We start from the raw sequence: 144,179 nt of genomic DNA, 5'->3' as shown, positions 1-144,179 counted from the left end.
TAGATGGAAATAAAGACATTATGCACGTGATTTCATTTTGTTCCTACGTCAAAATTGCTGGTTTCTATGGCAATAAATAAAAACATAAAATTATGACAATGGTGGAGCCGGTAGTGGACAAATTTGCTTGACAAACGTCTTGTTGAGTATTACTCACTGACTTATGCATATGCCCTCGGCTGTTTTCGGAGAATACCTGAGGTATTGCCATAGCCAGCTCATCGTGTCGTGTCTTTTCGCCGTCCGGCGTCCGCCATGCTAAAACCTTAACATTGACCCATTGTACCCACAATTTTCGTACCAACATTTTTTTTTCGTAACCAAAATTTTCTTACCCACATTTGTTTAGTACCCAAAATTTGTGTTCCCACATTTTCTTACCCAAAATTTTCGAACCCACATTTTTTTAGTTCCCACTCATTCCATCCCGCGAAACCCTTAAGGTGTCGCAACTCTAGTATGGAATGAGTGATGTATTGGACGTCATCATTGATGACGTTCATTCGAACGAATGATAAAGGGGGCTAAGTTTCGTTAAGTTGAGGCATATAGCCGCGATTTGGGCTTCTTGAAAACTGGCCGAGCACGTTTGCTGAAATTTGACATGTATATGGACAAGAATGCGATCTACCTGTTGGCGTAGGCGCTATACCTGGGAAAAATCAAGTTTTCGAGTATTTTGTGTTTAATTTTTTTTTCTGCGAAACACAACGCGCGTAGATAAACATTGTGACGTAACGTCATGAAAAGCGCTTAGGCTAGCTTCCATCTTGTTAAGAAACAAAGAAACTAAGTTACGCGTTATTAATTCAATATAATATACAGTTAGGCGTTAAATCTTTAAACAACGACGTAATAATTGTGTTTAAATATCAATACGAAGTTCACATGCATGTCTTTTGTGCAGATCGAGTGTGGTTGTTTACATATTCATGACATAAATCTATGTAATTGTGTGCGACGAGTTGAAGAAAGGTTTACACGGCGAGGCTTTCCGAGACGTGTCGGATAAATGTAAGTACACACTGGTATTAACATGGTATTCTATTTATCCGATAATATCTTTAATATACATGATAATCATGAGACAAATACATTATTAATTTAGGGTTTAATTATTGAATCAATAAATATGGAATGAGTGCTGTATTGGACGTCATCATTGATGACGTTCAATCGAACGAATGATAAAGGGGGCTAAAATTCGTTAAGCTCCAGCGTATAGCAGCGATTTGGGAGTCTTGAAAACTGGTCTGTAACTTTTGCTGAAATTTGACATGTATATGGACCAGAACTCGATCTACACGATGGCGTATTCGTCATATCTGGGAAAGTCCAGTTTTTGATAAAATTACGAAAAAGTGGTGTTTTTTATTGCGCAATCGCTATAAAATGAGTTCTCGCCGGAAGCGTTAATAGCGTTAATAGCAACCCAAACACAATTCAACCCAAGGAGACAATTCACGCGATAGACACTTCAAATTTGATTTTAATTAATACATATTGCGATTTTATTCCCAAATTAATAAATAAATTCATATTGCGTTTAACATACATAGCTGAACCCGTTTAGAAAATATTAACAAAACAAACAAAAACAAACAACAGTTAAATTTCATTAATGTAAATATGGTAACCTGATTACATATCCACTAGCGTACACATGAAAAATAGTTCGCAAGTAAACAACAAACAATCAAATTTAAACGCAAATAAGTTAACAAAATATATAAAATAAATCCGAGAAATTGATACTTAAAAATACAATTTCTGCACTAAAAACATTTTTGAGAGTCATTAAAACACATAATTTCGGAAGTATACAACCAACATTCAATATGGCTGCCAATGAACGTTCGAAAAGAACGCGAGAAAGTATTTACAAAATAACATCATCAAAATAATTAAAGTGAACGCTACTTCGCCGTTTTTTAGATAAGTATACGATCTATTGAAAAACACTAGCATTTGACATAAACACACCCGTGGATATGGAAATAGACATCACGCGGCTCCCGCATTTTGCGCTGTGTACGGTTGTTCAGAAAACTTGGTAAGTGTCATTGTGTTCTTGAATTTGTCCGATGAGTTGAATTTTATATACCATTACCATGCGAGAAAGTTTTCAAACACATTTATTTCTCACGAAACTTACCTTTAAAAATAAACAACACAAATATTAGTGGCACGAACTGGTATTGGCACGAAACGACAATCAACCGTTAAAGTTCAAGGGCATAATTTGAATGGAAATACATGTGTTGAATATTGGATAAATTAATCGTTTTGCCGTTAAAAGGGTAATTTTTTTTGGTTTGCTTTGCTTATTTTTTTAATCAAAACACAAGTTTTATAGTTTGATTTCTGTATAACAGTTCAGTTAACGTTATATCTTGAATTTATAAATATCGAAATAGATGTCGGAGTTTGCACATTTCGGACGTTGCTATGCAAATTGCAAGTTAGTTCTCGATAGAATATACTGTTTTACCTTTCGCATACAGTTGTGCAGCTGTTTTCCATGTAATGATGCAATGTTTTACGTCTGGAATACCCCCCTCGATGATTATAAATCATTAACTTCTCAAATTATAAGCATCGTCAACTTGACAAGGTTCTGTTTAATTAATAAATGGTAGAATATGTAAAGCTGAGTAACATTAATTCAGCACACATGACTTGATATGAAATACATATATATCTCGTGTGGCGTATTTTCATTTAAACTCTGGGTTTAATGACTACAAGTCGGCCGTGCAGTTAAATATTTTTTAAAGCATAGAAATATTCCAAAATTATTTTGGATTTTGTGTTTGTCATGCATAATTTAAATTTTCATAGGAATAAAATAACTTACAGCGACAGGATTACGGCTTTGTTATGGTAAGCATTTGATACAAATGTTATTAAGAATGAGTGTGGTTGTAAATAAATTTTGACAAAATGGAACGAAAAAAAAACACACAAAATGGAAGTGCGTGCATGTTACTGTATCTTGCAACTTTATTGTTTTAAGAATTGGATTAAAGTTTAAATTTAGGTAAGCGTGTCGCTTATACTAAATTAAGTTCTTAATATCTCCTTTGCTCTTATATGGTATGAAATGCGTATCTCGTGTAACGTAATTTCATTCAAACTCTGGATTTTAATGACGACAAGTCAGACGTGTTATTTTATTTAACAGTAAAATATTTTTAAAGCATCAAGAGATTGTAAAAAATATTTCCGATTGTATTTTTGTCATGCATAATTTAATCTTCCATAAGAATAAAATAACTCGCTGTGTCAATATTTCGGTTTCCTTAATCATGTTTTAGGTAAGAATGGTTAGCATTTGATACACAAGTTTTAAAAAAAATAGTGTGGTTTTTAATAAATTTTGAGAAAGAGACGGATGATCAGAATTGGAGGTTCAAATCTTTGTCAAGTATAAAATGTTAACCATTCTGACCTAAAACACAATACAGGAAACCATACATCCAACTTGTCGTCATTAAAGTCCAGAGTTTACATGAAATTATGTTACACGAGATATGTATTTCATACTATACAGAAGCGAAGGAGTCATAAAAAAACTCAATTTAGTATTAACAACATGCTTACATGTACATCAATTTTAACTTTAATTCTTTGCTTTGAACAATAAAGTTACAAAGATTTGAACCTCCAATTCTGGTCATATTACATTAATATTTGCATATTTTAATACCATATAAATATTGTTTAAATCTATTTGTTGATAAATTTAAAATAGCTGACTTTCCTCTTACATGCCCTTGTATTTCAAGATAGAATACTTTAATTCACAGAGGAGAGAGGTCTGAGTTTGAATCTCAGTGGGGGCTTCAGAGGATGATTTATTTTTAGAAAAATGATTATATTTGCTCATCTTTTTAAATGACTTTGAGCCACACACCTTAAAATTAACTGCATGGCATAGTAAATTTAAGTATAAATAAGAAACATATCTTTATCTTTGCCATTTAGAATATATCTGGTGATTACAAGGTAGAAATCCGTCTTTTTTGCGCTTTAAAACTTAAAAATAATCGCGTTTGTAGAAATAGACGTAAATGTCTACAAATCCTACTTTCAGTTTAAAAGCGGTACCGTTTGAACAATAATATATTACTTTGTAACTAGGCTATAGATTTAATTTTATCTATGCCAATTAGAATATACAATGTATCTGGTGGTTACAAGGTAGAAATCCGTCTATTTTGCGCTTTAAAACTAAAAAATAATTGCCTTGGTCAAAATATGAGAATACGTATATAGAAATCCTACTTACTGTTTTTAAATAAAAAAATAATAAATTACTTTCTACCTAGGCTATAGATTAAATGACCCTATAATGATCAGATTTGTATGGAATGAGTGCTATATTGACGTCATCATTTGATGACGTTCAATTGAACGAATGATAATGGCGACTAAAATTCGTTAAGCTCCTGGTTATAGCCGCGATTTGGGAGTCTTGAAAACTGGCCCAACACTTGTGCTGAAATTTGACATGTATATGGACCAGAATGCGATCTACCTTTTGGCGTATTCGTCATATCTGGGAAAAGTCCAGTTTTTGATAAATTTACGAAAAAGTGGTGTTTTTTATTGCGCAATCGCTATAAAATGAGTACTCGCTGGAAGCGTTAATAGCGTTAATAGCAACCCAAACACAATTCACCCCCAAGAGACAATTCACGCGCTAGACACTTAAAATTTGATTTTAAATAATACATATTGCGATTTTATTCCCAAATTAATTAATAATTTCATCTCTCGTTTAACATACGTTTTAGAAAATATTAACAAAACAAACAAAAACAAACAGCCGTTAAATTTTATTGTTGTAAATATGGTAACCTGATTACATATCCACTAGCGTCTATGCATATTTACACATAAAAAATAGTTCGCAAGTAAGCAACAAACAATCACATTCAAACGCAAATTATTTAACAAAATATATAAATTTATGCTAGAAATCGAAACTTAAATACAATGTCTGCACTAAAAACACAATACCAATAGTTTTTACAATAACACATTCGACATGTACATGTACTTCCAACAACACGCCAACCTCTATTTTCAAAGCGAATGTGTAGAGTAACATTTCAACAATAAAGACAAACTGGAACTGGAGTTTAACTTAGTGCGCAAATTGGAAGTGATTACAGTAATTTATTTTTCAACTTGTCAATCTCCGTAGTATACGTTTAGTTGTGAGATGTTAACGGTTTCCCAAAAAAAACATGCCTTCGCTACGAAGTCAAAGTGGGTGGGGAACGAGACTGCTTGTGGATTTCGAGTTGCTGGAAGTTTGTAACGAAGCTGCTTTTGTGCAATATTCAGCGATTTTGCAAGCTGTGTGTGCTGACATTAATGATGTTGTGTACGTTCTTGTGACCACTGATCTGCATATGATACCAGTGGGAGAGCATCCCGAATCCCAGTTCCCACATAGTCTGCAACAGATGTTTCCTGGTCGAGTGGTTGGTAAGTTTCATCGTTATACATGCATATTACACATTTTACATTATTTGTGCTATTTTTGACACCCATTTTTCATGCTGATGAACCAACGGTCAGTGCCAGTAGTCCTACTGTCATTGGTCTGTGTGCTTGTTGAAAGTACATGTAGAAAGGGTTGATTAGCTCCAATAAGCCATGTTGCTCTTTTTTGGATAAAATTTATGGCAGTTGGCTTTTTTATCTTTGTGCAGCAACATCTGCCGCCTCATTTTTTGAAAACATTAGTCGCACACTGTTCATATTGTGGAAAAATGAGTCTTGCATGTAAAAGTAAGAAAAATGGGTGGTGACTATTCAACAATGTGAAAAAATGAGTCGCGCATTGTTTAAAATACTTAAAATATCAGTCGCAAACATTAGAAAAATGTAAAAAAAGTGTCTCACAATGTTGAAAATTGTGAAATATGAGTCGTACAATGTTGAAGGTTGTAAAAAATGAGCCTCGCAATCTAGACAATTATGGAAAAATAAGTAAGGGGACAAAAATTCCACTCGTCTGCTCATATTGACGAGTGAAATCTTTAAAGGACAAGTGAATTTCCCTAAAGCGCTCGTCCTACAGGACGAGAGAAAAAGCTGATGTTAAAATATGTTTTTTAAGACCCGTAAATAATTAAATAAAATCATTTTCTTAAAGCATATCTATTCCGAAAGTAGAACGAGAATGAACTGGAAATTGTAATTGTAAATTTCATACAACAGGTGCGCATTGTTATGCGAGACTAAGTCGCGAGTAAATATTGGTGTCAATGTTGACAGGGAAACATCCGACTGCATTCACTGTAAGTATTGATTTTTAAAGAATTATTTAACTGCAAAGTACAGTTTATAACTAGTCTGAATTTCGTCCAAAAAATGTCTGACATTTGAGCGTTCTTTAAAGGGATGGGGGGGAGTTTGGTGTTCAAACATCCCAAACAGGAAAGCACGCAAGCATTAGAAAAAAGTAAAACAGCAGTCTTCATTTATTTATTTTGTGTTCCTCATAAATAACTTATTTCACTGCTCAACATTTCTTTTTTGATCAGCTGGCATGAATAACTGAGTAAGCAGCATTTTAGCAGTGATATAGTAAATTTTATTAGTCATATTAGCCCTTTGCAAACTTTATTTCACACATATTCAAGGACGAGTGCATATGTGTTTGCAGGACGAGTGCACATTTAAATGCACTCGTCCTGCAGGACGAGTGCAGTTTAGAAATATTTTTGTCCCCTGTAAGTTGCACACTGTTCAAAATTGTGAACAAATGACTTGTGACTGTTGGAAATAGTGAAAATAATTAATTGAGCATTGTTCAAATTTGTGAAAATATGAGTCTCAAACTATTCAAATTTGTGAGAAAAAAAGTCGCTAACTGTCGAAAAATGTGAAAAAATGAGTTGCACACTTTTTAAAATACTGACCATTTGCATTGCAAATTCCTCTACCGGTAATTAAAATACTGACCATTTGCGTTGCAAATTCCTCTAATTTTTGCAAAAACAGCTTTCACTATTTATTTATTTAATAATAATCAGCGTTCTAGATAAGCTGTGTATCAGCGTAATATACGCATTCGAAATATCAAGATACGCTCAATTTATCATTTCCGTGCGTACATTTAAGCAAGCCAATCTGGACTTACGCTAATGCTGTAAATTCTCTGCGCAGTGCCCCAGATAATTATTTGAGAAATAGGGTTTTCACCCATTGATTTGAAAAATAGGGTGATTTCCTTCTTGAAATAGGGTGAAATAATTTATAAAAATGCATACCTTTATATCATTAATGTTTTACTTCTGTGGAAGATGCTCACTTGTACTGATTCAATAAAACTTTAAACTATCATAATTAACTTTAATAAACTGATGTTTCATAACATCTTTAATCATTGAAACTGTCCTTAATATAAACTTAAAACAAACAAAAATTCGATAACACGAATGATCATTTGGCTCTTGCTTTCTTGGTTCGAAACAGTTTGCGATCGACTGATATTTTTTTCTCAACAATAGCGGAAGTCTTTCGACCTCTCTTAGACATTTTTATTTTGCATCGTTATAGAAACTGAAAGTACGGGCACTTTATAAATACATGCACAATGAGCGACGGATAAAGTCAGATTGAAAACGCATGTATGTCGAGGAAAACAATTTGATCACACTTTATTTAACTATGAAATCTAGAACGCAGAGAGTTTGAATAAAGCTTGACTGTTTTCATGGTCCGTCATCCAGGCGCTTGCTTAATAAATACGCGTGACGATAATAATTTCAAAGAGAAAATACCGAAAATGAGCATTTAGTATTTTCGATTGAAGCTATTGTGTTGTACGCATTGAATTTGACGAATTTGCGCACAAATCAAAATGGTTGCGTTTTCAATAGGCATGTTATTGAATTTCTTTGCGTTTTTAGACATTTTAATAGGGTGAAAGACGCAGATACACAGCTTATCTGGGGCACTGATGCGTATATCATAAACAAAAATATAAACAGCTGATTGTCTTTAGCCAAAAAATGAGACTGGTTATCGTAAAAATTAGAGCTGGTTGTAGAAATAGTTAGCCAGTCGGTATGTATACTCTGTAGCATCTAGATGCATGGTAAATTTAGTATTGATTTTTTAACAGACAGTCAAGCGCTTATGTGTTTATTAAATTACATGAAGTGGTCAGCATGGCTTCTTCCAAGCCAACACAAATTACTTCTCAAAGTACAATTGATTCTTTGTGTATGGCAAAAATTGTATCGAGTAATAAAATTGTACTGCCAATACTGAATGATTTAAATTCCTCTGTTTTAAAATCAAAAAGGAACCACTAAAATGCTAATAAAACAACTGTTGAAAGTTGGCAAAAAAGTTCTCCGTTGGCCACGGTGGTGGATAATAACGACGAAGATCTTAAATGTAATCTGCCAACAAGTTAAAATAACAAGAAATTAAGAAACCTACTAATATGAAGGAATACACATAGTTAGTGGTTAATTGTTATTAAAGTAGAGTGTCTGTACCCCGGCTATATTCTGGTTTTACTTTTAGCAAATTACCCTTCAACCAAGGCGAAATTTGACCATTTACCCCTATGCTTTGAAAAGTGGGGGTATTTACCCCCATGGGTACATTTTTTTTATCCTATTACCAGCTGAAAATCGATAGTATAACAACGATCGTATAAACTTTACCTTAATGTAACTATCGCTATTTTTTCCGACCTCTATCTTAAGAACACTATATGTTTAAATGTGACGTCATAGCAAATGATGACACACCATCACTCACTTACTAAGGCTCGATTGGTCATTGTTGGCTCGGGTACTACTTACATGTACCCTGGGTAGTATACTTACATGTACCCCGGGTACGGAGTATATACTTAAACGTACCCGGTGATATTAGACTGTACCTGAGTTGTATATCCTCCCAAAATCCGATACGCTACTGATTACCGTTAAACGATATTGTTTACCTTAAACAAACTTCTATTTTAAAATTTCTGCATCATGTTGCTTTTTATCCCCACACTTTTTGAAAAGCGTGGGGATATTGATCATATTGTGGGTATCTCCGCCGTCCGTCCGTCCTGGCCTGGCCACTATCTCCTCCTACACTATATGCACTAGAACCTTGAAACTTACACACATGGTAGCTATGAGCATATGTGCGACCCTGCACTATTTGGAATTTTGATCTGACCCCTGGGTCAAAAGTTATGTGGTTGGGCCCGGGCCGGGTCAGAGATTTTTACTCATTTTTTAGGTTATTTTACTATAATTTCTTCATTTCTACACTGATTGTCTTCAAATTGATACCAAACCTCTCTTATGACAATACGGTAAATCTCAACTATGCATGGCCCCATTACCAACCCTGGGGGCCCCGCCCACATAGGCCACTCCCACTAAAAATTGCAGTTTTACTATAATTTCTTAATTTCTACACCGATTCACTTCAAATTGATACTGAACCTTTCTTATGACAAAACTATCAACCTCAGATATGCATGGGCCCCATTACCAACCCTGGGGAACCCCACCCACATAGGCCACGCCAACCCAAAAATGCCTTTTACTATAATTTCTTCATTTCTACAACGATTCACTTCAAATTGATACGGAACCTCGGCCCCATTATCAACCCTGGAGCGCCCCGCCCACATAGGCCACACCCACCAAAAATTGCCTTTTACTATAATTTCTTCATTTCTACACCGATTTACTTCAAATTGATACTGAACCTCTCTTATGACAATACGATCAATCTCAACTATGTATGGCCCCATTACCAACCCTGGGGCAACCCGCCCACATAGGCCACGCCCATCCAAAATTGCCTTTTACTATAATTTCTTCAATTCTACACCAGTTCACTTCTAATTGATAATGAACTTCTCTTATGACAATACGGTCAATCTCAACTATGCATGGCCACATTACCAACCCTGGGGTGCCCCTGGGTCAAACATGCGGCGTGGGGATACGCGTCGGCCTCTGCCGCACCATTTCTAGTTAAGTATGCATGTCTATAATATAAAGGCTGTTAAAAGGAAAATTGACCTAAATGTGAACATAATTAATTTTTACAAATTAGCCGACAACAACTGATTTAGCATTAAAATTCTCAGTTACGTTTTAGTATATTTATCGTACCCAGGGTACATGTAAGTATACTTAAGAGTACCTGAGGTGCATGTAAGTACTGTGCCAACAATGACCAATGAAGCCTTACTAACTGTATAATGATTATATCTCACCAACTACCTTAACCTTGTGTTTATTAACCTGAAATTTATGTAAAATCTGGCTTTTTTACTTTAATTTTTCATTCAATTGATTATGCAATTTTTGACTTATCTCGTGGGAAATTATTTGAATCTTTGGATATTAATGTATTTTAATGTTGTGTTTGTCACGCATAATTCAGTGTTTTCCAAAAAAATTGAGTAGCCAGTTATATGGGCAGCAACTATGCGGTAAAACAAAAGCATTTGTGACATTTAACTTGATGTATTTGGGAATAGTAGCCGGCATGTAAAAGAAGTCGTTTAATGCAGGTATTACATTGTAAATATTTATTTATTATTTCGAAGATAACAGTCATTGCAACGTGTTTAGTGAATATTACATCGATAGGCTGGCATGAAAAGTAGCTCCTTTTGAAGCACAAACTGCATCCAAGAATATATCATGGCTGACCCGGTTTGATGAGGCCTGTTTTTGATAATAATTTATTACTATTTTTACTTCCGTGTTCATAATCTTTACGGGCGCCATGCTGGAAATAGTCCGTTTCCCACAATGCATTTACAGCGTTGACACACTGGGTCTATACCGGGAAAAACCACGCGCCAGTTTTGGCGCCTGACGTCATCCCGCCGAAATTTTCATTGGGCAATTCATATGTAAACGTCATTGTATTCGCAAAAAGGCGGTAAACTTTAAAAGCCAGACATTGAGGGCAAGGTGCGAAAGTAAAATGTCTCGGATATTGGGAAAAAAACGCGCGTGTTAGTCAGTTAAATAGTTACTTAGTTAGTTACTTATTTTGTTTAAAGTTCATAAATTTATATTGAAAAGTGTAAGGCAATAATAACTTAAACGGACTAATGCACAATGTGACCAACGGACTGTCGGATTACTAACGGTAAGAAAACATGCAGTTTATTGTCAATATTGACAAAAATCTGCGCAGATTTATTGGCTTTGCGTAATGCCCCTTTTCGCACTGTTTTCAGAAACTTGTGTTTACAATCACACTCGCATATGGAAATATCATGAATATAAGTGACATGAACGCCTGTGAATGTCTTTGCTGCAACTAGTTTAGTGGAGTGTAACATATATTATGCGCATGCGCTTCGATTGTTTTATTACATGCGGTATTGGCAGCCATTTAAAGAAATGTGAAAACAACACATTAATCTTACTTGTTCTCGTTCTAATTAATATAATTTTTCAACAGCTTGGTCGAGTATCGAGGTAAATATATTTAAATGCGTTTGCATATAAACTGAATACCGTATGAAACGTGTAGATGATGCTTTTCTGCATTTATTAACGACTGCAATTGTTTGTGAAATACCATTGTTTTTTACTGTTATAAAATTGTGTATTTCTAATATTTGGGTATAATACGTGTGTCTGGATATATTAGATATATTATATGGTTGTTTTATATAGTGCATATACAATGAATAACTTATGAGGGCTTAGTGTGACGATTTAGAATACAGTTTGGATCCTGATGAGACGCCATGGTTTGTGGTGTCTCATAAAGTGCAAATATTTCAAGGGAGACGACTGTTATAAGTTTCTGATCAGCACAAATTACACAATTAACTCCCTTTCTTTACGGGCTCCATGAAAATGCTATGTCCACATATAAAACTGTTTTACAGTGTGAAGACCCTACATAAAAATGCGGATTTTTTTCTTACGTGGTATCTTGCGACACACATTTTCAAGTCTATTTCATTACATTTGGCATATATATTAACAAAAATGGCATCGTATGAACATGTCGTCATAGTATATAAGCAACATTGAAGCCTAATATACATTCATCTATTATTATTTGGGCACAAATAATTTTACCGTATGAAGACCCTACATAAAAATGCTGATTTTGTTCTTACTTGGTACCTGGCGACACACATTTTCAAGTCTATTTCATTAAATTTGGCATAGATATTTATAAAAATGGCATCGTATGAACCAGTAGTCAAAGTATAAGCAACATTGAAGCCTAATATGCATTCATCTATGATTATTTGGGCACAAACAATTTTACTGTGTGAAAGCCCTACATAAAAATGCTGATTTTTTTCTTACTTGGTATCTGGCAACACACATTTTCAAGTCTGTTTCATTAAATTTGGCATCTATATTAATAAAAATGGCATTGTATGAACATGTCCTCATAGTATAAGCATAGAAGCATAATACGCATTCATCTATTATAATTTGGGCTCATACAATTTTACCGTGTTAACACCATATATCAAGTTGCAGATTTTTTTAATACTAGTATTCGCCACATACCCACAGGCATTTTCATTAATATCTCAGAAAAAAAGACATAAATTAATACACATGGCATCTAAAGAACATTTTATCAAAGTTAAACATGGTTCCCAGCCAACCTGGAAATCAGGGAAAACTGGAAAAAGACTCTTTTTTTCCAGTCAGGGAATTTGGAAAGTTTGTGAAATCAGGGAAAAATCAGGGAATTTTGTTTGGTCAGACTTTCCCGACTTGTGTCGAGAAGTCCATACAATTTAAACAGCAAATCATTTCCTCTGCATATCTATCGTGACTTGGTAGTATACGTGTAGCTTAGTTATGTCTGCAACTGCTATTTATTCAGGGTGTCTAAAACAAGAAATAGGTCAAAATCATGATCCTGGAAGTTTTATTTTCCATCAGGGAAAAATCAGGGAATTTTGTTCATACAAAAAGCTGGGATTCCTGTTAAAGCAATATAGAGGCATGAAATGCATTTTTCTGTTATATGTCCACAAATAATTCCACTTAGTGATGACCCAGCTTGAATATGAGGATTTGTTGAATTATTATTGCTAACCGACATACATTTTTAGTAGTACATCAGGATTCAATACCAATACCTTAGTGAAAATGGCATCGGAAGAACATTTGTTCATTGTACTAGATAGAATGATACATTATATCTATCCATCTTATACTTTTTTGCAGTTTCAGTAATATTTGGTCTATAAATGATTTCAACATGATATAATTATTAATCATTGCTAGGAAATGTTTATATGTGAAACAAAAATTAAAAAAGACGTTTTTTTCTCCCATTTATGTATCTATGTATACATCTTTTGTTGCAAACAGTTATGCAACATGTGTCAGAAAACACCCACGACAAATATATGGACGGAATGATTTTTTCACTTATGTGGGTGTATGTTGGCTCCACTTCACACGATACAGTCATTGTAGTTTAATTGAAAAACGCATCTTACAATGTGAGATGAGTTCTGGGTTCAAGCCCCAGCAGTGGCCTATCATGTGTGATATACAGAGCCCATTATGATTAAATATACACAGTTATCTATTTAAAGAATTCAATTAAATATAAGGAATAATGTTAAAGGGGAATTGCTGCTTAACCATTTTTGGGATTGTATTGTAATTTTTTGCCAAATTTGACATTCAATAACAGGGTTTATAGACATCCCAAGCATAACTGTTTCTAAATTTAAAAAAAAAAACAAGTCGAAGTGTGCAGAATATCAAAAATTTGAAACTTTCTGATGTCTAAAAGTCATTAAATGCCACTTAAAGTTTACATTTTTTTGTTCAAAATGACCCATTTTGTGCTGTTCATTATTGGTTAATGTTTTACGCTGTCAGGTCCAAAAGCGCACATTCTGTAGCTTGTTTGGACCATAATCTATAATGCGGCCAAGTTTCAGCAGATTCGGCCCAGTGGTTCTGATTTTATACGCCGTGCCTAGCTTTTAATGAGTATTACTCACTGACTTATGCATATGAGCTCGGCTGTTTTCGGAGAATACCTGAGGTATTCTCATAGCCAGCTCATCGTATGTGTCATGTCTTTTCGCCTTCTGGCGTCCGCCATGCTAAAACCTTAACATTGACCCATTGTACCCACAATTTTCGTACCCACATTTTTTTTCGTAACCAAAGTTTTCGTACCCACATTTGTTTAGTACCAAAAATGTGTGTTCCCGCATTTTCTTACCCAATATTTTCGAACCCACATTTTTTTAGTTCCCACTCATTCCATCCCGCGAAACCCTTAAGGTGTCGCAACTCTAGTAAACGTGAGCAGTAAATCAATTGAGTATAAACAACACGCTTACCTTAATGACGACAATAATCCAATATAATATAACAATTACAATTATGTATGATAAACACACAATCCGAAATACGTTTTTGCATTCGTTCGATGCTTTAAACAAATAAATAACTGTTAAAAGCATCCAGAGAATTTAACTTACAATTGTTTGTTTTGACAAATAAATTACGTCACACAACATACGTCATAAATTGCGCAATCAGTTGCATGCAAAATAAAAGTACGGAAAGCCGGTTTTGAGAAATTTTTGTATAGAGGAGCAAAATAGTAAGATATAAACAATAACAAACGATAGAGTGGTGACGGACTTCTCAAAATAGCATTTATTGAAATAGTTTCATGTATATTAAAATCTCTGTGATATCTTTGGTTACCTTCATCAAATACACAGACAAAATAAAATACAATGTAAGTATCACGTGTACTTGAATTTGTCCGACGAGTTGAAGAAAGGTTTACACGGCGAGGCTTGTCGTGAGCAACACGTCATTAGCAGCATTAAGTGCGTAACAAATAAACAAAATAATCAAACATAATTATAATTTCACGTAGCACATTAAAATATCTATTGCAACTGACACCGTTTTGTAGCGAAATTTGATGACTCAATTTCAGCTTTAACAAGAGTTATAAAAAAACTTAATTTAGTATAAACGTCACGCTTACCTAAATGACATCGTTAATCCAATGTTTGTAACAAGAAGTTGACTACTTTAATCCAAAGTTTATAACAAACAATTTGAAACGATATGCACTTTCACCTTTATTAATCCATGTCTTAATCAAAACTTAGTTCAAACCACACAATCGTATTGTATACCTATCAATGTTTACATTTATGCATGATGACCACACAATCCGAAATACGTTTTGCATTCGTTCGATGCTTTAAACAAATAGTTTACAGATAAAAAACACCACGTCCGCGACATGTCCTTAAATTCCAGAGAGTGTAAATAAAACTAGTGTGTTTCGTCACCGAAATGACGTCACACAATGTACTGCGTAGTACATTTCGTAATATAAAATCAAAGCGCTGATTGCATTGCAAAATGAAATCAACACTATCTTGAACGCAAAGCTATAATGATGTCTCAATAAAATACACATAATTTTATAGACACAGTAAAAGGCTTAATGCTAGTCGATAGTGTTTAAGATGGGGATGTCCGACACACTGCATTTGTTTGCTCTTTTCACGTTTTTAATATTATAGTCATGGGAATTGAAGTTCTACTTTTTAAGTTAGCTAATCGAACGGCCTGGAAAAAATAAACATGTCTGCGAGTATTATGGTTACTATCATGTGATATGCATATTATTTTTTGCGAGAACTTTGGTCACCATCATTAAATGCACAAAAAGAAATAGGTTTTCAATTTTATTTCATCTCTTTTTATGACTCCTTCGCTCTTGTAAAGTATGAAATACGTATCTCGTGTATCGTAAATTCTTTTGAACTCTGGATTTTGTGATCGCCTTTTGTCTGTCGTCTGTTGTTAGTCGTCAACATTTATCTTGTTAACACTTAAGAATGTAATGTATTGCAGATTCAGAAATGTCTGTTCTGTTTTGAAGGTCATGTGAAAAATAAACTTATGGGATGTTTGCATATATTAATAACATATAAATATTGTTCAAATCTATTTGTTGATAGATTTAAAATAGCTAACTTTCCTCTTACATGCCCTTGTATTTCAAGATAGAATACTTTCCTTCACTGAGGAAAGAGGTCTGAGTTTGAATCTCAGTGGGGGCTTCAGAGGATGATTTATTTTTAGAAAAATGATTATATTTGCTCAACTTTGTAAATGACTTAAAGCCACACACCTAAAAATTAACTGCATGGCATAGTAAATTTATGAATAAATAATAAACATATTTTTAGCTTTGCCATTTAGAATATATCTGGTGATTACAAGGTAGAAATCAGTCTTTTTTGCGCTTTTAAACTTAAAAATAATTGCATTTGTCGAAATAGACGTATATGTCTACAAATCCTACTTTCGGTTTAAAACCGGTACCATTTAAACAATAATATATTACTTTCTAACTAGGCTATAGATTTAATTTTATCTATGCCAATTAGAATATACACATGTAAGGCTATAGATTTAATGACAATTTTGCACACTTTCAAATTGCATCTTTATGTATTGATTAACATGTATTTCATTTCAAAGTGTGTGGCTTTAACCAAATAACTTTGAAAAATTCTTTTAAAGAATGAGGTTTCTGAAAATTCAATTATTGAAGAAACATTTATAATTTGAGGGTACAATAAGACAGCAAACTAAGAATAGACATCCATTTGAGTTTTTTTATCAATTGAATATGCAAAGAAGAAATTAAATATCAGCAATACAAAAGCCTGTAATATGTGCAGCGTGTGGTTTTTCTATCTATCTATATATGCTCAGTCAAATCCAAACTAGGCAAATATTTACTGGACAGTAGGTCCTGTAAAATGGGAAAAAAATACAGGACCACCTCTTTTTTTATAGGACCTACTGGCTACAGAATATAATAGTAAAATAACTTGGTTTCATTGCTGGGATCAAGGTGTATATGATATAAAATGATAAAATTATTGAATAGCTATTAATTTTAAGGTCACACATTTGTATCTGACGTTAAATAATAATACACGCCATACATGGTACTAGTCTTGTTTAGAAAAAAAATTAATTAAATGCTGAACGCATGTTAACAGTAAATATAAACAGGAATCGCATCTTTGTAATATCTTAAGAACAATTTCCAAAACAAAAGTACTTTATACTTTTTTAACTAAGCTATGCTAAGCGCGCATGTCAGGTATGAGTCTGGTCAATACAGCCTAAACTTACAACGGCCTCGATAAATGACAACCGGCCTGTTTCACGCATGGACATTGATAGCCAAGATAATAACGGTTTGAATGACAATGATCATTATTATACATTACTATTGCTATTAAAACCACACAAACTCAGATTTATGATTATCTTGTTAAGCGACTAGGCCGTCATGGATTTGGACCGTCCTGACCCGCATTTGTAAGATGCACATAAATAGACCAATCAGGTGCCCTCGGAAAATTCCGTCAACAGAAAGAGCGTTGGTACGGAAAAGCACATGTATAAAGACACTATTGCTATTTTTGCACCTCAGAAAACTTTCAGAGCCATAAACAAACCTATACAAACCTATGAATATGTTTTTGTTCTTTTTACCGGACAATCAGTCCTGTAAATTTGACAGACAGGCCGGACCTTACACAATTTTACAAGACGTGTCCGTCAGTCCAGCCATGTGTGGCCAAGACTGTATACTGTCTAACTCCCCTTTCGGGTATTATTGACAGGTAATAGATATGACAGAATACTCTGTAAGTATAATTGTGCACTCAAATTTTTTATGACAAGTTGAATTATTAGTATTGTATATACCACTTCCATGCGATAAATTTTAGAAACCCATTTATTTCTCTTTTTTGGTTTGAACATGACATATCTTTTTTTATTGCTTAAATCGATTCAGCTAAGAATGCCCGTCTAGAAAAGGTATGGTTATGGGGGTTTCTATGTGCAAAATGTTGTATTTATTTTCGCTCAAAATTGTCGCTTTTACATCGAAACATATAAGGAAACTATTTAGTATATTTTGACCTAAACATTTACTTCAGCAGCAACTTCCCTGTATCTTGCAACTATGCTTTCAGCGCAATCGGCGCTCTCGTCCTTATATGGGCCAATGGCTATAGTAAAATCTTGTTACCACTCTAGAAATCACATTTACTGTGCATCCTTCAAGAAACTTGGTCAGGTCATTTGTTCTAATGATGTCTTGGCTGAATTTGAAAAACTGTTTTGCTTTCTTTAATTTATTCGCAAATCTTAATGAAGTTGGTCAGAAAATTTGTATAAATTAAATCTCAGCCAAGTTTAACACTGGGTCATTTGAGCTAACAAAATTGGTTAATATATTAAATAAACAAAAAGCATGTTTATACCACAGAAGTCACACTGTTAGTCTAATCTTCATCAACATCGGTATGCATATTTAACTTCAAAACAAATATTGGACCAGGGATTTCAATAGAAGCAGAATCCTGCGTTTTGACGCGAGCAAATTAAAAATGACTCATTTTTGACGCAACCCTTTTTTCTGCCGTGCGTCATTTTAACGCATCGAAAATTTAACCCGTGTGTCAGTCAGTTAACATCTCCAGTTCCATGGTAATAAATCCCTCTGTGTTCCTAATCAAAATTAATGTTTCAGTATTTGAAACTCGGTCTATAATCGAGGGAATAGAGGTCTACCCCGGGCGTTGTTTTTTTATACTCACAAGTCATTTACTACACATAAACATTAAGAAAACACATTTTCTCAATTAGATAGAAATTATCCGAGTAGAATTAAATTGCTACGCCTTGACCTTTGACATTGTAAATGGCGGACATATTGTAAATTAACATTAAACCCGATTTCAATTAAAAAATGGCGATTCAAACAACAACAACAATTCAAATGACAAGTAATGGTGATTCAATAATGGAGATAGCATTAACTGGATTTAACAAACATTAAATAAGGTTTGTTAAACGATTTCCAGTCATTACACCCCCTGGACGTTACACCCCTAGTCTTTACACCCACTAAGCCTGGACATTATACACCCACCAAGATGTAAACATAATTGATTAGGTTACTAAGGTGTGATCACACCTACCATGGGGCACACTTCACTTGATTAATGATGTTCCTGCTTTAATATGTGTCCAATGGGGGTCTGTCCAAGTGTTTTTTATGTTTGTTTGTCTGTATGTCTGTCTTATTGATGTGCAGTGTTAATTAGGAAATAACAATTTTTTGGTGTGAAAAACATTGTTCTGTGATATTTTCAAATAATTTGTAATTATCAAAGTGTAATAATAACACCTAAAATTAAAGGAGTTTGTTCACACCATTGTTATCAAATGGTCTTGTAACTGATAAATAATTTAAAACACCAACTTGGTTTAATCTTATTAGCTGCACCATTCTTGACCAATTTATTTTTGTAAATACTCATTTATAAACTTTAACCTACACAATTATATAACTTATATAATTATTAGTCTCTATAAAAACATATCCATTAATTATTAATAATCAGAAACTATTTGTTACATATTAACCAACTACATCATGGTGAAAGTTTGAAATCCTAATAATACTTTCTTATTTTTACATAAATGAAATTCAATTTAATGGTCTTATGGACAATACTGGGTATAACTTGGTATCTGTGTTTTATCTGATTTACATTTTATTAACAAAAACATTATTTTTCAAAAAATATGATATGATATGTAACAGAATGGTATTTATGCAGGAAAAGGGAAATGGGTAGAGACATGAGGGATTATACATGCAATATATATTTTTGGTATCATTCAAATAATTAAGTGATCTTATGTTGCATTAAGACTCATGCCCCAATTTAGTGTTTTAAATCATTGACACAGTTTTGTGTCATCATTTATGAAACTAACATAATGTAAAACTAACAGTAACACTGGGCCACTTAGATAAACATTGGACCTATTTGGGCCACATTAGGGCCAGGCAAAGACCCTCTAACTGTTTATTAGGGGCCATAAAAGATACACAGACTAGTGCCAAATTAGGGCCCTCCCATAAACTGTGAAAACATGCTTTGATTGCTACAGTAAGTGACAGATTCCTGTTAATTGTGTTTCAATATAAAAAAGTATTTCTTCAATGATCCCTCATTATCAATTCTGACTTTAAAGTTTAATGATATTGTAATTAATAAAACAAATGTCACTTTGAAGTCTGCAGTAAAATTATATATATCATACAGTGACAATATGTTACTTCTATTTCAATATCTAACAAACTCACTGAAACCAAAAGATAGGATATTTTTACTTTATTAATACTTGCTTTAAATTAATAGCAAGTTACCTCCTTTTGTTTGAGTGATATGAAATAGCCTAAGGGCAGAATGATTTGCTTCATTGTCAATATCAGAGACATAACACTGCATGCATTTTATGCACTGATTATCAAATAGATATATAAATAGATAAGTGAAATACTATGGTAACTACAATAGTAATAAAACTTAAGTATTAAACAGATGTGATACACTGAGATTAAAATATTGCCTTAGTCCTTATGTATTTGAGGCCGTTTCCATAAATAATAAAGAATTTTTTCTTATAGCTTTAAAATAAAAAGAAATGTATAAATTTAAGATTGTGTTTTGTATATTCTAAATATTTTTTTTATTTATCATTATTTTTATTTTTAAAGTTATTTCTGTCTGTATATTCCTGAAAAAAGTATTAATGATTTAGATGCATATTATTACATTTTGGTGAAATAAAAAGAAATGTATAAATTTAAGATTGTGTTTTGTTTATTCTAAATATATTTTTTTTATTTATCATTATTTTTATTTTCAAAGTTTTTTCTGTCTGTATATTCTTGAAAAAATTTATGATTGATTTAGATGCTTATTATTACATTATGGTGAAATACAAATAAATGTATATGAATTAAGATTGTGTTTTGTTTATTCTAAATATTTATTTTATTTATCATTATTTTTATTTCTCAAGTTTCTTTTGTCTGTATATTCTTGAAAAAAAAGTATTTATGATTTAGATGCTTATTGTTACAGTCATTTTGGTGAAATAAAAATTAATGTTTTAAATGATGGCTGCTCAATTAAATAATTTGAGCAACCATTAATCTCATCAGTGTCATCTTACATGACAAATCCAATTAGTGGTTCATAAGTTGATTGCACCTTTCTAATCTAATCAATATCTTGGTGGGTGTAATGTCCAGGCTTAGAGGGTGTAAAGACCAGGGGTGTAACGTCCAGGGGGTGTAATGACTGGACACCTGTTAAACCAGATAACAACAAGGAAATTTTGGATTATTAAAGTTAAACTACTACTGGTAAGGCATTCTTAAGTGTATATATTGATTATTTCCGACATGTATAGTATTCGGATAATCAGTAATAGATATACTAGATGTTCATGCATTTAGATTGTGTTTTTGTACAAAAGCTATTATAGGGATGATGATAATATAACAAGGATAAATATGTGATGAAAAGGTGCTACAGGTACATATCTTAAATTACTTAAATGTGTTATGATGAAGTAGATTTTAATGAGCATTTATTGTTTTAACAAATAAACATAGTATAGTGATAGAAATAATAAAAGTTGTAAAATGAACATGTTTTGTTATTGAAAAACTTAAAGTCGATATTGTTCGCACAAATTATTGATATTTTGTCCTTATCTTTGTGTACCAATTCATTAAAATATGTTGTGTTATGTATCATGGTATTTTTATTTAATAACGCAGTATAACTTTTTTTAGATATTGTGTAACTCTTGGAGCATGTTTTTATCTAAAAATAATGAATAATACAGACAAAAACACAATTAACGCGCTTCAAAATTGACCCTAGAATTTTTCAATTTGACTCCTCAAAATTTCAGTCCAGGGGTCATTGACTCCTGGTTTTTATGGAATGAGTGCTATATTAACGTCATCATTTGATGACGTTCAATTGAACAAATGATAATGGCGACTAAAATTCGATAAGCTCCAGCGTATAGCACCGATTTGAGAGTGTTGAAACTGGCCCGACACTCGTGCTGAAATTTCTCATGTATATGGCGTTTTCGTCATATCTGGAAAAAATCCAGTTTTTGATAAAATGACGAAAAAGTGGTGTTTTTTATTGCGCAATCGCTATAAACACGTGGATAAGCCGGAAGTACATGTAGTGTTAATAGCAACCCCAAGACAATTCACCCCCACAAGACAATTAACCCGCTAGACAATTCAAAATTGATTTTAAATATAAACAAATTCGTACCCATAATATTTCGTACCCATATTTTTTTCGTACCTATTTTTTTTTGTACCCATTTTTTTCGTCCTCAAATTTTTTTCGTACCCAAATTTTTTTGCACCCCAATTTTTTTTTCGTACCCATTTTGTTTGTACCCAAATGTTTTTTGTACCCTAATTTGTTCGTACCCAATTCTTTTTTGTCCCCCTTTTTTTCGAACCCAAATGTTCGTACCCAATTTTTTTTCGTACCCAAATTTTTATTGTACCCAATTTTTTTGTACCAAATTTTTTTCGTACACATTTTTTCATACCCAAATGGTTTTCGTACCCAAATTTGTTCGTACACTAATTTTTTTTCGTACCCAAATTTTTTTCGTACCCAAATTTTTTTCGTACCCAGTTTTTCTTACCAAATGTTTTCCGTTCCCAATTTTTGTCGTACCCATTTTTTTTTTCGTACCTATTTTTTTCGGACCCAAATTTGTTCGTACCCAATTTTTTGTTCGTATCCATCTTTTTCGTACCCAAATGTTTTTTGTACCCATTTTTTTTCGTACCCAAATTTTGTTTCGTACCCATTTTTTTCGTACCCAAATTTGTTTCGTACCCAAACTTTTATTCGTACCCATTTTTTTCGTACCCAAATAGTTTTTTCGTAACCTAATTTTTTTCGTTCCCTATATTTTTCATATTCTAATTTGTTTTCGTAACCAAATTGTTTTTTTTTTCCTACCCACATTTTTTTCATACCCATTTTTTTTCGTACACAAAGTTGTTCGTACCCACATTTTTTTCGTACACATTTGTTCGTAGTCAAATTTTTTTCGTACCCGAATTTTTTCATACCTAATTTTTTAATTGGTACCCATTTTTTTCGTACCCAAATAGTTTTACGTACCCTTATTTTGTTCGTACCCTTTTTTTTGTACTCCAATTTGTTTTCGTGCCCAAATTTGTTTTTTTTTCGTACCCAAATATTTTTTCGTACCAATTTTTTTTTTAAATTTGATTTGATATCTCCACTCATTCCATTACGCGAAACCCTTAAGGTGTCGCAACTCTAGTATGGAATGAGTGATGTATTGGACGTCATCATTGATGACGTTCATTCGAACGAATGATAAAGGGGGCTAAGTTTCGTTAAGTTGGTGCATATAGCCGCGATTTGAGTTTCTTGAAAACTGGCCGAACACGTTTGCTGAAATTTGACATGTATATGGACAAGAATGCGATCTACCTGTTGGCGTAGGCGTTATACCTGGCAAAAAATCAAGTTTTCGAGTATTTTGTGTTTAAATACTTTTATGGGAAAGGGCACGCGCACAGATAAACATTGTGACGTCACTTCACAAACAGCGTTAGACATCCGCCATCTTGTAACGCGACAAAGAAACTCAGTGTTATTAATTCAATAAACACAGAAAATATGATTGTGTTTAATTATCATTAATACAAATGTCTATATTTTGTGCAGCGGATGCTTATTCAGACGGATACGACAGAATTACGTAAGTATCATTGTGTACTTTACAGTAGATTTTACTACGGAAGAAATTTATTATATCTCACTCAGTCACTGACAAAATGAGCTTGACACATAAACAACAACCGGATCGGATTTACATCCACATAATATTGTGCGAATCCGATGCAATTCAAATTACTAATGTTTGATAACGTTTGATGAATTCGTTATATCAATATGCATTGACTTTCAAGGGGAATAATTATAATTGAAATGTGCGATTCAATGACAGTGTTATATTGGGATAATTAGTCGTTTAGCCGTAACAGATAAGTATTTAGTTTGTTGTGTTTCATTTTCAACATAGTTTTACCGTTTTTTCCTTAAAGTAAAACAGTTCAGTCGTCATTATATCTTGAATTTTAAATATTGAAATAGATGTCGGATATTTCATATTTTCGGACGTTGCTACGTAAGCTAGTTGTCAACATAATTATTAAGATACATATTTACCTTTTACCATACAGTTGTGCAGTTGTTGTCTACTTAATGACGCGCTGTTTAATGTCTATAATGTTTTTCTGCCCGTGATGATAATAAGTCTTTAAATCAACAAACCCCAGCAATGTCAATGGTCTGTCAACATTACTCATTAGAAAAATATTAGCTAAAGAAACTTCAGCGTACAATTTATATGGTATTGACATACCTGTACTCTGAAGCCAACTCTGTATCGAAAGTCAACCAGAGTCGTAACATATTTATGTCACGCTATAAATCAAAGAATACTCATTTTCTTGGATACATTTCTACATATAGTGGTGAATGAATATAAATTACTGCATCGAGGAATATTTTAAGGTTTAAATGTTTCAAATGCATCTAACAATAGATGAAAATAACTCTCATCAGTCTGAAATTCACAATTTTGAAGCCATTGTCGCTTTGTCCAAGACTAGTTTTCATTTGGATACTGTCGGATCATCCTTGACATCTTTTGCTGATATTGTAAACATTACCTTTGTTTTCTGAAATCTATTATTTGTGATTAACAACATACGTCTTGTGGATTATAAAACTGTCTTTAACTGATTTCAGTGTGAATCGGGTAGTTTTAAATATTTACTTTGAGTTTGTATTTACACTACAATTTGTTAACAACACAAGCCAGAATATTCTAAAATACCGGGAAATGTCATTCTGAATTTGAAAACACTTGAGCACATGGTATACAAATATACAAATACAAATTTTATTTTAAGTCAGTTTGTACATAACAAGTATAACATTAACATATACATTTTCACAACAATAACACGTATACTGAAAGCGCTTGGACAAAGCGGAAAGAATCCGGGTATTTCGGACCAGGGTATTTCCGGGACAGATTTACTCAATATGCAAAGGAAAAATATGATATGCCTAATCGACAATTTCAATTGGGTTTCGGAACGCATGGTTTTATTTTTCTATGCGTAATCGGCAATTTTACATTGGGTATTTACACAAATGCGCACCTAATCTGTAGCTCTGTTACAGTAATCTGTGAAACAACGTCATTAATAAAACAAAAAAATATGTTTGACCACAACGGTGGCTAATAATGTTTAGGAAAAATTACAAACAATATAGATTTATCTATAACATAACATGTTAGAATTTTATCATGCATTTATAATCACTCATAATGAGATTTCAATATACAGTTACATGCATAGACAGTTTTTTTAAGCCAGTGCCTTTTGAATTCAGAAAATAAGCAAGATAAACCATAAAATTGGGAAAATTAGATAGTAAACCATAAAATGGAGAAAAATGAGGCATTATTAATATGATTATAAATAACAGAATCACAATAATATTGTTTTTAAGTGCATGATTGAGTGCATTTTTAAATTTATATTATAAAATGCTGCTTGAATTTCTTTTTACCTTTCATATGTAAAAAAAGAAATATCATCTGCTAGTGCAAAATATGACTGGTCATTTCGTAGCAAAAGAGAAGAAAATAAGTGCATTAAATAAATGAATTAATATTTTTGTATCTGGAATAGTTGTATTTTAAATCGATCCTCCACCCTATTATGGCCGAATAAGGGCTAAATTGCTTTCCAACTTGAAATGAAAAGGCATATTGGTTGATCGTGTAGCGTTTATGTGCAAAATTTGAGGGCCAATTGATAAAGCTTGTTGATGCCAAAACAGGTAATAATAATAATTTATTATCAGGTACATGCACACAAGCAAATAAGTATATTTAACCCTTTCAGTGCGGGAACCGAATTTTAAAGGCCTTTGAAAACAGTTTGGATCCAGATGAGACGCCACACAACGTGGCGTCTCATCAGGATCCAAACTGTTTGCTATTCTGATAGTATTCTTTGAAAAAAAATCGAAGAAAATGCTAATTTTAGAAATTCAGCAGACGACATTTTAGCAGACGACAAATTTCCCAGCATGCAAAGGGTTAAGATGCTTAAGGTGTGGAAGACTCATAATCAGGTTTGGTGTCCCTCAAACCCTAAGCGTCTTGTTATTTCTTATGCAGTTTGTATAGATAGTGCCACATCCTGACACGTAAAGCTTGTGCTTTGTTGGCAGCGTTAGTTGGCTGTTAACAGGTTCATTGTGGTTATCTCCACCATCAGTCTGTCCGTCTGTCCTAGCCACTATCTCTTACACCATAAGCACTAGAACCTTGAAACTTAAACACATGGTAGCTATGAGCATTATGTGCGACCCTGCACTATTTGGAATTTTGATCTGACCCATGGGTCAAAAGTTATAGGGGTTGGGGTGGGGACGGGTCAGAGATTTTCACTCATTTTTAGCTCGACTATTATATATGAAATATATATAATGGAGCTATCCTGATCACGTCGGCGTTACCGTTAGCGTGCACATGTTAACGTTTGTGTACTACACCAAATATTTTCTTTTTACTTTAACAAATTATTTATATATTTTTTTTATGCCCCCCCCCCTTCGAAGAAGAGGGGGTATATTGCTTTGCACATGTCGGTCTGTCGGTTGGTCGGTCCGTCCACCAGGTGGTTTCCGGATGATAACTCAAGAACGCTTAGGCCTTGGATCATGAAACTTCACAGGTACATTGATCATGACTCGCAGATGACCCCTATTGATTTATAGGTCACTAGGTCGAAGGTCAAGATCACTGTGACCCGAAATAGTAAAATGGTTTCCGGATGATAATTCAAGAACGTTTATGCCTAGGATCATGAAACTTGAAAGGTAGATTGATCATCAGGGGTTCCACTGGCCCAACAAAAGTTGTCGCCACTTTTTCGCGGCGTGAATACTGTCGGTTATTCCACCTTATTAATAAGAACAATCATTTCAAGAAACCTTACTACATTAATGTCATTGACTATATTATCACTTTAAAAAGTATGTTATTTCATAAAAAAAAACAATAAGTACCTTCATAAGTCATACCTTTATAAGTCTAAATAAGCTTTATTTGTATATAAATAACATTTTTTCAACTTGATAAACAACACAGATAACCAAAATAATATAATAATGTTAACATCAATGTATTAAACAGTATGCTGCATAAATGTTTCGAAATTAATTATTTAAACATAAAATCACACCAATGTTCATCATTTGAAAGGGAATCAGAAAATAAAGCAACTCACTTCAAAGTGTTTAACAGTTATATTTGGTCATTTGGACATGATATACATCAGCTTCTGTTGTTAACAAGTTTTCTGTTAGTGGTGGATGATTTCCGGGTTCAATTAAATGACTGTTGTTCACGCCTTTTTCCTGACAGAAAGGCCCAGATAATTGCCACCATCCATTCTAGTTGCCTGAAATAACATAAAAACATATTTTTACAAACTATCAACATCAAACCAACACATAAATGTCCCTATCTTTAAATGTCCGAATTTAACATATCCGAAATATAGTACATCGAGTGAATGTTATATATTTAATTCAGAAATTGTTGTTATCTTAATCAATTTATATCCTTCCCAGAACATTACAATTATGAATCTATTAAACAGAAATGCTCACAAATACCTGTTGAAACAAGTTTTTATTTGTTGATGTTGAGAAATTAAATGCTTTTGCCAGCCCCTTGGTTTTGATTTTAACAAAGAAATAGCGGCCCTAATAATCATTATAATTATTGATCGTCGTGACAGTTTGTCCCCGTGTTACTTAACTTATTGCCCAATATCATAAAGGAGCTGTTAATCCGATAATAACCCCCATAAAACTTGACAATAGCAGTAAAAACACCGTTTGTAACACTTACACGCTTCGGTGATTTCTAATGCATTCTGCACTGTAGGTCACTTACATCGTCGTAAATCAATATTTACAACTGACAGACGCTGGCCGCTAATGCTCGGTCGCGTGCTTTCGACTAGCAGTACATTTTCGGATGGGATTTTACCGATTTTTTGAAATTCGCCACTTTTAAAACATTGGAGCCACAATTAAAAATTTAGCGCCATTTGGCGCCAATGGCGATCGACAGCGGAACCCCTGATCATGACTCGCAGATGACCCCTATAGATTTTCAGGTCACTAGGTCAAAGATTAAGGTCACGGTAACCCGAAATAGTAAAATGGTTTCCGGATGATAATTCAATAACGCTTATGCCTAGGATCATGAAACTTGATAGGTACATTGATCATGACTCGCAGATGACCCCGATTGATTTTGAGGTCACTTGTTCATACATGTTCTTCTTTACTAGAGTTGCGACACCTTAAGGGTTTCGCGGGATGGAATGAGTGGGGAGATGAAATAAAATTGAAAACCTATTTCTTTTTGTGCATTTAATGATGGTTACCAAAGTTCTCGAAAAATTTAATATACATATCACATGATAGTAACCATAATACCGTGACGTGAAAAGAGCAAACCACTGCAGTGTGTCGGACATCCCCATCTTAAACACTATCGACTAGCATTAAGCCTTGTTCTGTGTCTACAAAATTCTGTGTATTTTATTGAAACATCATTATAGCTTTGCGTTCAAGATAGTGTTGAATTCATTTTGCAATGCAATCAGCGCTTTGATTTTATATTACGAAATGTACTACGCAGTACACTGTGTGACGTCATTTCGGTGATGAAACACAATAGTTTTATTTACACTCTCTGGAATTTAAGGACATGTCGCGGACGTTGTGTTTTTTATCTGTAAACTATTTGTTTAAAGCATCGAACGAATGCAAAACGTATTTCGGATTGTGTGTTCATCGTGCATAAATGTGAACATAAATAGGAATACAATACAATTGTGAGGTTTGAACTAAGTTTCGATAAAGACATGGATTAATAAAGGTGGAAGTGCATATCGTGTCAAGGTGTTTGTTATAAACTTTGGATTAAAGTAGTCAACTTATTGTTACAAACATTGGATTAACGATGTCATTTAGATAAGCGTGACGTTTATACTTAATTAAGTATTTTTATAACTCTTGTTAAAGCTGAAATTGAGTCATCAAATTTCGCTACAAAACGGTGTCAGTTGCAATAGATATTTAAATGTGCTACGTTAAATTATTATTATGTTTGATTATTTTGTTTATTTGTTACGCACTTTATGCTGCTAATGATGTGTTGCTCACGGCAAGCCTCGCCGTGTAAACCTTTCTTCAACTCGTCGGACAAATTCAAGTACACGTGATACTTACATTGCATTTTATTTTTTCTGTGAATTTGATGATGGTCACCAAAGATATCGCAGAGATTTTAATATACATGAAACTATTTCAAGTAATGCTATTTTGAGAAGTCCGTCCCCGCTCTGCCGTTTGTTATTGTTTACATCATACTATTTTGCTCCTCTATATAAACATTTCTCAAAACCGGCTTTCCGTACTTTTATTTTGCATGCAACTGATTGCGCAATTTATGACGTATGTTGTGTGACGTAATTTATTTGTCAAAACAAACAATTTTAAGTTAAATTCTCTGGATGTTTTGAACAGTTATTTATTTGTTTAAATCATCTAACGAATGCAAAAACGTATTTCGGATTGTGTGTTTATCATACATAATTGTAATTGTTATAAATATTGGATTATCGTCGTCATTAAGGTAAGCGTGTTGTTTATACTAAATTGATTTGCTGCTCACGTGTATTTATTGATTCAATAATTAAACCCTAAATTAATAATGTATTTGTCTCATGATTATCATGTATATTAAAGATATTATCGGATAAATAGAATACCATGTTAATACCAGTGTGTACTTACATTTATCCGACACGTCTCGGAAAGCCTTGCCGTGTAAACCTTTCTTCAACTCGTCGCACACAATAACAAATAGATTTATGTCATTTATATATATATCTAAACAACCACACTCGATCTCCACAAAAAACATGCATGTGTACTTCGTATTGATATTCAAACACAATTATCGTTGTTTATCGATTTAACGCCTAACTGTATATTGCATTAATAACGCGTAACGTCAGTTACTTTGTTTCTTAACAAGATGGAAGCTAGCCTAAGCGCTTTTATGACGTGACGTCACAATGTTTATCTTAGCGCGTGTGGTTTCCCATAAAAAAATATTTAAACGCAAAATACTCGAAAACTTGATTTTTCCCAGGTATAACGCCTACGCCAACAGGTAGATCGCATTCTTGTCCATATACATGTCAAATTTCAGCAAACGTGCTGGGCCAGTATTCAAGAGACCCAAATCGCGGCTATATGCACCAACTTAACGAAGCTTAGCCCCCTTAATCATTCGTTCGATTGAACGTCATCAATGATGACGTCCAATACATCACTCATTCCATACCAACATGACCCTAATCTATAAACAAGAGCAGACAACTGTATCAATCATTTTGACAGAATTATTGCCCCTTTTATACTTAGAATATGCATATTATTGATAAATCTATGTTAAAGTTTGCATACCACCTCAAATATTTTCTTTGTCCTTTGACATATTGCTTTCATATTTTGCATACTTCATAACCAACATGATCCCAATCTTTAAACAAGAGCAGACAACTGTATCAAGCATTTTGACAGAATTATTGCCCTTTTATACTTAGAATATGCATATATAATTGATAAATCTATGTTTAAATTTGCATACCACCTCAAATATGTTCTATGTCCTTTGACATATTGCTTTCATATTTTGCATACTTCTTGACCAACATGATCCCAATCTATAAACAAGAACAGACAACTGTATCAAGCATTTGACAGAATTATTGCCCCTTTTATACTTAGATAATTGAACATTTTGCTTAAATTGCCATAACTTCTTTATTTATGATCACATTTGATTCATACTTTGACAAAGCAACACTTACCTGACATACCACAATGCACTGCACCCAAACTATCCCCCATGCCCCCCGCGCAATTTTTTTTTTATAATTATTTTTGAAAGTTCATCTTTTAAATTACCACCAACCCACATAAACCCCCCGCTCTCCATGATGGCTTACAGTAACCTGTCAAGCACTCAAAATCTCTTATGACAATACGGTCAATCTCAACCATGCATGGCCGCATTACCAACCCTTGGGGCGCCCCCTGGGTCAAACATGCGGCGTGGGAATACGCGTCGGCCTCTGCCGCACCATTTTTCACCAATTGACTTCAAATTAATACTTAAGATTTCCCTATGACAACACAGTCTATCTTGACCATCCATGTTCACATTACCCACCCCAGGGCCCCGCCCACTTTGGTGGTAAAGATCCCAAGCTATTTCAGCATAATTAAAATCCAAGCCATTTTTGTGGTCAAAGACAACTCACCATAATTAAAATCCAGGCCAGTTTGGTGGCAGAGACCCCGAGCTATTTCAGCATAATTAAAATCCAAGTCAGTTTAGTGGTCAAGATCCTGGACTATTTCGGTATAATTAAAATCCAAGCCAGTTTGGTGGTAAAGACCCCGAGCTTTTTTAGCATAATAAAAATCCAAGTCAGTTTAGTGTTCAAGATCCTGAACTTTTTCGGTATAATTAAAATCCAGGCCAGTTTGGTGGTCAAGACCCCAAGCTTTTTCAGCATAATTAAAATCCTAGCCAGTTTCGTGGGGGAGACCCTGAGCTATTTCAGCATATTTAAAATCAAAGTCAGGTATACTTCGGTATAATTTAAATCAAGGCCAGTTTGGTGGTCAAGAACCCGAGCTTTTTCAGCATAATTTAAACCATAGCCAGTTTCATCGCCGATACCTCGAGCTATTTCCGCATATTTAAAATCCAAGTCAGTTTAATGGTCAAGATCCTGGACTATTTCGGTATAATTAAAATCCAAGCCAGTTTGGTGGTCAAGACCCCGAGCTTTTTTAGCATAATAAAAATCCAAGTCAGTTTAGTGTTCAAGATCCTGAACTTTTTCGGTATAATTAAAATCCAGGCCAGTTTGGTGGTCATGACCCCAAGCTTTTTCAGCATAATTAAAATCCTAGCCAGTTTCGTGGGGGAGACCCTGAGCTAGTTCAGCATATTTAAAATCAAAGTCAGGTATAATTCGGTATAATTAAAATCAAGGCCAGTTTGGTGGTCAAGAACCCGAGCTTTTTCAGCATAATTGAAACCATAGCCAGTTTCATCGCCGAGACCTCGAGCTATTTCCGCATATTTAAAATCCAAGCCAGTTTGGTGGTAAAGATCCTGAACTATTTTGGCATAATTAAAATCCAAGCCAGTTTGGTGGTCAAGATCATGAGCTATTTCAGCATAATTAAAATGCAAGCCAGTGTGGTGGTCAAGAACCCAAACTATGAGCATAATTCAAATCCAAGCCAGTTTGGTGGTAAAGATCCCGAGTTATTTCAGCATAATTAAAATCCAAGCCAGTTTGGTGATCAAGACCCCTAGCTTTTTCAGCATAATAAAAATGCAAGCCAGGTTGGTGGTCAAGATCCTGAGCTATTCCAGCATAATTTAATTCTAAGCCAGTTTGGTGGTCATGACCCCGAGTTATTTCAGCATAATTAAAATCCAAGCCGTTTTGGTGGTCAAGACCCCAAGCTATTGTAGCATATATTGTTTTCTTTCCCAATTGTTTTCGTACACACATTTTTTCTTACCCATTTTTTTTCTGTTTTTTTGCCCCCTTTTATAGTTAGAAAATTGAAAATTTGGGTAAATTTTGTGTTCAGGCCTACTCTTATCCTATTTGTGTTAAGGTCTACTCTTATCCTTAAGTATCAAAGCTATATCGTCTACTTAATGTTATAAGTCATGTAAATGACATTTTTATACATTTTATTTCTTTCCCATTTTTGTGTTTTTTATATAGGTGACATACATCAACTGTTTAATAATATTAAGTCTACCTTTTTGGTAAAAATAATGTTTTTACCAAATTTTCAAAATTGACATTACTGACACATGTCATTTGCTGAATGTAAAAAGTAGCATAACTGACATTTAGTTAAATTTTCAGGAGAAGGAAAAACTGCTTTATTGAAATAAAATAGGGATACTTAGACTAAAACAAACACATGGGATATTTTCAGATTTGAAAACTGGTATTTTACGCATCTTTAGGCAGTTCTGTGTACCAAGGATAAATACAATACTTAAACATTCATGTACAATGCACAATACTAAAAACCTGAATTGTAACTGTAATGTATTTCAGATTCAGAGATGTCTGTTTTGTTTCTAAGGTCATGTGAAAAATTAAGTTTATATGTTTATAGGTTTAAAATTGCAAATTGTCCTCTTACTTGCCCTTGTATTTCAAGATAGAATACTTTCCTTCCCAGAGGAAAGAGATCTGGGTTTGAATCCCAGTGGGGGCTTCAGAGGATGATTCATTTTAAGAAAAATGAATATATTTGCTTTACTTTGTCTCTAACTTAACCAATTAATTCTGACAATGCCTTTAAAAGTATGCAGTTTTTGATAATTCAATTATGCAAAAAAACATGTATAATTTTAGGGTAGACTAAGACAGCAAACTAAGAATGGGCATCCATTTTAGTTTTTTAAGTCAATACAACAATAAATGCATATAGGAACACATATTTAAATTAAAAATGCAACAATCAGAGGACATAATCAATTAAATAGTAAATGACTACTTAAAATATTTTTAGCACTGTTTGTTTTCCAGAGATTTGTGAATATGCCGTTTTATGTTCTTCTCCTTGAACTAATGCAATATGTGCTTTGGAACTGGAATCATATAGTGTTGGAAAGCTGGTGTTTCACGTCCAGAGGGTCCTTGCGTCCGGAAGCTGAAAATTGTAAAATATGATCTCCCCACTCATTCCATCCCGCGAAACCCTTAAGGTGTCGCAAGTCTAGTACCCAAAATTTGTGTTCCCACATTTTCTTACCCAAAATTTTCGAACCTACATTTTTTTAGTTCCCACTCATTCCATCCCGCGAAACCCTTAAGGTGTCGCAACTCTAGTATGGAATGAGTGATGTATTGGACGTCATCATTGATGACGTTCATTCGAACGAATGATAAAGGGGGCTAAGTTTCGTTAAGTTGGAGCAAATCACTGCGATTTGAGAGTCTTGAATACTGGCCCAGCACGTTTGCTGACATTTGACATGTATATGGACAAGAATTCGATCTACCTGTTGGCGTAGGCGTTATACCTGGGAAAAATCAGGTTTTCGAGTATTTTGCGTTTAAATATCTTTTATGGGAAAGGGCACGCGCGCGTGACGTCATGAAAAGCGCTTAGGCTAGCTTCCATCTTGCTACGAAACAAAGAAACTGACGTTATGCGTTATTAATTCAGTTAGGCGTTTAATCGATAAACAAAGGCGTAATAATTGTGTTTGAATATCAATCGGTAGTACACATGCATGTCTTTTGTGCACATTGTGGTTTTTTAATGAACATGACATAAATCTATGTGTTATTCAACGTATTGAGTGCGACGAGTTAAAGAAAGGTTTACACGGCTAGGCTTTCCGAGATAAATGTAAGTACACACTGGTATTAGAATGGTATTCTATTTATCCGATAATATCTTGAATATAAATGATATTCAGACAATTACATTATTACGGTTTAATAATTTATTATTTAATCAATAAATAAACGCAAGCAGCAAATCAATTAATTTCGTTTGTAGTGGAAACCGAAAGTAAACAAACCAACCTTCAAAATGGCTGACGACATAGCAACGTAGGAATTAACGCTCAGAAATTATTTACAAAATAAGATCATCAGAAATGATGTAAAGTGAACGCTAATTCGCTGTTTTGTAGATAAGTATACGATCTATTGAAAAACCATAACATTTGACATAAAAAAACCCGCGGATATGGAAATCTTCAGCGTAACGAAATAGCACTAGCAGACATCACACGGTGTCTCATCTGATTCTACGCTGTTTGCCAAGGCCGATAATGAATGGAAATGCACAAACTCAGTAACTGGCAAGCATATAAGCATTAGTAGGTTGTTTCGTGATTATTTAGAAACGACTACATAATTCTTTTGGTTCAGCCAGTGCAACTTAACAGAAATAAGTATAAAAAGTTTCTACACCTGACAACAATGTGCCAACTTAATACAAGGTAAGTTGTTTACATTATTTAAAATATTGCAAGCTTACAGTATACAACAATAAACAGCTGGTACAATGTAATGTCATCATTTTAATTTTAATAAGCTCGTGGTTAATTACCCTTTTTAATCTTATGGATCAATGCATCTCTAACACCTTCAATTGACTTGTTCGTGAAAAATATACACCCTCAGTGCATGTTATACACCATCACTCACTTACTAAGGCTCGATTGATCATACTCGGCTTGGGTACTATTTACCGGTACATGTACCCCGGGTACTCTTAATTTTACTTACATGTACCCCGGGTACGGTAAATAAACATACCCGCAAATATTAGATTGTATCTGATTTGTATATCCGCCAAAAATCCGATGTCGTTAACAGTGGTCTCTGGAAGCACCGGCAGCCGGCGATTTCACCGGTTACATTCAATCTAGATGCAGGCTACTTTTCCCCAAAATATCAATTGAAATGGTGCAAATGCACATGTTTTATTGCTTAATCGCCGGCTACTTTGAAAATATAACTGGCTTCTCAGATGTTTCTGGAGAACACTGCGTTAAACATGCTACCGATTAACGTAAAACAATATTGTTTACCTTAAACAAACTTCTCTTTTAAAAAATCAGCATCAGCATGCTTTTTAGTATGAGTGTTGAGAGGTCACGCCGTAGGAATAAGCAAGTAATCAAGAATACGTCTCTGTTTCTGCTTTTATTTCCTTCATGTATAATGACGATAAGGATTGACGACTAACATTGACGACAATGATTACAAGCATTGACGACTAACGTTGACGACAAGCATTGGCAACTAGATGTAACATTGACCATTCTCTACAATAAATGAAATTAACAATAAAAAAGGAGTAATAAGATTATAGTACAACAGATATGCTATTCAAAGTATAATATAATAGCATACACTCATTAGAATAAAAGGTTTCATAAATAACAATTTGAAACATTTTCAATAAATATCGAAATATCTTATACAATATTTATTACACAGCATTAATTAATTGTTAAAACATAATATAAAGACAGAATATGGTGTTCCCCATTTAACGGACCTTGCAAACCAAATAATGTTTCTTTTAAAAAATCTATGACGGTAAAAAGTGAACGTGCGATGTTGCAGAAAATATTATACTTGACGTCATACAATGACGCGACTTTAAACAATTTAAGATTTAAAATTAAATCACATTATTGATTTTAACAATGAGTTTTGATAATATAAATGCCATTTAACAGAAAATTGACATAACAATTTGAAACATTTTCAATAAATATCGAAATATCTTATACAATATTTATTACACAGCATTAATTAATTGTTAAAACATAATATAAAGACAGAATATGGTGTTCCCCATTTAACGGACCTTGCAACCCAAATAATGTTTCTTTTAAAAAATCTATGACGGTAAAAAGTGAACGTGCGATGTCGCGGAAAATATTATACTTGACGACGTCATACAATGACGCGACTTTAAACAATTTAAGATTTAAAATTAAATCACATTATTGATTTTAACAATGAGTTTTGATAATATAAATGCCATTTAACAGAAAATTGACATAAATGTAAACATAATTAATTTTGACAAAATAGCCGACAACAACCGATTTAGTGTTAAAAAATTCCCGCGTACGTTTTAGTATATTTACCGTACCCAGGGTATGAGCCTTACTAACTGTATTATTATTATATCTCACCGACTACAAGGTACCTTTACCTTGTTGTGTTTATCAACCTGGAATTTATGTAAAATCCGGCTAATTAGTAACAGATGTGATACACTGAGATAAAGATATTGCCTTAGTCCTTATGTATTTGAGGCTGTTTCCATAAATAATTAAGAAGTAACTTTTTACAGCTTTTTAAAGATTTTTTTAAAAATAAATAACTCAGAAAAAAGTTTATCAATTACAGAATAATTATTGATTTAATATAAAATGGCTCCTTTGTAATGTTTAAATGCTACAATTTTTAATCGACCAGTAAAGACCAGTAATGACCAGTATTGACCGGTTTTAACCGGGTATTGACCGCCGGCCCGGTCAATACTCAATTGACCGGTCAATATGCCAACCCTGCATTGAAACCTAATATGCATTTATCTATTATTATTTGGGGACAAATAATTTTACTGTGTGAAGACCCTACATAAAAATGCTGATTTTTTTCTTACTTGGTACCTGGCGACACACATTTTCAAGTCTATTTCATTAAATTTGGCATAGATATTTATAAAAATGGCATCATATGAACCAGTAGTCATAGTATAAGCAACATTGAAGCCTAATATGCATTCATCTATTATTAATTGGGCACAAATAATTTTACTGTGTGAAGACCCGACATAAAAATGCTGATTTCTTTCTTACTTGGTACCTGGCGACACACATTTTCAAGTCTTTTTCATTAAATTTGGCATATATATTTTAATAAATGGCATCGTATGAACCAGTAGTCATAGTATAAGCAACATTGAAGCCTAATATGCATTCATCTATTATTATTTGGGCACAAACAATTTTACCGTGTGAAGATCCTACATAAAAATGCTGATTTTTTTCTTATTTGTTACCTGGCGACACACATTTTCAAGTCTATTTCATTAAATTTGGCATAGATATTAATAAAAATGGCATTGTATGAACATATCGTCATAGTTTAAGCAACATTGAAGCCTAATATGCATTCATCTATTATTATTTGGGAACAAATAATTTTACCGTGTGAAGACCCTACATAAAAATGCGGATTTTTTTCTTACTTGGTACCTGGCTAATCACATTTTCAAGTCTATTTCATTAAATTTGGCATAGATATTTATAAAAATGGTATCGTATGAACCATTAGTCATAGTATAAGCAACATTGAAGCCTAATATGCATTCATCTATTCTTATTTGGGCACAAATAATTTTACTGTGTGAAGACCCTACATAAAAATGCTGATTTTTTTCTTACTTGGTACCTGGCGACACACATTTTCAAGTCTATTTCATTAAATTTGGCATAGATATTTATAAAATTGGCATCGTATGAACCAGTAGTCATAGTATAAGCAACATTGAAGCCTAATATGCATTCATCTATTATTATTTGGGCACAAATAATTTTACTGTGTGAAGACCCTACATAAAAATGCTGATTTTTTTCTTATTTGGTACCTGGCGACACACATTTTCAAGTCTATTTCATTAAATTTGGCATAGATATTTATAAAAATGGCATCGTATGAACCAGTAGTCATAGTATAAGCAACATTGAAGCCTAATATGCATTCATCTATTATTATTTGTGCACAAATAATTTAACCGTGTGAAGACCCCAGATAAAAATGCTGATTTTTTTCTTACTTGGTATCTTGCGACACACATTTTCAAGTCTTTTTCATTAAATTTGGCATATACATGTATATTAATAAAAATGGCATTGTATGAACATGTCGTCATAGTATAAGCAGAGAAGCATAATAGGCATTCATCTATTATAATTTGGGCTCATACAATTTTACCGTGTTAGCACCATATATCAAGTTGCAGATTTTTTAAATATTCGCCACATACCCAAAGGCATTTTCATTAATATCTCAGAAAAATAGACCTATATATTAATACACATGGCATCTAAAGAACATTTTATCATAGTTAAACATGGTTCCCAGCCAACCTGGAAATCAGGGAAAACCTGGAAAAAGACTTTCACTTTCACTAACGCCCAGTACAAATATATGGACAGAATGATTTTTTCACTTACCGGTATGTGGGTGTATGTTGGCTCCACTTCACAAGATACAGTCATTGTAGTTTAATTGAAAAACGCATCTTACAATGTGAGATGAGTTCTGGGTTCAAGCCCCAGCAGTGCCCTATCTTGTGTGATAAACAGAGCCATTATGATTAAATATACACAGTTATCTTTTTAAACAATACAATTAAATATAAGGAATAATGTTAAAGGGGCATTGCTGCTTAGCCATTTTTGGGATTGTATTGTGATTTTTGGCCAAATTTGACACTGAATAACAGGGTTTATATACATCCCAAGCATAAATGCTTCTAAATTTGTAAAAAAAACAAGTCGAAGTGTGCAGAATATTAAAAATTTGCAATTTTCTGATGTCTAAAGATCATTAAATGCCACTTAAAGTTTACATTTTTTGTACAAAATGACCCATTTTGTGCTGTCCATTATTGGTTAATGTTTTACGCCGTCAGGTCCAAAAACGCTAATTCTGTAGCTTGTTTGGACTATAATCTATAATGTGGCCAAGTTTCAGCAGATTCGACCCAGTGGTTCTGATTTTATACGCCGTGCCTAGCTTTTATTAGTCCACTACCGGTTTCACCGAAGGGGACTTGTGGTTTGCGCTTTGTGGGTCCGTCAGTCAGTTACACTTTTCTGAATCCTGCGATAACTTTAAAAGTTCTTAATATTTTTTCATGAAACTTGAAACATGGATAGATGGCAATAAGGACATTATGCACGTGATTTCATTTTGTTCCTACGTCAAAAATTCTGGTTTTGTATGGCAATAAATAAAAACAAAATAAATTCTGACAATGGTGGAGCCGGTAGGGGACAAATTTGCTTGACAATAGTCTTGTTGAGTATTACTCACTGACTTATGCATATACGCTCGGCTGTTTTCGGAGAATACCTGAGGTATTGTCATAGCCAGCTCATCGCGTCGTGTCGTGTCTTTTCGCCGTCCGGCGTCCGCCATGCTAAAACCTTAACATTGACCCATTGTACCCACAATTTTCGTACCCACATTTTATTCGTAACCAAAATTTTCGTACCCACATTTGTTTAGTACCCAAAATTTGTGTTCCCACATTTTCTTACCCAAAATTTTTGAATCCAAATTTGTTTAGTTCCCACTCATTCCATCCCGCGAAACCCCTTAAGGTGTCGCAACTCTAGTACTATGAATTATTATTTTGTCCTCTGAGTGACTCTATCAGTGTTAAAAATATTGATTTATTGATTGATTTTGTTTAATATAGTCGGATTGCCATCTGAGTTCCCAGATAGGAAGTTTTCTCGCGCCACTGTTGGTGAGTTAAATGGTGATGTTGTGAGCCTCTTTCTGGGCTTAATGCATGTGCGTTTAGTGTCAACCCAGATTAGCCTGTGCAGTCCGCACATCCTAATCAGGGACGACACTTTCAGCTTTAATGATAGTTTTCGTTTGGTATCCGGAGAAGTGCCCCCCCGGAGAACTGCCCCCCGGAGAACTGCCCCCTTATTTTAAAGGTGGCGGAGAGGTGCCCCCCCATCAAATCGGTAGGGGCGGAGAACTGCCCCCCTGTCAGAATTTAGTAGGCGGATATCTGCCCCCCCCCATCAAATCTGTAGGGGCGGAGAACTGCCCCCCGGTGTCATATTAGTTATTAGTTACGTAGTGAAAACAATACTTACGGGTAATTTTACGTTATCGCCGTACACATTTTATCCGGTAACAATTTAATTTCAGTACAAGTATATTACCATTTATTGAACTGAATAACACAAATTGTCTAGAGGCATGTGATAATACTGTTTAAGGCCCTTGGTACGCATCTGCACCACTCACTATACATGAATGCCTTGTAAAAGTCGTGTTTTAATAAGAGCGCGAAACATAGTCGAGATCCACACAGGAAACGCGTGCGTGTTAATACTGACAATGTGTTGCAACTAAATATAGACGTGCAACTCGGTACTTATGGAGGAAAAGTTACATAGGAATTAATTTACATTATAAAGATAGTATTGACCCATGGAAAAAACGTTAATTGACATATAAAAAAGTAAATTAATAGGCATGGCAAAGGCAATAATTTAGCTGACTTGAAGAAAATAGTGAAGTGAAGTTGAATTTATAAGCAATTTATTTATGTTGTTTAGTTAATTCATGTCTTCTAGCACCTTATCCGTCGGTAGCATCGCCAGACCGTCGAGTCGTCCGCAGTTTGCATTTTGAGCAGATCATGTCGACATGCCAAACAAACAAAATCGGTAACAGTTGCTTTAATTAGCAGCTAATAAGGCAGGCAGAGAACTTGTTACCGTTAACGATAAGTACCGCGATCTTTTAATCTTTTAATTGGTAGACCGGACCGACCTTAATTGTTAAGAACTTGTTAGCTTTGAATAAAGCCGCATACGGGTTTATTATATTGAACCGTCCAAATCCGTAATTGGCGAAAACAAACAAATAAATTATTGTTTTCAGCTGGCATAAGGATGGATTAAATTGCATGCTAATTGTTTGTTTTTGTTACGGGGAAAATATCAAATAATTCAGCCGCGAAAACTTTTTATTAGCAAAAAGTTATTTGTTTTTCTTTGTTCACATTGACGAAAATCACGTGATTATCAAGTTGGCGACGTGACGACGTCCATGCCGAGGCAGGTATTTTATGCCGTTTTATAACTTTTATTACTTGTACAACTTTATATTACTTTTGAAATTTCACTCAATTTCCATACATAATAGCAAGAAAGTTACTGGCGTTATTGTCATTATAATACTCGCTTTATATATCACCGCTATTTCTTTAATTAGGGGGCACTTCTCCGGGTCATCAATTCTGACAGGGGGGCAGTTCTCCGCCCCTTATTAATCAGCAGGGGGGCAGTTCTCCGCCCTATACAAAAACAGTGAGGGGGCAGTTCTCCGCCCAGTGAAAAATCTTTGGGCGGGCAGTTCTCCGGGGGGGCACTTCTCCTAGAGCCTTTTCGTTTGAATGAGTCTTAGCGAAAATCAAAGGCGGACAGTGTCAACATGGGATGACACTTTAAGTACATGCCTTAAGCCCCGTTTTCTATGAACGAGACTCGTATGTGCAGAGTGTCATTTTGATTATAACATTAAAAGTTTCATATTAAATGCAAAAATTATATATATTAATGCGTCATAGAAGTCTTGAAGTTATTTAAAATGGGAGTAATGTTAAAAATACGGAAAAAAAGAGAATAACATGGTTAATATACAAAACACACATTATCATGGAACAGTTGCCGTTTAATATTAAGCTTTCCCAGGAAAAATAGGCCATGGCTGATTGACTGATCGCAACCTTAAAGACAACTGTGATACTATAATATTATTGGATGTTTTTTTTTCTTTCAGTCTTTCAGTGGTATAAAATTTTATTCAGAGATAATTAAACACTGTTTAAATTTCGATCTTTCTTCACTTTATATATCAACCATATGTTATTAATGTTCAATAGCGTACCACCTCAATAGTTCGCCCTTCTTGTACTTATTTTCTTATTTAATTTCATTAATATGCCTTATTGTTTTTTTGTAAGTACTATTGAAATCCGACTGTCGAATATTACACCTTACTATTTAGTGCTGTTAACGTACATAATAGTATACATCGCAATCCGGAATGTTTCCTTAAGTTAAGTCTACAAATGGTCTAGGTGACGCGTAAGTTCCGAAATTTCACTTGAAAGACACCGCCCAATCGCACGCGAGTGTTTATCATCATCATCTCTTGACTCGATTGCCAATTTACAACAATTAGATTTTCACCTCTTACAAAAGCCCAAATACTTTAACTCTCTCGGCCCATTCTTCGGCCATCGGTTGATTATTTATATCTATTAGTATTTGTTCTCTCAATGCATGTTACTTCGCTGTTTCAAGATTGCGGTTGTTTTCCGTCAGATGTTGAATAACGCGCGTGAAATGTAACGCGTATTTTGATTGGTTGATATTTTTAGCAGAGCCCTGATGGGCTATAACATCTGTAGGAACAATTAAATCTTCCTAAGGAAGAATTAGAAATTCACAGGAAGAATTAAGATGACGCGGCTAAAAGGGCTAAAAGTCACGAATTCTTCCTTACGAACTATATGATTGGCTGAACGAGATACATTCAACTAATGAAATTCATCGATAGCTAGGTATTGGCTCTTGAGAGTGATAATCCTTTGAGTAACAAGTTATTGCCAGTGAAATTCAACAGAACACTTCAAGCGAGATTATACGATTTTTATATGTGTTAAATTGTAATATATTGATAAAAATATGTTACAATAACACACAATAGGCAAGAACCATTATACATTTAGTACGAGTTTCAAAAAATGCAGCAAATACAAATTAGCGACCCCAGCTGATTGTGACGAAGATATTTCGTAAATATTTTCCAACAATAACTGAAGCATTCGTCTTTTTATTAGGATCGCGGTAAGTGTTCGTGTGTCGTGTGAATAGATATCGTTGCAGGAAATTAAAATGATCCGTAAAACTAAATTTAGATTCACATCGTACATGCATGATATACATGCTGGCGAATTCGACTGTACAGACATTTTCGATTTAAGAATTAAACTATATTGCTTATTTAGCATGTCTCGACACATGTTCTTCTTAACTTTTATTTTAATTTATATTTAAATATATGTATAATAAATTGTTAACACATTTTATATAAAATCATAAATTTTGACAAAATCGTATAATCTCACTTTAATCAATGGCAATTAATTTGAGTTTGCTCGAAAGCATCCTAGGCGGATGGATCTCCCTTACATCATGTCTTATTGTTGATTGTAACCAGTGATAGTACGAAGAGATATATGCATTATCTTAGCGATCATTTCTGAGAAAGTACAAATATCATAACATTAGTGTAATAGTTGTAAGAACATACCTGTGCAAAGATTTTCTTGTATTGTTTTTGTTACAAAATGACATAGCATTTGATAAAACTTGAAATAAAGAGTGTTGCTTAAAATGTTATTTTTATAATTTATAATTTGTAAAAAGGTTTATCAATGACTTTGCCTTATTTGACAGTTTTTGAACCACATGACTCAACAAGGTATTCATAATATGATTACAACCAAGTTTGATAAATATCCACCCATCCAACAGGGTGACCTAGTAGGATATTCAACAATATTAAATACCAGGTCCACCCATCTTACACTGTTAAAAAATTCTGGATAAAGATTATGTCTCCCACCACTTTAGTGGTTTGAGAGACATTTGATTTACACCTGTGTGTCTGTCTGTCTTTGTGTCTGTCACACTTGATGTCTGAACTCAAGTTCTTGTCTGTTTTACATGCACTTTTATCATGCAAAATGCTGATTAGATACCAGGAAATCGCATCATTTCAAGGTGCCATTAAAAAAAAAATCAACGAAGGAAGGGGACACCCCTCCCGCACCCTCCCCAGTTGGGCCCCCCTCAGAAAAATTTCTGGATTCGCCTCTGGTTTAGTTTTTACATCAAAAGATGACATTATTTGGGTTAAACTTTCTGCCAAAAAGTTAGGTACAGAGAGAGATTTTTTTATAGGTTTATGTTATGTGATTCCAGATGATAGTAGCCGCCAATCTATGGATGAGACTTATGTTTTTGATAGGTTAATTGATTCCGTTATATATGTAGAAAGTTTGTCCGAAAATGAAAATTATTATGCAATTTTTGGAGACTTTAACTCACGCATGTCAACTTTGCCTGATTATGTAGAAAATAATATTGTGAACAATTTCAATATTGATATACTCCATGAGGGGTACCAGTCTGATATTGAATTACGTAGGTTTTCATTACATAAAACGTCCGTCAACAATAATGGAAGACTTATGTTAGATTTTTGTAAGCAAACGGGCTATAGAATTGTAAATGGTAGAAAAGGCAATGATAATACGATAGGGAAACATACATTTGTAAGCAATAGGGGATGTAGCGTGGTGGACTATTTGTTATGCAAATATGCTATGTTCAAGAATATTTCCATATTTGATATCGATGTTCCAAATATTGTCTCAGACCACTGTTTAATGAGCGTTACATATACATTAGACTCAGTAATCAGTAAAAATACAAGTGATAGGTGTGATACAAAAGAGTTTGAAAGTGTAAACTATCAATATGTATGGAAGCCCGACTTGAAAAATACTTATATTGAAAATTTAGAGAGTGAAAAATGTTTAGAAAGCTTAGATGTTTTGATGAATAATATAAGGGCTAGCATGACATGTGATGATATAGATGTGTGCATAAAATATTTCGAAACTATTTTAGACAACGTTGCCTCACCTTTTGTTAAAAATATATGTACAGACAATAGTAATTATGTTGTTAACTCGGAAAGTTCACAGCCGTGGTTTAATGAGGAGTGTTTTGAGAAAAGGAATATTTTCTTAAGATGTCTTAATCAGTATAGAATTAGTCAAAATGAAAACACAAGAGTGAATATGGTGAAATCTAGGTCGGATTATAAGTTGACAATAAGAAAATGTAGATACAATTATGATAAAGAAAAAACAAATAAACTGTTGAGTAACAGGCACAAAAATGCTCGTTTATATTGGAATATGTTAAAGGAATCTGCTGGTATCAAAAAGTCAAATATATCAATGTCAATGTTTGAAAATTATTTTAAAGCTGTTAATAACCCAGAAGATAGGTATTTTACACCTGATGAAGATATTATGTATTTTATTGATAGGTACGAAAATGATGAATTTAAAATTATGTTCAGTGAATTAAACACATGTATAACACTTACGGAAATATCGGCAGCCATTAATCAGTTGAAAACCAACAGGTCAGGTGGTCCTGATTGTTTAATAAACGAAATGTTTACTGTCGGTAAAAATGCATTGATGAACGTTTTTATACATAGTCTAATAAGATTTTTGAAAACGCATATTTCCCTAAGCGATGATCGGAAGGCTTTGTGATTCCACTTCATAAAAAAGGCAGTATAAGTAATGTATAACTTTATTGAGTAGTTTAGGTAAGCTGTTTATTAGGATTATAGATAATAGATTGAAATCATGGGCCGAAAAGTATAACGTGTATATAGAAGCCCAAGCAGGATTTAGGGCAAATATGAGTACGGTAGATAATATATTTGTGCTTAACGGTTTAATAACACATGTTCTGAACCAAGGGAAACAACTCTATACATTATGTGTTGATTATACTAAAGCGTTTGACTATGTGGTTCGTGAAAATCTTTGGTTTAAGCTGGTACAGCTGGGACTTAGAGGTAATATACTCAACATTGTTAAATCAATATACGATTCTGTTAAGTCTAGAGTTAAGTATTGCAATAAGTTAAGTGATGAATACACATGCACTCTTGGGGTACGTCAGAGGGAGTGCTTATCTCCCTTTTTATTTTCCATGTTTATCAATGATTTAGAAGATATGTTTATTCATAACAATGCAGATGGTATAGATGTTAATATGTTTAAGATATTTATGTTACTGTATGCCGACGACATTGTCATTTTTGCAAATTCGGCTGAATCATTACAGCGTAGTATTGATATATTATTTAATAATTGTTTAACATGGAAACTGAAGGTAAATGTTGCTAAAACAAAAGTTATGATATTTAGAAAAGGCGGTTCTATTCCAAATGACATTGCTTTTTATTATAATGGCGAACCAAATGAAATAGTTAACAAATTATGTTATTTAGGTGTGGTTTTTACTACAGGGGGTTCGCTTAGTACCGCACAAAGTACTTTGGCCGGACAGGCACAGAAAGCCATTTTTACTTTGAATAAATACTTGTATAAATTTACTTATATACCGCCAAAACACAAGTTGTAACTTTTCGATAAGCTTGTTTCGCCAATTTTGAGTTATTGTTGTGAAATATGTTGTTTTGCGAATGACTTATCAATTGAGACATTACATACGAGATTTTGCAAAAAACTGCTCGGTGTGAAGAAAACTACTCAGAACGATTTTATATATGGCGAATTAGGCAGAGTATCTTTTAAAACTATACATATGTATAAGGCTATTAAATATTGGTTACGAATTTTTCAAACGAAAGAAAATAAGTATATTCTTATTGTGTATAATTTATTAAAGAGTGATTTAGAATTGTATCCCAATAAAACAAATTGGTGCTCCTTATTGAAGAACTTATTATGTTCGCTTGGTTTTGTTGATGCCTGGACTTTTCAAGGTGTAGGTAATAATGACATGTTTCTATATATTGTAAAGCAGAGATTAAATGACCAATTTATACAGAACTGGTATGCCAGATTAACTCAGTCTAGTAGAGCTTTATTCTACAACACAATTTCATCTTTTAGATTTCAACCATATCTCGAATGTTTTAATATTAGTAAGTTTTGTCAATCGTTTTCTCGTTTTCGAGTCTCATCGCATAGATTGCATATTGAGGCTGGTCGATGGACCAGACCTTTGAGTACCCCAATAAGTGATAGAAAATGTGCAAGGTGCGATACAATTGAGGATGAATATCATTTTGTTATGGAATGTGTAATGTATACTGACATTAGGTAAAAATATATTGGCAGAAAATATTGGTTAAGACCTAGCATGGCTAAATTTGTAGATCTTATAAAGTCAGAAAATGAGAATATACTTAGAAACTTAGGAACCTATATTCATAAAGCATTTATTATTAGAAATGAGGTAATGTATAGAAATTGACATGGTAAAATTGATGCACAATGTGTTTCGTGTGATACTGTTAATACATGCTTTCTATGTATCTCTTTGTACTTGAATTGTATATATTTCATGTTTTCAATGTGTTTCTGCTGAAACTGTTAATATGTCTGATGTACTATATATGTTCCTTGGTATATTACAGAAACCATACGCAAACTATGTTTACATGTTTGTTGGTTACTGTTACATACATTTTGTAATACGGACAATAAATATGATATGAGGCCTTTATGCCGTTTTAATTGTTAAGTATACCAGACTATGATAGCGTTGCTATTTACAACTGTAATGTATTGTAGTGAAATACGATTACATTATAACATTTACATGCATTTTTCTATTACGATTAATAGATAAGACATGTTGCCTTAATACCATTTGTATTATTATATTTACCAGGCTATAATAGCGTTGCTCTGTACAACTTTAAAGTATCGTAGTGAACTACATGTAATCTGAAAGTGTTAAAGCAAAGTTAATTCTGCTGTTTATGTTAATATCACACCATACAAGCGTATGAATAGATATGACAAAAACATCTATAATGTCTGTCTTACTCGTTAAATCATAATGTAGTTCAAGATCTTACAATTAATATATTATAACGTGCCATTATAAGTCTAGTTTCCACAATATTTGTCTTACGTGTTTCTTTCGGTAAGACAAATAATGAAAAGTGGTTATAAATTGTTAAGTACAGATGTTAGTGATAGCAGTTGCCTATGATATCAGTCTTACATTTTCGTTTCGGTAAGGCATATATATCTATGGAACTCTTAATGTTAATTCCATAGATGTTAAAATACCATCTGTGATAGATATATAATTCATACATGTTAAATGGTTAAACTATATTATATTTTTGTATTTATAGGTTTCTTTGCGATTGGTTATTTTACTTGTTTTTCGTAATAGTAAAATTGAACTAAATTTATAAACACATTCGAAGAGGCCGATGTAGAGATACCATTTAATGCAGGATAAAGTGGTGTAATATGGCATATTTATGTAAATGTGTATATATAACTACTCTTTAGTCATTGTTTGTTAAATCGATGTATATGTTTAGAATACAGCCCTAAAAGGCTTCTTTTAAACAACATACTATCATGCTTATATGATGATATTTGATAGTACGAAACAAATCAGGATAAATGTATGCTACATTTTAAAAACCATTTTCTATGTTTCTAAATTGTTAATAGAATATCATCTCGTAATCGGTACAAAGACAAAAATAAATATAGGCAGCTATACTACCTAAAGTAGTTGATTGAAAAACCTCTAAGATAAGAACATATTGTATAATAGTTAAAAATAGATTGGTTAAATGCTTAGAAAACGTTCCAGAATTATCTTGCATGTATGTTTTTTTTTGGAAATATTGTTCTCAAAGTGATCTTCTCCAAATGTTGGAAACATACAACTACAACTATTGTTAAAATTGTGTGTTCTAGTCTACACTGTTCGTCAACACCTGTATTGTATATACATGTATGTCCTCGTGGGCTTAAATGCCTTATTGGATTGAAATAAACTGTCTGTCTGTCATGTCTTGGGTAAGCATGCGGCCCATTGATTGTTGTATAATCTCACGCAAATGGCGGGCTGATGTCTATATGCGTCTGTGCATGCGTCATGTTACGTCGTTACGCATGATGCGGCGTCTCATCAGGGTCTGCGCTATTTGCTTAAAGGAATTTTTGTAAGAAATATTGTAGAAATAAATATACTAGACATCCTAATTTTGGAAATAAATTGATCCAATTTATAAAAATGGGAGAGTCCACTAGGCTTAAATGGGTTAATGCTATTCACTTGAGTAGTTTGAGAGTACTACGCACAAAGCCGGACTCTGCGGTCAAATATTTTGTTGTATTGTGTACTCCAACGACTATGTTACACATATATTGTTGACAAAATTGAGCTATAGTGATGTTATACGTTCATTTTAAAGGCAAATTATTAATGTATACATAAAAGCGTTAAGTTTGTTGATTCAAATGAAAATTATCGTTGTTAAAAAATCAATAATACTCAGAAAATGACTGCGCCAAAACTTCTCGTAGAATTCCACTTCAAAGCCATAAAATATCTTATCAATACAATTATCGTCCTTAACTTGTATTTTATCATCAAATGTATAAGAACTACGAGCTCTGATAATATCACTTTGAATATTCACTGATCCCCATCGTAATCCATTCAAATGATCATTGACCTAATAAATAAAGCAAATGATCAATCGCCAATTTAAAACTCGAAAACTAATTAAACGTATTAATAGAATAGGCAAAATTCAAAGGTATGTTACGTAATTACGTCATTATCATGCAAACTAGCTTTTATTATAATACTGTATGCTTGTATTAAATTGTTTATTCATATTTGATAATGAATAATGATTCTTAGATTACTTAATACGTATGTTACTATTGTGCATGCTAACTTGTCATAGGTAATTCATTATTAGGTAAACCATGTTTTGGTTAAAAAACTGCATAATTATATTGTTTGGCATAGATAATGAATCATAATCTGTGGCTAACCTTGTAAATATGTTTATACTTGCATTTTGATATTTAAAAATTTTGAAATTATAATGTATATCAGTATTTGTTCTAGAAAAGTGCATGTGTGTGTTGCATCATATGACTTTTGTATTATTTAACTACTCAGTTTATTTTATATAATAATGCAATTACACTGTCTGTATTATGGGCTGGTGGCCTTGGACTGCAAATAAATGAAATTTTATGCACACATAAAAGGTTTTATGAATCGAACTTGGTTCTAAGTTATGTAAAGACGCGGGGCGGATTGGAATTGTGCCAATAGGTTGCCTAATGTTGCATTACGCTCAGCCAATCGGGCGCCCGCAGCTGGGCAGGCGTGAAACGTCGTTTCACGTTTTGCGGGTTTCTTGCTTGCCCAGCAGGGTAGAAGGGAACTTGTCATAAATCAATTGGATTAATTTAGATGTTTTGTTTAAGTTTACGACATTTTGCAATAAATGTCCTTTTCACTCAGACTGGTTGTGTACCTTCTTCGTAACTCCGTCCTAATCTCTTGGTGGTGATAAGTCGCTATTTAAGTGGAAAGGCGATTCGTAAATGAAATTTTATGCACACATAAAAGGTTTTATGAATCGAACTTGATTCTAAGTAATGTAAAGACGCGGGGCGGATTCGAATTGTGCCAATAGGTTGCCTAATGTTGCATTACGCTCAGCCAATCGGGCGCCCGGGTCCGAGTCACGTGACCACGCGCTTAGCGTCCTTTCGCAGACAAAGCAAAGCGCCCTTCTCTCAGTCTTAGAGAACGCTGTTAGCAAAAAGTTGCTAGAAAAATTATCGTACCTCCTTTCCGCCTCCGCTAAATACATTTATATATATATAATTATTTTTTTCTCATTCATTATACCTTCTATGTGTGTTTTTGACTAATGCCTTTTACATTGTCATGCATATTGGTGCAGTTGTAAATATGCCTTTTATTATGTACCTTCAGGCAAAGACCTATTGATAACATCTATAGGTCTTTGCTTCAGGTATGCCTTGCCTTTATATGTAATAAGGCGGGTTTCTTGCTTGCCCAGCAGGGTAGAAGAGAACTTGTCATAAATCTATTGGATTAATTTAGATGTTTTGTTTAAGTTTACGACATTTTGCAATAAATGTCCTTTTCACTCAGACTAGTTGTGTACGTTCTTCGTAACTCCGTCCTAATCCCTTGGTGGTGATAAGTCGCTATTTAAGTGGAAAGGCAATTCATAAATATTCGTATTCATATTCGTTCTATAGATTCAGCGCGACGAGCTATGCATTAATGACGCTTTAAGTGCCGAAGACTGTCGGATGCTGGAAAGTGGAAACATTAACTTTAGATAAGCCTGTCTTAGATAAGTCTGTTTGTAGTTGTTTTGGGTGGTAGTTTCGCCGTTTTTAACAGCATTTCAGTCGTACCATGGCTGTCGGAGCTTTGATATAAAGTATGTATCATCAGAAAGTGGTCTTTTGCTAAGTGAGAAAATTATGTCCTTGGCCACGCCCCAGTAGTCACATGTTTAGTATAGATGTTATGAGCAATATAATATTATCTTCTCTTAAAGGACAATGCTCGTAATGTAATATTTGATACGTAACACCCTACTAAGTTTGTTCAAATTATACCTCTAAGGTCAACATCGACGACACCAGGGTGGTGTTGTGAAATGCTTTGTATAGCCTATCATCACGCCGGGTATGCGGATACTTTGATAACAGATGGCACTTCGATACCAGATAACAACAAAAGCCACGCGAGAGTTGAGTTCTTCAGCTTTTTTTGCATTTATGTTCTGTTCATTTGGTTTTCCGACACGTAACATTGTTTGGTCGATTAATGGTATAGTACTTCGTATTGCGGAGCAAGAAAGTCGTGAAAAAACAGTGGATTATAAAAAAAGAGATACAATTTCATCGATAATCGTCATGAATTCGATATCAGTTTGTATTTCAACAAAAATAAAAAATACTTAAAAAATAAATAAAGAACGTGCCAACTAATCGAAATAAAAGATCAATATGTCCATTCATGTTACAATATATTAAATTTTAGTTGGATAACGTATTTGAGGAAATTCAAATGATTTAAGAGTCGGATGCCAAATTTTCATGGACACTTCTTTTACCGATCATCCTAAAGACAATGGCACTTCGATTCCAGATAACTCGGCACTTTTTACCAGATATAACACACTCTATTTAGTTAATCAGAAATGCAGAATTCGCCGTGGAATACTGCTATGGAAAGCAGGCAATAAAGGAAAATATATGTACTGACGTAAATTAAAAACGAATTACCGAAACCTGTTCTTATCCTTTTGTAATATGATAATAAAAGGGAAAGGGAAGTGTAAAGGGAAGTGCTTCCTATAAGTAGAGCTCAATATAAAAGGAGTTTTCCAATCTCTTTTAAATTTTGTGGCTACGCATCGTCTTCACGATGCGATTCTAATGAGCACAAATGAAAAACGATTTTATGAGGTGTATTGGTCGCTTTAAGACCCCTTGGTCCCCTTAATCTAGAGTCCTGCTATAAGTTCAATTGAGCACAGTCGTGTTGATCCACATGATCCGTTGTATTTTCAATTCTCTTAATCTCATTTTACCACTTAAAAACAAGTTTATTATTTAGACAATTATTTTCGGTCGTCACTTGAAATATATAACTTCAGATATAAGCATTTGAATCTTATTTAAAATTTGCACTTATAATATTAATTATATAAATTAATAGTAATAAGATTTTTGAAAACGAACAACGCCATTGGTTATATTTTACATGTGTATGTTATTACGTTATGCATAGATTCCCAATGTGTCGGGCTTGACAATGCAAATTGATTCGTACTTTAAAAATTTTGGTAAGAATAGACATAATATACATAAATGCATTTCAGGTAGAAGATAAAACTCGGTTATCAGAGTGCCCAATTTGTTGAAAGACTCTGTAATCCGAAGTGCACTATATCGGGAATCAAAGTATCCGCAACTTTATGAATACTACCTATTAAAACATGCGCTATCTTCGTTTATATTTCATTGAATACTATCAAAATTTCAGTATTTGAAGCAGAGTTTTTACTCTACATGATGGAATATCAAACAATTTCTTGCAATATTTCTAAATAGTTTTACTTTGTTGAAATGTTTACTGTTCATCCAGTTTATGCTGTTTTCCGACCGAATTTTCGATTTCTTGGGGAAAATTCTACCATTCTTCCGTGATGTTGTTCTTTGCAATAGAAAAGGATACACCATTTAAAAACTCGACCCTGCGCCTTGTCTAAAAAACTTACCTTTATGATATAACTTAAAAAAAACTGATGAACTTACCTCTCGCGCGTGGCTTTTGTTGTTATCTGGTATCGAAGTGCAATCTGTTATCAAAGTATCCGCATACCCAGCGTGATCATAGCAAGATATGTTCAGATTATACCCATGTTGCCAAGAGAAGCCACTTACCAGTGGAATCGAGTAATTAACCACAGATAACAGAGTGCAGACACGTCTCTCTTTACTATAAAATACCATTATTACAACTTGTAATAATTGTATTTACTTGTTGTTTTTTTACAAGTTTTAACCTTAACCATGAAAGTAGCCATAGTGTTCATGCGCGTGTCACATACCCAATTGTGTTATTTTGAAATCACTGCATTGTCAAAATATAGAACAAACATGCTAGACAGACCTACAGACTAACTGGACCAGGTGATTCTTATTTCCTCCAATTTAAACCTTTTGATAGTGGGTGTTAAGTAATAAAAGCTGAATTTCTTATAAGAGTAGAGAATTTATTTCTGTTTTGTACATTTCAGCTCGAGATTTGTTATGACCTAAATACCTTAAATCAAAAGTGAAAATCACTGTTTTTAACAGTCAATACATTTTAATATCTAAAGCAGGGTATAAAGTCACATTGCATTTAAATGTACAAAAATGTATTCACAATTAATACATATCACTATTGAAAGCTTTTTATAAAGTTACATCCTATTTACATGTATTTATAACATTAATTAAAACATAACAATGTACAATAATATACAAAATGTCAGATTTATATTCAGTCCGAGTATGATCACACATTTCCTAGCCCCGTTACCCATCGCTTTAACAAACATAAAAACAATTTTAGTCAAACAATGACTCAAATGACTACAAAAAGTACCCAACTTTTTGCAAGCATCTGTAATTGAGATTGCAGAACAAGTTAAAAGGAGCTTTTAATAAACAAATATTGCCTCTTAAACAAAAATATTATTTTTGCAAAAAAAAATCAAAACAGTAATAGAACCATGTTAGAAGGGTCAAATTTAGAAAATAAAAAGATTGCAAACTCAGCATTCATTAAGGGGATTTTTTTTGTTGACCATCACACTTGGCTGAGATTATAAAGCGTAACAAATATTCAGGTGTGGATGCAAACCATTTCAATATCTGACTTCCTAGGGCGAAAGTAACTAAGTAGGAAAGTTGAAAGATTTTGCTTTACTAGCCATTTGCATATAGATCCGTTCAACTTCATTGAATTGCCAGGAACATGTTAACTCATAGCCAGTTTGCGTCAAAAGAATAATTTACATTCCATTAAAATAACAAATATTACCAAATGTGCTTTGGTTATCACAAACAAAATGCACACGCTCTTTTGTATAAAATATTTTAACCCTTTAACACTCAATGTCGGAGTGCATTAATTTCATAATATTTTAGCACTTAATTGATTTTAATTCTAATTTATTGGAAGCGTCTATTTTATGGGACACTGAGTGAGCAATACGGAAGCAGCATTAAGAAGGTAAGTGTTCAAGCACATGTCTGTTTGATGCATCATGTGGCAGGGCGGATACTTAGCAAACTGCCAAACCAGAAATGTTGGATCACTGGAAATTTTGCCAATACCTGAAATCAAATCATAAAGACCATCGGGTATAATATGGTAAAATTGTAACATAATTGCTCATTAATTGTAACATATTGCCTAATCAACAATTAAACAAGTAGCATATTGCTTAATCAACAATTACACATGTAACATCCTGCCATAACAACATAAAATATTGCCTCATCAACATGTTCGAAATTGCCCCATCAAAATGTAACATATCACCTCATCAACATACAACACGCATCACATTTCCTTATCAACTATTCAACATTTAAAATATTGCCTCATCAATTGGGTACATATTGCATCATCAACATGTTATATACTGCCTATCAACAAGGTGAACATTCTGGCTTTGCCTTATTAAGATAATAACTTCTACATTTACATAAGCTTGATTAGTCATTGTCGGCTTGAGTTCTACTTAAATGTACCCTAGATGCTCTTAAGTATACTAAAATGTACCCTGGATGCTCTTAAGTATACTTAAATGTACCCTGGATGCTCTTAGGTATACTTAAATGTACTGTGGATGCTCTTAGGTATACTTCAATGTACCCTTATGCTCTTAAGTATACTTAAATGTACCCTGGATGCTCTTCCGTGATGTTTTTCTTTGCAATAGTAAAGGATACACCATTTAAAAACTCGGCCATGCGCCTTGTCTAAAAAACTTACCTTTATGATATAACTTAAAAAAAACCTGATGAACTTACCTCTCGCGCGTGGCTTTTGTTGTTATCTGGTATCGAAGTGCAATCTGTTATCAAAGTATCCGCATACCCAGCGTAATCATAGCAAGATATGTTCAGATTATACCCATGTTGCCAAGAGAAGCCACTTACCAGTGGAATCGAGTAATTAACCACAGATAACAGAGTGCAGACACGTCTCTCTTTACTATAAAATACCATTATTACAACTTGTAATAATTGTATTTACTTGTTGTTTTTTTACAAGTTTTAACCTTAACCATGAAAGTAGCCATAGTGTTCATGCGCGTGTCACATACCCAATTGTGTTATTTTGAAATCACTGCATTGTCAAAATATAGAACAAACATGCTAGACAGACCTACAGACTAACAGGACCAGGTGATTCATATTTCCTCCAATTTAAACCTTTTGATAGTGGGTGTTAAGTAATAAAAGCTGAATTTCTTATAAGAGTAGAGAATTTATTTCTGTTTTGTGCATTTCAGCTCGAGATTTGTTATGACCTAATTACCTTAAATCAAAAGTGAAAATCACTGTTTTTAACAGTCAATACATTTTAATATCTAAAGCAGGGCATAAAGTCACATTGCATTTAAATTTACAAAAATGTATTCACAATCAATACATATCACTATCGAAAGCTTTTTATAAAGTTACATCCTATTTACATGTATTTATAACATTAATTAAAACATAACAATGTACAATAATATACAAAATGTCAGATTTATATTCAGTCCGAGTATGATCACACATTTCCTAGCCCCGTTGCCCATCGCTTTAACAAACATAAAAACAATTTTAGTCAAACAATGACTCATATGACTACAAAAAGTACCCAACTTTTTGCAAGCATCTGTAATTGAGATTGCAGAACATGTTAAAAGGAGCATTTTAATAAATAAATATTGCCTCTTAAACAAAAATCTTATTTTTGCAAAAAAAAAATCAAAACAGTAATAGAACCATGTTAGAAGGGTCAAATTTAGAAAATAAAAAGATTGCAAACTCAGCATTCATTAAGGGGATTTTTTTGTTGACCATCACACTTGGCTGAGATTATAAAGCGTAACAAATATTCAGGTGTGGATGCAAACCATTTCAATATCTGACTTCCTAGGGCGAAAGTAACTAAGTAGGAAAGTTGAAAGATTTTGCTTTACTAGCCATTTGCATATAGATCCGTTCAACTTCATTGAAATGCCAGGAACATGTTAACTCTTAGCCAGTTTGCGTCAAAGGAATAATTTACATTCCATTAAAATAACAAATATTACCAAATGTGCTTTGGTTATCACAAACAAAATGCACACACACTTTTGTATAAAATATTTTAACCCTTAAACACTCAATGTCGGAGTGCATTAATTTCATAATATTTTAGCGCTTAATTGATTTTAATTTTAATTTATTGGAAGCGTCTGTTTTATGGGCAACTGGGTGAGCAATACGGAAGCAGCATTAAGAAGGTAAGGGTTCAAGCACATGTCTGTATGATGCATCACGTGGCAGGGCGGATACTTAGCAAACTGCCAAACCAGAAATGTTGGATCACTGGAAATTTTGCCAATACCTGAAATCAAATCATAAAGACCATCGGGTATAATATGGTAAAATTGTAACATAATTGCTCATTAATTGTAACATATTGCCTAATCAACAATTAAACAAAAAGCATATTGCTTAATCAACAATTCAACATGTAACATCCTGCCATAACAACATAAAATATTGCCTCATCAACATGTTCCAAATTGCCCCATCAAAATGTAACATATCACCTCATCAACATACAACACGCATCACATTTCCTTATCAACTATTAAACATTAAAAATATTGCCTCATCAATTGGGTACATATTGCATCATCAACATGTTATATACTGCCTTATTAACAAGGTGAACATTCTGGCTTTGCCTTATTAAGATAATAACTTCTACATTTACATTAGCTTGATTAGTCATTGTCGGCTTGAGTTCTACTTAAATGTACCCTGGATGCTCTTACATGTAGGTATAATTAAATGTACCCCAGGTATGGAAAATATACTAAAACATACCTGTGAATTCTAACTCTAAATTTGTTCTCTGATTATACTCCTTTAATTGACGTTTCGGCATAATGCCTTTATCAAAACATTGGAAATTATATGTTAACTACATTTTTACGTCTTTTGACTGCACAATTTAAATAACAAAGAAAAATTGACGTTGTACATGATGACGTCATAAATGGCGTTATATAAAATGGCGCCAAAAAAATGTAAAAATTCGCCAAAAATGAAATGACATTAAACACTTACATATTGTATCTTAATCCTATGTTAAATGTGTGCTTTATAAATTTGTTGTTGTCACCTTTTTTTCAAATTAATTATGTTCATATTTATGTCAATATTTAGTAAAATAACCGCTTTATTATCGAAGCTCAAACTAATAAAAGAATATTGAGGCAGGTTTGTATTCAAAGAGGATTTTGTTTTGTATTGTGTAGCGCCTTTACGACATTGGTCGGGTACGTTTAAGTATATTTTCTGTACCCGGGGTACATTTAAGTATACTTAAGAGTACCCGGTGTACATATAAGAAGTATACAAGCTGACAACCACCAATCGAGCTTTACATAACCTGTAACATATTGCATTATCAATTTGTAACAAATTGTGCATATTTTGACAAGGTAAAATGTGTTTTCTATTAATTTGTTAATCAACAAATTATAATCCCAGAAGCTCACACTATATAAGCAGTTCATTGTCACATTTTTACATGGCAAAAGTTGAGCTTTCATTTTCCATAATATTTTTATAACAAAAAAAATCATATCAAGGTTAACATTAACTAAACAGTATAATTCTAAATTTTGACAAGCCCAATGTGCAGCAAAGGCTAATCAAATAATTACGCTTATGTAAAGTTCACACTGACTATGCAGCAAAGTGAACATTTTACTAAGGCCATAACTGACTTTCCACAGTGGCAAAGCAAATACTTACAGGAACATTTATAGCTGGCAATTCTATATATAGATCTAGCTTAATTAAACAAATAGGACAATTCCCTAAGCAGTTGTCCAAACATATGAAACAATATTTACCTCTGCCTTGTACATTTTCACGAGACCAGCGTTGACTTTTTCCCAGTTGGGGACGGCACTTATGTTCCAAAGCTGGTTTGAATGCTCTGCAAAAGGACCTGTTTTCACCTGCAATTCAAACATGAGATACAAGAAACAATAGAAATGTTGAAAGAAATTTATGTCAATAGGAATCAATACAAACATCTACAAATGTCGGTGTTTGACACATAGATATGTCCCTGTTTTGTACTGAAAAGCCCATTTCCAATTTTAAGTCATAACAAATATGTGAGTACCCAAGAGCTTTTTCAAGCGGTGTTGCTGTTGGTGATCAATGCATAAGTTAAATCTAGTCAAACAAAACAAAAAATGATTTTAAAATCATTTAGTTAGTTCATAGTTAAAGTGAGGCTGGTTTATACATGTATGGTTTTATAGGGAATCCCTAAGCTACTTGCATCAAAAGTCCCAAACACCCCCTTATACAGTATATATATGGGTGCAGTACTATTGATAAAAGTAGCTGTGCAATTATCTAAACAATTTGGATTTAAATGTTTAAAATGTGTTGTAAATGTACAAACTACATACCTCATTAATGTACTTTATACAGCTTAGAAACATGTAGTCTTTTGCAAAATGTTCATAGATTTCTGGCTTTATAAAAGATTTTGGCTGAATTCTTGGGTGGCCTGAAAAAAAAAAAAAACTGTATGTTGACATAAACATGACAACAAATTGTTTTTAACATACGAGACGTAATCATATTTACACACAACAGTCGTGCCATAAACAGAAAAAGTTTACATGGGTTAAATCCAAAAATCTTTATCTCTATTGCAATTAGTGATTAAAGATGCAAAATTAATATTGAATATTATCACTATACATTTTACCTGCATTCCAAAGAAGAAACACAAACTACTCAAAGTAAACATTCTGATGCAACACTAGCATAGTCAGTTTTATATTTACAAAACATGGCAAAGTGGCATAATTGGCGAGATAAAAACCTACTTAAAGCATGATTTGAGAGACTGAGACATTATGGGACCAAATGGATAGTACCGGTATTTTAATCCCCTAGATTCATGCATGTCTATGGTATACTTCACACAAAATACCACATACCAACGAGCTGTGCAGATCCCCATATGAAGGGCAAGAACTGATGGTCATCAAGAGCCCAGACCCCTTGAGAGCCTGCGGGCTCCATACGGTACGACAACTGTAGCCTGCGCACCAGAACCAAGTACCTTGTGAATAGATAACACATATGAGCCTCGCTCTGAGAAAACGGGGCTAAATGCATGTGCACAGAGTGTCATCACAGATTCGCCTGTGATACTTCCCGCAAAAACTGGTTTTTTGCTTAAAAGAGATGCGATTTAAACAACAAGTGCTGTCAGAGGACAGCACGCTCGACTATTCTAGTGCTTGACAGTATAACGTAAGCCATCATGGGGAAATTGTTCATATTCAATAATTTATTAGACGATCTTTCAAAAATAAAAAAAAGGAAAAAAAAAAAAAACATTGCGGGGGGTAGGGGGGATAGGGGGGGGGGGGGGGGGGGGTGAGAGGGGGGTATAATGTGGGGTGTGGTAATTTATTAGATGATGTTTAAAAAAAAATGGTTGGGGGGGGGGGGTTTGGGGGTGTAGGGGGGGGGAGGGGGGTGAGAGGGGGTATAATGTGGGGTGGGGTGATTTATTAGATGATGTTAAAAAAAAAATTGGGGGGGGGGGGGGAGGGTGGGGGGGAAGTGATTCTGGGTAGGAGCGTGGGGTATTGTTTGGGTGGAATCCATTGTGGTATTCCGGTAAGTGTTGTTTTGTCAACGTAATAATAAAATGTGATCATAAATAAAGAAGTTATGGCAATTTAAGCAAAATGTTCAATTATCTAAGTGTAAAAGGGGCCATAATTATGTCAAAATGCTTGATAAAGTGTACTGCTTTTATTTATAGGTTGGGGTCATGTTGGTAAAAAAGTATGCAACATACGGGTATAAAAGAAATATGTCAAAGGATATAGGAAATATTTGCGGTAGTATGCAAACTGTAACATAGATTTATAAATAATATGCATATTCTAAGTATAAAAGGGGCAATAATTCTGTCAAAATGCTTGATACAGTTGTCTGCTCTTGTTTATAGGTTGGGGTCATGATGGTTAACAAGTATGCAAAATATGAAAGCAATATGTCAAAAGACATTAAAAATAGTTGGGGTAGTACGCAAACTTTAACATTTGCTGCATATTCTAAGTGGAAAAGGGGCCATAATTATGACAAAATGCTGGAAAGAGTTGTCTGCTCTTGTTTATAGGTTATGGTCATGATGGTTAACAAGTATGCAAAATATGAAAGCAATATGTCAAGGGACATTGAAAAAAGTTGGGGTAGTACACAAACTTTAACATTTGCTGCATATTCTAAGTGGAAAAGGGGTCATAATTATGACAAAATGCTTGATAGAGTTGTCTGCTCCTGTTCATAGGTTTGGGCCATGTTGGTAAACAAGTATGCAAAATATGAAAGCAATATGTCAAGGGACAAAGAAAATATTTGGGGTAGTACGAAAACTTTAACATTTGCACGCTAACGCTAACGCAGACTCCGGGGTGAGTAGGATAGCTCCACTATATATTTTATATATAATAGTCGAGCTAAAAATTACAACAAATACCAGAAAAGCGAAGTTTTGTCCCTGATTAGCCTGTGTACACTGCACAGGCTAATCTGGGATGACACTCTACGCACATGCATATACATGTAGCCCTTTTTTCCCAGACAGCGGATCATATGATTGCCTGTCAAATGGAAATGATAGAATCAAATCCTTTTAATTTACCTTCCTGTCAAAAGCAAAATACTTTGTTGAATTACACATTTTTTAATTAACGAACATTTTCAACACCAAAGCCCTATAAAATGGAATACATAGCTCTGTGCACATAAAATTACAAAAGGCCACTGTCAAATTAAACGCATGAAAATGGCAAATTCCGAAAAAGCTGCACTTTTTGCAGTTAAAAATTAACTATTTATTTCGAAAATAGCAATTGTTTCAAAATAAAATATTGATGGGTCAGTACAAAAATATGAATACAAATATGTAAAAGACATGGTCATGTAGTAATGTGACCAAGAACCATACCACAACTGGTCACAAATACCAACAGCTCATCAAGCACTTCAAAATTGACACATGTTCTTAAATTTAATGCAAGAAGTACTCATTAATGCCCATTCTAATGACAGAGACATAACCAAAGTCTGAATTTGACATTTTGTATACATTTTGTACCATGACCTTTTATACATGAGCTTCAATCTGAGAAAACTGGGCTGAATGCATGAGTGTAAAGTGTCATCCCAGATTAGCCCACGCATTAGGCCCCTTTTCTCAGATTAAGGCTAAAATACATGAAATAAAAATGAATTCTAATAAAGACACTGTGAGCATTACCTGGTGAAAACTGTGAGAATGAGAGCTTCAGCATCGGACTCCTCCAACAGCCCCAGCTTGTAAAAACACAACATGAAGGCCAAAAAAGCCAACTCGTGACCTAAAGCAAGGCATTGGGTTATAACATTTTAATTACAAGAGGACCAAGATGGCCGTAGTTCGCTCACCTGAGAGGAGTCGGTTCATTCAATCTTTACCAAACGTCAAACTTGACCTAGATATTGTCTAGACAAACATCCTGGTTAAGTTTCATCATTATTGAACCAAAACTGTGGCATATGGAGTGATTTTGTTTTTGTAAGATTTGACCTGGTGACCTATATTTTGAGTTGATCCCCCTTACCAAACATCAAACTTTGCTTACAAAAATAAATATTATGACCAAGATTCATAAAATCTGAAACAAAATTGTGACCTCTAGAGTGTTTACAAGGATTTTGTATAATATAATGAAAATTTGGACAATCTAAGGGCAATAATTATGGCATTAATTATGTGATATACATAAAACCAATCTTTTCACCAAGTTTCATGATGATTGGGCAAAAAATGTGACTTTTAGAGTGTTCACAAGCTTGTTTTACTACATATATATATATATGAGAAAACTCCCCCCCCCCCTGGCAGCCATGTTATTCAACTGACCGGAACCATATTCAAACTTAACTCTTATATCAAGGAAACAAATGTTCTGACAAAATTTCATGAAAATTGGGCCAAAAATGTGAAATCTAGAGTGTTCACATGTTTTCACTATATACATATAGAGAAAAATGCCCCACCCACTGGCGGCCATGTTTTTTCACCGATCTGAACCAATTTCGAACTCAACCAACATATCATTAAGACAAACATTTTGACAAAGTTACATGAAGATTGGGCATGAAATGTGACTTCTACAGTGTTTACAAGTTTTTTCTTGTTTTTTTACCTAGTGACCTAGTTTTTGACCAGGCACGACCCAGTTTCGAACTCGACCGAGATTTTATTGGGAAAAGGCTTCTGACCAAGTTTCATGAAAATCAGACAATCAATGTGGCCCCTAAAATGATTACGAACAAATGTGGGCGGACGATGGACAAAGACCTGTCACAAAAGCTCACCTGAGCAATCAGGTGAGCTAAAAACAGTCACCATTTGGAAAATGTTCAGAAGAGTGTGGAGAATATCTGACTTAAGATAGGGAAGGTAAGAATTCAAACGCTGCTTGGAGGCCTTTATAATTTACATTTATATCAACAAACACAGTACTGGTTATTCCCAGGTGACACTCTCGAGATGATCTCAATTAAGCAGTAGGCAAACACAGCTTGATCTGTCTTTAAAGTAAATTGACTCAGATAATTTAAAGTTAACTGATTGAATAAGTCTAATACACCAACTAACAACTTGAGAAAAACTCTCCTTGCAGGATTATGACAAAGAAAGTAAACCATATACACTATAATGAATATAAATATACAAAGAAACATAATAAAATAGATACAACCAACAATACTCGACATGGGAAAAAACATTTTCAAATTGGTGTTTAAGGGACAGTCAACCAAGCTTGATTGACGAAAAAAGAACAGTTCTAAAATACCGTATTTTTTTACAATTATTAGTTTATATTGATTAAATAAATGACTGGTATAATTATTACATTACTTGAAAAAATTTCATATTTTCAATATATTCGGTAATAAAGTTTTGTGATGTGAATTCGAAAGTACATTGCTAAAATAGGTGACATAACAATATACACACTATAAATAAAGCAAGTAGATTGATCATTTTATATATAACATATATACAATTCACTACACATGCACAATTTGCATTCCTGGGTTTACCACGTGACAATGATGATCAATCCACTTGCGTAATTTATAGTTAAGTGGTAGTTACCTAGTACCTGTACCCAGTAAAATTTATTGCCGAATATACTGAAAGTATGAAAACTTAACAACATTTTTCAAGTTATGCATTGTACCAGTCGTGATATTTTAATCAATATAAACTAATTATTGTAAAAAATTACTGTATTTTAGAACTTTTCTTTTGTCGTCAATCGCGGTTGACTGTCCCTTTAAAGCATGAGTAGGTTAAGACTCTTTAAGACTTGCTACAGGTCACTGTGGTGTAGTGGATATGGTGTCCACCTAGCTAACGGGAGGTCACGGGTTCAATCCCCACTGTTGCAGCGTTCTTTAAATCTCCCTCAAAGACACCAAGTACTAGTTATAGGCCCAGGAAACGAACTCGAGAGCGTTTCAAGTTATTAGGATTTTAGATGCAAGCAAGTTAAAATAAAAATGTTAAAACTAAGACATCTTAACTAATGTAAACAAAAATAAAGTGATCTAGAAAGCATCTCTGTTGTACCTGTCCCATAGTCAATTCTGGTTTGGTTTCCAAAAGAGTCAGAGAGATAGACTGCAATCTCTTCACTTGCTTTCTTGAAATTTTCATCCAAGAGATTTGAGATGAGATCTTGAGAGTTCTGAAATGGTTTGAAATTTTATTGCAAATACAAAAAAAAGGGCATATGTAAGATACCAAGGAAATTAATAGGAAAAAAGATATGTGTTTGTCAGAAACACTATGTCCCCTTCTGCGCCGCTTTGAAGCTGTATATTTGACCTTTGACCTTTAAGGATGACCTTGACCTTGACCTTTCACCACTCAAAATGTGCAGCTCCATGAGATACACATGCATGCCAAATATCAAGTTGCTATCTTTTATATTGCAAAAGTTATGGCAAATGTTAAAGTTTGACGAAAACAAACACACAAACCAACAGACAGGGCAAAAACAATATGTCCCCCACTTAGTGGTGGGGGACATAAAAAGTTTATGATTCTTTGAAAATTGAATCGAATAATATACATACGAGCTGCAACATACCAAAATGGGTCATATGCCATATGTGGCAAGCAAACACCAGACCAGCCTGCGCAATAATGAATTCTGGTTTGTAGCTAAGCTGTCCAGTATAAAGGTTTTGTGGTCTCATTAGTGGACAGCGTAGCTCCTGACTGAGCTCATGTTGAATATGACATAAAACCCTTTTTCGCATGAAGTAGCTCATATACTGAAAACGTTCAAATTTACCTTAAGCCTGCATATAAGAACGAATGTGTTGAATGAACACATGCCGTAAAGGCAAAAATAAGTAGAGCAGGAGCAAACCATGCCTACTTGTTTCATCTTGTCAAACCAGGACCTGAATGCCTTGTTTCCAAACCTCTGGGGCTGATCTACTGGTGGGCACTCTGCTATGTAGCTGTCCAACGTGTCCAGGAGTTTCAACAGGCCCACAATCATCTGTAATGCAATAAAAAGGTTGCCGTGGCGTAGTGGATATGGTGCCAGCCTAACGATAGAGATGACATGGGTTTGATCCCCATGCACCATGGCCGCATTCTTTCTATCTCCCAAAGACACCCAGGTTCTACCCAGCAAACAGATTTGAGAGAGCTTCAATAAGCATTTGGCTTTCGATGCAATTGAGCTAATATAAATAGGTTTTAATTTATTATCTGTAATGCAATTGTGCCACACAATTTACCACTTAATTTTTTTTAGGTTGCTCTGCCTTTTTGATAGTCTAAGGTTGACTTTCCAAGGATTCAAACACAACATTTGATTGTGCAACCCTGAGCTATTAATTACCACCTATCTGATAATATATCCATATGATTTACAAGAAGTGAAGAACATGTAGCAGGCTCAGTCTGTCTGATTGTCTTAGGTTGTTTGTCTAAAGATTGAAACATAAAATATTAAGACTATGTAACCATGAGTTATTATTCACCATCCATATTCCTCAATTGATTATTGGCTAAGACAATTCTTGATAGACAAGTTGCAACTGATCAATCAATATTAATTATGAGTATTTGTTGTTAACAATATTGCATACATTTTGTGCATAAAATTAGCTCCAAATTAAACTTGGTAAATGAACAAGACAACATGTCAAGCCCATTTTCAATAATGGTTGTACTTATTTTGAAAACTGCAACATCCATATGTTCAAATTTTGGTCTCTATTTGGGTATTGAACTTTGCCAAAGTGGTTTAACCCATCGATCAATATGGTACACAGTTTTAGTAAATTATTCTCAAAATGACCTACATGATGAATGATGAAGTTGCAGTCTAGAGAAATTGTTATTTGATAAAAGCAAAATTTTTACCTTTAAGTTACAGTTTGCACCTGATATTTCACTTTTAAAAGTGATCTTGATCTTTAAGGAAGGGATCTTCAGTTTCCAGATGGTGGAAAATTTGTGATTATTTTTTTTCAAATTACATTTATGAATGATTTGGTAACAATCAGGACATGTTTTATGGGAAAATTTAACCTTTGACCTTTAAAGGTGACCTTGACCTTTGCAGAAGGGACACTGATGGCACATGTAACACATTATGTCCTCTAAGTGTTACCTTGACCTTTGAGGTGAGTAACTGACGTTCTTGTTACACCTAACCCATTGTCCTATAATAGTGAAATTCTTCTGTGTTTTTTTAATTTCACAATAAATTACAAAGTTGCAGTCCATTCAAGATCAGACTCAGGCACCCACAAACAAATCCTCAACAATTTTGACTGCTATATTGAGCTTTCTGCAAGAGGCTTGACAAAAATACAGTGATTTCCCCCAATACAAGCACCTGATGCAAGTGTGCATATTTGCATCTCCACACAATTTGTACTGTCTATTCATTATCTTTATTATAAACGATGTTTTTTTCTTAATTATGCATTGATTTATAATGTCAGCAGATCTATCATATAGATTAATCATTTAAGATTAAAAAATATAAATAAAAACTAGATGATTTAAAACAGTATTTTCAGGTAAATGAAACATGTCTGTATTGATTTTTAAAGTCTTTCATGTTGGAGGTACCAGTCATTAAGGAGTATTATCACAATTTTATTTCATTTTTTTTAAATTTAGTAATACAGAGTTAAGTCCCTTTAACACCCTGTAATGAAACCAGTACCTACTGGTGAGAGGGATCTGTCAGCACCAACTTTCTTGCCTTTCACTGCTTCATTCATGGCTTGAATGAATCCTGTTAGGTCCTTGTATGCCTGTAATGCAAAAAGCATTTACATCAAATACTATGAACTGCTGTATAAACGACACAGTTTTTACCTCCAAAAGCCAATATCAAAATCTGGTGTATCTAAAACACTGCTATCCAACAATTGAAAGCAAAGTCAAAACAATAACATAACTAGAAATGGCGCGGCAGAGGCCGATGCGTATCCCCACGCCGCATGTTTGACCCAGGGGCACCCCATAATTGGTAATGGGGCCATGCATAGTTGAAATTGACCGTATTGTCATAAGAGAAGTTCAGTATCAATTAGAAGTGAATCGGTGTAGAAATGAAGAAATTATAGTAATAGACAATTTTGGGTGGATGTGGCCTATTATGGGTTGGGCGCCCCAGGGTTGGTAAAGGGGCCATACATAGTTGAGATTGACCTTATTATTTTAAGAGATGTTTAGTATCAATTTGAAGTAAATCGGTGTAGAAATGAAGAAATTATAGTAAAAGGCAATTTTGGGTGGGTGTGGCCTATGTGGGCGGGACGCCCCAGAGTTGGTAATGGCACCATGCATAGTTGAGATTTATTGTATTGTCATAAAAGAGGTTCAGTATCAATTTGAAGTGAATCAGTGTAGAAATGAAGATATTATAGTAAAAAGCAATTTTGGGTGGGCGTGGCCTATGTGGGCGGGGCGCCCCAGGGTTGGTAATGGGGCCATGCATAGTTGAGATTAACTGTATTGTCATAAGAGAGGTTCAGTATCAATTTGAAGTGAATCGGTGTAGAAATGAAGAAATTATAGTAAAAGACAATTTTGGGTGGGTGTGGCCTATTATGGGCGGGGCGCCCCTGGGTTGGTAATGGGGCCTTACATAGTTGAGATTGACCGTATTGTCATAAGAGATGTTCAGTATCAATTTGAAGTAAATCTGTGTAGAAATGAAGAAATTATAGTAAAAGGCAATTTTGGGTGGGCTTGGCCTATGTGAGCGGGGCGCCCCAGGGTTGGTAATGGCCCTATGCATAGCTGAGATTGACCGTATTGTCATAAGAGAGGTTCAGTATCAATTTGAAGTGAATCGGTGTTGAAATGAAAAAATTATAGTAAAAGGCAATTTTGGGTGGGCTTGGCCTATGTGGCTGGGGCCTATGTGGGCGGGGCGCCCCAGGGTTGGTAATGGGGCCATGCATAGCTGAGATTGACCGTATTGTCATAAGAGAGGTTCAGTATCAATTTGAAGTGAATCGGTGTAGAAATGAAGAAATTATAGTAAAAGGCAATTTTGGGTGGGCGTGGCCTATGTGACCGGGGCGCTCCAGGGTTGGTAATGGGGTCATGCATAGTTGAGATTGACCTTATTGTCATAAGAGAGGCTCAGTATCAATATGAAGTAAATCAGTGCAGAAATGAAGAAGTTAATGTAAAATAACATAAAAAAATGAGTGAAAATCTCTTACCCGGCCCCGCCCCAACCCCCATAACTTTTGACCCAGGGGTCAGATCAAAATTCCGTCACTGTCACCCTTGCACATATGCTCATAGCTACCATGTATGTAAGTTTCAAGGTTCTAGTGCTAATAGTGTAGGAGGAGCAGGACGGACGGACAGACGCACGTCATTACAATATCCTCACTTTTTCTCCGAAAATCATGGGGAAAAGTAAACAAGAGATGTGTTGTCAGAAACACAATTCCCCTTCCTTAGCCGCTTTGAAGCCATATATTTGACCATTGACCCTGAATGATGACTTTGACCTTTCACCACTTAAAATGTGCAGCTCCATAAGATACACATGCATGCCAAATATCAAGTTGCTATCTTCAATATTGCTAAGTTATAACCAAGGTTAAAGTTTTGGGACAGAATGACAGACAGAAAGGCCAAAAATAATATACCCCCGATCATTCGATCCAGGGGCATAAAAATCAAAGTTAAAAAAAAGTTTCTATACCAGTTCTTTCATGTTAACAACTATACAGTGCTCAAATTATACAGTACTCCAGCTAGGATTTGAAAAGGGCAGGCGGGTGGGGGGGCTTTTTTGTCAAATGGGCACTTTCGACTCGCAGTACTTTGTCAAAAGGGCACTTTCTAGTGCAAAGGCGTTTCTGGAATGCTTCCTCTTGCATGTTAATTTATATGTTATTAATAATTGTTAGAATATATTATTCCCATTATTATAAAACCATTATTAAACCATTCAAATATAATGTCTAAAATGAGGAATAAATTAAATACAATGTAATAAGAGATTTACCGTATTAATTATCATATGTAAACAACAAAAAAAAGGATATCAGTAAAACTGATAGATGCTTCCCAATGATGCTTTGTCGATATATGGGTTAATTGTGTGGACAAAAGTGAGACCTTGAGAAAATCTAATATAAGCCTCAGTAACCTTGACCCCAGTGACCAAAAACCTCATCAAAAGGTAGAGGTCCATGCAAGGTACCTACATGCCAAATATATAAGAGATCTGTCAAATATTGAAGGGCTTTGAGAAACTGTAACAAAAGTGTGAAGGAAAATCTATTATTAGCTTTGGTGACCTTGACCTTAACCCTAGAGACCTTAAACGTCATCAAAAGGTAGAGGTCCATGCAAGGTACCTACATGCCAAATATGAAAGAGATTGGTAAAGTATTGAAGGTGCTATGAGAAACTGTAACAAAAGTGTGACATAAAAATCTATTATTAGCCTTGGTGACCTGGACCCCAGTGACCTCAAACGTCATCAAAAGGTAGAGGTCCATGCAAGGTACCTTCATGCCAAATATGAAAGAGATCAATTAAGTATTGAAGGCGCTATGAGAAACTGTAACAAAAGTGTGAAGGAAAATCTATTATAAGCTTTGGTGACCTTGACCCCAGTGACCTCAAACGTCATCAAAAGGTAGAGGTCCATGCAAGGTACCTACATGCCAAATATGAAAGAGATCGGTAAAGTATTGAAGGTGCTATGAGAAACTGTAACAAAAGTGTGACGGAAAAATCTATTATTAGCCTTGGTGACCTTGACCCCAGCAGTGCTCCAGCTAGGCCTAAAACGAAGGGCGCCGCGCCCTGCCCTCCCGAACCTCCGCCCTGACCCCCCCCCCCCCGAACCTCCGCCCTCCCCCCCCCCCCCTCAAAAAAAAAAAATAAATAAAAAATAAAAAAATCTCTTATTACATTGTAATTAGTTTAATCCTCATTGTAGACATTATATTTGAATGGTTTAATAATAATGGGATCAATACAATTATTTATATCATATAAATGAACATGCAATAGAAAGCATTCCAGAAACACCTGCGCGCTCGAACGTGCCCTTTTCACAAAATACTGCGCGTCGAAAGTGCCCTTTTCACAAAATACTGCGCGTCGAAAGTGCCCTTTTGACAAAAAAGCCCCCCTGCCCTTTTCAAATCCTAGCTGGAGCACTGCCCCAGTGACCGCAAACGTCATCAAAAGGTAGAGGTCCGTGCAAGGTTAGGTACCTACATGCCAAATATGAAAGAAATCGGTAAAGTATTGAAGGCGCTATGAAAAACTGTAACAAAAGTGTGAAGGAAAATCTATTACATTTGTATTAGCTTTGGTGACCTTGACCTTGACTCCAGTGTCCTTAGGTAGATAGAGTTATGGTTCTTAGTCACTGCACTTCTTCTACTTGCCATCTGTTTATATTTCAAGTTTCAAGTAAATCCCTTTGGTAGATTTAGAGTTATGCTCCGGACAAAAATTTACTTTGAAATTAAATAAAGGGAGATAATAAAAAAACTAAGGTAGATAGAGTTATGGTTCTTAGTCACTGCACTTCTCCTACTTGCCATCTGTTTATATTTCAAGTTTCAAGTACATCTCTTTAGTAGATTTAGAGTTATGCTCTGGACAAAAATTTACTTTGAAATTATATAAATGGGGAGATAATTAAAAAACAAAGGTAGATAGAGTTATGGTTCTTGGTCACTGCACTTCTCCTAGTTGCCATCTGTTTATATTTCAAGTTTCAAGTAAATCCCTTCAGTAGTTTTAGAGTTATGCTCCGGACAAGAATTTAGTTCCTACGGAAGGACAAACTGGCAACTATATGCTCCCCATATATATATATGGGCAGCATAAAAATATTTTTATTTAATGGCAGGGGGGGACCCTAGGAAGGGCAGGGCGGAGGTTTGGAGGGGCAGGGTGGGGCGCATTTCAATTAAGGCCCAGCTTGAGCACTGATAATAACTTCCTTCCAGATGGTAATTGTCATCAAATGATGGTTAGTTGTACATGTATTTACATTGTGTACGTATTGGAAACTGCCTTTAATCATGAAAACCAGTATAAACAAATAATTATTAAAAGCTGCTACATTATTTTTTGAAGCAAAGATTGTTAGGTTTCGTCTTTTGGGTATAACACAGTCCCTAAATTTTTTTTTGGTAATTACATGTTAGAATTTATTTTAAAATCCACATGTGCTTTAAAAGGTTATGATTAGGACAAATTATTCAGGTTATGCTTCCCTAATTTGACTTTTTACCTAAATTGAGGCGTTTGGATCTCCGGATAATTGTTTAGTCTAATCATATTTTATTCCCTGCTTTACATTTGAATATCATTTGCAATGTCCAGCTAATATTCAGCTTATATTCAAAACTCCAGTTACTAACTTTAAAAAAATATCAAGCTTCTATTAAACAGCTTTCCATACGGCATTAACCAATTGCTTAGATAAAGAGTCAATTTGGCTCAAGAAAAAAAGATTGTGGCTTTAAAGTTATTTTTGATCTGTAGTTTTTAACTTCTTTCTCATTTAGTCATTTAATGAAACAGTGGGATATTCTAGCTGTTACTTAAATATATACATGTATAAACATTGGCATTGTCAAACAGAAATATACCACAACCATGATAACAAACAATCATCTATACACTAAGTGACAACAATTTTAACAAATTGTCATCCAGATTAGTATTTCTTTTTTTCAATTAGGGCTTTCTTTCCAAATAGAAAGCACTGAACATTTGTGATGTCATTATTCTTGATGAATGTTGCTATTTGTCATACTGAGCACCTAAACATTTAGTACTCTAACAATGAGTTGTCCAACACTATGAATTTTGTTTATTTTATTTGTGTATCATTAACAAGTGATCAACTTTTATTTTATTTTTCCAACAATAATTTTTAAAACATGTTTTGTTTAAATAAATGCTTTTATCTCAATCAATTAACTGTTTTCTTGCACTCCATCTAATCATGCTGATGAATAAAGACATAATATGGCCCTTTTCAAAAGGAAATATCAGGGTTTTTGTCCATGTGTATTCTTTAATGAAATCTGAAAGTCAAAATAGCAGATTAAATACCCAAATCACTCAGAATCATAAAACTAGTATCATACCATCACATGCACATTGATAAAACAACACAGCTAGAGATAAATGTAAGCAATGTACAATTCAAACAAGTGTCATGACATTTGATTTGTAATGTAACAATTTCACGCTTTATTCATACAGATATTAAAAAGGGGTTTGTCAGGAGAGTTTTATAAAGTTACTTTTACCACAACATACAAGATCATCTCAGTGTCTCTCTATATATATATATAAATAACCTCTGAGTTTTCCCATTTAGGAATATCCTCAGGTCCCATCCCTACTTGCTTTGTGGGAACCACAAACTGATGGTTCTCAATATCAAACTTGGGGATCTCCTCCCTCGGAACTAAAAATAATACAAACAAGATTAATCATCAATAATGCTGCGTGAGCTTAAAGAAAAGTTACAGGGCTAAACATTTTCTTTTATAATAGCCAAAATACCTTAACACTTTCCCTCTCAGAGGCGACATGAAAATGGCTATGTGCAGACCACATAAAACCAGAACAGCCCAGGGCTCACGCTGGGCTCAAATTTAAGGGAGAAGTGACTTCTTCCTGAACACTGATTTAGGGAGAAGTGAGGAGACTCTAGGGAGAAGTGGAGAGACTCGGACACAAGGGTTTGCATGTAGGGCGTTACAACACACATATATGTGTATCACATTATTGAAGCATACCACTGTAGTACACATAATTATATTTCTTTTGTGTATCTTAATTTTTCCAGCAGTTCTAATTAACCAAGTATTAATAGACACGACAGATAAATAACTAAACTTTTACTAGCTCTATATTCAATCCATTTTGATGTAAATATCATATTATACAGACTAAAGTATTTTAAAGATAATATGTTTATGAAGCAGTAGATAACATAAGCTTAATAAATCTGTCAGACCAGATAAATATTTAAGTTTGATATATGACATTTAGCATATGCTTTCTTAATAATTATTTGTTATTTTTTATAGTCGTTCCAATTGCAAGTTCATGTGAATACAATTCGAAATATGATAAGCACAGCGTCCGCATCACCCCATCTGTATTCTTCATTCTATTTCTTCTTTAAAGAACTTTGAAATTAAATTATAATCGACGAAAAATAATGTATCGAAAAAGACAGTCCGAAAAATTGTACGCATTACGCACATGACACAAATTGTGCATATTGTTTGACAGCAAAAAATGAAAATCTGAATCCTAGCAAATACGTTATGAATATACAATTTAATTGACAAATTGCTTTACAATAGCATAGTTTGTGGGGGAAAAAAAGACTTAATTATCACCTTTTAATTTCAAACGATAATCTGCAGAAAGGTGTAACATCATCGACATAGATCTAATTATTTAATTATCAACCTTTTGCTAATTCAGATTGATTGTCGGTAGAAATGTAAAGTGATAAACTTAGAAATATTTTTTTTATTGTTAGGCTCCTTTTTATTTGTTAATCTTTAAATACGACGTTTGCCATCGTCCGCTGTAGTGTTGGCAGATGACAATATCAACTGTGTATTTCCAAGAATACAGTGTCTGCGCATGAATGACCCAATATTATGTGTGAGCTAACTCAATGTTGATTGGCCAGCTACCATGTGACTTGAATGCTGACTTGACCAATATCGATCGCCGATTAGATTAGTTCGGAGGTTGGGAGAATCGGGGCGGGGTTTACCTCAAATTAACTGTCGCTCAATAGCGACACGCTCCGAGCTGCGACAGTGTGTATTGGAAAATTGAGTCAGAGCTTGACATCGAGAAAACTGGATGTAAACAAATTCCGATAAGAGGGAGACTGGAAGTCGCTTTTTATCAACAATTTCTTAAATTTTAGGCGACGTTTGGCGTAAGAAAGCGACTTAGTCGCTCACGTCGCCCCCTAGCGAGAGCCCTGCAGCCTGCGAGGAACTTCGCAGTCTGTTCAAGTTTTATGCCGTTTGCTGATCATCAGTATCTAAGGGTTGGAAATGACCCCTTTACAACTTGAATCTAGTAAGACCAGTCTTTAATTAAATTTAACTTTCTATCGGACTACGAATGGGTCAAAATACGTATCTAAGTGGTAAAGGGTTAAAACAGTAATTATTTTTATTATGGCAGTAATGTATGTCAGAGGTTTTATAACAATAAGCTGTAGCTAAATACAATTTTCTAGAGTCAAATTTGCAAATTTGTAGCCATAGGCTAATTTGGTGAATGAAAATGCAATTTGATGAATGGCAACGCAAGTTCTGAGGAACGAAAAAAGCCCACAAATAGGTTTCATTCTATGATGGTGAGACTAAGATAGATACAGTTAAGTCCGGTAATCTTGCGCGTCCGGTAAACTTGCGCACTCCGCAGTTGGCGAATTTCGCAGACGACGAATGGTTTTCTTTAGTAATGAAAGATGGAATTTCACATTTTTAAGAATTAAAGGATTTAAAAAGTACGAATTCCATGCAAAATAAAATTTGATCATTACATTTTAACACCGGTTGTGTCATCCCTACAAATGTATTGTAAACACTGACCTACTTACGATACATTTCAAATGAATCACAAATTCCCTGCAGTCTTTAGCGTTTTCATACTTCAAATTAAGAATTCATAAATCCAAAGTGTAATTAAGCATTCCATTGCAAAATATCCGATCAGTTATGTATTTTTTGGCAATTGAAAATATATCGCATCAGACGCCATTGTCATTTCCCGCCATTCTGTCAAACCACATTTGGTTTGATCTCCGCATGCGCAAACCTAGTTTTGATAATTTCTGTAAACTATGGAAGCATGATCTTGGTAAAATTAACCCTGTTATGCATAAACATTTTTGCATTTTCTTCACGCTAGAAATCAATCATTTTATATTTTTATTGTTGTTTTTTTTTGGCTACATTCAAAAGAATGCCACCATCATCATCAAATAAACCGAAATATCCGCATTAAATTAGAATGGTTTAACAAACTGCAGGTTTTTTTTTCCACTTTTTGGGAAGATAGCCCATGGCTTTGGAATTGGGAATTTTATCGACATTTTCATGAAATTGGGAAAATAAATTCATTAGCCTTTTTTTCCACACGAAAAGTCCACTGATTAGGGAAATACTAAATTTGATATAACCCTTTATAATCATTCAAATTAAAAGAACAAAGTCATATAATACTTTGTTAGATGTAATGAATTAAAATTGAGATAAAATACACATTAGACTTCTTTCTAAAAAAAAAATTTTTTTTTTTTTTTGGAAATTTGGCATTTTTTGCCACATTTTGGGAAAAAAGTATACTTTTTGGGATTGGGAACAGCCGAATTTCGGCTATTAAATCGGGCCAAAAAAAAACCTGAACTGCTTTTTTAATAATTTTCTGGAATGTTTTTTGTCCCTAAATGGACACCATATGTCTACAATATTGCCTAAATGAGGTCATTACATCATGCGCGCAACATTACCAGACACTGTGATGGTTTGAAAATGAGGTGAGTAATGTTTGTTTTGAAATAAAATATGACAGTTCTTCACTGAATTAACCAGATATTTTTGTGTTAATAAGCACATGAACTTCTTATTTTCATAATACATTTAGATATTTGGTTGTCAATTTATAAAAGAACATGTTTTTAAACCAATTGACCCTTAAATGCGCAAGATTACCGGACAGCATCGTACGTTGATATATCTGTTTATTAGTCATATATATTAAAGCTGCAAACAATTAATCACTAACAATTGTTAAAATATTTAAATGCTCCAAAACTATATATATGGCCGCTTTGAGTTTAAGGCATACAATCGGTAAACATTAAATATGAAAAATATAATCTTAACATTGTGTCCGGTTCACAAAGTCCGAAAACATATATCCTTTAAATATCACTAATTAGCAACGATCTATATGTAGTACACGAGTACATTTACTGCACTCTATACTAATTAAAATTGGATACAATTAATGAGTTACTACTAAACTGAAATGTTATATACTTTACCCCCAAAAAAGAAAAAAATAACAATTTGCAAAATAAACAAACTTGAGGTGGTCGCCATTTTCATCTATGTTAGCCGGCGCTTGGTCTAAACGGTCATATATTGATATCCAAGTTTCATTTTTTCCTTGTCAAAATTGTATTTAATAAATTTAACTAATTTCTTTTAATAAGTAGACCTTATTGAAAAACAACTATTTATAAACGAAGTCCAAATGTTTTGGAGGAAAAATAACCGGTATACCTAGATGTGACCGGAATGACTTGACACGTTTTCATAGAGAGGTTATTTTCGAGATTATCGAGCCGAATGTAGACTTTGGACACTGTGCATCATTGAAAGGTTGACAGCATTTAACGAAGAGCACATGATGACCAATATGTTCCGTTTAATCGTTTCACCAATGGTACTATACAGTAGTTTATTTTGAAATGTGAATTTAAGTTCGATCTAATTTATGACCCCAGGTATAGGTAGATATTTACAGTATAAATTTTGACAAGCATAATAATAAATGTTGTAATTTTACTAGCTGGATAGTTGTTTGTTTAAAGATCTGTAAGTAAGAAAAGACTAGTACATCTTGTAAAGTGTGATTTAAAATAATATTTAAAAAATATATACTTATGTGTCTTTCAAAGTTCATAATTTATATCTACATATAAAGACTAGTCTAGCCAGTGACTAGCTAATGTTATAAGATAACACACTTATGTATTACTATGTATATGTTCCTATAGAGATCTAAATAATAACACATATATTATTATTACGTTATTAAGCACTACCAAAAATATGATATTGATGTTTTAGTTTGATTGATAATTGTTAACATGTCATTAATGACATTAAAACTAGCAGTTTAAAATTGGTAAGTAAACATCAATAATAGAAACAATTAAATTTAAAAAAAAGTTTTGATTTGGTTCTCCCGAAATGCATCTCTTTATCTTTGTTAGGAAGTCTACTACTTCACACTATATAAATATTAGGTGTTTTGTCATTTGCAAGATTAAAGGTCATCAATTTACAATGACCAAACTTTACTAATATAAACTTTCCTTTTGCTGATTAATTTATTAAGTTAAGTAAAATGTTTTTTATCACATTTTTCAAGTGTGATTAAACAAAATTTAAGCTTCATAGAAAAGAAAAAAATAATCATATTAACCTGCATTTACTGTATTTGCCTTTTCAGGCTCGTCAAATTGGGAAGAATTCTATAAGCTCCTTGTCTGCTGTCACTATGACGTCCACCCAGCCTCAGAAACTCAAGGGTCGCATGTTCTCTGTGCAAGCTGCGCTGCCAAAGTTCCCAGTGGCCCCTCTGAAGCAAACGCTGGACAAGTACCTGCAGACACTTCGACCACTTGTGTCTGATCAGGAGTTTGAACAAGCAAAAAAGGTGGATTTCTAATCACTGATACACCTGTGCAGGGTTTGACATTAATAGGAGTCTGATTGTCTGGTATAACCAAATTATTGGTTATACACCCCGAGTATAAATATAAATATATATAATTTTTTCTCAATTGGAAAAGTACCTTTTACAGGAATTTTATAAAGAAAGGAAAAAAATCACTGGAACATGTGTGGTCAGATGTGGTCAAAATATTAGTTTATTACCCTTCATCCATAATCATGTCGAACACTCTGAATGACAAGCAGGATCTCTGCGCAAATGTATAGACTTCACTTGCATCGTGGTCTCTTCTGTCCACATCTGGTGCCTGAGGCCATTGTGTCTTCATTCATACAAATATGTTTTTTCAATAAAGGTATCACTTAACCCTATGTGAATCCTATTGACATATAAGGTTGAAATTTCATATTTAACTTTCAGCTGTGTGAGGACTTCAAGAATGGTGTAGGTCCCGAGTTACAAGCCAAGCTGATAGAGAGAGCTGGGAAACACACAAACTGGGTACTTGGACAATATCAACTACTAAATGACAAAAGCTTTTACATTTTGATCTTGACCTTTAATCATTCTACCAATGTAAAAACTATTGTAAGAAGTGTTTTTATTAGTAAAAACTTTTTAGATGAAATTAAGTGTGACTTATAATTGTTGCAGGGTATTTCCACATGTGTCATTATTGTTTGAAATAGAAAGAGTTCAACCTAGTGTTTGAGTATGAGTACATATGAACATGATTTGTAATAATTTGCATGTGACTTCCAAGATTGTTTATAAATGATCAGAATAGGCAGATTTTTATTAGATATGTATGGTCCTCTTTTTCAGCGTGGATTTTATTATTTAAAATGTTACATGTATTCGTACATTTCTGTTATAGCTTTCTGATTGGTGGCGTAACATTGCCTACCTAGATGTCAGGGAACCCTGTGTAATCAATTCAAACCCAGGGGTCCTGTTTCCTAGGGGAAATTTCAACGACCTTGAAGGTCAACTAAAGTAAGTTTGTGCAACCTTTATTTGGAGCTATTGTGATTATGCAAAAGGGCTACTGGCTATACTCAACCAAACTTCTAAATAATATATTTTCCGACTAAAAGTGAAGCATTTGCCACCATGTCTCTATAAAGAAAGTTAAATCCCAGCACAATTTCACAATCTGAAATTGGACTATGAAGTAAAAATTTCCAATTAAATGACTCTCCGCCACCTCCATTACTCCAACCCAATAATTAATCTCAGTCTTTCTCCATGCTTCATCCACTTAAATTGTTGATATCACGAACAAGTATTGGTTAAAGACAAAAACATAACACAAGATAGCTGATTTTATGTAATAATTAAATGATGTTTGACATGACTTATTAGAATTTAGAAAAAGTTTGCATTACAAATATACATATGTTAGATTGATGCATGTGAGAATCTGATCTTATAATTATTTCATGTTTTGTTTTCCAGCTATGCCTCGAGACTGATTGCTGGTTTACTGGATTACAAGGTCATGATTGATGAGTAAGCAACAGTTATGGATTCTTTAAATATGAAAATATGTCTTTTACCATATGTGGCTTGCATAGGTCCAGACCAGACCGTGCATCTACGTAGTCTGGTCAAAAGCTACACTGACCACTAATGAGACCACGACACCAAGTGTGACTTTATAGTGTGCAGAGTGTACGCATATGCAGCAGTTGGTCTTGAGCTATCCAGGCTGCATATGGTATATGACTTATATTTTTATGTCCCCCCGTCTATACTGGGGGAATATTGTTTTTGCCCAGTCTGTTTGTTGTTTTGCCTCAAACTTTAACATTGGCCATAACTTTTGCAATATTGAAGATAGCAACTTGATATTTGGCATGCATGTGTATCTCATGGAGCTGCACATTTTGAGTGGTGAAAGGTCAAGGTCATCCTTCAAGGTCAAAGGTCAAATATATGGGGGAGGACATAGTGTTTCACAAACACATCTTGTTATAACATGGCTTTAATGGTTAAGTATTTACAGAAAAATTTATCCATTTACCATACAATCATTGTTACTTCCAGTGTTTCAATGGTAGTTTAATGCAATGAAGAGTATTCAATTGAAACGTTTAACTTGTTTAGGGTCATTGTTTGAGGTTATTGACTAAGTTTTTTTAAACTATGACCTTCAATTAAGAAGAGTTATGACCCTTATTTTGCTTAAAAACTGGTTAAGGTAAACATGCATAATCTCCATATCACTGTTTCTTCTGAAGGTATTCAACTTTAACTTCACACGTGCGATTGTGGTCATTGTGTGAGGTCATTGACCAAGTTCTATAACTCTGGTTTGCTATTTAGCAAAATTATAATGCCTCTTTTTGTGCTTACAAAATTCTTGTTAACAATTTCGTGGAACTCATCCATATACAGATATTGAAATAACTTACTCTTCATACATGTGTTCAGGATCTTTATGTTTTTGAATTGTCCTAGGCCTATAATAACAACAGTGCATCACCACTTTTTAGCTCTACTGCCAAAGGCAGAAGAGCTTATGGGATGGCATGGTTTCTGTGTGTGTGTGCGTTAGACTTTTCTTGTTTATCCGATAAAGTCCACAGTTTTCATCCGATTCTTTTCAAACTTGTTCAGTGTCTTTATATTAATGAGGACTTGAACCCTATTGATTTTCAGGTCACTGGGTCAAAGGTCAAGGTCACAGTGACTCGAAATAGTAAAATGGTTTCCGGATGATAACTCAAGAATGCTTAGGCCTATGATCATGAAACTTCATAGTAACATTGATCATGACTGGCAGATGACCCCTATTGATTTTCAGGTCACTAGGTCAAAGGTAAAGGTCACAGTGACTCGAAAGCTTGTTGACGCAATTAATTCCACAGTTTTCATCCAATTATTTCCAAAATTGCACAGTATCTTTATATCAATGAGGACTTGAAGCCTATTGAATAAGAGCGGTATCGGAGAAATAAGTACACAATAATCTCCCCTTGAATTTGAGAAAATTCTCCTTGTTTGCGCGATTAAGTACAAAGTTTCCATCTTATTCTTTCCAAACTTGCACATTGTGTATAGCAGTAGAGCGATTCAACAAGATTATACTTATAAAAGTCTTGTTCATGTTTTCTGGCAAGATTAAATGTATGTTAACATTCGTGTGCAAAAATAAGTTTCTCTGTAACTACTACAGATATTCAATTCCCACATGTTTTGGGGATCATCAAGTTCATAACTTTTAGCAGCAATGAAGCAGAATAAAGCCCCTTTGTGTACTAAGAAAATTACTGTTTAAGTGTGTCAAACAATTCTTTTCTGTACATATTTCCAGACCTAGCATGAGGGTGTATTTTGGGAGAGTTGCATCCTAGGTCGGAGTCTCTGTCGCTGAAAATATATAAGCAGCCCTCTGTGAAAATGGGATTTAATGCATGTGTGTAAAGTGTCACCCAAGATTAGCCTGTGCAGTCTGCACAGGCTTATCAGGGACAACAATTTCCACCTTAACTGGATTTTTGCTAAGAAGAGACTTTCTTTTATTGAAAAATACCATAAAATCTAAAAGTGTCGTCCTTGATTAGCCTGTGCGGACTGCACAGGCTAATATGGGACAATACTTTGTACTTATGCATATAGACCCATTTCCTAGAGCACGGGGCATTTAACAAGTTGGCTATGAGTGACTTCAGTTAGAATAGAGGTCAATATGGTGAAATTTTGTGTTGGCAGGTAAAATGCTGATCTAGCACAAGCATGATTTGGGGCCATTAGGGGGGCATTGTTAATAAAAATATAAAAACTGTTTCTAGTCAATAACTTTGCACTCCGTCTGTCTGTCTGTCAGTCAGTCTGTCACACTTTTCTGGATCCTGCGATAACTTTATAGGTTCTTAATATTTTTTCATGAAACTTAAAACATGGATAGATGGCAAATGGAGATTATGCACGTCATTTCATTTTGTTCCTACGTCAAAAATTATGGTTGCTATGGCAACAAATATATAAAAAACATATTTTGTTACTGACAATGGTGGAGTTTCACCGGTAGGGGACCATATTGCTTGGCAATCTCTTGTTCTATCATTGTATGCTGTCATGCTATGTTGGGATTGCATTTCGGGAGCAGTGGGAACAAGTTCACTGTAGTTAAAAATAGAAAAAAACTATAGATAAGTTACGTTTGGATGCAGGTATTGTGCTGTTATTGTTTTTGTAGGTAGCTTATATTGATTGGAATTGCATTTGGGCCATATTGGGTCAAAGTCGCTGTGAATTAAAATAGAACCTTAGTCTGAAGATAGGTATTGTGCTGTACTTTTCTGTGTAGGAAGCTTATATGCATCCCTGTTCTTGCAAAAGTTAATTAAATGAACCTAAATTAATCGGTGTACCGGTAAATTTTAAATTAAATTTCTTGGCATGGTCACATGTCTTGTTTAAATTTATTATTTTTCATCTTTAAATTTAAATATCCTTTTTAACCTCTACAGTCAACTTCAAATAGTCTTTAGTTGTCATAATATCACGTGACTGAAAGAAAACATACATCATGCTATCATAGCGGAAGATTAGTAAAGCGCACTCACTTAAGACAGCTCTTGTCATACTATTAAATAGCTGTCTCTGGATAATTGATATCTTTTTCTATTGCTTAGCAGGCTCAATTTTGACTGATTCCTTTGTTCTGTATGCAGAACTTACAAGAAGCTCAATCTTGACTTTGACTGATTCATTTGTTCTGTATGCAGAACTTACCAGAAGCTCAATCTTTACTTTGACTGATTCCTTTGTTCTGTATGTAGAACTTACCAGAAGCTCAATCTTGGCTTTGACTGATTCCTTTGTTCTGTATGCAGAACTTACTAGAAGCTCAATCTTGACTTTGACTGATTCCTTTGTTCTGTATGCAGACCCTACCAGAAGCTCAGTCTTGACTTTGACTGATTCATTTGTTCTGTATGCAGAACTTACTAGAAGCTCAATCTTGACTTTGACTGATTCCTTTGTTTGTAGGCAGAACTGACCAGAAGCTCAATCTTGACATTGAATGATTCCTTTGTACTGTTGGCAGAACTTACCAGAAAGTCCAACCTCGACTTTGACTGATTCCTTCGTTCTATAGGCAAAACTTACAAGAAGCTCAATTTTAAATTTGACTTATTCCCTTGTTATATAGGCAAAACATTTGTTCTGTAAACAGAACTCACCAGAAAGTCCAACCTTGACTTTGACTGATTCTTTTGTTCTGTAGGCAGAACACACCAGAAGCCCAATCTTGACTTTGACTGATTCCTTTGTTCTGAATGCAGACCCTACCAGAAGCTCAAACTTGACTTAACTAATTCCTTTGTTCTGTATGCAGACCCTACCAGAAGCTCAATCTTGACTTTGACTGATTCCTTTGTTCTGTATGCATACACTACCAGAAGCTCAAATTTGACTTTGACTAATTTCTTTGTTCTGTATGCAGACACTACCAGAAGCTCAATTTTGACTTTGACTGATTCCTTTGTTCTGTATGCAGACCCTACCAGAAGCTCAATCTTGACTTTGACTGATTACTTTGTTCTGTATGCAGACCCTACCAGATGCTCAAATTTGACTTTGACTGGTTCCTTTGTTCTGTAGGCAGACCTTACCAGTGGAGCACCTAGGCAAGAGCCCACTGTGCATGATGCAGTACTACCAGGTGCTCTCTGCGTGCAGGATACCCAGAGTCAACAAGGATGAGTGGGTGTGCTTCCCCCCGGACCGGCCCAACCCACCCAGACACATCACCGTCGTGTACAACAACAATGTGAGTACATCAATCTCATGTACTCCAATGCAAGTGTGTTGTCTATTAAATAAATGAGCCTATTCCTGTGAAAGCTGGGTTTAAGCCCAGTTCGCACAGGCTTATGGTAAATAACACTTTCAGCTTTTATAGATTGTTTCATTTAAAAGAGGTCTCTTTTTAACAAATATGCTCTGGAAAATTACATCCCACAATATGCATTACACACATGCATTAAGTCCAGTTTTCCTATAATTAAGCTCAAGCTGTGATTTTTAAGGGCAAAATATGGGGCCCTGATTTTGGCTACATTGCTCAAAAGGTGTTATTTTTAAGATGGTTGCCTTTAAATTGCCCTCTGAACGTAAGTTTTATTTTGAGAAAAAAAAATGGATACAAAATGAAAATACCTCTTGAGAAGGGCCCCGTTGCCTTTTCCACGACAGTTGAAACAAAGCAGGGCAAGAGATTACCATTCATTTGAACCAAATTACCCCAAATAGACATGTTTTACTTTGCATTATCAGAATCTTCACTGAGGTACCAGTCTGTACATTTCATTTCTTATAGGTACAAATCTATTAATTTCAGTTCTTTGAGGTACCAGTCTACGGCAGTGACAACAAACCCTTAAACACGTCTCAGCTTAAGGGTCAGCTTGAACATGTAGTGAAACAGGGATCAAAACAGGGGCCACCTCTGGGTCTCTTTACTCTGGAGTACAGAAACAACTGGGCCAACGCTTACCAGAATATGTGCAAAGGTAATCAGTGTAATCTTGTAAACTTGCTGTTTTAGACACAAAGGTAAATTGTTTTGTTTTTCACTATTTGACGGCCCGGACATTAGTTCTAACGTTACAAAGGCATCCTTGACTATCTTTTTCCTGAATGATTTTGCCATTTGTAATTTATTTGCAAGCTCCAGATCAAATTATGCCTATGACATAAGCAATCATGCTGTACTGAGTAAAACTTACCTGACAAATGACTCTAAATCTTTTATGTATGCTGATAAGTAACAGGCTTGGGATATTGAAAAATATTTCTGTGGCTCAGCTATGTTACCTCATTTTAACTTTTTACAGAGCTCCAGATAAGGTTTTGTGAAATTCTTAAAGTTACTACCAGATTTTCAAAAAGAATTCTAAACTTTTCTAAATGACCCAAAAATAAATAATAATGTTTTTTTTCATGCAAAAATCAAAATAAACATACTAGCAACTTTATTTATACGAGTTCAACAGTGTCTATTCAGTATTATACAATTTTATTTTTCAAATACCTTCATATGCCCAAACTGTGCTTAGATTGCATGCCTTCGATTAATTTTTACATATTTCACAATTAAAATGGGTCTCCCCTTCAATCTTTTCAACGATTAGCCATGGGAATTGTCCCTTCCACTCGTTCAATGTTTTTTTTTGTTTAAGTTTGGACCCGTCGTGTCGCGTTTTTTTAGCTTTTCCGACTGTGTTGGCAACTGAACATACAACATCGTATAAGATCTTTTCTATAATACGCGAAAAAAACTCAATAAAAATCAATACAAACCGATGTAAAAATAATATTCGTAACTTGATTTTGTAATTCTTAATGGTACGACAAGATTCAAAAATAAATACATAACAGACTTGAAAATAATTCGTTATTACGAAAAAACGACCCTTATCTGGAGCTCTGTTTTTAGTTGGATATTTTTACTAAGATAATACATGTGTAGAGTGTTTTTTCTCCATTGGCCAATTCATTTGCAGATGAAACCAACCGCAGATCCTTGGAGTCAATACAGCGTAGTATAGTGGTGCTCTGCCTGGACCAACCTAATCCCTCCAGCACCGACCTGCGCACTGGATCAGGCCAGCAAATGTTACACGGCGCAGGCTCAGGTGGGCACTCAGGCAACCGGTGGTTTGATAAAACTATTCAGGTAGGTTTATTTGGGTGAATGTTTTCATTCATACTTGACAAACAAGAGTTTAACTGTTAACATTTCAAAATAACTTTTAAAAAGTGTGAATCTGTATGAGCGAATGTTGCACCAACAACCAGGATATAAAATGATTTTTTAAAATAAAAGACAAATCATGTCTTTAACAAAAAAATAGGAACATGTTTTAAGCAGTTTTTGCACCAAACTAAATGGCAATTAAAATAAAACTTTATTTTTTTATGTTCTTAATTATCTTAAACATGTACTTGATAATTTTTTTAAGTTTTGTAAGTTTATGATAATAAGTGTATTTACCTAAGAGAGAAATACACTTTAAATACACTTCAGTGCATAAATGCATGAACATTATTACAAAAAGTGTGCATAATCTACATAGTTCAGTGTATCAAATGCTTTTTAAATGGGGGAAGATAAATGCCAACACCACTGTTGTTTAAAATGCATTGAATACACTTGTTTTGAGAAGGGCAATTTATTTATTGCATCTGTTGGTTTCAGTTTGTGGTGGGTCAGGACGGATCATGTGGACTTAACTACGAGCACACAACGGCAGAGGGGCCCCCTATAGTCCAACTCATGGACCACTGTCTGGATTACATGTATGTGTGTAATACTATCCACTTTGAAAGTTACATAAGCCGGGTCATGGGTCTAATACCATATTGGACCAGTGTAACTCCAGACCATCCTGTGCAGTTGGACAGTCTGATCAGGAACTACCCCAATGGCTATAAAGTCATGCAAGGTTTGGTGGTCACATGAACAGTCAACATTTTAGCTCCTGACCTAACTCTGCAAATGTGCAGGCTAGCTTGAAGCTTCACTGGCCACATATTGATTACAACTGATTTTTGCATAACATGGGTCATATTTTTTATGTCCCCCACCACTATAGTGGGGGACATATTGTTTTTGCCCTGTCTGTTGGTTTGTTTTGGTTTGCTCCAACTTTAACATTGGCAACAACTGCCCCACTTTTGCAATATTGAAGATAGCAACTTCATATTTGGCATGCATGTGTATCTCATAGAGCTGCACATTTTGAGTGGTGAAAGGTCAAGGTCATCCTTCAAGGTCAAAAAAAAAAAAAAAAAAATTCAAAGCGGCGCAGAAGGGGACATAGTGTTTCCGACAAACACATTTCTTGTTTAAAAATTAACTTCTGATACAATTATTGTAGATCAGATCTCAACAAATCTGGAAAAAAGCATCAAATCTGTAGGTACCAGTACAAACAATGCTAGCCTGATGTGTATCAATGGTAGTTTCAATGAATTTGTATGTCCCCCAGTCTATACTGGGGGACATATTGTTTTTGCCCTGTCTGTTTGTTGGTTTGTTTGCATCAATCTTTAACATAACTTTTGCAATATCAGCGCCCTCACACTACTTTGGGGGAAGGGGTCCGCAGCCCTTAGGAGGGGGAATGTTTTGTAAATGGGGGAATTTTTCAAAGCAAACTTACTTTACAGCAAAAAATTGCAAGAACAGGAACCTTATCAAAGCAGTTTACTATTCTAAACATCATTTCTTGAAATGATTTAAAATAAAAGATCCATGCTCCTATTTAAAATTGTTATATTATACCGAGTCCATATCAACAGAATCAGGGAGTGCCTCTGGGATCTCGGAGCTCGACATGTCATCTTCACTAGAATAGTGACTAGTAGTACTAGTGGAACAAAATGCATCTGCATCTGGGCAAGGGACTGTTGCTTGAACAGAAGATCAATTTGTAAACATTTGGCGAATGTTTTAGTGTTGATTTTTTTACGATAAGACTTGCTGTTATGATACATGACGTTTTTATGACCTTCACCTTCTGGCCGTTCTTGATCGTCTAGGTGTTGTTTTTTTCCGATGTTTTATTGAGCGTCTAATCGATATAAGGTTACATACCACCAATTCCATAAGAACAAAATAAGCGTAGATAGTGTAGATACTTTAGTGGGCGAAAAACGGTCAATTTTCAACTATAAATCAGCAGTTCTTTAAAATTTTGTTTTCATTTTCTGAGGGGGAAAAATCAGTTTTGGGGGGAAAAAAATATACTCTTCAGATGGGGGGACTGCCCCCGAAATTCAGCCGCATATCTGATAGATAGAGGGCCCTGAATATTGAAGATAGCAACTTGATATTTGGCATGCATGTGTATCTCATGAAGCTGAACATTGAGTGGTGAAAGGTCATCCTTCAAGGTCAAAGGTCAAATATATGGGGGACATACATGTGGTGTTTCACAAACACATCTTGTTTTATATTTAACATGATATGTTAATATGAAAATATTTAAAATGGTAAAGCCATGTTTGTGTACCAGATTACTGGGTTTCTCTTATAACTAGTGAATTCCACAGTAAGGCTATTGGTATATATGATCATTATCTTAAATGGAAGGTGTTTTACGCTAGAGTTCCAATATCAAGTACAAAAACTAAAGATTTTTTAGTGAATATCATCTGTTTATTATATGACATTATTTTGTTAATGAATGTTCACTATCTCTTGGTAGTAACAAGGGTTCTGATTGGCCAGCAGCTGATCAAGTGACCACTCCCAAGATGCTTCAGTTTAATCTGTCATCAGATGTGGAGAACAGCTTAAATCTGGCTAAGGAGAATGCAGATAAGTAAGCTAATCAGTAGTTAGTTGCAAATATAAATATGCAGCTCATGCAGAAGCAATCTTTGCTATTAACCCTTTACCACTTAGATACGTACTCTGACGCATTTGTAGTCCCTTCGGAAGTTAAATTTGATTAAAGACCTTTCTTACTCAATTCAAGTTTTAAAGGCTTCATTTTCAACCCTTAGGTACTGATGAGCAGCAAACAGCATTAAACCTGGACAGACTGCAAGTTAGTCGCAGGCTGTTCTGGTTTTACGCTGGTTACAAAAGCCATTTCATTTCGCTTCTTATGAGGGGAGCTTGTGAAAAGGGAATATCATATCTGCAGTATTTTCTCTAAAAATATACATAAATGAAGGGAAAACATATAACATTTACCACTTTCAAAAAATTATTTTATATATGGTTGCAATAATACACAGACCTTATTGCTAAGGGAAAAATGTATGAATTTCCATTTTAAGTTTTACGAGTCATAGAATATTAAGAGCTTTACTACTTGCCCAGATGTTACCATCTGTGTAATACTCTGGTTAAGGTAACCTTGCAACATATTCATATCACCGTTTCTACTACTGATATTCAATTGAAATTTTACACATTGTGTTTGGGGTCATTTTTTTAGGTCACTGTCCGAAATGAATAACTCAGATCTGCATTTTGCTATGACTCTCATCGTTTTGTTCTTATAAAATTCTGATTAAAACACTGTATTATGTGAATTGGGAATAAGACATCAAACTAGGAATGGACATCATTTTGGTGATTTTCTCAAACAAAACTATTCATTTCATGATCTACATATATTTTGGTAATATATTACCTATAATTTAAGCTTAATAAGAAATTTTCCATGACTTTTTCATTAACAGTGATTGAATTTTTATCATTTAAAGTGTATTTTTAAACCGTGTCCATGCGCGGCATGGACACAGTTTCATTTCATGAGGATTTTTTTTTTTAATTAATAAAAAATTAAGTTTTGAAGTAAAATCAATTTAAATGATGCTATTATATATGCAAGTATATGTGTTAATTATAATTTGTAAAACTAGATAAATACAACAGATAAAACTGCATATTATGCCGTTTTGGTAAAACACAATTTATTCCCAAATTGATGTCTTATTCCCAATTCACATAATACAGTGTTTTAACATTTGCGTGGAACTACTCTAAATCTCTCTCATATATCTACTGCATATATTTAAACATTTGACCTATGTGTTAAAGGTCTATCTTGAACATGAACATTTACTGACCAAGACCTACAACTGTGACCGGATTTTTAAGAGGGTACAAAAGCCCGGTCAAGGTTTGCATGAAAGATGTAATGTAGATACAGTTCTGAATGCAACAAGTACATATAACTTTACTACTGCAGATATTCAAATGAAACTTACCTTTGTTGTGCGGGCTTAAAGGGGCCTTTTCACAGATTTTGGCATGTTTTGAAGGTTGTCATGAAATGCTTTATATTGATCAATGTAAACATTGGATTTTAAAAATCTCCCGTAAAAAATCAAGATAAAAATTAAAAAAAGAAAAAAAAGGTAACCTTCAGCAGGGCTCAAACCACTGACCCCTGGAGTCCTGGAGTAAAACGTCTACCTCTTAGAACACTCGACCATCCTTCTTGATACAATAACTGATGTATTTTATACTTTATATAAGCAATCCTTGTAGTTTCACAAAATATAACGCCAACAACAGAACTTTCCAAATTATTAATTCGTTTCGCGTTGCAACGCTTTATAATTTGCATGTTTTTAAATCCTCAAAAGATGCATATAATGGCTATTGTAGAGCATGGTAAATGGTCAGTAATACTGTTTTCTCACAAATATCATAACTAAAACGAAAATATGCGAATCGGAAAAAACTTTTCAATTTTGTCAATTTACCGAAACGTGAAAAGGCCTCTTTAAAATGCTAGGTATCCATAACTTAGACATGCAGTTTAGCAGAATTATGCCCCTTTTTGTACTTCTGTTAACCCTTTACCAAAAATAAACGTATTTTGACGCATTTGTATAAAGTTTCATCTAATAAAATACCTTTCTTCCTAAATTCAATTTTTAAAGGCTTTATTCCAACCCTTAGCTACTGATGAGCAGCAAACAGAATAAAACCTGAACAGACTTCGAGTTACTCGAGTTATGCTGGTTGCAAAAGCCATTTTCACTTAGCTTTATATGGGGGAAAAGGGTTATAACATTGCATGCAACTCCTATCTTAACTCTTTCAGTGCTGGAACAGAATTTTGAAGGCCTTTGCAAACAGCTTGGATCCAGATGAGACGCCACAGAACGTGGCGTCTCATCAGGATCCAAACTGTTTGCTATTCTGATAGTATTCTTTGAAAAAAATTGAAGAAAATGCTAATTTTACAAATTCAGCAGATGACATTTTAGCAGACGACAAATTTCCCAGCATGCAAAGGGTTAAGCTCACATGCAGACCTAGCATGGGTTGCATTTGGGGCAGATTGGGTCATTTAACCTGAGGTTAAGTGTTCTGTTGCTTTATATATGAGCCTCGCTCTGTGAAAAGGGGTTTATAATACTTTATATGCATGTGTGTAAAGTGTCGTCCCAGATTAGCCTGTGCAGTCTGCACACACACACTAATCAGGCAGGGACAACACTTAACGCCTTAACTAGATTTTTGCTAAGAAGCAACTTTCTTTAAAAGCAAAATATCATAAGAGCGGAAAGTGATATTCAACTTCAAATATCTCATTTTATTAGGTTACTGCAATAAAACATGAAATCTATCAAGCGGGAGAATAGTTGAGCTTGCGTTCTTGGAACAGATCTTGTTTTATAAATTGTCCAAACATGGAGTTCAAACTCACAGTCAAAGGAAAATGTCCTATGCTTCACTACCATTAAAAGTAAATTTTAACTGTCACAATCATTTTGTTTTTAAGATTTTAATTGTATTTTATCAATCCCACAATAAAAGCCATTTGAAGTTTTTATCTTTGATAAATTAACTGTGATTAATATATTATTGCAGCTGATTTTTTGTAATCCAAAACTCCATTTCCTGAGTCAAAATCCGGATATTCTATGTATTTCAGATCCCTCACTATTACATATAAAATGAATATCAAGTTTAACTTGAATTACAGTTACCAATTATGTTGAAGAATTTGTTCCCTGCAAATAGTTTTGCACTGTAATATGTTTATCTTTGTTGAAGCTTGTTGTAAGATGTAGAAAACTCTTGTTGTCTAGATGTAGATCTATAAACCCTTTACCACTTAGATATGTATTTTGATGCATAAGTAGTCCCTTAGAAAGTGATATTTGATTTAAGACCTTTCTTACTAGATTCATGTTTTAAAGGCTTCATTTCCAACCCTTAGATACTGATGAGCAGCAAACAACATACAACCTGAACAGACTGCGAATTACAGATGTTTGTTGTTTGCACAAAGCCATTTTCACTTTGCCTCTGAGTGGGAAAGGGTTGAACTAAGGGTTGGAAACATTTCAATCTTGGAAACTCTTTATCTAATTGTAGCCAGTGTGTTTTTTGTGTTTTGTTTTTAAACCCTTTCCCACTCAGAGGCAAAGTGAAAATGGCTATGTAACTCGCAGTCTGTTCAGGTTTTATGCTGTATGCTGCAGATCAGTATCTAAGGGTTGGAAATGAAGCCTTTAAAACTTGAATCTATCAAGAAAGGTATTTAATTAAATTTAATTTTCAAACTCCAAACCCATCAATATACATATCTAAGTGATAAAGGGTTAATAATTTAGTTGTTTCTTCTCATGTTCAGTATCAGAATTGTATTGTACCAACTCCAAATAATAAGTGAACATAATATACCTTAAAACTTCTTATAAATAATTTTTTAGATAGGTTGATCTTTTGTAAACTCCCATAGAGCTCAAGGTAACAAAGCGCAGCTGAATGAAAAGAGTTCATATAAATAATACCACAGAGTTGTCACAAAACAGTTATAAAAATGACTTAATTAAGCAAACTACTGTTTCTGCATCATCAACAATAATCTTTTCAAAACATAACATAAACTTGTACTCGTACATTTTAAGCCTCCAATATGTATTTAGATACTAAACTTTGAACAAGGCTCAGAAAATAGCTATTTTAGAGGAGCCTATAGTCAAAAATTAAATAAAAGAGTAAAAATGACAATAATACAGCATTTGCATTGTGTGTTTTTTTTCTTTTCAGACTAGTGAGTGATTTGGATCTTAAAGTTTTCACTTTTGAGGATTTTGGAAAAGATTTCCCCAAGTCACAGAAGGTGTCGCCAGACAGCTTTATACAGAACGCCATTCAGCTGGCTTACTATAGGTTAGATTGATTGATGCCTCACCCTTTAAAGGGACCTTTTCAAGTTTTGGTCAATTGCCAAAATTGAAAAGAAATGTTTCAGCTCTGCACATTTTCGTTGTTGTTATGATATTTACGAAAAAAACAGTTATGCTTAACATTTACCATGCTCTAAAACATCAATTATATGCACCTTTTGACAAGTGGTTGAAGTGCTAGACTTTTAAACCAAGTGTCAGTGGTTCTAGCCCAGTGAAGGGTTACTTTTTTTTCTTTTTTTAAGTATTATTCTTTTTTTTTACTGGAGAAATTGAGTTCCAATGTTTACATTTATCAGATTTAAAGCATTTAAATACAAGCTTCAATACACACAAAAATCTGTGAAAAGGTTCCTTTAAAGATCTAGTCAGTATTAAATGGATTCAGATCCTGAGTTACCGTGATAAAGATATTGGCAATCAAATTAATAATTAAATATCAAGAGTTTGTCAGTTGTTTTGAATGAAGTGGGATTTTCTAAAGTTGCATTTGGCATCCCAATATGGTTACTTAAGCAATGAACAAATCTCTATGACTACACAAATCATTTGTTATTTTGAAAATGTCTTCTATTCCGAAAGTCATTATCCCCCGCCATATGCTGAGGATATTGTTTTGGCGTTGTCCGTCCGTCCGTCTTTACGTCCATCTGGCCTGCACTTTTGTGTCCGGAGCCATATCTTGGAAGTACTTTGGCAGATTTCATTGAAACTTGGTATGAGTATATTTATGGATAAGAGGATGATGCACGCCAAATGGCATTGTAAACCATTGGATAATAACGGAGTTATGGCCCTTTGTATCTTGAAAAAATGCTTTTTTTGTGTGTCCTGAGTCATATCTTGGAAGTGCTTTGACGGATTTCATTGAAACTAGGTATGAGTATATAAATGGATAAGAGGATGATGCATGTTGGCGTTGTCCATCCGTCCAGAAATATTTGTGTCCAGAAGTACCATATATTGGTGGGGGATATCATTTCAACGAATTTGCTTGTTCTTTTTATGTTTGGTTATTATGTTAAAAAAATGTTACAAATGGAATAACACATTCAAGATGTCCTAATCTTTCCAGCCTGAATAGAATAACACCAACAAAGTATCATTTCTATATGGAAAAAAGTTTTAAACCAAGTCCATCCTACACAGATCACTTGTAATTTACAAATTAAAAATAAAAGTGTGTTTTTCTTGCAATAAAGATGTGAAAAGTACACTTGTTGATAATTTAAGTGTTTAAAGTTAGTTCCTGCTTTTTGACATGGCTTATGCTATAGGATGGCTTTGAAGAGATGTATACCTCTGCTACCAGGTAATCCATGAATCAGCATAGATTTCCATAAATTTGCCAATAGACACGAAGACAAAAATCTAAACTTAGCAACATACAACATTCACAATTGTTCGCATTAACCATTATGATATGAACATGCGAACATGCGCATGTGCAATTGAGATCATCCTACGTTATCAACTAAAGTGCAAAAGATTTGCCAATGTTTAAACTAAAAACTTCTATATGATTTTCTTGCTACACATCTGACAGGGATAGTCTATGCTGCGTGATATTCTAGTTTATGATTTGGAGTCACTTTGTGCAAACATGACGAAATTTAATTTTATGAATTTGTGTTAATATATTTATATACAGTGGAACCCCTCCTAACCAGGACCGAGAGGAAATTCCAGTTTAGAGAGGATTTCGGTGTAGAGGGGAAATTGACTATTTTACTTTAAGAAGGTCAATTACAATTTTTCTGGTTTAGAGAGGATTCCGGTATAGAGAGGATCAGGTTAAGAGGGTTTCCACTGTATATTGTTTAATGATTATTTAATTTAAACTGTTGTTTTATCACTCCAGACATCACAAACGACCAGTCGGTACTTATGAGTCAGGCTCAATCCGAATGTTCCAGCTTGGCCGTACGGAGACAATACGTTCCTGCTCTTCAGAGTCTGTGGCCTTCACCAGGGCCATGCTGGACCCTGCCGTGTCAGACGGGCGCAAGGCGGAGCTACTGCGGCGAGCCATAGACAGTCACAAGCAATATACGAATGATGTATAATTATTTTCAATTTTATTGTATATTGAAAAAATATACAGGTTATTTTCAAATAATCAATATTTTATGACAATTAAGAGTAATATATTTCTTTTTCATATCAAACAAAAGTAGATACCATCCAATCTCTTAATATGAGAACTGTTTTACTCAGTGTTTAGGTGTGCATTTCATGTTATTAGGGCATTCTTTTTTATTGTCCAAGTCTATGTTGTTGTTGTTTTAAATTCTCAAAAGGATCTTCATGAGGTCATCCCAAGATCATTGAATTATTGAATGAATCAAAATTTGGCATCCAGTACTTACCCGGTAAGGCAAATCCTGAGGGAAGTAATCCTTTAATGGAAAAGTATTCTATTTATAGTGAATTTTAATGCATTGAAATGCTTGCTAAGTGAAAGTGATTATTGTTAGCTCGGTATTGTCATAGCCAGCTCGTTGTGTTGTCCGACGTTCGCTGTCCGCGTCGTGCTAAAACCTTGACATTTTGCTCTAAAATCCAAGTGCTTCCACCTACAACTTTAAAACTTCATATGTAGATGCATTTTGATGATATCTACATGCCACACACATTTTTGGGGTCACTAGGTCAAAGGTCAAGGTCACTGTGACCTCTAAAAAATAATAATCTGACAAGCTTTCATTTATTCAAAATTGCACCCGCAGCTGAGCGTTGGCATCCATTATGTAGTGCTCTTGTTACAAAGTTAACATTTGTATGTACTATTCATATATTGAAAACTTGTTTTCCTCAGGCACGTGGTTTATGATTTCTTACCCTGTTTTTCTCTATATAAACCGCAGACTCAACTTATCTTTATTCCACGCTTACTAAGTATGCTCTATACATAATCCACAGACTCAATTTATCTGTATCACACACTTACCCAGTTTTCTCTATATAAACCACTGACTCAACTTATCTTTATCCAACACTTACAAGTGTTCTCTCTATATATAAACCACAGACTCAACTTATCTTTATCCTACACTTACCCAGTATTCTCCCTATATAAACCACAGACTCGACTTATCTTTATCCCACCATTACCCAGTATTCTCTATGTATAAACCACAGACTAAATTTATCTTTATCCCACACTTACCCATCATTCTCTCTATATTAACCACAGACTCAACTTATCTTTATCCCACACTTACCCAGTATTCTCGATATATAAACCACAGACTAAATTTAACTTTATCCCACACTTACCCATTATTCTCTCTATATTAACCACAGATTCAACTTATCTTTATCCCACACTTACCCAGTATTCTCTATATATAAACCACAGACTCAACTTATCTTTATCCCAAGCTTACCTAGTATACTCTGTATATAAACCACAGACTCAAATTATCTTTATCCTGAGCTTACCTTGTTTACTCTTTATATTAACCACAGACTCAACTTATCTTTATCCCACGCTTACCTAGTATACTCTATATATAAACCACAGACTCGAATTATCTTTATCCTGAGCTAACCTAGTAATCCCCCGACATAGGCCGAGGGATATTGTTTTGGCGTTGTCCGTCTTTCCGTCCGTCCGGAGCCATATCTTGGAAGTGCTTTGGCGGATTTCATTGAAACTTGGTATGAGTATATATATGGCTAACAGGATGATGCACGCAAAATGGCATTGTACACCATCTGTTAATAACGGAGTTATGGCCCTTTGTATCTTGAAAAAATGCTTGTTAATATAAGCTTACAGCTTTATCTCCATGAACACATGACCAGAGCCATGAAACTTGCCATAGTTGTTCTCAATCATCTGGGGTGCTCCACATTCAACACCCATAATCCTAGGGGCTAAGGTCAAGGTCACACATTGAGGTCAAAGGTCACAAATTTGATCAATTATTCATTATTTAGTCATTCCTTTACCATGCCATGAAACTTGCTATAGTTGTTCTCTATCATCTGGGGTTGCTTCACATTCAACACCCATAATCCTAGGGGCTAAGGTCAAGGTCACACATTGAGGTCAAAGGTCTACACCCATCCATAAACAAAATTTATATGGCGGGGGATATCAATTCAACGAATTTGCTTGTTTACTCTATATGTAAACCACAGACTCAACTTATCTTTATCCCTCACTTACCCAGTATTCTCTCTATATAAACCACAGACTCAACTTATCTTTATCCCACACTTACCCATTATTCTCTCTATATATAAACCACAGACTCAAATTATGTTTATTCCACGCTTACCTAGTTTTCTCTATATATAAACCACAGACTCAAATTATCTTTATCCCGAGCTTACCTAGTTTACTCTATATATAAACCACAGACTCAACTTATCTTTATCCCGTGCTTCACTAGTAATCTTTATAAATTAACTGCAGGCCATCTCTGGGAAAGGCATAGACAGACATTTCCTGGGCCTGGCTCTAACAGCACAAGAACACAACATAGAGCTGCCAAAGTTATTTAAGAACAGAAACTTCATCTTCAGCAAAACTTGGAGGATTTCTACTAGTCAGGTATGATTATGATATGAACACACTTGATTGTCTTAAGTTTAGTTGGGCCGGCTTGCTCAGTTGGTTGCTGTTGTTTAGTTGGGCCAGCCTGTTCTGTTGCTTGTAGTTGTTTAGTTGGGCCAGCCTGCTCAGTTGGTTGCTGTTGTTTAGTTGGGCTGGCTTGCTCAGTTGCTTGTAGTTTTTTAGTTGGGTGGGCTTGCTCAGTTGGTTGCTGTTGTTTAGTTGGGCCAGCTTGCACCATTGGTTGCTGTTGTTTAGTTGGGCCAGCTTGCTCAGTTGGTTACTGTTGTTTAGTTGGGCCAGCTTGCTCAGTTGGTTGCTATTGCTCAGTTGGTTGCTGTTGTTTAGTTGGTCCAGCTTGCTCAGTTGGTTGCTGTTGTTAAGTTGGTCGGGCTTGCTCAGTTGGTTGCTGTTGTTATATTGCAGCTTGCTCAGTTGGTTGCTGTTGTTTAGTTTTGCCAGCTTGCACAGTTGGTTGCTTTTTCAGTTGGGTGGGCTTTCTCAGTTGGTTGCTGTTGTTTAGTTGGTCGGGCTTGCTCAGTTGGTTGCTGTTGTTATATCGCAGTTTGCTTAGTTGATTGCTGTTGTTTAGTTGGGTGGGCTTGGTCAGTTGGTTGCTGTTGTTTTGTTGGGTGGGCTTGCTCAGTTGTTTGCTGTTGTTATATCGCAGCTTGCTCAGTTGGTTGCTGTTGTTTAGTTGGGTGGTCTTGGTCAGTTGGTTGCTGTTGTTTTGTTGGGTGGGCTTGCTCAGTTGGTTGCTGTTGTTTAGTTGGTCGGGCTTGCTCAGTTGGTTGCTGTTATTATATCATAGCTTGCTCAGTTGGTTGCTGTTGTTGTATCATAGCTTTCTCAGCTGGTTGCTATTTTTTAGTTGGGTGGGCTTGCTCAGTAGGTTGCTGTTGTTATATCGCAGCTTGCTCAGTTGGTTGCTGTTGTTTAGTTGGGTGGGCTTGATCAGTTGGTTGCTGTTGTTTTGTTATCCCCCGCCATAGGCGGAGGGATATTGTTTTGGCGTTGTCCGTCCGTCCGTCTTTTGCCATATCTTGGAAGTGCTTTGGCGGATTTCATTGAAACTTGGTATGAGTATATATATGGATCAGAGGATGATGCACGCCAAATGGCATTGTACACCATCTGTTAATAAAGGAGTTATGGCCCTTTGTATATTGAAGAAATGCTTTTTTTAGTGTCAAATATAACACTTGTGTGTCCAGAAGCATATTGGCGGTGGATATCAATTCAACGAATTTGCTTTTTGGGTGGGCTTTCTCAGCTGGTTGCTGTTGTTTAGTGGGTCGGGCTTGCTCAGTTGGTTGCTGTTGTTATATTGCAGCTTGCTCAGTTTGTTGCTGTTTAGTTGGGCCAGCGTGCTCAGTTGGTTGCTGTTGTTTAGTTAGTCGTGCTTGCTCAGTTGTTTGCTGTTGTTATATCGCAGCTTGCACAGTTGGTTGCTGTTGTTTAGTTGGTCGGGCTTGCTCATTTGGTTGCTGTTGTTTAGTTGGTCGGGCTTGCTCAGTTGGTTGCTTTTGTTATATCGCAGCTTGCACAGTTGGTTGCTGTTGTTATGTTGCAGCTTGCTCAGTTGGTTGCTGTTGTTATATTGCAGCTTGCTCAGTTGGTTGATGTTGTTATATCGCAGCTTGCTCAGTTGGTTGCTGTTGTTATATCGCAGCTTGCTCAGTTGGTTGCTGTTGTTATATTGCAGCTTGCTCAGTTGGTTGCTATTGTTATATTGCAGCTTGCTCAGTTGGTTGCTGTTGTTATATTGCAGCTTGCTCAGTTGGTTGCTGTTGTTATATTGCAGCTTGCTCAGTTGGTTGCTGTTGTTTAGTTGGTCGGGCTTGCTCAGTTGGTTGCTGCTGTTATATCACAGCTTGCTCAGTTGGTTGCTGTTGTTTAGTTGGTCGGGCTTGCTCAGTTCGTTGCTGTTGTTATATCACAGCTTGCACAGTTTGTTGCTGTTGTTTCGTTGGTCGGGCTTGCTCAGTTGTATGCTGTTGTTATATCGCAGCTTGCACAGTTGGTTGCTGCTGTTTAGTTGGGCTGGCTTGCCCAGACAGTTGTTTGAACTCTTTACTTTCAAGCTCTTATGTCCGATGGCTGGATCAGCCTCAAAATTTGTGTGATGATTGGTCTAGACATCGTTGTGTTTGTTCAGATAGTGTTATCACCAGTTAGGGCATGCATAGGTGCTCTTTTTCCAGGAAAGGCAAACAACCCCACTGGTGTTTGACGGGTTGCCAAGTCACTAAAACACTAATCAATATGTCATGAAAAACAACACTTTGTCATCACTTAAAATGCTGATATGATATTATATGGATATATAGAATATATCATATTTTTTTATGCCCTGGATCGAATGATCGGGGGTATATTGTTTTTGGCCTGTCTTTCATTGTATGTGTGTGTCTGTCTGTCTGTCTGTCCCAAAACTTTAACATTGGTCATAACTTTTGCAATATTGAAGATAGCAACTTGATATTTGGCATGCATGTGTATCTCATGGAGTTGCACATTTTGAGTGGTGAAAGGTCAAGGTCATCCTTCAAGGTCAAAGGTCTTTTTTTTCTAAAATATCTGTTTTGCGGCTTCAAAGCGGCACAGTAGGGGGTATTGTGTTTCGCAAACACAGCTCTTGTTTGTCAAAGTAATGAAAACTGTTGTTTTACGGCATGTTGATAGTGTTAAAGTAACTTGGCAACGCGTCTAATATCTGTGGACTACCCAGGAAAAAATAATTGACTGCCATGATAGGACTGAAATACTGTTAAATAAATTCGCATTAATTGGCATGCTAGATCTGGTGCCTGCTTTGACAATGCCAATAGCAAAATAGAATTCTGAAGTCAATGTGTGTTGAAACTTATGCATTCTGTTTCAAGATGATCAAGAAGAAACTGGTTCCTTTTTATTAGTTTCAACATATTTTAGCTTGATTACATTAGAAGCTTATTGATTATTGAAAATCTCTCAAGTTTTGTTTCCTGGGTAGAACCAGTACTTGATGTCGTGGGGAAGATTTTAAGAAGGCTCAGAATATGGGAATCAAACCTGTGACCTCCTGCTTATTAGACGTGCTTCATACCTCCTACCATACGGCAACTTCAAAGCAAAGAAATGAATTATTTTGAAACACTGTTTGAAACTCACACATTAGTAAACAGCGATGAATCATATCTTTCCACTGTTTCATATCAACAGGGTTCCTGTGTATTTATGACAAATTGAAGATGTGATTGAAAATTAAAAAGTAGAAATATTTGTTATCAGTTTATTTCTAAAATAATTGACATTTAGATGAAATGAAGGAAACTGTATAGATTACCGGCAAAATATAATGATATATGTTGGGCATTGTTGGTGCTTATTTCTTGTATACTTCATTAAGAATTAAAACTAAATTTAAGTGTTTTCTACTGTATCATGCAAGGTTTCAAAAATACGTTGTGCATGTGGATTTGTTTTTGCTATATCTGTTTGCAGTTAAATTTATATACCATAACCTGTTTTTTGTCATCAGGTGCCTGCAAAGTCCGAGTCGGTTATGTTCTTTGGGCCAGTGGTCCCAGATGGATACGGTTTTTGCTACAACCCCCAGGAAAAGTGCATCCTATTTGGTGTCTCTTCCTTCAAGAGCAATGACAAAACTCTACCAGCGGCTGAAATGTCAGAGCTTGTGGCGAACAGTTTGCGTGATATGAAGAAAGTGCTTTCCAGCTCTGTGAAGTCCAGTTTGTAACAGTTATATTTATGGACATAAAAAATTAGTCATTAATAGTTATTTTATACTTTTAAATGGGAAGAAAAGAAAAATACGTTGAGAAGGCAAATATGTAGTTTAAATATGAGCAGCTCTCTTCGAAAACTGGGCTGCATGCATTTGCCGAAACAATTTTCCAGATTAGCCTGTGCAATTTCACAGTGAAAACTCATACCGCTTCTATGGAAATTAAAAAAAAAGAAGTCTTGTCTAAATTAATATCCAGTCTAGATTGAATGTGTCGTCCCATAATACCTCATATTTTTTCGTAATTGTTATTTACTTGCATTTAATAAAGGACTTTTTGATGGTTACTATTGTTCCTGTTCCAGTGATATCTCTTCACTAAATACATTCATATATCAATAAATATATTTATCAGAAATGTTTTTCCTATCATGAATTTAGAGGGAAGGAAATGCTGAAGCATGAGAATTGTTTCATGTATACATACTGATTCAGTGTTTTACTGCATATGCAACTAATCAAAATGCGGAATTGGGCATATTTAATTAATTTGATTATGCTCATAGTGTTAGTGTGTATGTAATATATTTTGGCAGTTTTAGCGGACTATGTGATATAGGGATATAGTTATCCCCACGTTTTTCGGAGAAAAAGTAGGGATATTGTGGTGATATGCGTCTGTCCGTCCGTCCTGGCCACCTGCTCCTCCTACACTATAAGCACTAGAACCTTGCGACTTACATACATGGTAGCTATGAGCATATGTGCGACGGTGACAGTGACGGAATTTTGATCTGACCCCTGGGTCAAAAGTTTTGGTGGTTGGGGCGGGGCCGGGTCAGAGATTTTCACTTATTTTTATGCCACCGGTATGGTGCATTGGCCATAACTTTTGCAATATTGATAGTAGCAACTTGATATTTGGCATGCATGTGTATCTCATGGAGCTGCACATTTTGAGTGGTTAATGGTTAAGGTCAAGGTCATCCTTCAAGGTCAAAGGTCAAAAAAACAGATCAAGGGAAGTAATAAGCTTTAAAGGAAGGTAAGTAAATAACCTGCCAAATGATATAAACATTTAATAAATCAAAGTGGTGCATAGCGTTACACAGTAGGGGCGCATAGATGTATTAAGTATTCAATTGTTTGTGTTAACTCATCTGTAAAATGGTTTAGCTCATCCATCTTATGTTTATACAAGGGATTATAAATATTGGCGTAAATAGACACCTGTATATGAGAGAAGAGATAGAATGCAGTCAAGCATAAAAAGCATGAGAAACTCATGGAATAGAGCCTCAAGAATCTATAAAAGGGCTGAAACTTTCAATTTGTGCAATTACAATTTTAGACTCATTACTGAAAATCTGTCAAAATGTTCAAGTGGGAAAAATGTGAGAAACAATTTAAAGCAAGATGGACTTTAACAGGCACATCAAAGACAGACATGAAATTCAACATATTCATTGTTGTGTACAAGATTGCGATAGAAAATTTCTGAGACGCTACTATTTAGTCAACCATTTAACCTCAAAACATAACTTTTCCAAAACAGGAGCAAGAAGATTGGCTATAAGAGAGCATGTTCAGCCATCTCATAAGTCATTCCAATTAGGATGACATGTACATAATTTACTACAATGAAGTTGATTCGTAATTAGATTTGTTAGGAGAGCAGGATGAGGAGAAATTAGGGTATAGATTTTCACTCATTTTTTAGGTTATTTTACATGAACTTCTTCATTTCTACATTGAATTACTTCAAATTTATGCTGAACATCTCTTATGACAATACGGTCAATCTCAACTATGCATGGCCCCATTACCAACCCTGGGGTGCCCCTGTGTCAAACATGCGGCGTGGGGATACGTGTCGGCCTCTGTCGCGCCATTTCTAGTTATACATATAATCAATATGGTGATGCATCATATGTAATTTGTTAAATATATGAAAATTGTAAAGGTATTATGAAAGAATATGCAGTCTATTTAAGCTTTATTTCCACAAAAAAGCACATTTAACATTTCAATTTAATGTCATTAAATGTTGGCTGGTTGGCTTTTTCAGTAATTGTTAAATAACCATTGTCTGGTCAATATTCTGGTGCTATTTTTGAAAGCCCACAATTTGCGCATGTAAACCTCTTGCGATCACGTTTTTTTTGTGGCACGTCGTCAACATTTACCTTGTACACATTCCAGAGCCTACATTTATTCCCCAATCTTTATGAAACTGTGTTATTATATTTGCCCCAATGATATATTGACCAAATTTAAAACTGGGTCACGAGGGGTCAAAAAGGTCACTAGGTCAACTTAAAGAAAAAGCTTGTGAAAACTCTGGATGTCGCATGTTTTGCCCAATCTTCACGAACCTTGCCAGAACGTTGTTCTCATGATATCTCAGCTGAGTTGAGTAATGGTGCCAGTCTTTTGAAAAACATGGCCATTAAAAGCAGAGAAGTCTTCCTTATTTGGCTATAGTAAAACATTGTGAGCACTCTAGAGGCAACATGTAATGCCTTATAAACACTTGCTATAACAATAGTCCTATTTATATATCTATCGAGTTCGAAACTTGGTCGAATGGGATCAACACTTAGGTTACTAGGTCAAATAAAGAAAACGCTTGTGAACACTCTTCAGGCCACCTCTAGTGTCCAATCTTCATTAACATTGATTTATCCGATGAATGAGAAATGATTCTAGTTCATAAAAACATCGCCACCATGAGGCGGTCAGTTTTCCTAATGTGGCTATTATAAAACCATGCAAACACTCTTGAAAGTATGTGTTACTCTCTCACCATGAAACTTGAACATTAAGCAAATGTGCTGTAATGATATCCGGGCCGATTTCGAAAATGTTTGTTCAAAAACATACCTACCTGGTGTTGGGGCAGTTTTATCGTTAAACCTACCTGCTCAGAATAGTTCAGTCCTGTGTTGCCTCAAAAGAGCGACCTAGTGCCATTGGCCCTTTTGTTTGAATACAAACCTGATTAGTGTATCTAAATTCATTCGTATGGTTCTTTAGTAATATACCTGCGGTCAATGTATGACATTTCTTGGCTTGTCGAATCAGTTGGCTAATTCACTTTTCTTCAATAAAAACGGTTCATTGCTTATTGTTTATTTTCATTTCAGTTCTCGCTATTTTAAAACAAGAAAGGTGTTTGTATATTAAGTCTTATATGTATCAATTGTGTTTTATATCGTAGTAAAACAGCATGAAAGTATGTTAAGTGTATTAATTTGATAAGAAATCACTGAGTGATGCTGAAAGTGAGCGTAGTTGTTCAATGTTAAAGTGTATTCCGAATACAATACAATACAACATTCTGTTTGAGTTTTGTTTCACGTTTTGTTACCCGTAGCTAATTGAAAAATATTTCATATATCCATACAAACATGTGATTTGTTACTGTGTACTCATTGGTATGGTGTCCGCTTTGAGAATTTGAGGTACAGGGTTCGGCTTCGATTATTAGTATACTTTGTTTAGGTCGGTATTTGAGCGTTAACTATCTAAATAAATCAAATCCATTAAGTTGAAGGCACGGTTTTCTATATGGGCACTTCATGACTTTATTATCCCCCGCCATAGGCGGAGGGATATTGTTTTGGCGTTGTCTGTCCGGCCGGCCGGCCGGCACTTTTGTGTCTGGAGCCATATCTTGGAAGAGCTTTGGCGGATTTCATTGAAACTTGGTATGAGTATATATATGGATAAGAGGATGATGTACGCCAAATGGCATTGTACGCCATCGAATAATAACGGAGTTATGGCCCTTTGTATCTTGAAAAATGCTTTTTTGTGTGTCCGGAGCCATATCTTGGAAATTTCTTTGACGGATTTCATTGAAACTTGGTAGGAGTATATATATGAATAAGAGGATGATGCACGTTGGCGTTGTCCATCTGTCCAGACAACTTTTTGTGTCCAGAAGTATATTCGGGGGGGGGGGGGGTAATCAATTCAACGAATTTGCTTGTTTTAAAAGAGTTGTTGGTCATTTAGTAGGAAAATCATTATAGGGTACTACACATTCCCAATTTAGCTTGAAGGTTTGAGACTAAATGATGAAACGTTGATAGTTAGCGGTATACCTTCGACTGGAGTGTAGCCGATTAAAGTTTGCGCAAAATATTACAATTTTATTCGCGTCGAGTTCTTTGTTACACATCGCATGATCTATCTTTTTATTGTTTAAATCAATTCGAATTGGAATGCTCTTTAAAAAAAAAGTATGGTTAAGTTGGTATCCAAGCGAGCGATTTTTAGTAGCCATGAGTGCGAATTTTATCGCATACATAATTGTTTGCACTGTATATAGGATCCTTTTTCTGAACGAGTTTTGCAACAAACCATTGTTACTTGATAAATATATGCGCGACATGAGGGGATATTATTGAGGGGAAAAGTGCCTCTTTAAAGGGGCCTTTTCACAGATTTTGGCTAGTTTTGAAGTTTGTCATTAAATACTTTATAATGATAAATGAAAACATTAAATTTTAAAAGCTCCAGTAAAAAATAAAAATAAAATTGTAAAAAGGAAAAAAAGAAGCCCGTAGCAGGGCTTGAACCAGTGACCCCCGGAATCCTGAAGTAAAAACGCATAAGCCAACTGAGCTATCCTGCCAAGCAAATATGCGTATTTTATACGTTATATAAGCAATCATCGTAGTTTCACAAATTTAAACGACAACTGAACTCTCCAAATTATTAAATCGTTTCGCGTTGCAACGCTTTATAATTTTTAGGTTTTTAAACTGTCAAAAGATGCATATTATGGCTATATTAGACCTTGGCAAATGTTCAGTAATACTGTTTCCTCACAAATATCATAACTAAACCGAAAATTTGCAAATCTGAAACAACTTTTTTCAATTTTGTCACTTTACCAAACCGTGAAAAGATCCCTTTAAACAATTCAAATCTAATGTCTTCAAATTCTGACAAATAAAACGACGAATTTATGTCGAAATTGTGAGGTGGTGGGAATACACAGGTCCCGTTATATGTATATCTATATGAAGTATAATATATGTTTGCACAATTCCCAACTTTACTTGAAGGTTGGAGACTACATGAAGAGACGTGTCAACAGTTGGCGATACACCTTCAACTGGAGAGTAGCCGATTGCCGTAAAATAAATAAAATTTCATTCGCGTCGAATTCTTTGTTACACATTGCATGGCGATTTTACTAGTGTCAAGGCAGGCAACCGGTCATTAAAGAACGACCTGTAAGTGATACTTGCGTCATCGACATTCTGCACCTTCGGCGAAAGCTCTAATCACTACAGCGTTCAGACGTTTTAATATTTCAACAGTTTTGATAATATTTAAGAAAATGGCTAATGCATGAGTTATATTAGATTTATCTGACGTCAATGGCGTTGACTACGTCTTATACACTTATGACGTCACCGGAAGTGCATATTAATGACGTTAGCGTCAAGGACACGCCGATCAGTCGCAAACGAAGTATAAAACAAGGAAGACGCTATACACGCTATGGAATTTTTATTTGAAATTAAAAATCTCTCAGAAGAGCCGACGATCAGGCTTCAGCAACTTCGAGATCTGCAGGCGAAATATGCGCAGGAAGCGAGGGAGAAAATCTATCACGAAATCAAAATACGGAAAAATCGAGGAATCACTTTTAATGAATATGTTGACGGATTTGGCTTCCAAAATTACTACACTTTGTGCAGATCGGAATTGGAGCGTTATTTTATAACCGGTATATTATTACATATTTCTTGTTAGCTGGTATATATTTCCGTTACATTTATCACATATTTTTTTTACACATATACGTTTTGAATATAAAAAAATTAAATATATATGTTCTGACAATAATTAGCGATAACAGTAAAAGCACTGGTCTTTTATATACGTTTTTTTTTTATTTTGTGTATATATTAACAGGTAAAGAATATACAGCGCCGTCGAAATTCGACAACCTGTTGACCTATTCTGGGTTGAAAATGCACGATATTTTAGTCTACACAAAAGCACACGCCAGGCCTAGCATCGGTCATGTGCAACCACAACCGACGTCGCCGGTAAAACATAGTTCAGAAGAGCCAACACTAAGCTTCGAAGCCCTGATGCTAGGGTACTACCCGCATGTGACCATTCAAGAAGCTCTGGGAGCTCCATTTGAGAGCTCATATAAATCGGTTTCGGAAAAGGTAAAATATCAATCGTCTGCAGCGGGCAATCAGAGAGGAAACATCTTTGACCCGATACTGGCCACAGGAGACAACTCTATGACAGCGGCGAAGGTCAGCAAGAAGCAAAGTGTGGCGGCCAGGATGGGCAAATGGCTGAGACGTTTGTTTTCTTGCACCAAGAAGCCTGAGCTTACTGGCTGACTGTGTACCTTTTTTTAAATATATCAATTTTGTATGATTAAACCTTTAAAAAAGTTTTTGGGTAAAATAAACAACCCGTTTGAACCCAATACGCATGTCGTTGTCTTAATTTCTTGTTTGTTTGTCTAACAATAATTTAAACCCTGTGTATGTTAACCACACAAACCGCGTATTTCTTTGTAATCAATTGCCAGTGCGAACACACGCGTCATTGTTCGTTCTCGTTTACCAACTTTAGTTTACAGAATACATACTTACTATCTATATACATTTTTCCGGCTAAATTAATAACTGTCCAAAATAAATTATTTTCCCCATTTACTGCCTGTATATTAAGTAGAAAGATTATATTTACTTTAGCACATCAATATTCAATCAATGTGCATTTAAAAGAATTGTTTTCATTCAAAGTATATTATTTGTGTAAGTGTTGCATTTGAGTAAGTACATAATCATGAAAAAATATCAATACAAAACGCCAGAGCAATAAAAGCTACCAGAAGCATGCGATACGTTTGTGGTGACGGAATATATATATGTATTGTCATGACCCCATGTTGACATTTTTATTAAATAGGTCACGAGAACATGTTTGTTTTTATGACCATGTTTTACATTTTAAACTCTATGTCAAGTGTTATTTCTTATTGCATTCAAAACTAAACATCTTATTATCAACATCTACTATGCTTAATTTACCGTTTGTATGGTTCATATCCGTGTAAAATCCATTTTTGTTGGTCACTACAATCACATGTTTGTATAGACGCCATATTTAAAGGAAGTGACTTTTGACCTTTTGTTGAATTATGGGTAGTGTACATTGACGACCTCTGTCAAACTTTGTCAGCAGACAGTTAAATCTCGTATTTTCGTACTAGATTTATACATCATGCGAAGGTTTGATTTTTATCAAATAATTACAGTCATGTGTATTTATATGTTCTAAACCTTATTATAATGCTTAAAGAAACATTTCCAGTCATTTTAATAAAGTTTTTACTGTTTAAACTTTAGGCGGTAACTCTGTTTATTTTGAGGTGATCGGTTACGCTCGGAAGACGCGCGGATGGTGCGCGGTTGAGTTATTGCTCGGATTAATGTTATGACCGCGCAAGGCTCGGACCTGCTCGGAGCCCTAGTATATAAACCCTGGTAATTTCACAGTCAGGGACTCTGATTTTTTTGGAATTAAAGGCACATTCTTATTACTAAATTTTTCTCTAATAAATATTATTTTTAGGCATTTTCATTAAAAGTAAGTTAGAAACATTATTCATATTTTTGCATATAATAGAGTTTTTTGCATAAGATTTAAGACTAAGGTATAGGGATATTTAATCCTACAGTTTTAAGATTGATTGAGCATTGTAAATGTGAGTTTGAGAATTGTATTATTTATGATAAATTGTTGAATGCATTGATGTACTATTGATGCAAGTTAGTTAAGAATAAAAATTTGTTGAATTTTATTTGTTTGTTTATTATAATTATAATTTGAGAGTCATTAAATGACTCAGGCTATTATCTTCAGTTTATTTTAACAGAGTCCATTTTATTTAAAATGTTTAAATACAACTTAATGAAAGAAAAGTTGGTTTAACACCAAGATTAGGCCCGCTATCACATTGCGTTAAGGAAAAGAAAAAGAAGAACCGCTCGGCTCGTTACATATTTATGGTGGCAGCTGCGGGGATAAAGTAACATCTTTATTCCAGTGATCGAACTCACACCTCAAACGAAAATGTCAGATACTGACACAGATCAAGAAAATGAAGTTTTCTTCAGGGATGAATTACAGCAAAGGGAAAGACCAACTAGTCATCAAGATGAGAACCAAGTCCATGAAGAACAAGAACCTACTGAACAGGATGATCAATGGTTAAAGGCAGCGTTTGGAAAATTGGTACACATGCAAGGCCAGATGGTTGAAACACTAGAAGGAGTCAATAAGATGATATCAAACATTCAAAGGCAAAATGAAAGTACAGTTCTTGTACAGAATAGCAACATTCAGCAACAAAATGATCTCCCCTCTCTTCATAGAATCAATAATTTTGCAGGAGAACCTGCCATACAGCACAACATGTTATCTAGGTCAAGCATAAGCTACTCCAATCATAAATGTAATAACAGCACTAAAATTCCACCTTTCAATGGGAAGGATGAATGGAAAGTATGGTTCAACCGATTTGAAACTATTGCAAATAGACAAGGTTGGAATGATGAAGAAAAGCTAGACCATCTTCTACCAAAACTACAAGGATCAGCAGGGGAATTTGTTTTCACACAACTACATAGAGAGACCTTAGATAATTATGATGAACTAGTTAGGGAAATCAACAATATATTCAGAATAATAGAAACTCCGAGAACGTTTGCAGCCAAATTTAGTCAAAGAGACCAGAAACAAAATGAAACAGCAGAAGAATACGCCGCTGAACTCAAGAGGCTGTATGATCGAGCGCACAAGCGTCGGGATGGAGCAACGAGAAAAGAAGATTTGGTAAGAAGGTTCCTTGACGGACTTCGAGAGGAAGATGTAAGGTGGGAAGTAGAGTATGTGAAAGAGCCCAGGGATATCGATGAGGCAGTTTATCACGTAGTTAACTACATTCAAACTAGGAAGCGTCATCAAGTAGGCTCTAATCGGAGACAACGCCCCGTGCGCAGGACAGGTGGCACAGAGACAGATGTAGCAGACAGTGAAAGTGAAAGCGATTCCGATACAGTTGAGTATGCATTCAGGGTGCCAAACATGAGACAATTCAAGCGTCGCGAAAAGACTGAAACCAAGAGAAAAAAGAATCAAACAGTAAGGAAAACAAGTGTCAATCAGGCTCAGACCAAAACAGAGGTCAAAGAAGATGTATTACAAGCTTTGATACAAAAAATAGAAGAACTAAGCAAGAAGGTGGAGACGGTAAATAATAAATCAACAAAAGATGACAACCGCAGAAGCTTTGTGAGATGTTACAACTGCAACGGAGAGAACCACTTTGCAAGAGAGTGTCCAAATAAACATCAGCAAGTAAACAGACCATTATACCACAGTTTTGGCCCTAACAACAGAAATAACCTCTACCCAAACCCGAAACAAAGCAATCAGCCATTAAACCCAAATGCGCAGACTTTTCAACAACCTTTAAACTACAAAGGACCCAACCAAACGGCCGGGGGGAGGTCCCAATAGAAAAAAATGGCCTAGATCAACAAAAGAAAGAAGAGCAAATAATAAGAAGAAGAAAGCCTGATAGTAGTGGGGTATATGTCAAAGGCAGTATACAAGGGATGAATTTGACCTTTACAGCCGACACAGGAGCTACAAGAACAATAATTTCTGATAGAATTTACAACAAGATCGATCCCAAGAAAAGGCCGGAATTAAGAAAAACAGTTTGTTTAACAGGGGCAGGGGGAACTAGATTAAAAGAGTATGGAAAAGCAAACTTCAACATTATATTGGGGGACATCAGCTTGACAAGGGAAATAATAGTAGCAGAAATAGAAGATGATGCATTGCTAGGAATAGACATCTTACAAAATGATGAAGGAGGGCCAGCAGACCTATTACTGTCAAGAGGAGTGATTCTTTTTCAAGGGAAAGAAATACCATGAATTCAAGTGGGCCTGAAAGAAGAAATCAGAAAAGTTCGAGCTGCAGATAATTTTACCATACCGGGACAGAGCGAGGCCATAATAGATGTCATGGTAGACAGATTAGAAAGCGACGACCTCATGCAAGACACAGAACTCATTATAGAAGCAACAGATCATTTCAAAGAGACATACCCTGTGCACATGGCATCTGTTTTGGTTGACATCAATACTGCACCGACATGCAAAATCAGGATATTGAACCCTTTTCTTACAAGTTGGTCGATAAAACAAGACACCATTATAGGGCAAACAGAAAAGATAGACCATATTAAAGGGACAGTAGTAGAAAAAGAGCATAGTGACGAGGAAGACAACTTTATAAGCGTACGAAGAGTTACTATCAAACAAGATGAGCCTACAATAACAAGAGCCACAGAGATGAACACCAAGAAGAGCTTTGAGGTGCCAAGCCACTTACAAAGTATGTATGAAAATGCATGTAAAAATAGGAGTCCTGAAGAAAAGTTAGAAATTGCAAAACTACTCTGCCGCTTCAAAGATAGTTTTTCCAAAGATGACCTTGACATTGGTGTAACCCACCTAACAGAACATTCAATCAATACAGGAAATGCAGCACCTATAAGGCAGCAACCAAGACGCGTCCCAATGGCACTTGCTGATGCTGAAAAGAAAGCTATACAAGAGCTTCTAGACAAGGGAGTCATCAGAAAAAGCACATCTCCATGGGCAAGTCCAATAGTACTTGTCAAGTAGAAAAACGGGGAAGTACGACCGTGCGTGGACTACAGAAAGGTCAATGAACTAGTCAAACCAGATGGTTTCCCTATCCACCGGGTACTAGATTGCTTAGATGCAGTTGCAAATGCCACTTTATTTAGTACTTTTGACCTCACAAGTGGATATTTCCAAATCCCACTTAAGGAAGAGGACATCCCAAAGAGTGCCTTTGTGTGCAAGTATGGACAATTTGAAATGCTCCGACTGCCATTTGGTCTAAACTCAGCGGCTAGTACTTTTCAAAGAACTATGGAGTTAGCATTACAAGGTTTGCAATGGGAAACCTGTCTGATCTATATTGATGATATTATCGTGTTTGGCTCTGACTTCAGGCAACATATGGAAAGAATTCAACAAGTTCTAGAGAGAATGGAGGCAGCAGGACTCAAGTTACGCCCAGACAAATGTGAGATGTTGAAAGAGGAAGTGGTATTCTTGGGACACATTGTTTCAAAAGAGGGAGTTCGGCCAAACCCTGCAAACATTGCAAAAATAGTAGAATGGCCAGTACCAAAGAATGCAAAAGAAGTAAGGCAGTTCACAGCCATGGGTTCATACTACAGAAGGTTTGTGAAAGATTTTGCAAGCAAAGTTAAGCCAATGACGGAATTGACAAAGAAAGACAAGAAGTTCAAGTGGGATGACAGGTGTCAGCAGTCATTTGAAGAACTCAAGAGAGAACTGATCAGCCCAGAAATCATGGGGTACCCAATGAATGATGGCGGAGAATTTCGACTAGATGTAGATGCCAGTGACCTTGGAATTGGGGCAGTCTTACATCAAGTACAAGAAGACAGAGAAAGAGTGATAGCGTATGCAAGTAGAGCTTTAAACAAAGCCTAGAAAAACTACTGCATTACAGAAAAAGAATTATTAGCAATTCGTTTTTTTGTAGAATATTTCAGGCAGTATCTACTAGGCCGACATTTCATGGTTAGGAGTGACCATCAAGCTTTAACGTGGTTGTTCAAACTCAAAGAACCTCGAGACAAGATAGCTAGATGGATTGAAATTCTCTCCTACTATGATTTTACAATAGAGTATAGACCCGGAAAGAAACAGGGACACTGTGATGCTTTGTCTAGGTGTGAAAACCCGAAAGATTGTACATGTCCGGAGCAGGACACTAATGAGATTTTAAAATGTGGACCATGCAGAAAGTGTATCCGGCGCTCACACAACATGATTGCATCGGGAGTGTATGCAAAGATCTTAGGAAAAGAGAGTACACTGGTACCAAGCAATGATTCCAAAGAGTCCAATGCAGTTAGAGCAGTCAACAATGACCGAGATAACCTACCAAGTACCTCTAAAGCACCAGACGATACAAGTAAAAGGGAGAGAATAATTTCTCAAGTAGTGTCTTTCGCATCAATAGGAGGGCGGTCAACAAAACAATTAACTCAATTACAAAACGAAGATACAGACATTGGACCTATACTTCAAGCGAAAAGTAATGACACCAAAATCACAAGTGAAGAGTTGCTATCAATGAGCCCTGCATCAAGACAATATTCGTTACTGTGGGACACATTGGAAGTTAGAGATGGATTACTGTATAAAAGATTCATAAAGCAGAACAAAACTGGGGAATTTTGGCAGTTTATAGTACCACACGGTCTCAGGAAGGAAGTCTTATTTGAGAACCATGATTCAATAATAGCAGGGCACTTTGGAGTTAAGAAAACATGTGAACGCATTAAACAGAATTTCTATTGGTATGGGATGAAAGGGGATATTGAGCTATATGTCCGTCATTGTGATACATGTGCATCAGACAAGAAACCACCCAAGACACCCAGAGCACCTCTTGGTACAATTAAAGTAGGCGCTCCAATGGATATTATAGCAACAGACTATCTGGGTCCTTTTCCACAGACAAGTCAGGGAAACCGATATATTCTTGTGTTGACAGATCACTTCTCTAAGTATGTAGAAATTTTAGCTGTTCCTGATCAAACAGCAGAAACTTGTGCATCAAGGATTCTCAATGATTTCATTGCTAGGTGGGGATGCCCATTATCAATACTTAGTGACCAGGGGCGGAACTACGAAAGCTCAGTTTTCAGAGAGTTATGCAAAATTCTCGAGATAAAGAAGATACGAACCAGCCCTAAGAACCCCAAGTGCAACGGACAGGCAGAAAGGTTCAACAGAACCCTGGTAAGAATGATCAAGGCATACCTCTGTGGTGAGCAGGACCAGTGGGACAAAAACTTAGGATGTCTAGCTGCAGCCTACCGGTCGACACCCCATGAATCAACTGGCATGACACCAAACCTTTTGATGATGGGAAGAGAAGTGAGACTTCCGTCAGAGCTGGTATTCAGCATGAACCCCAGCAGTGAAGAAACCACGTCGTATGTTGACTACGTTGCAGCACTTAAAGAAAAGATGCACCACGCCCACCAGGTGGCAAGGGAACATTTATCTGTAGCAACAAAGAGACAGAAAGAAATATATGACAAAAGACAATGTGTGCATTCATACGAGCCTGGAGACTTTATATGGCTTCTTGAAGAGTCAAGGAAACCTGGGATTACACATAAACTGGAGATGTCTTACGAAGGCCCTTTTGTTGTAAAGCAGTCGCTGTCCAACGTCAACTTCAGAATACAGTTGAATCGCCATGGAAAAGAAAAAGTAGTCAATCACAACAAGTTGAAGCCGTATGAGGGCACCAACGCACCAAAGTGGCTGCAAACTGAAAGAAGAAAACTCAAGATGAATAAGGAATAATGTGATTTTGAAAGTTCATGACAATTTGATGTTCAAATACTTGACATTTTGTACTGTATATAGATGATTGCTAGATATTGGTTCTACAAATTTCATGCAAGTTTACAGATGCGATGTAAAGTACAAGTTTTGTTTGTTTTGGTGTTCAAATTGCTATTTTACGGATGTCATGTACGATGAAGTTTCTTCACAATTACATGAAGATGTTAATAAATGTCAGTTTGTAATGGAAATATCACTTCACATTTTTATGTGTACTTCAGGAGATATGTATTTGCTGCAACTATACTGTGTTATTGCGCCATTAATAATGTGTTTAACTGCTGTAAACAATGCTCAATCAGATGTTATAATTTGCATATATGGGACCAATACTTTTAAAATATAACTAATGTAAAGCTGTTATGAAGGCACATGTGAAAAGTAGAAGAACAAGAATCCTGTGATACAATGATGTTTGGCGAGATAAATAGGGAAATTGTATATGCTTGGGGAAAAGAACAGTATGACGGAGAGCAGTATGAGAGTGATACAGTTTGGGCATTAATATTATAAGGAGTAGTCGACAGGATGTTTGCTGGTGCAAACGGGTTTAGAAAATTGCAAGGAGTACAGAGAGAGAGAAAGAGAGAAGAGAAAGGACTTAAAGAGCGAGCAACTATTCCGTCCAGATACTGCATATGTAACAGATTTAATGCAAAACGCTAGTACAAGTTGGTAAAAGTAAATTCAATCTTCTGTTTTAGAATCATGGAAGAGCAGACGAAGTCAGGCCACGGCTGGAGCGACAGGAAACGGTACCAGTGTCTGCGCTGCTACCATGTGACTGGTGAGGAGAGAGTTGGTCCCCGGTACCGGATCATGGACCATTTTCTACGCCAGCACCTTTCACTGGATCGGGTGCCTTTCCATTGCAAGCTGTGCCTGTTTCGCTGCTACCAGTTTGAGGATCTGCAGCGGCATGCCAACAATTTTCCTCGGCACAGGATGTTGTTACGAGAGAAGGCGGTCGAGGATAGTGAAAGCTATCTCGTAAAGAACCCGAACCCATACACCGTGGGACCTAGGGATGTTGCTCCAGTGGCCGAAGACACGCTGTCACGGGCAGTGGAAATCACCTTCCCTGACGAATTGGACTTTCTGGACAACATGATAGAGGCACAGCCATGTACGCCAGGACCTTACACCCCTGCAAGGCTGGAAACACCAAGGCCAAAGGCGAGTACGCCATCTTTAGTACGCCACGCAGCACCATCTCCAGCAATCCTGGACAGCCTTCCAACTATCGAGGAGTGCAGACAGCTGAAGGGGAACAAATCAGATGCCTCCTCCTCATCGTCATCATCCTCTTCAAGCAAGACTTCATGCGAAGGCTGTCGTCAAATAATGAAGGAGATGGAAATCATGAAGGGCATGCTGCGAGGTATTCAGAGCCAGCTGGAGACACAGGGCACCACAAACCAGCAGTTGGCCATGACCATGGTCAATCTTGCGGGAGCCATCACATCTATGCGTGCACAGCCTGTCCAGATGCCTCATGCCATTCCCGTGACACAGCCTACAATGCAGACAGAGGCCCCACATCGGAGAGTAGAAGAAGGAATCAGGGAGCGCGGTCGTCATCAGGACCATAAAGAAAACAGGCGGCCACAGTGGCACAAGGAGAACAGCAACCACTACCACCGCCGGGATCGCAGTCCATTGCACAGAAAATAGAAGATTATAAAATGATGTTAATGAACATTGATCACATAGTTTATAGTTTTATCACAGTCAGTGTAAGGCACAATTAAATATCTAAATGGAATCACAGTAATTTATAATAATGAAACTTAACTTTGTAAATTTTATCACAGACATTGCTATATACTACACTAATATCTAATGTATGTGTATCCTGTGCAGTAATAAATGATCTCCTTTATATCTAGAAGATAATAAGTATTATAATTGTATTGTGAATTTAAAGATGCTTAAGGAAAATCCAGTTTTTTTAAGTGCACAAAGTTGGTGCTGACATTTTGTAAATATTTTAAAGATGTTGAACTTTGTTGTTAAAGTTTAAAGATTGTTATACATGTATGTGTGTGTAACCATGAGTTTAAAAGTTTTTTAGGCATTAAAGAGGGACCTTTAATGTTAAGGAGGGGGTAATGTCATGACCCCATGTTGACATTTTTATTAAATAGGTCACGAGAACATGTTTGTTTTTATGACCATGTTTTACATTTTAAACTCTATGTCAAGTGTTATTTCTTATTGCATTCAAAACTAAACATCTTATTATCAACATCTACTATGCTTAATTTACCGTTTGTATGGTTCATATCCGTGTAAAATCCATTTTTGTTGGTCACTACAATCACATGTTTGTATAGACGCCATATTTAAAGGAAGTGACTTTTGACCTTTTGTTGAATTATGGGTAGTGTACATTGACGACCTCTGTCAAACTTTGTCAGCTGACAGTTAAATCTCGTATTTTCGTACTAGATTTATACATCATGCGAAGGTTTGATTTTTATCAAATAATTACAGTCATGTGTATTTATATGTTCTAAACCTTATTATAATGCTTAAAGAAACATTTCCAGTCATTTTAATAAAGTTTTTACTGTTTAAACTTTAGGCGGTAACTCTGTTTATTTTGAGGTGATCGGTTACGCTCGGATGGTGCGCGGTTGAGTTATTGCTCGGATTAATGTTATGACCGCGCAAGGCTCGGACCTGCTCGGAGCCCTAGTATATAAACCCTGGTAATTTCACAGTCAGGAACTCTGATTTTTTTGGAATTAAAGGCACATTCTTATTACTAAATTTTTCTCGAATAAATATTATTTTTAGGCATTTTCATTAAAAGTAAGTTAGAAACATTATTCATATTTTTGCATATAATAGAGTTTTTGCATAAGATTTAAGACTAAGGTATAGGGATATTTAATCCTACAGTTTTAAGATTGATTGAGCATTGTAAATGTGAGTTTGAGAATTGTATTATTTATGATAAATTGTTGAATGCATTGATGTACTATTGATGCAAGTTAGTTAAGAATAAAAATTTGTTGAATTTTATTTGGTTGTTTATTATAATTATTATTTGAGAGTCATTAAATGACTCAGGCTATTATCTTCAGTTTATTTTAACAGAGTCCATTTTATTTAAAATGTTTAAATACAACTTAATGAAAGAAAAGTTGGTTTAACACCAAGAGTAGGCCCGCTATCACATTGCGTTAAGAAAAAGAAAAAGAAGAACCGCTCGGCTCGTTACAATATATATATATATATTCTGCCTAGGATTCGATACTACCGTGTCTTGCATTTTTGTTATATCATTATATTTTGCGGTATTTTCACATTGATGAGAACCGTTTCAGAATAATAGCTGTATTGACTTATAAATATGCGTAAAATAATATTAACCAAAACGATTGTCGATATTGGATTGATTCGCACTTGTATTACAGGTATTTCAGTGTTTTGGGGGAGGGGGGGGGGGTCATTTCCAACACTTTTTTCAAACTTTTTTAATATAAATTTAAAAGACCATATCATTTTATATAAAACACACATTAACAACAAAATAAAAAAAAATACAACGAGTTCAAACCACTTCTTGTGTATACAGAACTGAGTTCCTAGCTAGATTCTTATTAAGCCCCTAGGTGTTGCGTTATATTTGTACCACTTATTTAGTTATATGAATTAAGTATATAAAACACAAAATAGTTGTTTATATACTAGGTAACAATAGTTTTTAATGTGATTAACATATCTTTCTAAATAAAGACATTGTAATTAGAGATGGGAAATCAAGTTAAGATTCAACATTAAGACACTCATTAAAGATCCGTTAACACTGCGCAATACTATCATGCTTGTTACAAACTCACAACAACACAAAGTGACATACGAAGGCCAAAAATAAAAACATTCTGAAACTTTTTAGCATCCAAACATCGTTTCACGATGTCATCTTGTTTCGGTTTACGGATGATCTCGAGTCAGGATCGGATTCATTCGGTTTGCGTTAATTTGCATAATATATGCACGCTAGCTGCCGTCATCGAATTCTGAAATTCAATTGTGTTCACAAACCACTAGTGGACCCAATGTCTTCGTCATGTTCAGTAAATAAAAATAAATATTGCATAATTCATAAATTTGAAAAAAAAATAGACATGAGGGCTGCGTCATGTTTCCAACGCTGCCCGAATCCAATCTTGTGTTTGCTCGTAAATGTATGAATATCGTCGCGGACAATTCAAATGAAATATATTGTCTCACAAAAAAAAAATAACGAGCATTTTGTACATATTAAACCAATTCTAGGGTTGAATTTTTTTTCTATTGCTTTCAGGAATGATTTCGTTATGGGTTAATTTTATTTGATGAAGTATTCTTTGATTTTGAGCATTTATGGATCTTTAATGTTTAGGCAATTATTTAGTGTTCTTTGTGAGAAGCGGGTTTAACGCGCAACCAGATTGTTTTGTAGTGTTTATACGATTTATATCCTCTTGTTACGAAATTAAGCATATCGCTTGCGAAGTAATATAAGAGGAAACCTTATCGTGCAATATCCATTTATCGTATGACTTGCGTCTTGGAGCTCGTGAGTTTATTCGACATCAACATATATATTTTCCACACATAAAAGTATGCTTATAAATTTAAAAACAATAAATTAACCAATATGTTGGAATAGGCTATATTGTTAATCAATACCAAACCGTTTAAATTCATAAATAGGACTGATTCAAGTAGTAAAAAGAAATGATAAGAAGCAATAAATTCCTATCAAATACAAATAATCATTTTTTTTTTATCTCAACAACAACCTGAAACTATTATTCGTTAATAATATAAAAATAATCATATAAAACTGATGCAATATGAACAGTTATACAATACTGATGAAAAATGAACAATTTAAATAAAACATGTAAAGAATAATGATTTTAATGAAGAACATTATCAATAAACTTTTTCGAACGCGAAAAATGTTTTTAAAGATCTTAATAAACACATGTGTTATAAAACATTTAACTGCATATACATATTATAATGTTTAAATGCATGTTCTCTCCTTGCTCGCTTAGCATTCCGTGTTTAATTGTAAAAAGATTATTGTTACACCTGTATTTATTCGGATTGATTTTATGTATATCAATATAAATATATCCACAATTTCTAACCCTAAAAATATCAAATTACAAAGTTTGGTAAATAGTCGTCTTCGCGTAAATCAGGGCTAGGATGCCGCTTTCCACACCCACAAGGTCTCGTCAGACGATTGAGAATACTCTTCATTCTCCGTGCGGGCACTGGTTACGATGATGACGTCATATCCTCCTCCCATTCATATTCGTGGAGACCGCGTTGGTAATGGCCGCAGCGGGGTTTTTTGTTATCCGGGCTACAAGATCATCGACGAATTCTTTGTTCGCGACCCTGAAATCATCAGTAGTCTATGTCGTAAAATGTGTCGGCTTAACCTTAAAAAACTGTGTGCGGCTACAAATGGACCATTATTGCGCAATAAAAAGAGTAATATTTTATTTAATGACATGTACAGATAGTTCATCGTAGCGCTACTTTATGACCCGTTTTTATAATTTGTCGAATGCAATCTAACCTAGCATTAATTATTTTCATGTATATGCCAATATTTTTGTAATGGCCTCTGTATGATCGAAACTCATATTCAAAAATGAATGTTGAGGCAGGTTTTGTTAAAAGAGAAGTTTGTTTCGTATTGCGTAGCGCGTTTTACGACATCAGCTTTTGGGCGGGAATAAACTCGGCTACAGTCTATATTTCCTGGGTACGTTTTATATTTTCCGTACCCGGGGTACATTTAAGTATACGTTAGAGTACCCGGGGTATATTTAAGTATACTTAAGAGTAATTTGGGACCATTTAAGTAGTACCCGAGCCGACACTGGCCAATCGAGCCTTCTTGCAGCGCTACTTTATTACACTTTATGTTTATATAGGTTGCCGACTGCAGTTTAACCTGAAGAAATCGGTGCAAAACATTATATTAATCCGGGGCGTGACGTAGCAAAACCTGACAACACTTTTGTAGAACGTGACTGTCACAAGCGTTCTAAGCTATAAACGAGCGACGTTAAGTAACATCTCGATTGAAACATTACACCATGGATATAACATTCCGTATAGGAAAACAAAACGAAAATAAAGAACACATTTGAAAACCCGGACATGAGCACCAAATATGAAAACTCGGTCATGAAGAACAGTACTTGTATATGAAACACCGGTTATAAAACACCAGTTATGAAACACCAGATATCAAACACCGGTAATAAAACACCGTTTATCAAACACCGGATATGAAACACTGCATATAGAACACCGATTTTGAAACATCGAACATAAAACACGTTAGACAACGATTTGAAATCTTACCATGCCGATTCGTATGCCTGTTACATGTGACAAACATGGATTGAAATTGTGTTGAAATTAATATGAGCCTCACTCTGGAAAAACAGGGCTTAAAAAACTTTTTAGGAAAACAGGACTTAAAGCACTTTTTATGAAAACAGGGCTTAAAGCACTTTCTAGGAAAACAAGGCTTAAAGCACTTTATAGGAAAACAGGGCTTAAAAATACTTTCTAGGAAAACAGGGCTTAAAGCACTTTCTATGAAAACAGGGCTTAAAGCACTTTTAAGGAAAACAGGGCTTAAAGCACTTTATAGGAAAACAGGGCTTAGAGCACTTTTTAGGAAAACAGGGCTTAAAGCACTTTATAGGAAAACAGGGCTTAAGGCACTTTCTATGAAAACAGGGCTTAAAGCACTTTCTAGGAAAACAGGGCTTAAAGCACTTTATAGGAAAACAGGGCTTAAAGCACTTTCTAGGAAAGGGCTTTAAGCACTCACTCTAGGAAAACAGGGCTTAAAGCACTTTATAGGAAAACAGGGCTTAAAGCACTTTATAGGAAAACAGGGCTTAAAGCACTTTCTAGGAAAACAGGGCTTAAAGCACTTTCTAGGAAAACAGGGCTTAAAGCACTTTTTAGGAAAGGGCTTTAAGCACTCACTCTAGGAAAACAGGGCTTAAAGCATTCACTCTAGGAAAACAGGGCTTTAAGCACTTTGCAGGAAAACAGGGCTTAAAACACTGTCTAGGAAAACAGGGCTTAAATCATTTTCTTGGAAAACAGGGCTTAAAGCACTTTATAGGAAAACATGGCTTAAAGCACTTTCTAGGAAAACAGGGCTTAAAGCACTTTCTAGGAAAACAGGGCTTAAAGCACTTTCTAGGAAAGGGCTTTAAGCACTCACTCTAGGAAAACAGGGCTTAAAGCACTCACTCTAGGAAAACAGGGCTTAAAATACTCACTCTAGGAAAACAGGGATTTAAGCACTCACTCTAGGAAAACAGGGCTTAAAGCACTTTTTAGGAAAACAAGGCTTAAAGCACTTTCTAGGAAAACAGGGCTTAAAGCACTTTCTAGGAAAGGGCTTTAAGCACTCACTCTAGGAAAACAGGGCTTAAAGCACTCACTCTAGGAAAACAGGGCTTAAAACACTCACTCTAGGAAAACAGGGATTTAAGCTATCACTCTAGGAAAACAGGGCTTACAACACTTTCTAGGAAAACAGGGCTTTAAGCACTCGCTCTAGGAAAACAGGGCTTAAAGCACTCACTCAAGATAAACAGGGCTTAAAGCACTCACTCTAGGAAAACAGGGCTTAAAGCACTCACTCTAGGAAAACAGGGCTTTAAGCACGTGTGTTAATTTGAAAAAGCTAGAGAGGTATCCAAGCTGCTAATTGTAAAAGCAGTACTTAATTAGTTATCATGTTTGTTCAGCATGATAACCTTTAATAGTAAAACACGAAGGATTCCAGAATCACTACAATAAAAACATCATAATGTTTCATTTCTATGCGAAGGATTCAGGATAGCTACAATAACAACATCATAATGTTTCATAAATCCACACTTATTGCCCCAGTGACCGTGAACTTTTACCAAGTAACCCCATTTTCAATTTGGGTTATCCATTGTCCAAGGCAATGCACACATGAAGTATTAATCCAATCGGTCAATTCGTTTACAAGTTATTGATCAGAAACAATTTTCACACTAATTGTGACAGTGAACTTTGACCAAGTGACCCCAATTTCGATAGGGCTCATCTTCTGTCCATGGCCAATGCACATGTGAAGTACCAAGCCAATTGGTCAATTTGTTGATGAGTAATTAATCGGCAAAAACTGGTCAACCGACAGACCAACCAACATCCAGCCAAACAATATACCCCCTATTAATGGAAGGGGGGCATAATAACACATATGTTTTTAAATATTTAAAAAAAAAAATCTTTGAGATGATGAGGTTCAATATTATTTATTTTAATCATAAAAACAAGAGCTGTCAGAAGACAGCGCTATACTATTTGAGGGCTTGACAGTATAACGTAAGCCATCATGGGGAAATTATTCATATTCAATAAGGTCAAGGTAATATAGTCATATTCTAAGTGGAAGAGGACCATAATTAAAACATATTAATAGCTAATGCTTTAAAGAAGTTATACTTTATAGACGATTCTGTGTTTAGATATATTTTCCACAAAATATTGAAAATTTGTAGATATATAAAACAAAGTAATAAGATTCAATTCAAGTTTGATAGCAATAGCTTGGGTGGGATGGTCCTTCAAAAATAAATAAATAAATATATATTGTTTTTTTTTAACCATGTTTAAAAAAAATGGGGGTGGGGTGGGTAGGGGTGGTGAAGGGGGTATAATGTAGAGGGGAGCTCATCAAAAATAAGAAAAAAAAGGATTTTTTTTGTAATTTTTTTTTTGTGGGGGGATTCTGGGTTAGAGCGTGAGGGATGGTTTGGGTGGAGTCCATTGTGGTATGTCAGGTAAGTGTTGTTTTGTCAAAGTATGAATCAAATCGGATAATAAACAAAGAAGTTATGGCAATTCAAGCAAAATTTATTAATTTGACCTTGAGAGTCAAGGTCATTCAAAGGTCAAGGTCATATTCAATTTGCCAGGTACACTACAAATTGTAATAAAAACTGCTTTTGAAGTTTGAAAGCAATAGCCTTGATTCTTTCGAAGTAAAGTGGATCTAAACACAAAATGTTACAAAATATTCAAAGTGACTAAGTAAAACAAGAAACCGTCGGAGATGGGTGATGCTCCCCAAAGGTTTTTTTTGTCACAATATTGCACTATATATTCAGATAAAAGGAAACGTCTTGAGGGCACAGTAGTTGGGGGAACAATAACTTTTTTATAGAAAATTTCAAAGGGCCATAACTCTGTGAAAAATGATCCGACCAGAGCCGCTGATAATATGCACATCTCCTCTTGGTAGTGAAGCTTCCCATAAAGTTTCATTGAATTCCGGCCATACGTTGCTGAGAAATAGCCCGGACAAAAATTGTGCAAGGACGGACACACGGACGGACAGACAAAGCGGCGACTATATGCTCATAAAAAGGACCAGAATTCCATTAAAATGCCAACAAGAGTATGCAACTTTTCCTGTACAGTCCCCTCATGATAGTTAGCGAGTGTTCCAAGTTTGAAAGCAATTATAGCTATGATACTTTAGGAGTAAAATGGACCAACACACACAACTTAACCAAATGTTCAATTATCTAAGTATAAAGGGCCCATAATTCTGTCAAAATGCCAGTCAGAGTTACATACTTTTGCCTGCACAGTCCCATTATTATAGTTAGTAAGTGTTGCAAGTATACAAGCAATAGCTTTGATACTTTAGGAATAAAGTGGACCTAAACACAAAACTTAACCATCAATGCTATCATCTTCTTCATTATCATAAAAAACAAAAACATCATCTTCAATGCTACTCCCCTGTCCATTATCAACTGGATTTTCTTTACCTGGCATCATTATGCTAAATAATTACTACAGTATGTGACAAAATACCAGCACACAGTCAATATTTTTACTTTCACAATTTTTCCCAATCATTTTGAACACCCACAACCAAAACAAAGTTGACTCACTTTTGCCAAAATTCTACTTCTTTTGGTTATTTTATGGCTAATCATGAAGGAGAAGTTGTTGCCCAATAGAATTGTTTTATGCCAAATGAATCAATTGTAGACATCATACCGGATAGGTGGGTTTGCTCCAGGCACGCTAGTTTCGACCACAGCAAAAGACCATAAAACAAGAGCTGTCACCATAGAATGACATATGCCCCCGAACAACGTTTTTTCGAAACCTAAACGCATATTATGAAACTTAAATGCGAACCTAAGATGAAGGTCAAGGTGAAAGGGGTAAAAATGTGTGTGTGTATGGAAAGGCCTTGTCCCTTTACACATGCATACCAAATATGAAGGTTACATCTGAAGCGACATAGAAGTTATGAGCATTTTTGAAACCTAAACGCATATTTCGAAACCTAAACACGGACCCCAAGTTGAAGGTCAACGTGAAAGGGGAAAAAATGTATGTGCGTATGGAAAGGCCTTGTCTATATACACATGCATACCAAATATGAAGGTTACATCTGAAGCGACATAGAAGTTATGAGCATTTTTCAAAAAAAATGTGACAGACAGACAGACAGATGGACGGTGCAATCACTATATGCCCACCTTCGGGGGCATAAAAATTGAATAACTTTAAATACAAACTTAATAGCTGGGAAATTGGAAATTGCTGCTTAATTTGTCCCAACTGAGTGTAGTTAGCAAATTAGGTAGGAGTGCTCAGACACTATCAGCGTCTTCACAGAATGCGGCCTCTGGCCCGATAGGACCTTGTAAACTTTGAAATACACACAGAGACAATTTGTAGTCATTGGCTAATTGAATAGTAACCTATGACCTACACTGGGGTGGGCCAGTTCCTCTCTATCAACGTCTACTATGACAGCCTTCCTGTTACCATCAAGTCTCAGCGCGCCTGCCTTGCCAAACAGGAACTCATCTCGAGAATTGCTGTCATCACGCTTCTCCTGAAAACCAGTATTACATGTACATATACGGGTTGCAAACCAGTATTACATGTTCATATAGGGGTTGCAAACCAGTATTACATGTTTATATAGGGTTTGCAAATCAGTATAACATATACATATAGGGGTTGCAAACCAGTATTACATGTTCATATAGGGGTTGCAAACAAGTATAACATGTTCAGAGAGGTTGCAAACCAGTATAACATGTACATATAGGGCTTTCAAACCAGTATAACATGTACATATAGGGGTTGCAAACCTGTATTGCATGTTCATATAGGGGTTGCAAACCAGTATACAAGTAACATGTTCAGAGAGGTTGCAAACCAGTATAACATGTACATATAGGGCTTTCAAACCAGTATAACATGTACATTTAGGGCTTTCAAACCAGTATTACATGCACGTATAGAGGTTGCAAACCAGTATAACATGGACATAATGGGGTTGCACATCAGTATAACATGTACATATAGAGGTTGCAAACTAGTATTAAACGTACATATAGGGCTTGCAAACCAGTATCACATGCATATATAGGGGTTGCAAACAAGTATAACATGTACATGTGGAGGTTGCAAACCAGTATTACATTTACATAAAGGGGTTGCAAACCAGTATAACATGTACATATAGGGCTTGCAAACCAGTATTACATGTACATATAGGGGTTGCAAACCAGTATTACATGTACATATAGGGGTTGCAAACCAGTATTACATGTACATATAGGGGTTGCAAACCAGTATTACATGTAAATATAGGGGATGATTCATCAAATTGTTTTCATAATTATTACCTGAAATCTCTAAATCAATGAATGAAAATCATTGTGTTAAAACTGCAACAGACCTTTTTTCTCGTGGTTTTGCTCAAAACAATAATTACAAACAGAGCCCTTATTCTTACACTGTCTTCAGAATCATCCACTTAGTTAACTGTTAACCACTTAGATACGTATTTTCACGCCTTTGTTGTCCCTCAAAAAATAATTTTATTTAAAGACCTTTCGTACTAGATTAAAGTTTTAAAGGCTTCATTTCAATCCCTTAAATACTGATGAGCAGCAAAGAGTATAGAACCTGAACAGACTGCGAGTTACTAGCCGTTACACATAGCCATTTTCACTTAGCTTCTAAGTGGAATATATGTTAAAGCATGAGAATGATTAAAAATAAGATTTTGAGCCTTGCTCTAAGAATGGGTTAACTGCAAAGTAAAGTCTCAGATCTATAAGCTCCTGTTAACTGCAAAGTAAAGTCTCAGATCTATAAGCTCCTGTTAACTGCTAAGTAAAGTCTCAGATCTATAAGCTCCTGTTAACTGCAAAGTAAAGTCTCAGATCTATAAGCTCCTGTTAACTGCAAAGTAAAGTCTCAGATCTATAAGCTCCTGTTAATTGCAAAGTAAAGTCTCAGATCTATAAGCTCCTGTTAACTGCAAAGTAAAGTATGATCTCAGATCTATAAGCTCCTGTTAACTGCAAAGTAAAGTATGGCCTCAGATCTATAAGCTCCTGTTAACTGCAAAGTAAAGTATGGTCTCAGATCTATAAGCTCCTGTTAACTGCAAAGTAAAGCATGGTCTCAGATCTAACCTCCTGTTAACTGCAAAGTAAAGTATGGTCTCATGTCTATAAGCTCCTGTTAACTGCAAAGTAAAGTATGGTATCAGATCTATAAGCTCCTGTTAACTGCAAAGTAAAGTATGGTCTCAGATCTATAAGCTCCTGTTAACTGCAAAGTAAATTATGGTCTCATATCCATAAGCTCATGTTAACTGCAAAGTAAAGTATGGTCTCAGATCTATAAGCTCCTGTTAACCGCAAAGTAAAGTATGGTCTCAGATCTATAAGCTCCTGTTAACTGCACAGTAAAGAATGGTCTCAGATCTATAAGCACCTGTTAACTGCAAAGTAAAGTATGGTCTCAGATTTATAAGCTCCTGTTAACTGCAAAGTAAAGCATGGTCTCAGATCTATAAGCTCCTGTTAACTGCAAAGTAAAGTATGGTCTCAGATCTATAAGCTCCTGTTAACAGCAAAGTAAAGTATGGTCTCAGATCTATAAGCTCATGTTAACTGCAAAGTAAAGTATGGACTCAGATCTATAAGCTCCTGTAAACTGCAAAGTAAAGTATGATCTCAGATCTATAAGCTCCTGTTAACTGCAAAGTAAAGTATGGTATCAGATCTATAAGCTCCTGTTAACTGCAAAGTAAAGTATGGTCTCAGATCTATAAGCTCCTGTTAACTGCAAAGTAAAGTATGGTCTCAAATCTATAAGCTCCTGTTACCTGCAAAGTAAAGTATGGTCTCAGATCTATAAGCTCCTGTTAATTGCAAAGTAAAGTATGGTCTCAGATCTATAAGCTCCTGTTAACTGCAAAGTAAAGTATGGTCTCAGATCTATAAGCTCCTGTTAACTGCAAAGTAAAGTATGGTCTCAGATCTATAAGCTCCTGTTAACTGCAAAGTAAAGTATGGTCTCAGATCTATAAGCTCCTGTTAATTGAAAAGTAAAGTATGATCTCAGATCTATAAGCTCCTGCAGTATTATTTAGAAGAGACCACCTTTAAACAAAAAATTCCATAAAAGCGGAAAGAGTCGCCCTGATTAGCTTGTGGTGCCTATTTTATAGGCTTGAGTATTTTAATCAATCATCTATTAATCATCCATGAATCATTCATTTAAATGATTAAGATACTTTTGTGAGCCTCCGTCATCACGCTTGTCCTGAAAACCATATTTACATACAGGGTCCAGTTTCTCACATTTTTCTTTAGAACAATATGTTCTGATCACGTTTTTCTCCATTAAAATTACATTTCAAAAATAACTTTCACCCTGATAACAGCCTTTGCAGATGGCAAATACAACTGGAGCATGAAATTGATGAAAAAGTATATGCTTTAACATTTTAAGAATTTGGGCAACGCTCTATGAAACGTTGCCGAATGGATGTGCGTAAAGTATCGTCTCAGGGATGACACTTTCCACTGTGTATTGTTCTGAGAAAACCGGGCTTAATTCATGTGCGTAAAGTGTCGTCCCAGATTAGCCTGTGCAGTTCGCTTTTATGGTGTTTTTAGTTTCAAGGAAGTCTCTCCTTACCGAAAATCAAGTTTAGGCGGAAAGTGTCGTCCCTGATTAGCCTGTGCGGACTGCCACGTTCAAACTTGTCCTAGAGATCATTGGGATAAAACTTGTGACCAAGTTTTGTGAGGATTGGATGAAAAGTAATTGAATTAGAGAGCGGACAACATGGTGAGGTTTAAAACGCACTAAGATACACCGTTACCTTGTTTTTGACCCGGCATGACCCATATTCAAACTTGACCTAGACATCATCTAGATACAACTTCTGACCAAGTTTGGTGAAGATTGGATAAAAACTACTTGAATTAGAGAGCGGACATCATTGTGATGTTTAAAACGCACTAAGTGACCCCGTGACCTTGTTTTTGACCCGTTATGACCCATATTCAAACTTGCCCTAGACATTATCAAGATACAACTTCTGACCAATTTTGGTGAAGATTGGATAAAAACTACTTGAATTAGAGAGCTGACAACATGGTAAGGTTAAAAACACACTAAGTGACCCCGTGACCTCGTTTTTGACCCGGCATGGCCCATGTTCGAACTTGACCTACACATCATCTAGTTACAACTTCTGGCCAAATGCGGTGAAGATCGGATTAAAACTACTTGAAATAGAGAGCGGACAATTTGCTCAATGTGTAAAACGTACTAAGTGACCCTGTGACCAAGTTTTTTATCTGGCATGGCCCATGTTCAAACTTGGCCTCCAGATCATCTAGCTAAAACTTCTGACTAAGTTTGGTGAAGATCGGATGAAAACTACTTGAATAAGAGAGAGGACACCATGCTGAATGTTAAAAAACTCACTTAGTGACCCCGTGACCTAGTTTTTGACCTGGCAAGGCCCATGTTCAAACTTGGCCTTAAGATCATCTTGATACAACTTCTGACCAAGTTTGGTGAAGATCGGATGAAAACTACTCGAATTAGAGAGCGGACAACATGCTGAATGTTTAAAACGCACTAAGTGACCCCGTGACCTAGTATTTGACCCGGCAAGGCCCATGTTCAAACTTGGCTTAAACATCATCTAGATACAACTTCTGACCAAGTTTGGTGAAGATCGGATGAAAACTACTTGAATTAGAGAGCAGACACTGAATACGGACCGACAGACCGACCGACCGACACGTTCACTCCTATATACCCCCCTTTACTTCGTTCGTGGGAGTATTATAAATTTAATTTTGTAAGCAATATAATAAAACATTTTCAAATTATTTAAACAAACAAATTTGTTAAAAATCAACACATGTATCAAAAGGTTAACAATTAAGAAAAACGAATATAGTTTGATTACAAAATTAACAGCTTTTAGCTTAACTTAGCATTAAAGTTTTGGGCAACTAGGCCCTTAACATGTACATTTCTGGTTGACTTAAACTAGCCTGTAAAAACATACATTTCTGCTCAACTTGAACTAGCCCGTGAACACGTACACGTACATTTCTGCTTGAGTTGATCAAACCAATAAACAAATAATTTCTGCTCCGCTTAAACTTGCTTGTTAACACATAGTTCTGCTAGACTTGAACTAGCCTGTGAAGATTTATATTCCTGCTGGACTTTATCTAGCCAGTAAACATTTCTACTTTATTCGAACTAGCCTGTGAACACATACATATCATCTTAACTTGAACTAGCCTGTTAACCCTTACATTTCTGGTTGACTTGACCTAGCCTGTGAACACTTGCATTTCTGTTAGACTTGAACAATCATGGGAACATGTACATATCTGCTAAACTTTAACTAGCCTGTGAACCCTTACATTTCTGGTAGACTTGAACTAGCCTGTGAACCCTTACATTTCTGGTAGACTTGAACACGCCTGCAGAGAATCCCCCACTCTCTATGTCTTGTACAGCCTTGGGAGAAGGACAGCGACTCTTTCATGCTCGACATTCCAGACCTACTAGAGTTGTCACCCTTGATATTTTCATCCGCTGCAGCTGGAATAGAGAGACTGGCTGAAGGGAGGCTGCTCTGAACAGTTTTCATTGAAAGGAAGCCTCTTTTTAACAAAAATCTAGTTATGACCGAAAGTGTTGTCCCTGATCTGCCCGTGCAAACTGCACAGGCTTATCTGGGACAACACTTAAACCAACATGCGTTGAGACATTTATAGCTTGTGTAACTTATTTAAAATGCTTTTTGCTTCATTTTTTTATGACATATTTGGGCTCCTCTTTTTACTGTCATGTAAATTGTTCGTTGAATTTTTATGAAAGCCCAATATCATGTTCAGAGAAACAAGAGGTGTGTTTGTCAGAAACACAATGCCCCCTACTGCGCCGCTTTGAAATATATATATATTTTTGACCTTTGACCTTGAAGGATGACCTTGACCTTGAACTTCAACCACTCATAATGTGCAGCTTCATGAGATACACATGCATGCCAAATATCAAGTTGCTATCTTCAATATTGCAAAAGTTATGGCCAACGTTAAAGTTTTTTTCCGGACAGACAGACAGACTGACATACTGACTGACGGACAGTTCAACTGCTATATGTCACCCTACCGGAGGCATAAAAACAAGAGATGTGTTTGTCAGAAACAAAATTCCCCCCACTGCGCCGCTTTGAAATAAAAAAAAATTCACCTTTGACCTTGAAGGATGACCTTGACCTTGAACTTTCACCATTCAAAATGTGCAGCTTCATGAGATACGCATGCATGCCAAATATCAAGTAGCTATCTTCAATATTCAAAAGTTATGGCCAACCTACCGGGGGCGTAAAAAAACACTAAATTACAATTCAAAGATAGGTTGATATGGAGTGCTTACTAAAACACACTAAAAGACTGAACTATTATCTCACCTGCTGCTTTTAGAGCCATGTTCATCCTGATTTTGGCCTGCTCTGAAGGGGCCTAGCAAAAAAAAAAACACACACAACTGTAACATAATGCAATTAACTTCTGTAAACAAGATGCTTCTTTTAATAAACCCTTGCGCAGTTAATTGCAAAATTTTACAAAAAAATAATAATAATATTTTATGAAATGTTCGATTATGAGTATATATGTAACTTCAAATAAATAAATAATATTTATCTGCCAAAAGTTGTTTCAAACAAAATAACAAAAAGAATTGTTTCAATTCTATTTATTCATATAAAAAACTTTTTTATACTTGTCAATACAACCGTTAAAACACCTCCATTTGCTTAGAGACAATTGTAGCGTATCCGACAAATACCACGAAAGACCACAGTTGGCAAATAGACAATAATATACGACACATACCATGTCAGCCAATCCCGGAATGTTTAAACATGGATCTCTAAAAAGATAAAGAAACATGCTAAATTCTAGGCCCACACAGTTGTATACTTTAAATGGGAGTTTAATCATTTAAACAGTTACTATGAAGCATTAATGTACAAGGTTGTAAGTGTTCTTCAATTTCCTAAAAAATGCTAAAATATCAGAGGTGACTAATTTTATTAATTTTACTTCAGACCGACTTGTCTATTAAGAAAATGCTCTCATGTGTTAAGTAATCGTGTAGTTAAACCAGTCAATTCTTCACGTCTCCATGTCCACTCCAGAAATATAGGCCCATTGATTACACAACACCTGAAAATGAGGATAATGAACTTGTTGAACCTGTTATTCTTCTTTATATCAGCCAATGCAGTCCGCACAAGCTAATCAGGGGCGACACTTTCCCTCTAAACTGGACTTTAGCTTAAACAGAAATATCATAAAAGCGGAAAGCGTCATCCATGATAAGCCTGCGCGGACTGCACGTGGTAATCTGGGACGACACTTTACACTTTCATGCATTAAACCCCATTTTCACAGAGCATCGCTCATTTCAATTTAACATCATTTAATAATAAACAAGAGATGTGTTTGTCAGAAACACTATGCCCCCTACTGCGCCGCTTTGATTTATTATAAAAAAATATATCATTTGGCAGGTTTAGATAATTTTTACAAGGGACGTAATATTTTTAAAGGGTTAAAATAAAAATGTTACTTCCCTTGTAAACATTATCTGTACCTGCCAAATGATAAATAGAAATGATCTTCCTTTAAAGCTTATTACTTCCCTTGGATTTGATTTTTGACCTTTAACCTTGAAGGATGGCCTTTACCTTTCACCACTTAAAATGTGCAGCTCCATGTTATACACATGCATGCCAAATATAAACTTGCTATCTTCGAATTCAAAAGTTATTGCTAATGTTAAAGTTTTCGAACAGACGGACACACTGACCGACCGTCAGTTCAACTGCTATATGCCACCCTACCGGGGGCATACAAAAACATCCGGACACGTACTCTCTTTCTTCTGATCTATTGCTCCTCCTTGATTTTGACTACTTGCTGAAAGGACTCCTTGACCTTGATCTTCTGGATGACCTTGAGTGAGACTCATGTGACCTTGACCTAAATAAATAAGTTTTTTCACCATTTTATGAATGGACGGAGTCCCTTTCGATTGGGGAAAATCATGTTGTTGTTTTTTAAATAGGGACATTGGGTTTGTTTTTTTGCTAGCAAATATTTTTAAATTGTTAATATATTTTTTTTTCGCTATTATATTAACCAATGTTTAACTTATACAGCTGGATAAGGAAAATAACTAAATGTTGCAATTGATTTTAACAACAAAATAGATTTGTGTTTGTTTTTTGGAAGCCTTTGTTTAAGAATTTAAACAGTCATTTTGGACAAATAAATACTTTCTGAGACTGGGAATGGGGCTGAATTTCTTTGACAACTTTGATATAAAACTAGAGATGTTTTTGCCAGAAACACAATGACCCCTACTGCTCCGCTTTGATTTTTTTTTAACTTTTGACCTTAAAGGATGACCTTGACCTTTAATCACTCAAAATGTGCAGCTCCATGATAGACACATGCATGCCACATATCAAGTTGCTATCTTCAATATTGCAAAAGTTATGGCCAATGTTAATGTTTTCCGACGGACGAACAGACTTACAGACGGACAGTTCAACTGCTATATGCCACCCTACCGGGGGCATGAAAAACACTGGATTACACTAGTGCTTGTAACAACTATGGATACCCCTTTGCCCTGACAAAACATGCTGTAAATAAAGAAAAGAGTAATAAATCAATTGGTAAAAATTGTATGCTAAAACAAGATGACCAAAAGCTCTAGGTTGCTGACATGGGACAACAGAGCTGTTCTGAGATACATTAAGAATGTTTGTGTAAGAAAGGTGGCTCCTCACCTTGCTTATTACTTTGGAACAATTTTAGAAATAGTCTATGATATCATTAAAACAAACAATAAAACTTGTTTTATTGCCAAATAAACCTTTTACCTCTTATTTACATGTTTACCTTTTATATATTGTGAGGAGTATTACAAGCGCAACCTCATCTAATAAAAGTTTACATTTATATATTTATAGTTACGGTATTATAAATAAATTCAAATACGGCAAAGTTATGACTAAGACAGGAATTTTAACATTGTTTTATTGCAAAATAAACCTTTGAGGTAGGTGGAAGGGTATGGGACAGGGGTTTGTACATGTACATCCACAAAATATTTATATTCAAAATTGTAGTTACACATGAGTTAATAACCCTTTCTGGTTTATTTTGGGTGTACAATTATTTATCTAATCAATATCACAATAAAGCAACATCGCTTACTAAGCACAGATATCAAACAGTTTATACCTTCTTCTCCTGTCCCTACTGTGTGACCTTGACCTTGAATAACAACCTCTGCTGTTGGATATTGACTTTCGTCTATGCTTGTCTCTGCTCCTGAAATGAAACGTCAAGTAGAAGACATTTACACGAGTCTCTCTCGAGGAAAACAGTGTTATATTAATGTGCTTCAAGTGTCGTCCCAGATTAGCCTGTGTAGTCTGCACAGGTTATTCAGCAATGCAACTTTCTGCTGGTGTGGTATCACACAGAAAGCCATTTTTCTTCTGTGCAAAGCTGTCACTTGGCGGTCACTTTTGATGTGTGAAAAGTAAACACTCAAAACGATCTGTCTTCTTGCGGTCCACTTAGAGAAATAAAATAAGGGTCATTTATACCTACTTACTGAATGATCTGTGTAGTTAGAAGGCCTGTTTTCTGAACGCTATTAATAATATCTTCCTTTTCATAAATCTTATACAATAAAGAATTGATATGTATAAAATGATATCATGATTTGAAAACTTTTAGTCTCGAGTTTTATTTTATATAAAGCTGTTATTGTCACTGGAATTGGAAGATAGATAAATATATGTATTATTGAGGAATATAATATTCTTATACATGTAGCTCACAAATAAGCCTTAACCATTTACTGCGTAGATATGCATATTGACACTTTTTTTAATTCCTCTGAAAATCAAATTGAATATAAGACCTCTATTCAAATTTTAAAGGCTTCAGTTTCAGCCCTAAGATACTAATGAGCAGCAATCAGCATACAACTTTAACAGATATTGTAAAGATCACAAAAAAAGCCTTAAAAACGATGCAGTGTTTTATTCACCACTTTGAGAATTGAAAACAAAATCACGCTTTTAGACTACAATTCGGAAATTGCTGTATTGTATGTTTTGCTAAAAAAAAACTAAAAAAAAAGAGAATAAGTGTTTTAAAAATTATATTTATTAAGGTTAAACCTGTGGAGCTGCATATCGAAATTCATTTGAAGGGGCCTTTTCACAATTTGGTAAATTGACAAAATTAAAAAAAGTTGTTTCGGATACGCACATTTTCATTGTAGGCATGATATTGGCGAGAAAACAGTAATACTGAACATTTACCATGCTTTAAAATATCCCTCATTATCATCTTTTGAATATTTAAAAACCTGAAAATTATAAAGCGTTGCAACGTAAAACAATTTAATAATTTGTAGAGTTTTGTTGTTGTCGTTTAACTTTGTGAGGATTGGTTATATAATGTATAAAAAACAATATAGTCAAAGAACGAGCGCCGATGGCCAAGCGGTCTAAGCGATAGACTTGTTTTACTCCAGGGGTCTGTGGTTCGAGCCCAGTTTAGGGTTGCTTTTTTGTATTTCTATCATTTTATTCTTGTTTTTTACTAGAGCTTTTTATATCCAATGTTTACATTTATCACTATAGAGCAATTAATAACAATTAGCTTCAATACATGCCAAATTCTGTGAAAAGGCCCTTTAAGGTTAAAGTGATGTTTGTTAGACATCACAGTGTTTTTAAGTCAAATTCGAAGCCAGCCTTTATTCGGCCCCATTCCCAATATAAAAAAGAACGTTTTTCCCTACTATTGCATAAACTCTATCTATAACGCCCTCTGGCGGAGTGCAGAAACTTTGCAAAAGGAGGGCTTGAACGGGAGAAATCATGTATTAACAAGGCGATTCACGTGCCGTTCAAGGCTTGCTATGTGTTGTTCATATCCATAAACTGGTTCACGCGCAGTTACTTCCCATTTTGGATTCAATGAAGTTATTATGAACTTTGTTAATCACTCCAGCCTTCTTTTTTTAAAGAGAAAAGAAAAGAACAACAGAAGAATAGTTATGAAAAATAATGAGTTGTATGAAGTGGGAAGAAAGCATACTGGACTTGTGTGTTTTGTTATATATTCACAATGATCTTATAAGATTGAAAAAAAATATACAAAAAATATTGAGAAAGATAAATTAACATTAGAGTGGAATGTATATAAGTGGACAAACATTATGAGAATTTAATCCGATTCCATTTTTGTTCAAAGATTTGTAATGTGTCTTTACTGAGGGCTATTTCTTTCTCAATCTGGATTTTTAGTTTAAGACTATGGACAAAACAATTAAAATTTGGTACTTGTTTTCTATACTTAATGTTAACGATAAAATATTTATCTGTATATGAAACGCCGAATATGACATCACTCTCATATGAACGCAGGCGCCCGGGGTACGTCGATGTTGTACTCCGGCACGAACTCCATGTTCACATTCGGACGACGCCGGGCTCTGTACTTGTGGCGCTCGTTGGATTTTCTGTCAAACTCCAGAAATTCTATACAACAATGTCAAAATGTAGCCGCGTAATGCAAAATCTGGGCTTAATTCATGTGCGTAAAGTTTTTTCCCAGGTTAGACCGTAATTTCGAACAGGCTAATCAGGGACGACACTTTTCGTCTTAACTCGATTTTCGTTAAGAAGAAAGTTCCTTTCAGCGAAAAATACCATAACAGCGGAACGTAGATAATGTCACAATGTACATAAATTACACGCGTTCTTAAAAAACTGGGCGTAATGCATGTGTGTAAAGAATGATCGCTGATTAACCTGTGCAGTCTGCACAGACCTATCAGTAATGAGACTTGCCGCTTTGATGTACTGTTTCGTTTGAAGAGAGTCTCTTCTAAACGATAATCCAGTCGAGGCGGAGAGTGTCGTCTCTGATAAGCCTGTGCGGAAATACACATGCTTATCTGGAATGAAAATTTACGCACATTAAAGGGGCCTTTTCACGTTTTGGTAAATTGACAAATTTAAAAAAAGTTGTTTCCGAATCGCAAATTTTCGTTTTAGTTATGATATTTGTGAGAAAACAGTAATACTGAACACTAACCATGCTCTAAAATAGCCAATATATGCATCTTTTGGCGATTTAAAAACCTGAAAGTTATAAAGTGTTGCAATGCGAAACGATTGAATAATTTGGAGAGTTCTGTTGTTGTCGTTATATTTTGTGAAACTACGAGGATTGCTTAAATAAAGTATAAAATACTTTTTACATTGCGTGAGCGCGGATGGCCGAGTGGTCTAAATAGTTTATACTTTTACTCCAGGGTCAATGGTTCGAACCCAGTTGAGGGTTACTTTTTTCTTTTTTTAATTTTATTCTCGAGTTTTCACTGGAGCTTTTTGTTTCCAATGTTTACCATTATCAATATGAAGCATTTAATGAGAAACTTCAAAACATGCAAAAATCTGTGAAAAGGCCCCTTTAAGCATAATTTTCCACAAAATGAGACAAAGTATACTCTGACATACATAACCGAGCAAACCTTTGAGTCAGAATTAAAGCGTAGGATGTCAATGCTGTTCATGTGTATACTTTTTTATTATGTATTAAAATTATCAATAAAGCAACACAGTTTTATCATATATTTTTATAAGTATTTCAAACATTCATTTATCTTAATTCGTCGTCAGGTATATGGCGTTTTTAGTATCAGTATGGTTGTGTGCATAACTGACACATTGACACAAAACAAACTGACACATTGAAAACGCATATGTAAAACCTATATATATATATATATATATATATATATATATATATATATATATATATATATATATATATATATATATATATATATATATATATATATATATATATATATATATATATATATACAGTTAAGTTAATTGACCACGGTGTCTGTATATTAGTTGTATTTGTATCAGTGCCGTAGCCAGACCCAACTTTAAGCCGAGGCAGTATCTTAGGTCCTTCTAGGGTGGTCCAGGGGCATGCCTCCCCGGAATTTTTTTATCCCTAGAACGTCTCTGGTGCGTTTTAAAGGCCATTTTAACAACATTTTATACCTAAATTATCGGAATCGTGGACGCTATATATTACCGTTTGGTATCAATAAAGTTAACAAAAAAATCTGCTACAAGTTCATTGTCAATTTTATATTCTGGTACCATAAACGGTGTTTGAAGTGACAATGATTTAACAAACTTAACTACAGAAAAATAGTCATATACTTCATTTGAAGTCAGATAGAAAAAAAATGAGACACAGCTCTCTCATACAAGCCATAGTATGTATATGGATAATAGAATGTGCTTTACATATTTATTATTGAAATACTAAAATAAAATAGATCTACCTAATAATATGAAGAAACAGATCTATCAAACATTTTAGCGAATAATGTTTCATGAACATGTTTTATTATTCTTCAACTTTAAATATCAATCTTATTGAACGCTAATTCAACTCTCCTGTATCCAGTCGAATCCCACATTTTTAGAATTTGTTTTCGATCAACTGGAATGTGTTTATGCACAAAAATTAAAGCTATGCCATTAAGCGACGCTTTGTTTAATATACGGATTTTCCTAATCATTAAATTTCATTTTTCTGAGACATTTAACATCAATTGAAGTTATTAAAATGAAATAATTATCTGCCTCAACATGAGCCAATTGTACTCAATGATAATATTTGTTTGTGAATATCATAGTGCCTTAAATTCATTTAATTGCCTCAATTTCTTATATAGAGTTTATTCTTTGACATAAATTTTCCTTTTTTTCCTTGTAATCTCAACATTGCTCTGCAAATTTTAGCCGAGGCAACTGCCTCGGTGTGCCTCAGCGTGGCTACGGCGCTGATTTGTATATCATCACGGCCTTAAGAGGACGATTGTAAGACCTCGGATTCACGGGTTCTACACGTGTTAAGAAAACAATTTATGCCTCAGTCACAAATAATCCGGTCGCCGGCCGATGTGACCGATCTCCAGGCATCGGGAAGACTGGACACGTCGGAGCCGTCCGCCGTCCGATGAGTGACAAAGTTTAAATCCTCAGTCACAAATAGACAACGATCACCGTCCGATCAGCGGCCGACGTTTTTTTCCGCTCATCGGGCTAGCGCCGGCCGATGATCGGCGGGTCATTTTGTAGCATCGGGCGGCGTCCTGATGATTTTTTTATATCACAGTTTGTTTTATCCGGTATCGGGCCCGGGAAGGAATCGAGTTGAGATCGGAAAAAGATCGGACGATCAACGAACGGTTATCGCCCGGCGTGCGCCCGACATCGGATTCATAGTACGTGTATCATAACGAGCATCGTCCGGCGTCCGTCGGGGATCGTGCGGAGGCCCTCCGGCAATCAGACGGTCGCCGGCCGATGTATATGCCTCTGGGAAATACCTTTACTTTTGCCGATACACGTTCAATGAATCCGATGTCGGGCGATCGCCGGGCGATACCCGTGCGTTGATCGTCCGATCTTGTTTCGATCTCAACTCGATTCCTTCCCGGGCCCGACGTCGGGTAAAATTTTAAGTGAGACTTAAAATAAATCCGGACGCCGCCCGATGCTACAAATTGGCCCGGCTTCCGTGCGATCATCGGCCGGTCGCCAGCCCGATGAGCGGAAAAATACGTCGGCCGCTGATCGGACGGTGATCGGTGTCTATTTGTGACTGAGGTATTAGTCTAGGAGACACGTCGTAAATAGCCTTGCTCACGAGAATTCCGGAAAGGAAGAAGCATGCGCGTGCAAAAACAACAACTAAACTGGATTAGGAAAGGACAGTGGACGCACATTTTGACACACATTCTGCAGGAAAGCTAAATTATTCCGTACATAAATTTGCATTGAAAGGTCACAAAGGCTTGAACTTACTTCTAAAAAACTCTTAGTCGTCTTACCTGGTCTGTATAATTTCTGCCTTTGAATTTTCTGGTGCATGGTTTTCTCCCGTGTCGTGTACAGGTGTTTGATGTTATGCGACTGTAGCGCCCCATATGTCACGTTAAACGCCATGTTGATTGGTGTCTTTTACGTCAAGTGTACGTTGATATAAGGTGTTTACGTGTTAACCCTTTGGCAAACGCTTTCTCGTTTTCTATCGTTCACACATTACTTGATGGCACATTTAGAACATTCACTTTTACACCTCTCTGGTCGCTCCAATGCTTCATTAACGAGCATACATTTAGGGCAAAAGTGATTCTTTCACAGGTTCTTTAGCACATGCAATCACTAACCACGATTCCACAGTAAGTTGGTTCAAAAATGAAATCAACAGTCAATCTGTATTATCAACGTTGCCTGTTAGATATGCAAACGGTGTTGTCCAAAAACTGACAGGAATATTGTTGATTGGAATACAATGTATTCATTATGCCATGTCAACCGTATAGCTCAAAACAGAAATGAGAGTAGATGTACCGGTTAGTAAAACAATCGACCATTACCCATGCAGTGTTACATATAATTTAAACGCGACATGTACACACGCACATCAACTAAATTAGAATCGCGTCATGCGAAAACTTGCCTTACGCAAAATAGTGCCAGCTTCGCTCAAAAGCATGAAATCGAAATTGCGCAATTAGGTCAGGAGCTTTCCTGTTTACCCTTAAGTAAGGCAAGGTTTTATGCTCTAAATAGCGCACGTGATAACACATGAACACTGTAATTGGATGCGAATGTCGGTCTGCTGCTATACTGGTCACATATGGCTTAAGACTCCTTTCCGCATGACGCAGCTTATTTTGTGACATAGTTTGATAATCATATCAGAACGAATATGATAGGTATATGTTGAACGAATGTTGTTTTTAATCAAACATTAGTAGCTATAGTCAACAACAATTACTCATCTAAAGATAAAGTTCAGTGCATATCGATATAAAACTTTGTTAGTGTCTAGTACTTAAATATATATCTTTTTTAAAACGCAAATTACAAATTATGAGATCACAAATTGAGAAAGCACCAAGAACAAATAATAGCACCATGGTCGTACACAAGCATATGTTACAGATCGTATTTATTATTTAATATAAAACTATATTGTGTTGTGTTGTTTTATTGTTGTACCAATTTCTAAATATCGTTAACTTTAAATGAAAATCACGACTTGTCTATGAGTTTATAACGGTAGTTATTTTAATACTTATTGTACTCGTTGATTAGTTGTTTACTTGTATTCGATTTATTCGTTAAGGTCGTTTTGCTCTAGGTTAGATAAGTTCAGCTCATCTAATCCATACAGTTGCACGTTATAATTTGTCTAATACTCAGATCACTCATCCCTTTTCCCGTGCACTGATATGTTTAATGTCGATTTCGTGAATCGTATGATTGCTAAAGTCATTCGATTCTTTACATTCAAAGAGTATACACCTCTTTGTTGTATATTAATGATATTTATTACCATTAATAAATATATTACAGGTAACTATGTTTTAGCATTTTAACAATGTTTCGTTGTTAAATTGTATTTTGTATTGTGTGTATTTTTAGTATTGTTTGTATTTTAAGGATCACCGTCGGATCATGCATTACTTGTATTTGTGTATTGCTGTATTTATATAGATTCGATTCTTTACATTCAAAGAGTATACATCTCTTTGTTGTATATTAATGATATTTATTACCATTAATAAATATATTACAGCCAAACGAGTTTATCCTCCACGATAGAACCTCACGGAAACCCACCGGCAACATTGGCGCCCAACAAGTCGTCGTGGAAAACAGGAAAACAACATTACATGAACAAACCGTACAACAGGTTGTTTTGCCAGAATCGGCCAGGTTGCATGTTTTCAAAGCATTGCATGATGATATGGGACACCAGGGTCGAGATAGGACAATATCTCTATTCAGCGAAAGATTTTATTGGCCTGGAATGTCAAGTGACATAACGAAATGGATACGAGAATGCGACAGATGTATTCGGAGTAAAACTGCCCCTACTTTTGCCACGGGTCTAGTAAATATAACCTCGACGGCACCTATGCAACTTGTGTGTATAGACTTTCTTTCACTGGAAGCATCAAAGGGAGGTTATGAGAATATACTCGTAATCACGGATCATTTTACGAGATATGCTCAAGCTATTCCAACAAGGAATCAAACAGCTCGCACCACGGCAAAAGCTCTGTTCGACAACTTTTTCGTACATTACGGGTTTCCTGAGAAATTGCACAGCGATCGCGGTCAGAACTTTATGTCGCGCGTGATCAGAACGCTTTGTGCGATAACAGGTATAAAGAAAACGCGCACGACTGCTTACCATCCGCAGGGCAATGGTCAGTGGGAACGATTCAACGGTACACTGTTACAGATGTTGCGCACCCTGGACAATCAAAAAAAGGCAGACTGGAAATCTGCAGTACCAGCACTGGTACATGCGTATAACGTGACTCGGAATGAGTGCACTGGCTACTCACCATATGAGTTAATGTTTGGACGCGCCCCTCGACTTGCAATCGATGCAGTACTGGGTTTGAAACGACAGGGTGTTGGAGGCTCAGCACCGTCAACATACGTTAAAGAGCTCAAACAACACTTAGGGGATGCTTACAAAACAGCCAGCCGTGTATCGCAAGAACGTGGAAAGAAAGCAAAACAACAGTATGATAGAAAAGTACGTGAAACTGTTATTCACGTGGGCGACAGAGTTTTACTTCGCAATTACGGGTTAAAAGGAACTCACAAAATCGCCGATATATGGGCAGAACATGCATATACTGTGATCGGCCAACCTGACCCGTCGATTCCGGTGTTCCGGATCCAGCACGAAAGTGATACGAATATCATCAAGACAGTTCACCGGAACCAATTATTACCAATCCGCCAACTGCCGCTAGACGTAACGTCTACATCTGAATCGGAGTCTACATCCGAATCGGAGACGACAAACACGCACGAAACTTCAGATGCAGAATCCGATAGATCGCGTTCGGACCAGTCGTTAGCACGCAGTACGTTGAGGTGTAATGGTCGATCGAAGTCGGTGTACGTTCCACCACACAAGCGGAAGCCTGGAGAACCAGGGTTGTTACCGCGCAAAACAAAGCGCGCAACAACAACCCCAGCGTGGATGCGCACTGGAGATTACCTAGTGTAAAAGTATATTATCTCCATTAAATCGTGAAAATATGTTATACATATTTATTTATTTTAAATAAATTACAAGGTGTATCTTCATGATGTTTTATTCATTATTAAGTATGCTAGTGTATATTATGTGTGTGCTATAATTACACATTAAATATGCCTTATTGTCTACGGTTGTCTGTTTTTAATATGATCAGAGTTGCGTTTTTCGTCGTTCCAAATGTTAGAGATCCTCCTTAGACGATTTCACGCGCTCATAATGTATTACTGATAATTGCGTGAGTTTTGTTTCGAATTTAATTGAAGCATATGTCGAGGACGACATCAAAATCGGAGGACGGTAATATGTTACAGATCGTATTTATTATTTAATATAAAACTATATTGTGTTGTGTTGTTTTATTGTTGTACCAATTTCTAAATATCGTTAACTTTAAATGAAAATCACGACTTGTCTATGAGTTTATAACGGTAGTTATTTTAATACTTATTGTACTCGTTGATTAGTTGTTTACTAGTATTCGATTTATTCGTTAAGGTCGTTTTGCTCTAGGTTAGATAAGTTCAGCTCATCTAATCCATACAGTTGCACGTTTATAATTTGTCTAATACTCAGATCACTCATCCCTTTTCCCGTGCACTGATATGTTTAATGTCGATTTCGTGAATCGTATGATTGCTAAAGTCATTCGATTCTTTACATTCAAAG

General features: G+C 35.2%; 3 protein-coding genes and 1 long non-coding RNA gene across 9 annotated transcripts; 2 read left to right on the top strand and 2 right to left on the bottom strand.

The window, feature by feature from the left end:
- Positions 1–26,977: 26,977 nt before the first annotated feature.
- On the bottom strand, positions 26,978–28,035 carry LOC127837666 (uncharacterized). The gene is made up of 3 exons (XR_008029426.1): positions 28,005–28,035; positions 27,376–27,549; positions 26,978–27,048 (listed from the first exon to the last, which is right to left on the bottom strand). It is a non-coding gene; the product is annotated as an uncharacterized LOC127837666 (long non-coding RNA).
- A 26,042-nt stretch (positions 28,036–54,077) lies between these two features.
- On the bottom strand, positions 54,078–77,211 carry LOC127837850 (serine/threonine-protein phosphatase 2A activator-like). Of its 4 annotated transcripts, none has more exons than XM_052365259.1 (10): positions 76,876–76,929; positions 73,094–73,203; positions 67,442–67,528; positions 65,623–65,748; positions 64,806–64,923; positions 62,439–62,538; positions 60,097–60,221; positions 59,557–59,657; positions 58,984–59,091; positions 54,078–55,183 (listed from the first exon to the last, which is right to left on the bottom strand). In XM_052365259.1, exons 1-10 carry the CDS (start codon positions 76,895–76,897, stop codon positions 55,112–55,114), a joined length of 969 nt encoding a protein of 322 aa, XP_052221219.1. In that variant the 5' UTR covers positions 76,898–76,929; the 3' UTR covers positions 54,078–55,111. The 4 variants fall into 4 exon arrangements, with proteins under 4 accessions (XP_052221219.1, XP_052221221.1, XP_052221218.1 ...); XM_052365261.1 differs by lacking the exons at positions 54,078–55,183; positions 76,876–76,929 and adding exons at positions 56,326–57,458; positions 77,075–77,211; XM_052365258.1 differs by lacking the exon at positions 54,078–55,183 and adding an exon at positions 56,326–57,458.
- LOC127837843 (carnitine O-acetyltransferase-like) lies at positions 77,089–101,660 on the top strand. Of its 3 annotated transcripts, none has more exons than XM_052365243.1 (14): positions 77,089–77,237; positions 78,030–78,236; positions 78,675–78,755; positions 79,132–79,250; positions 79,713–79,766; positions 83,871–84,039; positions 84,610–84,781; positions 85,775–85,947; positions 86,470–86,570; positions 88,484–88,600; positions 92,809–92,931; positions 94,810–95,008; positions 97,375–97,512; positions 101,036–101,660. In XM_052365243.1, exons 1-14 carry the CDS (start codon positions 77,199–77,201, stop codon positions 101,252–101,254), a joined length of 1,911 nt encoding a protein of 636 aa, XP_052221203.1. In that variant the 5' UTR covers positions 77,089–77,198; the 3' UTR covers positions 101,255–101,660. The 3 variants fall into 3 exon arrangements, with proteins under 3 accessions (XP_052221203.1, XP_052221204.1, XP_052221205.1); XM_052365244.1 differs by having other exon boundaries at positions 77,181–77,298; XM_052365245.1 differs by lacking the exon at positions 77,089–77,237 and adding an exon at positions 77,293–77,389.
- A 5,037-nt stretch (positions 101,661–106,697) lies between these two features.
- Positions 106,698–109,100, top strand: LOC127837855 (uncharacterized). The gene is made up of 2 exons (XM_052365273.1): positions 106,698–106,991; positions 107,180–109,100. The coding sequence occupies exons 1-2, from the start codon at positions 106,763–106,765 to the stop codon at positions 107,626–107,628; spliced, it is 678 nt and encodes a 225-aa protein (XP_052221233.1). The 5' UTR covers positions 106,698–106,762; the 3' UTR covers positions 107,629–109,100.
- The last annotated feature ends 35,079 nt before the right edge of the window (positions 109,101–144,179 follow it).

This window comes from Dreissena polymorpha, chromosome 7 (genome assembly GCF_020536995.1).
Source record: "Dreissena polymorpha isolate Duluth1 chromosome 7, UMN_Dpol_1.0, whole genome shotgun sequence".
Lineage (NCBI taxonomy): Eukaryota > Metazoa > Mollusca > Bivalvia > Myida > Dreissenidae > Dreissena > Dreissena polymorpha.
The sequence above is the reverse complement of the archived record's forward strand: the minus strand, read 5'-3'. Positions and strand labels throughout refer to the sequence as shown.

Coding starts and splice junctions, on each gene's coding strand:
- LOC127837850 (XM_052365259.1), bottom strand. CDS start 76,897: ATGAAAATGGCGACCACCTCAA. Junction 62,539..64,805: donor CAGAATTGACTATGGGACAG/GTACAACAGAGA, acceptor GCCTTGCTTTAG/GTCACGAGTTGGCTTTTTTG. Junction 55,184..58,983: donor TGAAAATGTACAAGGCAGAG/GTAAATATTGTT, acceptor ATTTGATTTCAG/GTATTGGCAAAATTTCCAGT.
- LOC127837843 (XM_052365243.1), top strand. CDS start 77,199: ATGATGACCAATATGTTCCGTTTAATCGTTTCACCAATG. Junction 78,756..79,131: donor CTGGGAAACACACAAACTGG/GTACTTGGACAA, acceptor TTTCTGTTATAG/CTTTCTGATTGGTGGCGTAA. Junction 79,767..83,870: donor TACAAGGTCATGATTGATGA/GTAAGCAACAGT, acceptor TTTGTTCTGTAG/GCAGACCTTACCAGTGGAGC.
- LOC127837855 (XM_052365273.1), top strand. CDS start 106,763: ATGGAATTTTTATTTGAAATTAAAAATCTCTCAGAAGAGCCGACGATC. Junction 106,992..107,179: donor GGAGCGTTATTTTATAACCG/GTATATTATTAC, acceptor ATATATTAACAG/GTAAAGAATATACAGCGCCG.